General features: G+C 38.3%; 2 protein-coding genes across 7 annotated transcripts; one reads left to right on the top strand and one right to left on the bottom strand.

The window, feature by feature from the left end:
- Nucleotides 1-45022: 45022 nt before the first annotated feature.
- Nucleotides 45023-91813, top strand: SNX16 (sorting nexin 16). Of its 6 annotated transcripts, none has more exons than XM_064267878.1 (9): nucleotides 45023-45982; nucleotides 46857-47105; nucleotides 47193-47332; nucleotides 54174-54260; nucleotides 59540-59688; nucleotides 69842-69911; nucleotides 79478-79614; nucleotides 80145-80264; nucleotides 80940-91813. In XM_064267878.1, the coding sequence occupies exons 2-9, from the start codon at nucleotides 46958-46960 to the stop codon at nucleotides 81034-81036; spliced, it is 948 nt and encodes a 315-aa protein (XP_064123948.1). In that variant the 5' UTR covers nucleotides 45023-45982; nucleotides 46857-46957; the 3' UTR covers nucleotides 81037-91813. The 6 variants fall into 6 exon arrangements, with proteins under 6 accessions (XP_064123948.1, XP_064123946.1, XP_064123945.1 ...); XM_064267876.1 differs by having other exon boundaries at nucleotides 45023-45179; nucleotides 45801-45982; nucleotides 46857-47332; nucleotides 80940-91812; XM_064267875.1 differs by having other exon boundaries at nucleotides 45023-45714; nucleotides 45801-45982; nucleotides 46857-47332; nucleotides 80940-91812.
- A 16256-nt stretch (nucleotides 91814-108069) lies between these two features.
- On the bottom strand, nucleotides 108070-142522 carry CHMP4C (charged multivesicular body protein 4C). Its single transcript, XM_003408368.4, has 5 exons — nucleotides 142209-142522; nucleotides 120506-120683; nucleotides 116478-116592; nucleotides 112630-112783; nucleotides 108070-112444 (listed from the first exon to the last, which is right to left on the bottom strand). Exons 1-5 carry the CDS (start codon nucleotides 142396-142398, stop codon nucleotides 112380-112382), a joined length of 702 nt encoding a protein of 233 aa, XP_003408416.1. The 5' UTR covers nucleotides 142399-142522; the 3' UTR covers nucleotides 108070-112379.
- Nucleotides 142523-144179: the final 1657 nt, after the last annotated feature.

Genomic DNA, 144179 nt, shown 5'->3' with positions numbered 1-144179 from the left:
TTCTTTTGTTTGTTTAGGTGCTGATATTAAGGGGTATTGATTTACTTGAAGTAGACAAGTAGACTAGAGTGATATGAAATAAGTTGATGGTAAATCAATAAAGTCAGCCTTCAGAAGATATTCTACAGCACTCCAAAGTAACTCTGTTTGCTGCTCACAAAATCTCATTTGAGAGTTCTCTTAGTTTCTGATTATCACCTCTTGCCTGGATTTTCCCCAGGTCTCTCTTACAACAATAGCTCTGTCAGTCTTTTAAACATGGCCATTCAAACTTAGTCCATGGGCCTGATTAAAAACAGATAATCAGTCACTGGGTTCATTGTAAGCTCCTTCTCCTTTAAATACTATACACACACACACACACATCAATGGTACAGGAAGGAGGCACTATTTTTTAACTCAGCTCATTGAGCCCAAAATGTATTGTAGCTTAAAGAAATGAGAAACAGAGAGACAAAGTAACCTGCCAAATAAGAGTAATAGCAAACATATATAGAGCTTTACTATGTGCTAGGCGTGATGTGTTTTGCCTGTATTAACTCATTTAATTCTCACAACTCCATGAGGTAGTGATTTTCATAATCCTCACTTAAGACATGGGGAAACTGAAGGACAGAAAAGTTAACTTGCCAAGGTCACACATCTAATAAAGTGACAGAAGGATTTGAACCCAGGCAGCCTGCCCCTAGAATCTGTGTTCTTAACCATAGCACAAAACTAAATCTCAGACTAGTCTATAAGAAGTTCTTAAAGTGAGAGACTACACTTGGTTTCTCTCTAGCAGTTCGTAGCACAATGTTACTATATCATTGGCTCACAGATCGAAATGGCTAGTTGAGATCTGCTCAAACGCTTGGAAAATTTCTGTAACTCAGGCTACCTTGAAGATTTTCAAGGATTACTGATGGCAGTGTGATATCATTACCAAGGGCAAGGCTCTTGTTACAGTTAGCTGGTAATGGTGGTCTCCTTTTCCAGGAAAACACAAACTAATCTGAGGACCAACAGGTTGTAACCCAGTTTCCAACTGGGTAATCTAATTAGAACTAAAGAGCATGGGCGTTTGGGTTAAAAACTGCAGTTATGATTTTGAGGGGTTAGGGGAATAATAACTCTTCTGGATTTGCTGGTTACAGAAATATGAAATGAGAAAGGGCAATGAATCTGAGATTACATGCTCAGAGATGGCACTGCATTTATGAGTAAGGGTGACAGAACAGTGGGGAAAATAGGAAAACTTGTAAACAATGATGAGTGAGTCCTGTCTTGCTATACTGAGACCATCAACAAAGACATCTGTGAATCTAGTAGCTCTGTGTCTTGCCAGGCAAGTATTTTTTGACTGTTCCTTGGGATGATATTCAGTAGCAAACGTTCTGCAAAGACAAACACATTATATAAATATCATCAAACACAATGAAGGGATCTCCGGCCAATGCTAGCCTCCTTGGAGTACATCTGAACAGTTCATTAACATCCAAAGAACATCCAGATCTGAAACTCCAGTTTTTAAATCCTTCAAAAGTGAGAAGATTCAATAGAAAATAATAGAAAATAAAGTATGTTTTCTACTATTTTGATAAATCAATAGTACCATGTTTTTCACAGACATCTGATTCTAGTCAGGATTTTAATGTAAGCTATTAAAAAAAAATTAGACCGATGTTCTTTATTTTGTTTCATTGAAGACACCCCGAGGTTTCCTACATATAAGCTCCCTAGTTCATTTAATCATTTCTAGGTGATCTGAAGCACCATTTTAAATTGAGTGCCTTTCGTTCATATGGCACTCTCCTTGAGACATATTTATTTAAAATCCATCGGTAAGGAAACAATCATTTAGAATGTACACACACACACACACACAATTTCAATAAGTAATGTCTTTCTCAACTATTGGTCATAACAAGTTAATGCTGGAAACCCTACGGGGCAGTTCTACTCTGTCCTATAGGGTCTCTGAGTCAGAATCCAGTAGATGGCACATAGCAACAACAGCATATACTAATGTAGAAATACTTCATATAATAAGACATTGATTTTCACACTGCTCTTCTAATGCCCAGGATTCTGAGATGTATCAGGAACCTCAAGGGTTGAACAGAGAGAGATAAGCAGCCAAGGTAATTGGGCTCAAGACCCACCAGCCCCATTCTAAACAACTTTTTTAATCTATTTATAAATTGAAGTTCCATATACAATGTTGTTAGAAAAATTACTTTCTTGCCAAAATATATAAAAACCACCACTAAAGGAATATTGTTCTGCAGAAGAAAAATATTGCAAATTCATTTCTAGTCTTCACCTTTTAAAGAAGACTACTCTGTTTAGTGGTTTGAAAAATAATGTGCTTCAACTCTTCTCAGCTAGTGCCTAATACAATTTAATATTAAGTAAATTCTCAAGTGTAATCAAGGATCACAAAATACTTGTCACAATTTAAGATAATGCACTCTGAATCTGAAAAAAGCGAAATATTTAAACACTTTTTCTGAAAAATATATATTATCTTTCACAGTAATTGTCAAAAAGAGTAGGTTTTTTTCCTTTTTCCATATCTATCAGTATTTCCATGTCTTTCTTCATTATTTGCACATAAACTGACTATTTTGTCTCCAAAGTATTCTATCTCCACTAGCTTATTTTTCTATTCTTCCACATGAGATGATGCATTTGCATCATACAACAAAATTAAACTATGTCACATGCTTGAAGTTCAAAGATAATTTATTCACTTGTATTTCTAAATTTATTTGAAGTGCTATGTTATTGTACAGAAAAATTTTTTTCATCTTTATAATGAAAAATACTTCAATACCTTCATCAAGAATCTTCAAAATGTATTTAAATTTACATAAATAAGAAATAGAGTTGTAACCTACTAATACAATTCATAAATTGTAACCAAGTAGAAAGCAGAAGTACATGAGAATCATTTTGTGCAAAGTTCCATTATAAATTCTTTATAATTTCTCATCATCATCTTAAATTAAAGTGAAACTAATAGATTCATGGCAGTCCTGATAGTGCAGTGGTTAAGAGCTTGGCTGCTAACTGAAAGGCTGGTAGTTCTGTCCTATAGGGTTGCTATGAGTCAGAATTGACTCAACAGCAAGGGGTTCGGTTTTTGGGTTTAATAGACTCATGACACTTTGAAATTACCTTATCTAACACCTCCTTTTGTTTTTTTAACATGAGAAACCTAAAGACCAGAAAAGAAAAATTACTCTCTATTTAATGGCCAAATTGTGACCAAAGAAAGTCTTATGTCTAAAACCCTTTCAACTACATTATCTTGGATCAGAATGTCATAATTAATAGCATATATAATAAATATGATGGTGGAATTTACAGCAACTAGTTGGGACAGAGTTTTATGAATTCCTGCCCTATCCAAGAAATTGTAACAACAACTAAAACACACTGACACACTTTCTACTCAAATTTATTTATTATAAGATTATAGGGATAAAAGTTTATTAACTTTTTAAATCTTAAATAACAAGTGTTACATAAATTTATTTTGTTTTTAATTTAAAACATTAAGGCAGTAAATGACATACAGAAACTGAGATTGCTTATACCATTTTAAATTCACCTTCTTTGGAATGTTTGCCAGGTCAGGCAAAATGACCAGAGAGAGGCAGACAGCTTCTAGGCATCCCTTTCTCCCTGGCCTGAAGAGGCCCTCGGGCTTCCCCGTGGCACACTTGGCTCTCTCAGCTTCCCCAAGGCTTCAGTTATAGGACTCATTTCCCACATTCAGCGAAGGTGCATCTGTGTCAGTGCATTCTCATTTGGGCACACGGCTCCCTACTCCAACCCAAAACCTGAATCATAAAAGGAAAATTTCTTGGAATAATGCCCTAAAATAGCTATATTTCCCAATCCAAACAAATATGTTTATACTTCCATGTGTTTCTCTGTTATCATAGATGGCTGAAATTTTTTTCAATAAATGGGAATCATGATTAGAAAGTTTAATCATTTGAGTACTGCTTTTAGAACTCTGAACCACAATGGAAGAAGTCCAAGTACTCTGATGTTCTACGTTTGAGAAAGCCAGGTTATACAAGAGGCTAGGTATAGGCTCTCCTGTCGTCAGCCCCAGCTGAGTTCCCAGCCACCGACCAAGAGCAACCACCAAACGTGTGTATGAAGACACTTACAGGTGATTCCAATCCCTAGCCATCAAGTCACTCCCATATAAAGTTTCAGATATCATAGGGAGGAAAAAAATCAACCTGTGCTTTGTTCAAATCGCTGATTTACAGAATCTATAAGTGTTGATGTGGTTTATTACGCAGCAACAGTAACTGGAAAATTCCCTGTTTCTCCCCTATACAGCGACTAGGTACACAAGGGGCTGATGGTATTATGACAGAAGGTGATTTTTGCAACTTCTTGATATCCTCTGGATCCTTACTATTTTCTGTTGCAATATGACTTGTCTGATCTAATTCCTGAACTGCTGTCTATAATTATGTGATGATTCTATTGAAGCATCATGATGGCATCTACCACCAGTGTTTGTGAACCTAGATCTTTGAGTCTTGGTTATGACATCTCTCATATGGAGGCCTCTGTCTCAACCTCTCATTTGTCCATTGACTTAGCCCTTCCACATCCCTTTACCACAGTACAAAGAAATTTCTTATTCCCTCCCACTATGTGCACACCTGGGGCCCTGGTGCCACAGTGGTTAAGTATTTGGCTGCTAACCAAAAGATCAGCAGTTCAAATCCACCAGTAGCTTCTTAGAAACTCTACAGGACAATTTTTTTTTAATAGGGTCACCGTGAGTTGGAATCGACTCCATGGCAATGGGTTTTTTTATGTGCACACCTTGGATCCAACCAATTTCCTTCACCATTCTTGTGCTAGCACACTTGTGATATTGCATATGGCTAAATAAGAAATTCGCCATGAGTTCTGCAGCCATCCCTGATCTTGCTTCCACTAGACCCTGTGATGTGGTCAAATTCTTCTGCACATGTCTGGATGTTTATTACTACATACCTCGACCCAACTCTGAGTTCTACTCCAAAAGGGGAAAAGTGAGGGTGTGTAAATCTAACCTCTTTGCTGCTTCTCTTTCTCTCTTCAACTTCCCCAGTTCCACCAGGTCCGAAGATAAGGGTACCCTGCTTCTGCTTCCTCTCTATCAAAGACTTTGCATTATATCCTCTTCCTTCCCAGGGGACAGCTCAACCTTAACAATATAAGAGGTACCCTTTCTACAGTAAAGACTAAAAAGTATAATCTGAGCTACCAGACATGGCTTTCCATATGAAAGCCATGAAATTACTGGTAGAAAAAATCAATACTGGTTTAATGCCATGAAGCTATCCCCATTATACCAATGAATATCACAGTTTTCCACTCCTTAGATGAGCGAGCCAAAGGTACCTGATTTACTATTGATTTGTTTATCACACATTTCTTCATTTAGCAAAAATATAATATGGCTGCAATTTATTAGGATCACATTAAAAAGAGACCAGAGGCAAATTTTCTGATTATAAAGACTGGTTTTTTGGATATGACCAGGATCTGATAGTTAAAATATCTTTCATGGTATTAACAAATAAATACTCAGGTAAAAATAAAAATCATTTATAAGTTGGATTCAAAATCAGTATCTTCCTCTGAGTGTATATCATTAATACCCAAAACCTCCATGGAGTAGATTTACTAAGACTGTAAATATTTTCTTATTCTTTTTTCTCCTCACTCATCATCTAACATTTTAAGAGCAGGCTAGATGATTCATGTTTCTGAAAGAATTTTCCCCTCTATACAATATTTAAAGCAATAAAAAATTAGCTATCTGCATTACCAAGTCATATGCAAGGCCATAGACAAAAATGCCAGTCTTGAATTGGGTAAGAATTGGTATACAAAGCGGAATCTCTATAATGGATTCTATTTGGAAATTAAAGTGCCTATGTCTGACTGTACCCTAGTCTCCAGAACTCTATGTGTGGTCAATACATTGACCAATTTTCTGCTGGCTAACGTAAACAGCCAATTACTACACAAATTATTGACAATATGTTTATCTCAGTTCAACCATTAAATGTTGTTTTCAAATAAGAATTGTTAATTATATAAATATCAGCAAAATGTGCTCCTGAATAAATTCAAATGCAAACATAGCTTTTCATCCTCCATCTTATTTAATTTATGCTGTCATCTCATGTTTATGATACCCTAAAACTGGAAAAGAATTTAAAATTCACCTACGTCTTTTAAGTCACTAGAAGACAGGGCTCTATCTATTTTGCTCATCTTTGTATTTATAGTACTAGCATCTGGCACAAAACATCTGCTGAATAAATGAATAAATAAACCAAGTCCAACCCTTTTATTTTACAACTGAGGAAACTGATACCCAGAAAGTTCATATATCTTCTCCCGTCTTTCAGTAAGAGCTAAGTTAATAAATCTGTATTCAGTATGAATGTTTCATTAATGTTTATATATGCTTTATACATATATATGCATTCATATGTAGATATGAATGTTTCATTAATGCTACATAGTATGTATATTTATATATATACACACATATGTAGTTTATCGGCTATGCATATATTTTGAGCATTCCAGAGATTTAGGTCATAATTAACAAGTACACTCAACTACATTTCAATTATTTTTGCTTATATTAGTTATTTTTCTGTTTAAGAGAATTGGCAATTTAAAAAAGAGGGGATATCAAGAAATTACCAATATTTAATGAATTTTTTACTTAAGACTTTACTATACCCTAAGCTAAAACTTGGCTTTGGGGCTGATGATATGAGATGCTTAGGCATAATAACATAATTTAAGTAATTCTGCATATTACAGCCCTTGGATGAAGGTCAAAATCTAACAAATTTCATGATTTTAAAAATTGGGTTGCAGCTAGGCTCTGTTAAATTTATACTATTTATTACATATTATTATGTTTATTATATATTATAAATATACTATTTGTTTACTATTTTAAACAGAAATATATATTTAAAAATACATTTTAATGTTGATTATTCCTAGACCCCTTTTCTATAAAACTTTAAAAATTTCACTTAAATTCAATAAATATTTATTATGTACAAACCATAAACCCCTAACCTCATTGAGTTCACAATAAAAAAGGGATAAAGACACATGGAAAGAAATAATTAAAATTTAACTGATAAGTACTACAGTAAAGCTACATAAAACGTTTCAAGAGTAAATATTAGAAATGATTAATTCTGCCTGGAAAAATCTAGGAAGTTCTTCAGAGGAAATGGTTTTGAACGAGGCTTTAAAGAACATGAAGGAAGTCATCAGATGAAGTAATGTGGTAAGAAGAAAGAAAAGTCACAGACTAAAGAAAAGCATTTGCAACAGTACAGAGAAGTCAAACAACCAGCAAGGATAAGGAATGACTTTATGTGACTAAAAAAACCAAAACCAAACCAGTTGTCATCGAGTCGATTACAACTCATAGCAACCCTATAGGACAGAGTAGAACTGCCCTATAGGGTTTTGAAGGAGCTCCTGGTGGATTCAAATGACCAACCTTTTGGTTAGCACCCGAACTCTTAAGCACTACCCCACCAGGGTTTCCAAAGGTTGTCGTGTCAGGAGTGGGATTCGAACCCACAACTCCAGGGAGACTGTGACACAACAGTAGATATGAAGAAGGGGAGTGCTTTGGTATGACTCTTAAAAGAGAGGCTGGAGTCAGATTATGAAGGATTTTTTTCCATCATAATAAGGAGTTTCAACTTTATCTTATAGTCAATGGGAAGTAATTACATTAGAAAAATGATAAATTGGAATAATGAACAGATTGAAGGCAGAAGGACTATAACAAAACTGCTTAACTGGTCAAATGAGATGACAAGAGCAGTACCAGTAAGAATGGAAAGGAAAGAATTAATTCTAGATATCCTTAAACAGTACATTCTAAAGGACTTGAGGACTGATTAACTATAGACCAGGAAAGTGATGAATCAAAGTTTCTAGGATGAGTGATTGAATGGATGTTGATGATTTTAACCAAATACATGGAAATACACTATAAAGAAAGAATCGGCAAGACACAGTGCTTGTAAGATATAACACCAATTACTTGAAATTTGAAATTAACAAAAACCCTCAATGATTGAATTAATAAATTTTTATTCAACTGGCTAAACTAAGCTGAATTTTCTTTATGAGGCCATATTGAGGGTTTGCTCAGTATTCTTCTCCCAGCAACACCATTAAGACATATTTTAAGGTAGACACACTTGAAAGAGACTAAAGATTAGAGGTATACTGTACTGTTCCTAGCTTCCCCAAATGAAACAATAGGGAGGACAGCTTATTTCCCAATCCTGATGTCTTCCTTCCTTCTGGAGGGACATTTATTAGCTCCACATCCTTGTCTCTCTCCATCCCTTCTCTCAGTCCTAGGAGACGTGGGCAGAACTACCTAACAATTTGATGCATTTGGAAGGTGTGCTAGTTCAGGTCCTCTGAGAAGCAGATGCAAAATGGGACTAGATATGCAAGAGGTTTATTGGGAGAAATGCCTAAAACAAGGTATGGGGAAGGGAGACAGAGAAGCAGGAAGATAGCCTTCAAAATGTGATGCAGGTCTGCCACCTGTTAAAGAGAACTGGGTAAGAAGAGTCTCGGGGTGCAGCACCATTCCAAGAAATGTTTGGCAAGGCCAATGGGAAACCTGAAGCCAAGGTTTCCCATTAGAGGAGTCTGCAGGAATGGGCCACCATCAATAACCCAACAGTGCTCAGTCCCTGGCTGGGAGGATCTCACAGTTAGCATGGCTTCAGAGCAATCGCAGATTTGGATACAGAGGAGCAGAAAATGGGGCAGGCAGTTAATTGTGCTCCCTGCTCCAAGAGATCTAAGAATCTAATTTGCATGATTACTACAAAGGAAAAACTAGGCATGTGTTACCCAACTCCATCTTCTCTACTTTCTCTTGAGAACCAAACTTCCCTCAAAATATTATTCTATTTACTGCACCAAGTCAGGACATAAGGTGTTGTGGGTTGAATTTTGTCCCCCAAAAAGAAATGTTGAAATCTTAACCCCCTATACCTGTGAATGTGACCTTATTTGGCAATAGGGTCTTTGTAGATGTAATTAAGATGGATTGTACTGGATCAGGATGGGCCCTGATGTCATAAGAAGAGGGGAATTTGGATATTCAGACAGAGAAGAGAATGCCATGTGAAGACAGAGGCAGACACCAGAGTGATGCACCTACAAGCCAAGGAGAAGCTAGGAGAGAGGCATGGAACAGATTCTTACGAAGGCATGGAACCAACCAGAAGGAACCAACCCTGCTGATGTCTTGATCTTGGAGTTCTTGCCTCCAAAGCTGTGAGGGAATAAATTTCTGTTGTTTTACGCCACCCAATTTGTGTTACTTTATTATGGCGGCCCTAAGAAATTAATACAGTGGTTAAGGAAGTCTGCGTTTATTTTTTTAAGGAGGAAATATCTGGTGTATGAAGCTAGGAACCTTTAAACAGAGTAAGAATTAAAATTTGGGGAACTGAGATATACTTCTGGACTAAGGCTTCTGGGGTAGCTATGATATACGGCTTCAGTTTTTACCTTGACCATGTATAGAAACTTATATCATGCTATCTAGTAGTCCTATAGGGTCGCTATGAGTTGGAATCGACTCGACGGCACTGGGTATTGGTTTTAGAAGTTTACGATTATATGATTGTTTCTTTTTGTACTAACTTTAAAGACTTTAAGCCTTAGGTTCCATGGTATTTTTAAATGTGGCAGTAAATCTTTTTTTTTTTTTAACCAGAGTTTATGGAGGCTTTGCAAGTAGCTCTTTCTTTGGAGGCAGTGTTGCATACACCACCACTAAACCACATGGTAGCCATAAAGAGTATGGGGCTGTGAGCATTATCACCTATAGCAGGCTTGGGCAAGCTCGGGATGCAGGATACTGCTGGTTGACCTTGGACCGCCCAGGCACAAAGGTACACCTCCTTAAGCCGATGTGGCTGAGGCAAAGATTCATATACAAACATATTAGATCTCAGGAGACAGAACAATATTTGCTGCTAATATGCTGAAGGGATTTAGCACATGTCATACCTGTGTTTTACATATACTACACTACACTAGGAGCCCTGGTGGCACAGTGGTTAAGAGCTCAGCTGCTAAAGGTCAGCAGTTCAAATTCACCAGCCACTTCTTGAAAACCCTATGAGGCAGTTCTACTCTGTCCTGTGGGATCACTATGAGGTGCAATCGACTTAGTTCTATGCTTAGATCATTCATGCCAGGTACAGTTCAACAGTATGAGGAGAAATGCAAAAATAAGAGGTTCTGAATACACTGGTGAGAAAGTGTCTTTTGGCTTATGGAGGTGGGAGGGATACCTTGCTGTAAACAGCTATGACTTGGTGAGAAAATGTGTCTAATTCCAGAATTCAGTACTAAGAAACACATTTGCCTGCTGACATAGGCCACATTCTGAAATATTAGTAACAAGAATAGAGACAATATTTGTGCTTCCATCTGCCATGTTCCTTGGGGAAGAGAGAGTATTTATTTGGCCCCCACAATGATCCAAAACAAAATACCAACTTAAAAGTTCCTCAAACCAAATTCCATATTTTGCCAATATAATTTCCTTGAGTTTATTGTGCACTGCAGAAAATATAAGACAAATCATATCACTGACCTACTACCATAGATTAAGTGGTGATTCAATAACCTGTTTCACAAACCAGGATGAAACTATAATGCACAGCAAAAATGCAAAGCATTAAAAGTATAACAGTAAATGGAATCATAAAAATAATAGATCTGCTGTTATTTGGGTATTTCAATATATTTAACTAAAATGAGTATGTACTTTTAAAAATTACCTTCAAACTACTAAATTATGATAACTAATAGAATTTTCCATTTAGTGCCACCTTTTCTGACTGTTCCATCACTTTCTATAAGAATAAATCATCTTTCTTTTTTCTTTGCCTTGGTCCTCACTGTATAGAACAAAGGTCAAAATATGAGAGTACATCTATGTAGTTAACTGTAAGCGCTGCTGATGGTGTCTGGAAAAATAGCTGCTGACACCGGGTCAGCATAAATGATAGAAAGAAACATTGCACTGATAAAAGAGTAAGGCCTTCCTTGTTTTGTGTCATACTTGATAGCCAATGGAGCACACACAGAAAGTGTTGGTTGACAAAGATATATTATTATGTGAAAAATATTAGAGTTGAAAAGAGGAGAATTTATACTTGAGAGAAATATTTATGTATTAAACAATTGAAGAGTTGCCGGAGCAGGCCACCAAAGTTCTATTGACAGATATGTTCAGAAAAAGATAATGCTATTTGGGAAATTTCTAAGAAAAATCACTACGGTGAGCCCAGTGCTAGTCTTCCGACTGTGGCACATGACTCTTGTGGATTTCATATCCCAAACAAAACCTCATTTCACCAAGGTCTGACCTGACTTGTGCCTGATGCCAAGAAAGTAACACTCACTTGTCCCAGGAAGAAAGCTACATTATGGTGTAAGCAACACATGCAGAAAGAGCATGCATTGAGCATGCCAAGGGAGCCCAGAGATTTGTGGAAAGTTGTTCTGTAGGTAAACTACTATCTAAAGAAGAAGAAAGACTAGTTGAGGAAGGAATAGGTATTTCGTAAACTAGGAGCATTTTGTATTACCTTACCACTTCACACCCATCAACCACAGGCTTTCATTGGACATCATCTCTGTGTCAGTAACTTTGCCAAACAAAGGAAATACCTGCTCGCAAGGAACACACAATCTAGTTGAGGAGACAGAACATATTTGTGAAAAGTCAAATAACAAGGTAGCATAGCAAATATTAGTATAAGATAAATAAGAAATTTGGTATTACTTATCTTATACCTGTATATTCATGGAAGAACAAAGTAGCAGATACTAATGTGTAACAAAGTGGTAATGAATAAGGCTAGATACCCCAGGTTTAAGAAAATATACTAATTGCAGACTATCTAGACATTTATTATTTATCACTGATTATTTATTTATGATGACTTTATCAAGGGCATAGAACCAGAGCACATCCTTGAGGATTGGGGTGGAGTTTCCCCAGGGGAAAAAAAAAAAAGCATTTCCTATCTCCAATCAACCTAAAAGTGGGTAAACCAGAGGGGAGAATGGAGAACTTGGGTAGAGAGAAAATTTTATCTCTTTCTAGGTTGGGGCTTTTGATGCATTAGAGAGATCTGAGATTTCTGGAGTGATCCAAATGATGGGTTTTGAGCTGTCTTTGTTCAGAGGAAGCAGGCTGAAACCCAGTCAAGAAATAAGACTGTGAGTGACCATAGAATGCGCATGGGTTTGGGCAAGAGTTGTTAGGAATTCCCTGCCCTAACGCTCTCCTTTTATCCCTGAAGGTTCAAGCCTGAATAAGAACTACATGGTCTCAGTTGCTATGGGTAATTCAGAAAGGCCTAGTGCATGTGAAATTAAACAAGGCACATCTGTTATTTTTCACCGATCTATACTGAATATATTTATACTGAATATTTACCACATGTCATGCACAATTCTCTGTGTTTTCACATGGACTAACATTTTTACTCCTCATAATAGCCTTGCAAGCGAAATGCTATTATCAGTCCTTTATTAGTGTACAGCTAATTTTTTTTTTTTTTTTTAATGTACTCAAGCTACACAGGGAGTAAGTGGCAGAGCAAGGAATGAACACAGGCAGCCTGGTCCCACTACAACACACTCTATCATGGAATAAAAAGCAGATTTATCTTGCTAATGTTTTTCATGAGACAATAGTAGATAAGTTGCCAATATGGGTTAAAGTGTATAGAATGGCTGGATAGCGTTTTTGTACTTTGTTCTTTGAACAGCGTGGATCAGTGAAGGGCTTTGGAAAATTGATTTGAGAAAAGCTTATTTTAGGAAGATTTACCCTTGAGATTAGCATACAGGAGGAATCAGAATTAAATTTATGCAGCTGTTTTAATCACAATGGTTTATAATCTCAAATTCTTTTTATTTGTTACCCCTACTTTGCTAATTAGTATGAACACATGTGATATGTTTAGGCATTGTTTGCAACCAAGACCTGTTGGGAATAAGATTAACAATTAGAATACAGAAAAAGAAAGTTACCAAGGGAAGCAGGGCATACAAACACTTCATGTTTAGAGATATGTACCTAAAACAAAGCCACAAACCTGAATATGAAAGCCTAAAGGAGAGGATTTGGTTGAAGATAATAGGAGGAAAGAACAGAAGGGCTATCGAACAAACAAGATCAGTGTTTCAAGAAAAGCTTAACTCTGCTATTTGCCAGTAGAATTAGGCCCAATGGGTAGAAGTCAGGTTCAGTACAAGAAAAGAAATGTTCAAATAATCGCAACCATGCTAAAAAAAAAAACCATGCTAGGGTGAATTAAATTGAAAGATGGGGTTTTATCAGTGGAGAGATTTAGGCAAACTGGTGAACTCCATCAAGGATGTCAAGGGTACACAGCTATCAGAAGGGTAGTTGGACTAGATCTCTTCTAACTTTATGATTCATGACCATTTGATTCCAAATACCTCTATCCTAAAAGTTTAAGCTATTGAATGTTATACAAAAATGAGAAAGAAGAATACCTGACACGGTACATATACAGAAGCAAATAGTACGTATTTGGTAGAAGGAAGATCAGCATGCGCAGTACACATACTGCAGCTAAAGTGATAAGAAATGGATGGACAGACTGGTAGAAAGAATTGATAGATAATTTTAAGTAGACAGAAAGGGAGAAAGACAGGTTGAGTATTATCATATTGTTTTAACAAATTTCCCAGTTTCCAAAATATAGAAATCACAATCAAGATAAGACTCTAAGAGTTTAAAAGCTATGTCTGAATAATGATTTGCATGGTTCATGTACTGGTAAATGAGAAAGAGAAAATGATTGAAAGCTTTAGTAATCATTTTTAACATCTGGATTTGGACAATTAGTGTTCGTTCTTGAGCTTAAAATTGGGTACTATTTCACATTATTTAAAATCCAGTGAGTATTGGATTTGGGGGAATTCATTTTCCTTTTAGATAAAAAATAAACAAAGGATTTCTTCCCCCAGATGGCAAGTGAGGAGAGTGAATCCATCATGTTTCTTTTACAAGCATAAATATTTGGAACGTCCTAAGTCCAGTGCTTTTTTATCTATGTATTGGGTTTGTGTGTGTGTGTTTGTGTGCAGAATTTAAAAATACAGATTATAATGATAAACATTTCCATTATATTCACCTCAAATAGAAAATTAAAGAAATATCTTGAAATGACGTTAAAGGAAATCAAATAAGATCAGAAACATCTTATTTATACTAAAAGAAATATCAACTTTCACTTCCTTTGCCTAGGTAGTTTATATCTCATGGTGGCCTGAATGATAATTCCAATAAAGAATCAGACACCTTTCATCTAATACCTATATATTATTTTGGGGAGAAAAACCAATTCTGCGGACAAACACCAGCAAAATATTTTTTTCACTTTTAAATCATTTATTTCAGCATAAAGAAATCAGAAGTTTGTAGGAGCTTTCATACTTACATTTTTCATGTTACATAACGAGGTCATTATTGCCAGAGAATAATTTCTCTTTCCAATTGCCTGAAACCACTGCCACAATAATTTTATTTAGATTGGAAAGAAACAATCATAGCATCTTTTCAATTAAGAGACATACTTCATTTTCCAATGTTTTCATTCTCATCATTTCTTCTAAAACTCATCACATACGAAATAATTTTACTCAGCCCAAGCAACCTGTGAAAACACATCAAGGGTACAGTATAATTGTGAAGTTGCAAGGCTGTCCTTTATCTTTTTCTTGGGAATATTTTACATTAACAGGTAGAAACTCCCAGTTTTTTTTTTCTTTAACACAGTGTATGTGCTATGAAAATTAAAATATATAAAAACTATAGCTTTTGTCTGAATTAATATGATACACATTGTTAAAATATATTTTGCAAGACCCAAATATATTAAGTCACAAAACAAGTAACATAACAACTGCTGTTATATGGGCAAAGGAAATTTGACCACCATGTCAGGTGCAAGGGTCTTTCAAATCAGTAAAATCAGTATGTATTTTTCCAAATATATATTTTTTGAACTTTATATTTTCAGAAGAAATATTGTTCTCTTAAAAAGGTAGTAATCTAACTGGACTTTGTAATAAGGTGCTTAAGGGCCAAAATACACTTATAGTCATATGCTTTAAGGTAATAGAAATAAGACATTTTGACAAAGGAAAGGAAAAATAATTTAACTATAATTCACGTAAGTCCAAGAATTTTACCAAAGACTTTACATAGGTAGTGTCCCTAGATGGCACAAAGTTAAGCACTCAGCTACTAAAGAAAAGGTTGGCTATTCAAGTTCACCCAGAGCCACGTTGCAAGAAAGGCCTTCTAAAAGGTCACAGCCACTAAAAACCCTGTGGAGCACAGTACTACTCTGACACGCATGGGGTTGCCATGATGCAGTATCTACTCCACAGCAACTGGTTTTATTTTTTTTAACCTCATTTATTCTTTCAACAACCCAGGAAGTTTGCTATCATTAGCCGTATTTTACGGATGAAGAAACCCAAATAAACAAGATTGCCTTGAGGAAGAGCATTCTAAAACTAAAGCTCCTGACAGATTGGAAATTTCTAGCAAAGGTCTAACCCAAATCTATCCTCATCCAAAGTGACTCCATCTTAGATTTCTAACTGCAGCTTTTGTCGTATAAGAAGATGAGCCTGTGGTTAGAAATGGTCGACGTTAGAAAAAGATAATTCAGACCTGTAGAGGTATTAGACGTTGCATTAAACATGTGACTTTGGTGGTCGGCTGATTCTCAGAAAATGCCCCCATTACCCCCCCTCAAAAATGGTTTTTCTAACCTGTGCCTGGGTCCTTCCAAAGCCCTGCATGCTTCCATGACCTTGCTCTAATCCCCCTTGAACATACTTGTAATTTTCCAAACTTAGTCCTAATTAGCCCAACTCATGATTAGAATAAGCTGATGTTTAGCATTTTCACTCTTATTCCTTCAACAAACTTATATTTCAGCAGAACTCACCACCATAATGGTAAAGCAGTTTAACACAGGCAGCAGATGCCTAAATGCCAAGACACGTGTGATTTTAGTGGTATGCCAAAATCCTGTCAACTGGAGCCATCATGGCAAAGAAAGCCAACTCCTGCAAAGGTGTCATCCAAGACTCTGCCACCTGCAACTCTGTAAATGTTAAAAAATCAAAAAATTTTTAGCTGCACTTTTCTGTTTGTGGTTTTTTTCTTCATAAGCTCTGCATCACTGCAGCCCCCTAAAGGACGATATTCAAATTATTCTGACACTGTGCCTTCCCATTTTACAGAATTTTTTTTTTTTTGTCACAATAAAGCTGTTTGTTTTTAAATTTAAACAGGCTCATGGGTATTCCACTACAACAGACTGAAAGAATACAGGTAATTTATCCAAGATCATACAACTTATTAGTGGCAGCGTAACAATTTTAAACCAAATGTGTGAATCTATAGTTCTTCCTTTGTTAATATGGGAATTCTTGAATCTGCTGTGCTACAATTTTTCCAGGTCAATTACATCAACATCAGCATTAACAAAGATGTGGTGAAATTTTGGGAGGAGTGTATTCATATTGCCATTTTAGAATATAATTTGTCAGTATCCACCAAATTTTAAATGAGCATATCCTCTTATACAGGAATTCACATCTATGAAGCCATCTTATAGAAATCCTTGCTCTGCACAAGTATGTCATTACAACATTATTTATACATGCAAAAAAAAAAATATATATAGGAACAACCTATTGCCCATGAATAGGGAAATATTTCAATATAATACAGTGAGCAGACATCATATAATTACATGTAGGAAAACAAAAGAATGTGGTAAATCCACATGTACATACATGGAAAAATCTCTAAGATATACCTTTAAGGGTAAAAGCAAAATAGAATACTACAAATAATATACATTCATTTTTGTAATAATGTTAAGACAGATAGATAGCTATAGACAGACTAGACTGATAGATTCACAGGGAGAGAATGTTACTTTTGGAAAAGAAAATTTGATAGGAGTACGGGGTGAAGGGTACTTTCACTACTTTATATATTTCTGGGTTTTTTTTTTTTAATTTTATGGTGTTGCTGTTCTTAGTTTCATATTATTCACATGATAAAAGAATTTTTTGAAGAAAAAAGTTATTAAATCCTATTTTTATTAGCTTTCTTGCAACTTTTACTAACAGCAAGAAATAAATATTTAGGATAAGTAGCTCTTCCTACTATCTAATGCTATCTTTGATTTTGTGACCATGATTTATCTTTATTCTATAAAATCACCTTACACCACAGGTCAAAGACCGAGAATCAAACATCCCCTTGTCTTCCCCACAGGTCTATTGAAGCTCCAGGACTGAATCTAAAAAAAAACCACTACCATATTAATCACAAAGCACATTTCACATTTACCATATTAAAGCACTTTTGCTCTAATTATATAATCTGGTCCTCACCATAACCTGCGTTATCTAGAGCAATTCAACAGTAATGAAATTTATATTATTCTATTTCATGCTAGTGTGAACTCATGTTTACTCATTTAACAAACATTTATTGAGGGTCTACTATGAGCTAGGCGTTTGTAGTAGGTATTGTGGAGCTAGAAAGATGAATCAGATTAGACAAAGATCCTCCCCTGAATAAAATAAGCAGCCAGAGTGTATGTGTTGGGAGAGGTGGTGAGTATTAAGGTATGTGCACAATAACATAATTTAAGGTAAAAAGTAATAGGTGCCATTAGAAAGATAAAAACTATTGTCTCAGAGGTCTGCATATCTTGAACCCCGGAGGTCTTCTGTAAGACTGTAAACTATGAATTTATGTTATCCATATAACTATTTGCCTACTTATTCACAAGAGTTCTTTAAAGATCTTATTGATCCTATAACATCCTACTATGCAATGTGATCAAGTGCCAGCACATGAAATTAAGAGACAAGTAGATCTGACGTCCAGTAGAGGTTGCTCCATTCACTAGCTGTTTGGGAGAATTATTGAACCTCTCTGAGCCTCTGTGTGGGAAACTGAATGGCCACATCCATGTATCTGGTCCATATGTTCTCCAGAAGCTTTTTGTCTAACAAGAGAAGTCAATTTCCCCTCCCCTTAAAACTGGGCATTCTTTGTATTCACTCAATTAATAGAATATGGCAGAAGTTATGCTGCATAATTGCTAAGGTTAGTCATAAAAAGTGACACTGCTTCTCTCTTTTCTCTTCTTCCCTCCCTCCACCCTCTCCCTCACCCTCACTCTCCTCCCTCTCTTTCCAGAATACTCACCTTTGGAATCCATCCACCCTTCTCTGAGGAAGCACAAACTAGCCCATGTGTACAGGTCACATAGAGGTCCTCAGCATCCCTCAGCACTTCTGTGAGTGCACAAGCCTTCAGATGATCTCAGCTCCCGGCCTTTCTGTCTTCTAGCTGAGGCCCTAGACATCATGGAGTAGAAACAAGCCATCCTGTCTGAATTCCTGACCCACAGAATCCATGAGCATAATAAACAGCTGCTTTGGTATAATTTGTAACAAAGGCATGGTAACTGGAATATTCAATTTTTTCATCTGTAAAAAAGAGAATAAGAACATATTAGAGGGTTGTTTCAAGGATTAACTGAGACAATATAAGAGATTTAATATAGTGCCAGGCACACTACACTAAAGAAACGGAAATTACTATTACCACGTTATTCTCATTATTTTCTCTGCTCTGTCACTACATTACACATTATTTTTGCCTCCTCGTCCCACTTTTCTGGTAGAAAAGTCAAGCCCCATTCTGAAACTGCACCCCCAAAGATATACGAGAACTAAACTAGACATAAGCTTTTAGCAAGTGGTTTGTATATTTCTCGTATCTCCTGGTAAACATTAATTCTGAAGGTGGAAATTAACAGAGATGAAGAGTGTGGATGGAACAACTGCCAAGAGGAGACAAAGTAGACAAAACTCCTTTGTGATAAATCTGCTTTCTAATTTTTTTCTGTTGTGCCTTAGAGCAGTATAAACCCACTGCCCACTGCCTTTGAGTTGATTCCGACTCATAGTGACCCTACAGGACAGAGTAGAGCTGCACCATAGAGTTTTCAAGGAGCGTCTGGTGGATTTGAACTGCCGACCTCTTGTCAGCAGCCATAGCACTTAACCACTACAACACTAGAGCAGTATGGACATGTATAATCTCTCTCTCTCTGTCCCTCTCTCTGTCTCTCTGTCTCTGTCTCTGTCTCTGTCTCTCTCTCTCTCACACACACACACACTCTCATCAATTGAAATGAGTATCTGTATGACCAGAATTCATGCTGGTCAGTATTCAGAGGCATCAGCTTAAACATTTCATTCTTTACTCATTCATTCATTCATTGGACAGGCCTTTACTTAGAATCTTGTACATGCCAGGTGCTGTGTTGGTGATAGGAATCAATGGCATATTCTACATGGTCCCTACCACCCTTGAGGATTTATAGTCTAAACCTAGAATACAGGCAAGTCCTTTTTCTTTTTTGGGGAATTCTTCCTTCTTCCCAAAAAATCCTTAATATTTCATGTTAGTTAAAGCAGCCAAAATTTAAATCAAATAAGTTGTATATTAGTGCATCTTCAATTTATGTTAATACTCCTCTCTTGTGATTTACATTATATTCTCCTATCGTCATTTCCATCACTGACACAAATATCAACCAACAGAGTATTTCAAGTGCATCTGTTTTGCCTTAGCCCTAGTCAATGAACACAGTTAAATAATCATGGTATTGCCATCTGGGTACTGATATTATGGTGTACAGATTGCTATGCACATGAACTTAATAAACACTTGCTTAACAAGGCAATGAAAGTGTGATACTGTTAAAAACAGATTCTGTGGATATGAAAAGAATCAGACAATCTTCACAAGTCCTACCACTGCTACCTGAGGAAGCCATGTTGCTCATCAGAAATAAATCCCCTGAGTGGGCTGGAGTGAACAACACCTGTATCAGCTGTCATAATTACTCATGCTGCCCAAGGAAGCAGCTGCACAGAAAGCCCCTTGCACCTTAGCAAAGTATTCAGTATTCATAGCCCAAGAACCAAGTGCATGTCCTCCCTCAAGCATGTCAAGACTAACCCCACTATGCCATCTATTCCTGCTTTCTCTGTCTTCACCAAAAGTCCAAGCCACCATGCCATTCCTTCTCTTTTGTTGTTGTTGTTGTTAGGTGTAGTAGAGTTGGTTCTGACTCATAGTGATCCTATGTACAATAGAACAAAACACTGTCCAATGCTCACAATCGTTGTTATGTTTGAGCCCATTGTTGCAGCCATGGTGTCAATCCATCTTGTTGAGAGTCTTCCACTGTACTTTACCAAGCATGATGATGTCCTTCTCCAGGGACTGATCTCTCCTGACAACATATCCAAAGTATGTAAGATGCAGTCTCGCCATCCTTGCTTCTAAGGAGCATTCTGATTGTACTTCTTCCAAGACAGACTTGTTCATTCTTTGGGCAGTCCATGGTATATTCAATATTCTTCATCAACACCACAATTCAAAGGAGTCAGTTCTTCCTCCGTCTTCCTTATTCATTGTCAAGCTTTCACATGCGTATGATGCAATTGAAAATACCATGGCTTGGGTCAGGGGCACCTTAATCTTCAAGGTGACATCTTTGCTTTTTAACACTTTAAAGAGGTCTTTTGCAGTAGATTTGCCCAATGCAATGCTTCTTTTGATTTCTTGACTGCTGCTTCCATGGGTGCTGATTGTGGATCCAAGGAAAATGAAATCCTTGACAACTTCAATTTTTTCTTCATTTATCATGATGTTGCTTACTGGTCTAGTTGTGATGATTTGTGTTTTCTTTATGTTGAGGTGTAATCCATACTGAAGGCTGTGGTCTTTGATTTTCATCAGCAAGTGCTTCAAGTCGTCTTCACTTTGAGCAAGCAAGATTGTGTCATCTGCATATCTCAGGTTGCTAGTGGGTCTTCCTCCAATCGTGATGTCATGTTCTTCATATAGTGCAGCTTCTCGAATTATTTGCTCAGCATACAGATTGAATACGTATGGTAAAAGGATACAAGCCTGAGGCACACCCTTCCTGACTCTAAACCATGCAGTATCCCCTTGTTCTGTCTGAACAACTGCCTCTTGATCTCTGTACAGGTTCTTCATGAGCACAATTAAGTATTTTGGAATTCTCATTCTTTGTAACGTTATCTGTAATTTGTTATAATTCAAACCATAGAATGCTTTTGCATAGTCAATAAAACACAGGTAAACATCCTTCTGGTATTCTCTGCTTTCAGCCAGGATCCATCTGACATCAGTAATATCCTTGGCTCCACATCCCCTTCTGAATCCAGCCTGAATTTCTGCAAGTTCCCTGTTGATATACTGCTGTAGCCGCTTTTGAATGACCTTCAGCAAAATTTTGCTTGCATGTGATATTAATATTTTTCGATAATTTCCACATTCTCTTGGATCACCTTTCTTTGGAATAGGCATAAATGTGGATCTCTTCCAGCTGGTTGGCCAGTTAGCTGTGTTCCAAATTTCTTGGCATAGACAAGTGAGCACTTTCAGTGCTGTATCCAATTGTTGAAACATCTCAACTGATATTCCGTCAATTCCTGGAGCCTTGTTTTTCACCAATGCCTTCAGTGCAGCTTGGACTTCTTCCTTCAGTACCATCGGTTCCTGATCACATGCTACCTCTTGAAAAGGTTGGACTGCTTTTATATCCTCTAATCTGACCCAACCCCCTCCTGTTTCCTTCTACCTAAACCCCAGCATTTCATATCCTTCAGGTCCCTCTTTTCAAAGGCCTTCAGGTCCTTCTTCTCAAATACCTCCTCTGACAACCCCATCTAAGTAAGTTTCATTCTGTTATGCGTATCATAGCACTTTTTACTTCATTCATAGAATTGTTACAATTTGCAGTTATAATTTAGTTTTTTGTTTATTTGCTTATTATAGCTTTCCAAATTAGAAATAAACTCCATAAATGTCAGGGATAATACCCACATTGCTTACCACTCTAAACCCAATACCTAATTCAGGGCCTAGCACCTAGTATGTGCTCAATTAATATATATTGGATGAAAACAAACCTGTTAAGTAAGTAAATATCTAACCAAGAATTTCGTTATGTAAGAAGAAACATACAGTTTACTCCATTGCCACTGTCAGTACCATCATACAGGTCAACATCATTTCTTAATTAAATGATTGACTGTTTAACTAGTCTCCTAGCTTGTAAGGAAACCCTGCAACTCTATGGGGCAGTTCTACTCTGTCCTATAGGGTTGCTTTGCTATGAGTCGGAATCAACTCGATAGCACTGGGTTTGGTTTTATTTTTGGTATTGTTCTATGTAGAGAACAGGTTGGGAAGGGAAAAGAAGTAGTGGATTAGAAGCTAGAAAAAAACCCGTTGCCGTTGAGTCTATTCCAACTCATAGCGGCCCTATAGGACAGAGTAGAACTACCCCATAGAGTTTCCAAGGAGCACCTGGCGGATTTGAACTGCTAACCTTTTGGTTAGGAGGTGTAGTACTTAACCAGTATGCCACCAGGGTTTCCTTAGAAGCTAGGAGACTAGTTAAAGCACTCAATCATTTCATTAAGAAATGATATTGACCTGTATGACGGTAGTGACAGTGGCAATGGAGTGAACTGTATGTTTCTTCTTATATAAGGAGCACCTGGTGGATTTGAACTGCTGACCTTTTGGTTAGGAGTCGTAGCACTTAACCACTATGCCACCAGGGTTTCCATAGGAACAACACGGAGTTTTCAAAAGAAATTGGAAAAAAAAAATTTTTTTAAAGTTGGGACTGGCGGTGTCGTGGTTAAACACTTGGCTGCTAATCGAAAGGACAGTGGTTTAGACCCCCCAGCTGCTCTGTGGGAGAAAGATGTGGCAGTCTGCTTCCACAAAGATTTACAGCCTTGGAAACCCGATGGTGGAGTTCTACTCTGTCCTATAGGATCACTATGAGTTGGAACTGGCTCGATGGTAAAACTCTGAAAGGTGAAGAGAAGAAGGCAGACCAGCTAAGGACTTTCAGATCTATGGAATGACACAATAATGAGTACTGTGGGACTTCTTTTTGCCTCATATATCCAAAATTTAAAATTGAGAAACCAGCAGCCCAGAAATACTAAAAGGTGCAGGCAAAATAAGTCCCAAAAGAACCCTGCTCTCTCTAGCCAAAGAACCAGAAAAGCAGCAACCTAGCAAGACTGAAAAATGGTACACAATAACCACTCTATTTCAGCTAAACACCACTGAAAAAACTGTGGCGCCACATACACTCAAGCTAGCAAAAGCTGCGTGGAGAGCCTAAATGTCCACACTCATGAGGCTATAAAGAGGTGCCCCAATACTTTTGTCAAGGTGGTGTTACGAAAGGCCAAGTGGGGAGCTAGGACTCTCATTCTCCCGCCAGCAATAAAGAGACACTGGTGTAGGGTCAGAGGAGACCTAGTGTAGAGTCAGGATGTTCACCACTGCACACCTGTAATGAGACCACCCCACCATGGTGTCAGTGAAAAGCTGGAACTCCCACCCCTCTCCAGCAATAATGAAGTGCATCCCCCTCAGGTGTCAAGAGAGACCAAGTGGGGAATCTGTACTTCTACCCCCACCTACCAGTAACAAGGCAATGTTCCTGCCTTCTCCTTCTGGAGTAGTGTCAGTAAAAACCAACTCAAACAAGATCTCATAGCATAATATAAAAATGTCCCGGTTTCCACTGAAAATCACTCATCATACCAAGAACCAGGAAGATCTCAAACTGAATGAAAGAAGACAATGAATAGATACCAATGACAAGATGACAGAAATGCTAGAATTATCTAACAAAGATTTTAAAAGTATCATTATAGAAATGCAGCAATGAGTAATTACAAATGAACCTGAAAAAAATGAAAAGTCTCAGTAAAAAAACAGAAAGTCTCAGCAAAGAAATAGAAGACATAAAGAAGAACCAAACTGAAATTTTAAAACTGAAAAATAATAATCAAAATAAAAAGTTTAGTGCATGGATTTAACAGCAGAATGATGGGGACAGAGGAAAGAATCAGCAAACTAGAATACAGAATAACAGAAATTATGCAATATAAACAATAGAAAGAAATACACTGAAAAAAAAATAAGCAGAGTCTCAGAGATCTGTGGAACTATAAGAAAAGATCTAACTTGTCATTGCATCTCAGAAGGAGAAGAGAAAAGGACTAGGCTGAAAATGTTCACAAAAATATAATGGCTGAAAATTTCCCAAAATTGACAAGATACATAAACCTATGGGTTCAAGAAGATGAGTGAACCCCAAACAGAATAAAACCAAAGAAATCTACTCCAAGATACATCATATTTAAAAGCCTGACAGCTAAAGACAAAGTTTTGAAAGCAGAGAAAGGGAATAAAAAATTTCAATGGCAGCAAATTTTCTCATTAGCCAGAAGGAAGTAGCACAATATTTTTGAAGAGCTAAAAGAAAAGAACGATTTTAGTGGCACAATACTTTTCAAGAAGGAAGTGGCACAATATTTTTCAAGAGCTGAAAGAAAAGAACTACTCTGGTCCTCTGTTTAAGTGGATAGACTCCTCTGAACATCTATGAACAGAGCAGATAGGTTCACTTCCACAATTTTCTAAGTTTATGAGCTTCATTTGAAAACAAAAGGTATCATAATATATGAATTTTTCCTCCTTCATGGTATCAGGGAAACCTTGGTGGCAGAGTGGTTGAGTGCTACAGCTGCTAACCAAAAGCTTGGCAGTTCAAATCCACCAGGCACTCCTTGGAAACTCTATGGGGCAGTTCTACTCTGTCCTATAGAGTCGCTATGAGTTGGAATCGACTCGACGGCAACAAGTTCAGTTCAGTTCATGGTATGAGATATTGAATTCTAAAATTAAATCAAGTTCTGCTCTGTTCCTCTCTGGCCCAATTCCATGATCATGCTACCTTGCAGATCACTCACTTTCTTAAAGAGTAGTGCTAGGATTTAGTTTATGGTTCAAAACTGAGGTTCTAGCCAGGTACGTCTTTTATAGGAGAAGTACGAAGTGGGAGAACAACTTGGTTGCCAGTATAATTTTTGTATAAAATACCATGTTAATTGTCCACAACTGACAATTACGTTTTGTTTGTTGACTTTGAGCTTGGAATCACTTGTTACATAGACGAATAAGTGAATCAACAGATGGACAGACACACTGATGAATGCATTAAAGGCAGTTCCAAATATACTGATTGTATTTTAAAACTGTATTTGTAAGTTGGGGTAAATTCAATTTGGGGTGCCTGAATCATATGTTCTTTGGCAAAACATAAAGAACTTCCCTTCAGTACTCCATCATCCATCCCCGTGCTAGAGAGTAGGAGCTATGATGCCTGCAGTGGCGATTCCGTATCTGGGATACAGGGTTCAGCAAGAAGCCAGGGAAAGAGATACATCAGAATTCTGGGGGCTGAGTGTTTCAGATGAAATCTCCACAGCAACGATTTACAAAGTATGATCCACAGGCCCCTAGAAGGCTTCAAGATTGTTTCAGGAAATCATAAGAGCAAAAAAAAATTTCATAACAATGCTACAACATTTTTTGCCTGCTTTTCTGTGTTGACATTTGTATTGATGGTACAAAAGCAATGGTGGGTAAGACTGTTGATTTCTTAGCACAAATCAAGTCTGGGACCAAAGTGTACTAGCAGACACTAGATTTTTCACTGCCACATGCCCAAAGTGGAAAACAACCAAGAGCGCCAAGATCTCCTTGAAGAAACAGTAAAAATAATAATTTCATTAAATATTAACCATTGATTACATATTGGTTTAGTAGTCTGTATGACACACACTGAAGTAGAAGGATTGACTGCATATTTGATTAATTTCAGATTGCAGAAGTTGGTGTCTTCATCTTTGGCCTTGGTGGTTGGTGCATAAATTTGAATAATAGTCATATTAACTGGTCTTCCTTAGTGTTGTACTTCAGGATAGATCTTGAAATGTCCTTTTGGATGATGAATGTGATGCCGATCCTCTTCAATTTGTCATTCCTGGTATAGTAGGCCACATGATTTTCCAATTCAAAATGGTCAATACAAGTCCATTTCAGCTCACTAATGCCTAGGATATCTATGTTTATGCGGTCCATTTCATTTTTGATGACTTCTAACATTCCTAGATTCATACTTTGTACATTCCACATTCCTATGATTAATGGATGTTTGCAGCTGTTTCTTCTCATTTTGAGTCATGCCACATCAGCAAATGAAGGTCCTGAAAGCTTGACTTCATCCACATCATTAAGGTCTACTCTACTTTGAGAAGGCAGGTCTTCCCAGTTGTATTTTGAGTGCCTTTAGGCTGGCAGTTCAAATCCACCAGGCACTCCTTGGAAACTCTATGGGACAGTTCTACTCTGTCCAATAGGGTCACCATGAGTCGGAATTGACTAGATAGCAACGGGTTTCCAACCTGAGGGTCTCATCTTCTGGCACTATATCCAACAATGTTCCACTAACTATTCATAAGGTTTTCACTGGCTAATTTTTCCAGAAGTAGACTGCCAGGTCCTTCTTCTTAATCTGTCTTAGCCTGGAAGCTCAGCTGAAACCTGTCCACCATGGCTGACCCTGCTGGTATTTGAAATACTGGTGGCATAGCTTCCAGAATCACAGCAACACGTAAGCTACCACAGTATGACAAACTGACAGACATGTGGCAGCTTTCCTTCATGGGCAATAGTATTGCTGACATATATATTATGAAGAACTGTTATAACATTTCTAAATCCTTATGTTCAGCATAAACATAAATTTTTAGAACACACACTACACCATCCCTCCCCTACATTATCATTCAGACAGGCCCTCCTACATTCACTCGTTGAACTATAATAAGACGCATAATTTTAACTCACACAATGTGACTCTAATCTGTCCCTGAAAAGTGTGTGTTCTATCATGAGGCTTCATGGGCACCACGTGAAACCAATAGGAACCCTCCTTTTTTTACAGGTTTCTTGATTACTAATCAAGCTTCATTGATATCACTCAAGAGTAATAAAACATTTATTGTAAAAAAAAAAAAAAAAGTCATCAACTAATGTCCTAGAACAAAGCCCAACTATCAGTTCTGAAAGAATGGTTGTTTCCAAATAATCTCACTGAATTAGTCTTGGCTGGAGAATAAATGACAGATAGAAAGTTATTCAGAATCTAACATAATGAAAGAAATGGCAGAGCCATAAGCAGATAATGAATCCCCACAGTAAAAGATATGGCACTGTTGTAACATGTTAATAAGCCACCATGGCAGACTTGCCTGTCATTCAATGCTATTATCATGCCCAGTGGGAGTGTGATTGGTTTTGTTGTTTTAAGCAGTGATGTAGACAGTGAATCCAAAAGACAGAGAAACAGCATATCCAGCACTACACCTACAAACCAAAGAACTTCTACAAGAATTCTATGCCACAAAAAAAAAAAAAAAAAAATGCCATACACAAGTGGAAATGCAACTGTCATTTTTTCTACCATGCCTGCACTACACAGAGCAATTTTCAATATCCTTTTTTACTCAGGGTAATGTATGTAGGCCAAGCTTTGATTTTACTAGAATTGATCATAACATACAGGAAATATTTCTTTAATTTCTCCACTAGGAAATTCATGTCTTTTAGAAAACATGCAGCATTAACTTATGGTATAGTGACTTTAAAAAATTTATAAGGCTTTTTGGAAAAGTAGAAATTCTTATATAAGTTTCTAAAAACATGTATTACTAATGAAATCCGTAAGTAGATATGTCCTAAGAAATAGGATACTCAATGCCATAGCTATTATTCGGAAACTAGTATGATGTATTATATAATATAGCATGCTCTCCAAAACACAAAATTTTAAATAGATACGTTTATTTTGTAAAGAAAACTTACCTAAAAAAATGATCAAATAGTATAAGTAACAAAGAAAGAAAAAAATTCAGTGAGGCTGAGATAAAAAATTTCGTAGGTACCTGTGATGGTTAAGGTTGTGTGTCAACTTGGCTGTGCCATGATTCTCAGTGGTTTGGCAGTTATTAAATGATGTAGTTTGGCAGTTATGTAATGATGTAATTTGGTGGTTATGTAATGATGCCGTTATCCTCCATTTTGTGATATAATGTAATCACCTCTACGATGTGATCTGATAGGATCAGCCAATCAGCTGGAACAAATCTATCTTGGAAGAAGTACAGCCAGAATGCTCCTAAGAAATGAGGATGTGTTTGGACATGTTAACAGAGGGGACCATTCCCTGGAAAAGGACATCGTGCTTGGTAGAGGGTCAGCAAAAAGAGGAAGACCCTCAGTGCGATGCACTGACACAGTGGCTGTGACAATGGACTCAAACATGGCAACAGTTGTGAGGATGGCACGGATCGGGAAGTGGTGCACTCTGTTGTGCATGGGGTCACTATGGGTCAGAACTGACTCCATGGCACCTAACAACGACGACAAGTTTAGGACATTCTTCATGTTTGCACTATATTTAGTTTAATAATAATATTACTTAATAATAAATTAATTAATTATTTAACAATATTTCATTGCAATTTTATATAATTTGATAACGGGCTTACAAAAGTTCTGAAACTTTAACAATCAACTCTTGTGAGGCAATAAAAGGTCCAACACACAACTGTATAACTCACCTAAACTAAAGCTCTTTGGAGTCTCAACAATTTTAGAGGTAAAGAGTTCCTGATCAAAAATTTGAGAACTGCTGTTCTAAGAGTGAGCTATAAACTGGTTGCTGGTGAGAGAAATTAAAATAATCACGACTGGAGGTTAGAAGAAAGAGAAGATTTGAGAGGGAGAAGTGTGCTGGGAAATAAGAAGGGAAACAGAGTCAGAGAAAAAGGGTTTTGTTAGTGGGGGTAACACGGCCCAAGTGTTCTCCCCTTTCTCTTCCTTTCATTCCAACTCACCTGCTCCGCTTTCTCCTGACTGTGATGCTTAGATTCCAGGTCTCCCTGCTGCATTTCCATGCCAACACCTTCACCATCGCCACCTATCCTGACTCCATCACTACCAGACAAGCACTGATGACAGATAAATTTGGAGACCAGGACTGAAGAGAGGGGTAGGTAGCACCACAGACAGTTGGGGCATTAGTTTGTCAGCTTAAAACTAAAATGTTGAATTAACCTCATAAAAACCAACCAAACAAACTAAACGATTCCGACTCATAGCTACCCTACAGGACAGAGCAGAACTGCCCCACAGAGTTTCAAAGGAGCAGCTGGCGGATTCAAACTAACGACCTTTTCGTTAGCAGCTGAGCTGTTGACCACTGTACCACCAGGGCTCCAAATAACCTCATGGCTTCTACCAAATTTTCAAAGTGGCAGTGGAGAAGGGAAAAGAGAAAGTGAGCTCTCCAACGGTATGGCAATTCATACCTGAGTATACACGAAGAGTACTGATTAAGAGTTGCAAATTTACTACTATATTCAATTAAATGGGGAAAGTTTTATGAAAGACATGTAAATTTGGGAATCAGATGAAAGAAGGAGAGTTCAGTGAATTGCCTAAGTGTAAGAAGGGAAGTTAGAAAACCTGCAAATGTAACAACTGAACCAAAAATTTTATACTCTTGGTTACTGATCCATGATTACAATTATGTAAATATATTGAAATACATAATCTAAGCTTTATCAAAATTAAATATCACCAAAAAATCTAATTGAATAATTAATTTCCTTAATTTTTAAGGAACAAATAGTGCTGACTTTTTTTTTTTTTTGAGAGTACTAGGAGACAATTGGGGCCTTAGAATGAACATTTTACATATAAACCTCATTACTGAATGTCACATCTTTTGCATGTTTCACTCCAGGCTTTTTGAATTCTCAACAAACCCACTTTTGAATAATACATACTAATGTTAAAATCAACACTTTATATCTCAGCACTATATATCTCAGAAACCACATTATGTGATTTATATTATACATAAAACACATCAATACATTTTATTTTGCTCTTCAATGAATTTCTTTTGGAACTGCTTATATTTTTTAAGTACTATATAAATGTGAAATGCTAAATCTTACCACAAGGTGGCTCTTCTTAGACTCTAACTGCATCATGTAAGCAGTTCTTGAAAAACAATTTCCATACAGATTATCTCTTAAATGATCTTTTAAAGCAGAAAATAGTGAGATAAAGCCAGTTTGGGAAAGTAAAAAAAAAAAAATCTAAGAACAATACGCTATATATACATACACAAATAAATGTCATTTCAAAGATATGTATGTGTGAGAGAGAAACAGAGACAGGGACAGAGAGAGAGAAACAGAGAGACAGAAGAGAACCTGCTGCCATAATACACCTATTTAGAAGATATTTAGGCTCCTGAGTAACTGCAGTGGAATATGGTTCTTAGTGCAGCTCCTAAATGCTGTATGGAAGGCACCTTGAATAAATTCTTTCATCATTTACTGGGAAATCCATTATTGCTTCTTCTTTACTTGTCCAGGAGTATATCTCCCACTCAATGTCCAATGCAGGGTAGCATATGAAATTATTCACTTAATAAGCTGATTTACCAGCATTTTAGGGAAGCCCAAAATGCAAAACACTCATTCATTCAGCAAATATGTATTGGTCCAGCCCATATTCCAGACACTAGAGTAGACATCATAGTAGAGTGGTTAAGAACAGACCCTGGTACCAGATCGTCCAGGCTCGGATCATGGTTCCATTCTTTACTCTCTGTGTGATTTTGAGTAAAATAGTTTATTTGTGTCTAGATCCATCATATGTGAAATATATATAATAATCTAAGATTGTAATGAGGATTAAATAACTCAATATAAGTAAAGGTTATAGAAGAGCGCTTAACATAAAGTGCTTGATAAGTGTTTGCTGTTATTATCAGGCACTATAATAGATTTTTTAATATGTCCTCAATTTCTGTGACACTCCTCCCATAGAACTTAATCCCTTTTTCTTTAAACATAGGCTGGCCTTAGTAAGGAAACACTGGTGGTATAGTGGTTAAGTGCTACGGCTGCTAACCAAAGGGTCCGCAGTTGGAGTCCACCGGGCGCTCCTTGGAAACCCTATGGGGCAGTTCTACTCTGTCGTACAGGGTCACTGTGAGTCGGAACCGACTCGACGGCACTGGGTTTGTCTTTTTTTTGGGGGGGGGTGGTTGGCCCTAGTAAAGCCCTCCTAATACACAGGATGTGCTGTATCTTATGCAAATAACGCAAGCCCTCTGCGTTTGTTTGCTGGTCGCGCCTCCAACCACCCCCATCCCACCTCCTACAAGGCACTCTCATGACTGTGGCCATGTCAATCCTCTTCCACAGTTTGCTGTTAAAAAAAAAAAAAAAACTAGCATAGTGCACTTATGAAACTACCCCAGGGTGGTGAGGGAGGGCGTGGCCGTCTAACAAACACAGAAGGTGTGTGCTGTTTGTGTAAAAATACGGCAGTGACTTCAAAGGCTAGAAGAAGTGATACAACTTCAAGGTGGCTCTCTTTTTTCTCTTAGGATGCTCACCCTTGGAACTCAGCCACCATATTGTGAAGAGGCCAAGCTAATCTTAAATAAAACACTGAAGAATAAATTTGGTAAGAGTACAAAACTTATACTCTGAAAACTACAAAACATTATTGAAAAAAAATTAAAACGATCTAAATAAATGGGAAGATATGTATGTTCATGGATCAGAAGACTTAAATGCTGTTAAGATACCAATGCTGCCCAAATTGATACACAGATTCAACAAAATCACTATCAAAATCCTAGCTGGTATTTATTTTCAGAAACTGACAAACGGACCTTCTCTGTTTACGGTCAAACACCTCCGAGTCCTGCTTTTACATCTATAGAATCAAGGTAATAATTCTAACTCTCTAAATATTGCTACCAAAAAAAAAAAAAAAAAAAACCCAGTGCCGTCGAGTCAATTGTGACTCATAGCGGCCCTCTAGGACAGAGTAGAACTGTCCCATAGAGTTTCCAAGAAGCGCCTGGCGGATCTGAACTGACGACCCTTTGGTTAGCAGCCGTAGCACTTAACCACTGCCACCAGGGTTTCCAAATATTGCCACATACCCTCTAAATTATCTCCCTCCCTCTAGTCTTCTCTCTCTTCTATTTATTCCAGACACAAAAGACAAAGCAATCTTTCTGAAATCCTAATTTGATCCTGGGTTCATTTCCCTGACTTCCCATTGACTACTCTCAATAGTTTACTTCTAAGCTTCTTAATCTTGCTTTCAACAGCCCTTTATGATTTGGTCCTCATTTACTTCCTCTGTTCCATCCTAGCCTTCCCCACTCTACACTCTGTATTATAGCCCCTATGAATTTTTCCTGTTTCTCTTCTTACACTCTCTTCTGAAATCCAAATAATTCCCTGGGGTACACAGACTACAGTCTCTACATAGTGTTCTAACCAAAGAAACATGAAACTTGTTTCTAAAAGTTTAAAGGATAGGGTAGATCTTAACTACGGAAACTCACAAACTGGTGGCACAAGAAGTTTCACAGAAAGCTACCTTTTATACACACTCCTTCCCCTGAAGTTTCCCCTTCTGAGCAGCTGGTAAAAATCTTTTCCTCTCTCTTGATACAACTCTTTTACAGTAGGGTAGCTCCTCCCTCCATTCTGCCCTATCCCCAGGATGCACCACCCCCAGGCTAGAAGTGGTCCCTGGTCTTCCACTCAAGCCCAACAGCCAAGCTAATCCACTCTGGAATAGTCTAGGACAGCTAGAGATCCAAGCAGGTTCAGATCCCTAGACTGCCCTCACTTTTTCAGAAGAGAATAACATGGAACTTCCTGGGAAAGGTAATCTCAGCTCCCTCTCTGTTGCTTTCCTTATTTTAAAAAATCGACTCATCACTAACTTTGCAAAATACCTAATAAGCAAAATTAAGCTCCAACTTTAAAAGTCAAGGGTCTATGGAAAATTGTAAATAACCACACATTCAGAATGTTTTACTCCTAATACACTTGACTTTACCATGCTATTTTTCACCTTCAAATCTTAGGAAATACTGTCCTTCTGCCTGGAACACTCTTCTCCCCTATCCATACCCCTCTTACCTGCCTAACTCCTACTCATCCTGAAATTAAATCTTATTCCTCCAGGATGCCTTCATTGACTACTCACCCTGCAGTCTGAGTTGACATACTTTCTTGGTGTAAATATTCTCTACTTTACTCAGTTATGATGCTTACTGGACTTTACTGTAACTGCCTGTGTGGTTTGTCTACTCCCAACTATACTGTAAGCACCATGACGGCAACCATGAATTTTGTTTTAGTGACCACTGTATCGTCTGTGACACACCATATGTGCTAAACAAATATCTGTTGTTGGTGGAGAGAATAAATGAGATGACCTGTGTAAAGTGACTAGTGTAGAAACTGACAATCCCAACTCCAAGTACAACTGCCTCTCTCTTCTTTATGTAGATCAGCCATCCTTGTTGAGAGAGCCACCCTTGCATCTAGAACACTTTAGTATGTATTGATTTAAATGTTTATCACTACTTAACTGCTGGGTGAAGTCAATAAGTATAAAGTCCTTATTTTTATATGCCCAGCACCAGTAATTGTGCCTCACACACATAAAAGTGCTCTAGAAATGTGGGCTGACTAAATGAATGGGAAAACAAACATGGAAACAATTTCAATACAATGTGATAAAGGCCATAATAAAATCTGTACAAAAGACAAATAAGAGCATAAAGTAAGACATGCCAAATAAGCTTGGGAAATCTATTTTTAAAAAAACTTGAGCAGTAATTTGAATGATGAATGGAATTTTTCAGAGGAAAGAGAAGTAATGGCATGGACCAAGGAAAGGAAGTATTTCAAGTTTATGACAAGTGATTCATTAAGTATGTCTGGTCCCAGAGAAAAGAAAAAGAAAATTAGGGGTGATAAGGTTAGAAGGGTAGACAGGAGCCAGATCATAACTCTCCTTGGGTGCTAGGTGCTGGGGTAGAGAGTTTTACATTTTATCTCATAAGTAACTGAGCATTAATAAAAAGACTTTGAGCAGATGAATTATAATGCACACAGATTTGCATTCCAGAATGCTCCCTCTAGTAGCAAAGTGGAGAATGGATGTTTGGGAGAACAACCTGGAGACGAATTTTATTGGTCCAAGGAAATATATGTGAACACCTGAAAGAAGATATGTGCGCAGAGAAGATGGAAGAGAAAACAATTTTGAAAGATATTTAGAAAACAACTGACAGGAATTGCTTTTGACGTGGTATAAGAAATGAGGGAGGCGAAATGTGGAACAACTGCCAAGACTTTGGGTGACTGGGTAGGTAGCAATATCAATACAAACCAAAGCAGAGAGAGGAATTAACACCTGAGGAGTACACAGATACTGAAAAAATCATGACTTTAAAGTTTTGATGGGACATTCAGATAGAACTATTCAACCAGCTTTTGGAAATAAGCCTAAGTCATGTGGTGCTTCCTTTTCTGTTCCACGGAGTACATCTCTTCTGGGAAAGGGAAAACTGGAGGTGGGGTTCAACTTTACCATGTCTCCAACTGAACTGTTGTCAGATAGCAGATGATCCTCTGTACCTAGCAGAACACAATGACATTGATGTCTCTACCTGTAGATCACTAAGGAGACACTCTTTCTCAACCCGTTCCAGATACCACCTAAGCCGACTTTTCACAAATGAATACAGATCCCAGTGAAAGTCTAAGCTATCCCAGCCTTTCCCTAAAAGCTGTATGTACATCTTTACCTATTAGCTGGAGTATCATTCAAGCACTTCTGCCTCTTATTTAGGATTCACATACAACCCCATTATTGATTCACCTCTCACTATGTCATTGACTCTCTTTAGAGAGAACATTATTGCTTGCTTTTTCAGCAGCCATTCCTTATTCTCCCTTCCTAACAGTTTATTCATCTATCCACCCCATCCTCCCTGCAACCCATGTGCTTTGAGTAGGGCTGATTCGATGCCTCAACTCTAGGGGAAGACTTTGGTTGACGTAAGTCAGTAAACATGTTCTGGCCACAGTCACTGGTGTACTGCTGGACATGTGACTTAAACAGTCTCATCAAGATGAATCTCAGGACACTTGCTTGGAATATTCAGACAGAAGTTCTTTGTGCTACTAGAATAAACAAACATACACATTTACTTGACTACTACTGGCAGCCATCCTATATCCAAGAGGCTAATTAGCTTAACACCTCAGAAAGCAAAACAGAATCATTAAACCATCAGATTAGCCAATCCTGAAATCTGTCCTACTTCTGGATTTTCAGGTCATTGAACCAGTAAATTTTCTAATTAATGTTTGAGCCACAGTTTCTATTACTTATACCCTAAAGCATCCTAAATGATTCAGAACCTGGAATTAAAATTGAAATGGGTTAAAGGAAGGAGGCAGGGTGCAGGGTAATATCCCAGGCTGAGGAGGTGGCAATCCTGGTTATGAGGTTAAAAAATTGTTAGTTAAATTGCCAGCTATTGTGACAGAAAGGAAATAGTCTCTCTTCACCAACACTACATTCTCCAAAAGGGCACACTATCCTCTTTTCAGGTCTCCTCTAATATTATCTGGGTAATACTGGTGATTGGACCAGTTCTCTGAACTGGTAGCCCTCAATAAGAATTGTGGGAAAGATTGCTTGCCTCAACCACTTGTACATTATACCCTTAGAATGTAGGGTACTTAGTAGGGTACTCAGCTTTGGGCCTTACCATCTTTCAGAATGATAAAATCTCATCTGTCATTTAGTTGCATAACTTAATTTATATGCTTATATATATCTGTATGTATGTGTGTGTAGCCATAGCTATATACATAAACATATCTGCATTTATATTCACATCCATGTCTATATCCATATTCTTGCTTATGTCTATACACCTACATCTCTAAGGAGCCCTGGCAGCGCAACGGTTAAGCTGTTAACCAGGTGGTTAGTGGTTCGCTCCCACCCAGCCATTTCATGGAGAAAGACCTGGGGATCTGCTTCCATAAAGAATACGGCCAAGAAAATCCTATGGAACAGTTCCACTCATCACATGGGGTCACTGTGAGTCAGAATCAACTCAACCGCACTCAACAATCTGTATCTATATCCACACCTATACACGTATCTAGTTCTATGACAATATGTATGTTTCCATTTATATGTCTAGCTATATACATAACCCTATGTTGTAACAACATTAGTATCGTTGCAATGATTAAATTAGTTGATATATGTAGATGCTCAATAAATATTTGTTGAATTAAATGTGCATACAACATTGAAGTGCTCAATAAAGGTTTGTTGTTGTTGCATTGAGTTGGCTCCAACTCATGACTACCCCACACACAACAAGATGAAACATTGCCCGGTCCCATACCATCTTCATGATCATTGGTATTCTCAAGTCCATTGTTGCAGTCAATATGTATTTTGAGTGCCTCCCAATAACAGCTAGATATTACTACTTTCGTTTAAGTATATTTTTGTTGTTATTTTTATTAAGGTAGCAACAACAAAAAAAACAACTTAAGCTTAGTTATCAATACGAAATTTATTATTGCACATAATTTCAAGTTCCAAAGTAGAGTGGACTCTAAAAAAAAAATCAGAGCCTCAGTGATATCATCGAGATGCTTTACTCCTCTTTACTCTGCCATCCTCATTACCGGCTTCATCCCAAAGATGGCTGCCAGTGGCAATTAAGACTCAGTGCTTCCTTATTCATACCCAACTGAAGAGAAGAAGAGAATATTTGCCCCCAAGCACGAGGTAAATGTTCTTCCTTTTTCTTGGCCTTTCTCTAGATCCTTCTGTTCACATGCGTATGTAACAAGCAGGCAAAGTAACTCTGTCCAGTTTAAGCAGAAAGATATTAAAAAGACGTCAACTAGCTCACAGAGTCTCTTGGCAGCTTGACAACAATGCAGCCTGGAACAAAGCCTAAAATCAAACCACAAAATAGTCTTGTAAGGATGCTGCTGCTAGTGTGCATTGGATACTATACCTTGGACCGCAAAACATGGCAGGCATGAGAAAAGGGTCTGTCTGATTAGCAAAGTTCAGAATATCCATACCCTAGCTGCAAGGGAAGCTGAGGAAGCAAGGATATGACAATTTAGAGTTTTAGAGTGGGAATTTGTGTTCTGACCTCTCACCAAGATTCATAGGGCAGGAATTCCCAGACACGGAGAGAAGTTCAGATAGTTGGCAGCCAACAAACGTCCACTACAGAGCTGTTACAGAAGCATCTGCCAAAACAGCCACCCAAGTTGTGTGCTGCTCCCTGGGGAAATGAGAGCTATGTGAACGAAAGTGAAAGGGCTGGCTCGCCAAACTCTGAAACACTTCAGGATTTGCGCAAAAGCGAGAGAAAGCTCTCCATTTCAATTGGCAGCTGACTGCTGCGCTGTGGGTCTCTGGTTCAGCAAAGGCAGGATAGCATCGCTGGAAGATTTCCAGCTTGCGTCATTGGTATCAGAGTTTGACTCAAGTGACACTGCACATCTAATCTCTGTTAGGGCAAAGGCTGGTGTAGAGCTGTCAAGCAAGCAGTGACTCAGCCAGCGGCAAAAGCAGTGACAGTTGCTCACCCAGCAACAGCGATGGGGAGCAAAAACCAGAACGGATTCCCTGAAGCACTAAAGATACTCCTTGCCCCCCACCCCCCGCCCCCGAGTACACTCAGGAAAGGGAAAATTTACAAGAGACTAGAATTTTTTAAAAAGGAAGTGGGGGCTTGAAACCAGCAAAATTTGGGTGTTAATGTTAAAATTCAGTGTCTCAGGGACATATGGATCACATATGTGATTAAATAAACATCTGTCATCGTGTTTCCTGGAATCAGAGCTATTAAAAAAAAAAAGGAGAAGGAAAAAGAAGCACTTTTGCTAACCAGTTTCCTTTTTCCACCCCATGGAACATGTGAGGCTGCTTTCCTGGAATGCTCTGCCACCAGGTTTTTACCAGGCTGTTTTCTTTCAAACATTCAAATCTCAGCAGTCAAGAAACACTTGAAGAGAGGCTTCATTTGATGTCCCAGTGAATAATTGCTGCGCTTCCTCCAACCTGGCCACTCATATCATAGTACCCTGTTTTCACTGTCTTCAAAAACATAAATCTATCTAAGTTTTTAAAACTTGTTTCTCTGTCCCATACATTCACCAGAATGTGAACTCATGAGAACAATGACATTGCCTATCTCATTACTGGTAAATTCTTGTAGGCTGAGGACATTAACAGGCACATATTATAGGCACTCAATTAATTCTTGTTGAATGAGTACTAAGATGTGGCTCCCTGCAGAGTTGAGGCTGTTTGACAAAACCATGTAAAACTTCAAATTTTATGTCTCTAAGTCTGTAATTCAATTCAAATAACTTTCTCTCTCATTATTAAACAATTTCTATATAAAATCTTCTGGACCTTTCCTGCCTAGGATACTTCCCCCAACTACACCCATCATTTCCCTTCCAGCTACACACATACTTCACCTGGTTAACTCTTTCCCAATCTTTCCAGTTTATCCAGTTCCTCTTACTTCTATCTTTCTTCAACAAGGAAAACTGAAGTACGATACCAGAGAGCAAATCAGAATAACAGTACAAATGCTGGGGACAAAACAGGACACAGAATAACATCAGTTCATCAAGACAAATATTTTGTAGGAGCCAAAGGTATGACATATTAATTATGCTAGAGCTAGGTAATGGTCAAAGAAAAAAAAAAAGAAACTAAATAATTTGGGCTAGATACCACGATGTTAAATGGGGTGAGGAACCCAGGAGTTCCTAGGACTAAGTCCAGAGACTTAAGTGTTTCTACAGCGGTCTTGCTCAGTGTGCCTCTGTAAAGGTCTAGACTCCACCCCTCACAGTAAAGGAAAATATATGGTGGAGTGGGGATGGGCTATGGAGGTGGCAGAACTAGGACTGAGCCCCAACTCTGCCAAGCAAGATAATGTCTCAAAGAATAACTTAACCAGTTAAAAAAGACAAGCTAATCCTCTCAATCTGTAAAATATCCATTATAATAATAGCATTTGTCTCATGGGATTATTGTGAGGATTAAATAATGTACAAAAATTTCCTGCTCTAAGTAATTTTTCTTTATTCATTCATCAAATATCTATACACATTATTATCAATATTGTCTGTATCTTTAAAGAAAGCCCGGGGTGATGCAAATGGCTACGCACTCAACTACTAGCTGAAAGGTTGGCAGTTAGAACCCAACCAGAGACACCTGGGAAGACAGGCCTGGTGATATGCTTTTGAAAGGTTACAGCCTCGAAAGCCCTATGAAGCACAGTTTTTCTCTGCACACATGGAGTCACCATGAGTCAAAGTCTACTCCCCAAGGGCAATTAACAACAACACATCTTTTTTAAACTAGCTGAGCTGCCTTTTTCATTTAGGAGATAATAACAATATAAGAAAAAAAAAAAACAATGTTGTCCATTCGATTCCAACTCAAAGCAACCCTATAGGACAGAGTAGAACCGCCCCATAGATTTTCCAAGGAGCGCCTGGTGGATTCAAAACGCAGACCTTTTGGTTAGCAGCCGTAGCACTTACCCACTATGCCACCGGGGTTTCCAAAGAGACTGGCAGGCCTACTCAAATATTTGCATTTATTCTCCAAACTAGGAGTTGAAAATGCACATATCTGTAGGGGTCTGGTAGGAAATATAAACAATTTAAGAGGTTCAGATGCAAAAAAAATAGTGGTTATGGGGACTATGAAGTACTATCTTATTCAGGCACCAGTCAAGGTACTGTAAGCACACAAATACGTAATCTTGGCTCTTAGCCAGTACACATAAATAAGGTAAGTAAGTACCAACAATATAATGTGGTGGCTGCCTCCAATATGTACCACATACAAGGGAATCTTAGACAAAGGGTCAATTTAATTCCACCTGAGGGAGCCAGGAAGGCGTTACTGATGAGGTATCTGAGATGAAGCCCTTGTAGCACTATGGTTAAGAGCTTGGTTCCTAACCAAACGGTCAGCAGTTTGAATCACCAGTCACTCCTCGGAAACCCTATGGGGCAGTTCTACTTTGTCCTATAGGGTTGCTATATGTTGGAATCGACTCCACGGCAACAGGTTTGAGTTTTTGTTTTTGTTTTTTTTTTTTTTTGAGGGGCAAGTAGGGGCTCATCTCTCTATTTCCAACTACTCCCTACTATACTCCCTTCTGTCCTTTCAGATTGCTTTTCTCACTGCCCCACAACACCTCATACTCTGTTATGTATTCCCTCAAGTCCAGCTTTGCTTGGTGTACCCTGCCTTCATCTTCTACTTATCTAATTCCCACCAATCCTCAAATGCCCAGTATAAGATTTTCTTTGTGCATAAAATCCAAGACTTTCCAGGTATGAAATATTACCCGGAATGTACCAGACCAAGATATTACTGAAAGACTGAAAGATATATTGGACATAATAGAGTGTAAAATGCTCAGAAATAGCTTCCTAGAAGAAGAGTCTTACTGTACGTGGAGAGCAGTTTACTAGTTTGGAAGTCAGGGATTAATTTGCTCTGTAACCTCGTGCGTTATCGTTTAGCCTGTTTTCTTCAGTATCCTTTTCTATGAAATGAAAGCATATCTTCGTGACCATCCTCATGATTATGACTATGATTTTAGGAAGAAATGTGATCTCTTTGTTACATGTCCAGGAGGATTTCCACACATGCTATTAAATGAACTCTTTCAAAATTGCCCTTATTTAATATGGCAAGTGGAAAATCACTACTCAATTGTGGCAGTATTGAAGAGTGTCTTCTCTGTGCTATTAGTAGTATCATATAATTTCTACCCTCGATTTAGGGAAGTGCATACATCACAAGTCTAGTGCCATAGTCTGCTATCAGGTTACCCTGCTACTACTTTGCTCACCTCCATTTACTGTAAGAAAAGGTCACTGTGGTTCTTTCTTTGGACTCATAATTTCACGGCAGTGAGGAAAGAGAGGGCAGATGTAATACCCAACCTGAATATTAAAGAAAACACTGTTTATGGAGAATAATATACATGAACTGGGAAACTCATGAATTTAAACCAAAAGAATCACCGAAAAAGTTCTTTATATGTCATTTTGTTGTTGTTAACATGCCATCGAGTCAGTTCCGACTCATAGCAACCCTATGCACAACAGAACGAAACACTGCCCAGTCCTGCACCATCCTTACAATCATTCTTATGCTTGAGCCCACTGTTGCAGCCACTGTGTCAATCCACCTCGTTGACAGTCTTCCTCTTTTGCACTGACGCTGTACTCTGCCAAGCATGATGTCCTTCTCCAGGGACTGATCCCTCCTGAAAACATGTCCAAAGAATGTAAGATGCAGTCTCACCATCCTTGCTTCTAAGGAGTATTCTGGCTCTACTTCTTCCAAGACAGATTTGTTGGTTCTTTTGGCAGGCCATGGTATATTCAATATTCTTCACCAACACCACAATTCAAAGGTGTCCATTCTTCTTCTTCCTTCTTTACTCACTGTCCAGCTTTCACATGCATATGATGCAACCGAAAATACCACGGCTTGGGTCAGGCACACCTTAGTCTTCAAGGTGACATCTTTGCTTTTAAAATAAATTATTTTAGCTACTACAAATTATTGAAAAAAAGCTGTTTCTTGATGTTGTAAACAGAAAGCATATTATGAAATACTATATTTTAAGAGCATAGATTATAAACTGCTGACAGCTATTCAAAAAACTGGAAAAACACTTTATCAGCTTCTACTCATTTTCAGTTTGCCTCATTCCAACTTGCTGTATTCATTGTTCTTTTGTTATAAGCAAAAGAACCAACTCCAGCTAGGTTTAAGTAAGAAGCTGATTAATTGGAAGGACACTAGGTTATCACATGGAGACCCAGGGAAAGAATGGAGAAGAGGATCAATCAGATCACTCCAAAAACCTCAGCAATGGGACTTTGTGGAAATTCTCACCACAGAACTTTTTGTGTGTGTGTGTGCTTTAAGTGAAAGTTTACAAATCAAGTCAGTCTCTCGTACCAAAATTTATATACACCTTGCCATATACTCCTAGTTGCTCTCCCCCTGAGACAACGCACTCCCTCTCTCCACCCTCTATTTTCGTGTCCATTCGACCAGCTTCTGACCCCCTCTGCCCTCTCATCTCCCCTCCAGACAGGAGATGCCCACATAGTCTCATGTGTCTACTTGATCCAGGAAGCTCACTCTTCACAAGTATCATTTTCTAACCCATAGTCCAGTCCAATCCCTGTCTGAAGAGTTGGTTTTGGGAATGGTTCCTGTCTTGGGCTAACAGAAGGTCTGGGGACCATAACCTTCAGGTCCTTCTAGTCTCAATCAGACCATTAAGTCTGGCCTTTTTACAAGAATTTGAGGTCTGCATCTCATTGCTCTCTTGCTCCCTCAGGGGTTCTCTGTTGTGCTCCCTGTCAGGGCAGTCATCACTTGTAGCTAGGCACCATCTAGATCTTCTGGTCCCAGGCTGATGTAGTCTATGGTTTATGCGGCCCTTTCTGTCTCTCGGGCCCATAATTACCTTGTATCTTTGGTGTTCTTTATTCTCTTTTGCTCCAGGTGGGTTGAGACCAATTGATGCATCTTAGATGGCCACTTGATGCATCTTAGATGGCCACTTGCTAGTGTTTAAGACCCCAGACACCACTCCCCAAAGCAGGATGCAGAATGTTTTCTTAATAGATTTTATTATGCCAATTGACTTAGATGTCCCTTGAAACCATGGACCCCAAACCCCTGCCCCTGCTACATTGGCCTTCGAAGTATTCAGTTTATTCAGGAAACTTCTTTGCTTTTTCACCACAGAACTTCTATTAGTCTGACTTTAGCTCCTGTGACTTCTAGCCTGTGTCTCTTTTCCATATTCAAATTTTTGGGAGACAGCATTTGTTGAACACAACTTGGGTCAAATTATCTTTCTGTGGCACAATCAACTATGACAAGAAACAGAATCACTTATTATAAACATGGCCACCAGAGGCCAGCCTTATATGAGGAATCAATTCCAGAGAAGGGGGAAATAGTGGGACTAAGGAGCCCTGGTGGCGTAGTGGTTAAGAGCTCAGCTGCTTGGCAGTTTGAATCCAACAGCTGCTCCTTGGAAACACTATGAGGTAGTTCTACTCTGTCCTATAGCATCACCATGAGTTGGAATCAACTCGATGGCAATGGGTTTCTTTGTTTTTTTTTTAAGGAAGTCACCTCATGAGATGCCTGCTTGCTGCACATGCTTTACTCGCTGTGGTTGTTATCCCCGATTTAGCAGTATTTATATATCATTGAATAAGATTGTTCATTTGATTGGCTCAAAATGCCCTCCTGAGAGATATATATTTTATACAATGTTAAAATAATGAAAGAGGCAGAAAAAGTGGTCTTCTATGACTTTATAAGTTAGAAGGCATCACTTCAGTTTGACTGTGGGCAGAGTACAGAGGTATCAGGAGCTGAACTAAAACAAAGCATTAACAGGGACCGAATGTCATACATGACTTGACTTGTGATAATGTAACTTTTACTCTTCCCAACCACAGAATATACTTTCTTGATTTCCCAAGACTTTCAATTCATTTCCTGAAACAAAGATCTAGACATTTATCAATATCAGATATCGTGGAAGACAAAGTATGTAGTATGTATATTGTTGTGTTCCCTTCAAAAATCTGTGAAGGAAGTTCTTCTTGGGCAATTTCAATGACATTTTCCATGTATTTATCCTCCTCCTAACTGTGTTATCTGTACACTCTTACTTCTTGAAGGTTTCGTTTTCCTTGCCTTCTTAAATGTTAGACTATCTATCAGGTTTTCCTCATTACAGATCTCTTTGCTACCATCTGCAGCCCTATCGCTGAAGTGAGAGAAATATTCCAAGACTCCATTCTTTTTCTGCCTTCCTCTAAATATCCTTACTCACTTACAGAACTAATGGATTTAACTGCCCCCTCAAGGCCAATGGTTGCCAATTCTATCCTGATAATTACCTGTGTTTTACTCCACCGTTTTTATACAATTCTGTTATGTCTCATTCTCACCGGTAAGAGCAGTATCTCTCAAATCAAAATCATTATGCTATAAATCAGATTACATTCCTATGTTCGTTGTGAAATTACTATTTTTTCCCAGTCTTTTGGGACTACTCCAAAGCCTTAGAAATCATGGAATGATCTTTAAATCAAATCGCACAGTTCTAAGACGAACAGACCTGTAAACTGATCCGAAACTTTGTATTTGACTATCAAAAAACGGCTTTCCTGATAAACTTCCTGGTCTTCAGATGTGCCTGTCTAACAAGACTAATGTTATCATTTGGGGCAAAAATGTTCCCCAGGGAGTAAAAACCACTAAAGAATTTCAGGGACTGTCTGCCAGCGAGGACTTCTGAATTATGTAGGACAGATAGGCTGTAATGCAGTGTTCTATTTTCCCACTCTTCCAATCGATTGCCATCCCCTAAAGCGCTTCTAATTCTGGAAAACAGCCTATAACCTATTTAAAACCACCTCAAACCGGTGATGACTACAAGTCCCATGATGCAACGCAAGAGTCCTGCCATAGGTTAGCAGTAGACCTTCCGATCACTTGTCGAAGAAACTAGGTATTGTAGGCTCTATTTCTTAAAAATTCGCCTCGAAAAATAAAGCTAGGGCAGAAGGGGTGGAATTCTTACCACAGGACTAGGTTCAACCGTTTGCCAGAGAGCCCTGGCTCAACAACTCCAGTCTGCGCCTCAGGGGCGGGCGCCCGTGGCGTGACGCCACTTCCGGGAGAGGCGGCTCAAGCCCGGCCCCTCCCTCACCTCGCGGGTATCCTGGGCCGGGTGGCCGGGGCTGGGGAGGCAGAGGCGGGCGGAGGCGGAGAGCAGCTGCTTTCTGGGCGCGGGGTCACGTGAAGCCTCTCGCTGCCGTGGGAGGAGGTGAAAAACTGCGGTTAGGGAGGATCTGGTTTAACCGTCATCGGGAAGCGCGCTGGAACAGGATTGCAGAGTGAGGTGAGGTAGGGTCAGGTTGGGGGGCGCTGTCCTGGGCGCTCGCGTGGGAGACACCTGCAGCCGGTAGCTGGTTGGGGGCTCTGCAGTAGGGTGTCGAGGCGCCGCAGGAGCCTCCCGGCCACCTGCAGGTCACAGCTGACTCCTCCGTGCGTCTCGGAGACGCTGGCCGCGTATACTTGCAGGCGCAGGAGAGAGGGTTTCGGAGCGACGGGTCTCACCTCCCCTCGCGCCGAAGACTCTTGGCCTGCGCAGACCCCGGCCGGACGCGCTGGAGATCGAACTGCGCCGGGATTTCTCCACTTTCCTCTCGTCACCCACTTTTCTCGCCCACCGGGTCGCTTAGGGCCGGGCCACCTCACCTGCCCGAGGTTTTCCAGAATGAGACTGAGATGATCATCCTCGGAGCGTCTCCAAGCCAGGGCAAAAGTCAAGACGCTCCTAATGCGAACATTACGTTCTCTTAACGCTTGGGTAGACTCCTCTGGACGTCAGTAGTTGTATCGATGTGCGTCCCACCCCTAGTCGGCGGCCTCAGGTAGGTCTAGTGCCAAAGGGCAGAGTGATCTCACAGGCCTTGAGAAGCATGAGATTTCAGACTTTTATTTACTTCTTTTTTTGGAGGCTCTCAGGCGGAACCGAGGATCGATGAATCAGCAACTCAAGTTTCTTGAATCTTTGATGATGGGGAAGGTTGCCCGGAGCCACGTGCTTGGTTAAAAATCTGTTTCAGCATCTTTCCAAGTTGAGGCGGCCCATTAGTTTCCTACCTTTCCCACCGAGTGGAGTTGCATAAATAGAGTTGGGTAGGTAGACCGGTTGTTATGTGAAGTCCTGTCACTTCTTTGGTCTCTAGTTATTACAGTTTTTACAACTTCACGGTATACCTTTTCTTTTGTATTATGGAATTATTCCGATATAAGATTTACTAATCCTTTTGACGAGAGGTTTTGAGTATGAGTTATAATTATGGCTAAGTACCCTCAGTGTATGGCAAAGCAGAATTAGTGATGATGTGGAAACTCTGAAGAACATTTAAACTTTTAATTACTTAATCTTGTTGGATATATAGTTTAATGTTCATTAGGTTTTATTTGAATAATTTCATAAAGTTTTTTTTTAATACATTTGATCCTGGGTTTTATAAAATGTTAATTTAAGAACAATTGATATTTACCACGTAGCATCTAAGCTTCTGGTTCAGTTATTACTCTGTGTGATTGAGTTTAATTAATCAAAATCAAAGGTAGTAGGAATAGTTTTCCTCTTTGTCTTTTTTTCTTCCCTCTCTCTACTATACATAGTACTATTAGCATCATAAGCAGGGAATAAAGCTTCAGGAAGGTATTTATCACTCTTCCCTCTTCCATCTCTTTTATATAGATGAAATCAGGCAAAAATGAACATTAGAGAAATCCTTCACAAGGAAATAAAGTAGAGAAAAAGGATAACGTAACATGAGGGTCCAAAAAAGGGTGTGGAGTAGTTCTTGTCTCTTTACCTTGGAAATAGGAGTCCTTAGAAATTATATTTGGGATTAAAGGAAGGGGTTTGGCATGTCACCACTGCAAAAAGAATGAGTGTCACAAAACTAAAAATAGTTATGAATATTTTTATTTTCTTTTTGGATCCTGCTCCAGGTTAAAGATTAATTTTCCAATATGTCTGTCTCATTTGTAGATATTGAATTCCTAAGGAGAAAATAATGGATTGCACATTAGTTATTCTCTAAGTGTTTGGACCAACAGTGTGTAGTCCTCTGTTGCAAAGGCCGAAAGAAGATGGCAACTCCTTATGTCCCAGTTCCTATGCCAATAGGAAACTCTGCTTCCAGTTTTACACCCAACAGAAACCAAAGAAGTTCTTCTTTTGGGAGTATCTCAACAAGCTCAAACTCTTCCAAAGGCCAGTTAGAAGACTCAAATATGGGTAATTATAAACAGACAAGTATGCCTGATCAAATGGAAAGTACTTCGTCTATCTGTAGCAGTCCCCTCATTAGGACTAAATTTACAGGTACAGATTCTTCCATCGAGTATTCTGCTAGACCAAGAGAAAGCGAAGAACAAAATCCTGAAACAGCCAGTTGGGAAGATAGACCATCTACACCTACTATACTGGGTTATGAAGTGATGGAAGAAAGAGCTAAATTTACTGTAAGTATTGGCTTCTGCAGTACATCAATAGAAAGTGAAATACCAGCTAACCTGTTGAACCTAGGGCTGTCATTACAAAGTACCACAAACTGGGTGACTTAAAACATCAGAAATCTATCCTCTCACACATCTGGAGGCCAGAAGTCTGAAATCTAGGTGTCAGGAAGATTGATTCCTTCTGAGGAAGAATCTGTTTCACGCCTTCCTCCTAGTTTCTAGTGGCAACCAGCAAGCCAGAGCTTTCCTTGGCTTGTGGCATCATAACTCCAGTCTCTGCCTCTGTCTTCACATGGCCATCTTCCCTCTGTGTCTATCTTTGTCTCTTTTTTTTATAAGGAAACCAGTCATATAGGATGAGGGCCTACCCTAGTTCAGTATGACCTCATGTTAACTTAGCTAATTACATCTGCAAAAACCATATTTGCAAATAATGTCACATTCACAGGTATAAGGGATTTAGGACTTCAGCATATCTTTTCAGGGGACACAAATCAATCCATAACACTTACATTTTAAATCTGTGTTAAATTATTAATATTAGCCTGGACTTGTAATTTTTCGAACTTCAGATTCAAATAGTTTTCATGGATGAACCTTGAAAACATTACAATGAATGAGTTAAGTTGGACACAAAAGGACAAATACTATATGACCTCAGCTATATAAAATGAACAGACACATGAAGACAAAAGTGTATTAGTGTTACCAAGGTAGATGGGAGAGGAGGAATGTAGAGGTACTAAAGGGATATTGAGTTTCTGTTAAGGGTTATGAAAAAATTTAGAAATAGGTAGTGGTGATAGTTCACAACATGGGAATGTAATTAATGTTCCTGAATTATACACATAACAGTGATTGAAATGGCAAGTGTTTTGTTGTATATATTTCACCGCAATAAAAAATAATATGGGAAAATTTTTCCTGATTTCTTAAAAGTGATTTAGTGGAGTAAAGAATTTTGTACTTGACTAGCTTAATGCTGTTAGTAAACTTGTTTTACCTTTGTAAGTTTTCACAAACTGAACACACCTTATGAGCTAGCACATAGATCAAGAAACAGAACACTGCTGGCATCCTAAAAGCCTCCTTGCTCTGCCAGTCATTACCGACTCACCATTCCCTGAGGGTAAACACTTTACTGATCGTGATAAAAATCTTGCGTATTTTTATACCTTATGTAAGTGGAATTTTGAGTATATATACTCCTTTGGGTCTGGTCTCTTCTGATCAGCATTATATTTGTAAGATTCACCCTTGATGTTACATGTAATCATAGGTAGCTCATTTTCATTGCTGATAGTATTTCTTTTTGTGGATAAAAAACACATTTATTTATCCATTCTAGTTTTACCATTGAAAGGCATTTGAGTAATTTCCAGGTTGTCATTTGGTTAACACATACACACATTTCTGTTTGATTTCTACCTAAGAATAAAATTGTTATTGATACACCCAGCTTTAAAAGATACTGTCGAACAGTGTTCTAGAGTAGTTGCACAAATTTATAGTCTTATAAGCAGTGTGTAACTTTGGAAACCCGGGTGGTGTCGCGGTTAAGAACTGTGGCTGCTAACCAAAAGGTCGGCAGTTTAAATCCACCGGCCGCTCCCTGGAAACCTTATGGGGCAGTTCTGCTCTGTCCTATAGAGTTGCTATGAGTTGGAATGAACTCGACGGCAGCGGCTTTGGGTTTTGATTTTTTAGCAGTGTATGTAGGAGACCCAGACTTGATTCCCAGCCAGTGATCCTCATGTGCAGCCACTGCCTGTCTGTCCTGCCTGTCAGTGGAGGCTTGTGTGTTGCTGTGATGCTGAACAGGTTTCAGTGGAGCTTCCAAACTAAAAGAGACTAGGAAGAAAGGCCTGGTGATCTCCGTCCAAAAATTAGCCAGTGAAAACCTTATGGCTCACAAGGATGTGATTTACAGCCGATCATGGGAATGGTGCAGGACGAGGCAGCAACGTTTCATTCCATTTTGCATGGGGTTGCAATGAGTTGGTAGCCAACTCAGCAGCAGCTAACAACAACAAGCAGGGTCTTCAACTTTCAGTATTTTCCATCTTCTTCTTTTTAACTATTTAGGTGGATTTAGAGTAATATCACATTATGCTTTGATTTGCAGATCCCTAATGCCTAATTAAATAGAAGACCTTTGAATATGTATATAAATGTGTATGTATGGGTATGTTTGTGTGTGTTGCCATATGGATATTCTCTTGTGAAGTGTCTATCCAAGACTTTTGCTCGTTTTTCCATTTTCATTTGTATTTTTCTATGCATGCTGGGTATGTCTGTTTTCAGATACATTTTTGTGTGTGAATAGCTTCTCTTACTGTGTGTTTTGCTTTCTTACTTAAGCGTACACTTGATAGAGAAAAGTTCTTAACTTTAATATAGTCTGGTTTACTAGTTTTTCCTTTATAGTTAGCACTTTTTGAAATGTCTACCTACTCCAAAGTCACAAAGATGTCCTCTGTTTTCTTCTAAAAGCTTTATTGTTTGACAGTTCACATTTAGATGTGTAAACAATCTGGAATTGATTTTTGTCCATGGTGTGAGGTGAGGGTCAAGATACATTTTTTTTAATCCACATAACATAGGTTGATCAGGCTTTTCTTGAAAAAACTACTTGCTCCACTGTATTTGCACTGTTGCCTTTTTAATAGATCAGGTGACCATAAATGTACGTGCCTGTTTCTGCGCTCTGTTCTGTTCCAGTTTCCCATCTGTCTGCCAGTTCCACACTGTCTTACAGTGTCTTTATGATAGGCCTTGCTATCTGGTAGTGTAAGTACTCTAGCTTTGGTTGTTCTTCCTTAGGATTGCCTTGGCTATTATTGGCCCTTTGCATTGAGATTATATTGAATCTATAAATTAATACGGAGAGAACCGACACTTTTATAATAGAATCTTCCAGTCAGTGAACCTAATCTATTTATTATGGATCTTCTTTAATTTCTTTTAATAATGTTTTATAGTTTTCAGTGCAGAGGTCTTAAATTTTTCGATGGTATTTATTTCTAGATATGGATGTTCTTGTAAGTGGTTTTTTTTTTTTTTGCTTTCTATGTATTGATTGCTAATTGATGTATGTCAATCTGGTTATCTAGCAACCTTGATGTTCACTTCAACATTTCATACTGTAAATTTATGACAGGATGGGAGGAGGTCCAAGAAAAAAATACTGAGATAATTTACAAAGAGACTTGATCTTTAGAGTTAAGTTAATCATAAGAACACTGATGGGGTGGGAAATCTGTGCGGAACTGATTTTTTTTTTTCTTTAAGAGTCATTTGGAAATAAACTGGAGGCTCATTTCTTTACATTGTTCTACCTTCCTTAGGAAGAAGTGATCATTAATTGAGGCAATATATATGAAAATGAAAGCTTAATAGACATTTAATAGAGTTGTATACCAAAAAAAAAAAAAAAGCCAAACCCATTGCCGTCGGTTCCAACTCATAGTGACACTAGAAGGAAGTACAATGAAAAATGAAGTTAGTCATACTCATTCATTTATTCATTAACTCAACAGACATTTTCTGAGTACCTGTTATATACCAGGCATTGTTTTGGGTAATGGTACAGCAATCCAAAAAGAAAAGAAAGAAATGAGAAATAGATAACTAAGTAAATCCCTCTGGTGTGTCACATGGTACGATAAGTGCTATAGAGAAAAATAAAACGAGGAGGATAGGAAGTTTCCCCCAAGCTGGAATTGTGACTTTTATGGTGTTGTTAGTCAAGGCATCGCAGAAAAGATTTTAACTCTTAAGAGGGATGAGCCATGAGAATATTTCAGGAAAGAGTATTTCAGATGGGACAACTGCAGAGGCCTTTGTGCCTGAAAGCAGGGTAAGCAAGGGAGAGAGATACAGAAGATAACAGGTAAAGGTAAGAGAGAGTGGCACACAGATCATGTAGGGCCTTGCAGGCTACTGTGAGAACCTTGAATTTTACTCTGCATAAAATGGGATTCTTAAAAGATTTTGAAAAGGGGAATCACTTGATGTAATTTAATGCCTTAAAAGGCTCATTCGAGCTGCTAAATTGAGATTGTATGGGGAAAGAGTGGAAACAGGAGGCAGTTAGGTTTTGCAGTAATCCAGGAGGGACATGATGGTGGTTAGGACTGCGGTGGTGGAGGAGATCCTGAGAAATGATCAGATTCTGCATGTATTTTGAAGGTAGAGCCAACAATATTTTCTGATGATTTGGAGGTGGAGTGTGATCAAAAGAGAAATCAAATCGACCCCAAAGTTTCTGACCGGAGAATAAGGTTGCTGTTTAATCAGATGGCAGATTCTAAGGAAGAGATCAGGCTTCATTTTTGGACATGCGTGCTTAGAGATGTCTATTAGACATCGAAATGGAGATACTAGATATGTGTATGTATATGTGCGTGTGAGTATGGACACTTGTATTTGTAGTGTGTGTATGTGCATGCACGTGTGTGTATGTGTATAAAAGTCTGGGAGGCGTCTCAGCTGGGAACACAAGCTTAGGAGTTGTATGTTTGTAAAATAATTTTTCCTAGATATGTTCCTTTGAATTGAGCTCTTAACTGAAGAAAATACTAGGGCTATCGAGATCTGATAATATATACAGTGTCAAGTCTTTCAAAAGGATTTTTAAACAGCAAGTGACTAGGAGTAGGTGGTGAGTAGAGTTGGGAAAGAGGCATGAGATAGGCTTCTGCACTTGGTAATGTTTTGTTTCTTGCTCCGGGTGCTAGTTGCATGGGTGTATTCATTTTGTGAAAATTCATCAAGTTGTGTACTTATGTTTTGTGTACTTTTCTTATGTATTTTATAATTCATTGTATGTTGCTTAAAAATCCTTAAAAAAAAAAAGACTGCATAAAAAGATAGTGTGTTATTTGAACATAGAGAAGAGAATGATCACCACTATCCATAAAGTTTGAAAGAATCAAAAACCAAACCCATTGCCATCGACTCAATTCCAACTCATAGTGACCCCACAGGACAGAGTAGAACTGTTCCAGAGGGTTTCCAAGGAGAAGTTGGTGGATTCGAACTGCCGACCTTTTGGTTAGTAGCCAAGTTCTTAACCACTGCACCACCAGGGCTCCTTCATTGAAAAAACACTACTTAAACAAGTAGAAAGGTAGGAAGAGAGCTTTCTAGAAAAGATAAACCACAAAGGTCTGCACTTTGTCTTTCCAAGAGAAGGAGGAGTATTTAGGAGCCAGTGTGGCGAATAGCCAAAACAGGAAAATAAAATACATATGAGTTATTTGCAGATAAACCTAATTATCATATGGAATTGACTTTTATGGTGTAATTCATACTCACAAGTTTTGAAGTCGATTTATCACCCTTTCTTTTAGCAATTTCTAAAAAATTTCCTTTGTATTCCCATTGTGACTGTCTTAGATCAGGACTTTCTCTAGACTTTAAAGGGTATCTGAATAATCTTATTCCCTACCTTTATGTGTTACAAAGATAAATTACTTACTTTTTACCTCAAAGCTAGAGGATTTATTATTATCCCTTGCTGATTCTCCCCCTTAAAAGCTAAAAGAGAAGCCTATAAGGCAGAAAAGTCAAGTCTATAAGGGAGAAAAATCTAGAGATAAATAGAGTTATCTCTAGAGCAGTACTGTCCAACAGAAATATAATGTGAGCCACGAATGTGAGGCACATTGGTTATTTTAACTTTTCTAGTAGCCACGATTAAAAAAAAAAAAATCTTTTTATATTTCATTTCACATAATATATCCAAAATATGATTTCAACATGTAATCAATATAGAACAGGTCTAATGACATAATACATTTTTTCTTACTAAGGCTTTGAAATCCAATGTGTATTTTATGCTCATTGCACATCTCAACTTGGACTAGCCACATTTCCAGTGCTCAGGAGCCACATGTTGCTAGATAGAGCATAGCTCTAGAGCTACAACTAAAAATGATTGCATAGCCAACTTCAAGAAGAGAAGTTGCTCTTTGTAAGAGTTTCACTCATTCAACAGATATTTACTGAGTCCCTTATATGTGCCATGTATACCAAAATGCTGTGCCAAAGCCTGCTATGAAACGTTTCTCTGATATTCTATCATTAAATAGCACTTCCTTAAAATATACTGCTAAAGTTTTTACATGTTATATGCTCTTGAAGATATACTGGCTTGCTTCAGCCACATTTTTCTATTCAATAGCCTGGATAAAAAAAAAATAAGAATATAAAATTTTATCTACTATGAGAACTTTTTTAGTTTGAATTTCAGCCTTGAAGATTAAAACAACATTGAACTTCTTTGAAAACTGTGCTTCATAGTTATTGGGTTTTAAAAAATTAAATTATGTAGGGCAAGAGTGGTTATTTTTCACAGCTTGTTAAAGCATGAGTGAGTTCTTTTGTCAATTTCAGAACATGTTAATATGAAACATATTTTGGAAGCTAATCACTGTTATTAATGTGCACAGAAAAAGCATGTTGTCTCAAATTTGTCATATTTGTGTATCTTTAAAAAAAATCTTGCTTTTGATGAGAGCATTTTGATTACTTATACATTTTTATGATCTAAATGGTTTTTATATCTTTTGCTTCATAGTTTTCATAATTTTCCTGTATGATCATGTCCTTAAGACTAAACATTCACAGATATTAATATAGAATGGTAGAGCTTGATTAGTTAATACATTCCTAATAGTGACAGCTTAAGTCTTTCAGCTTTAACACTTACATATATAAGCTTAAGAAATGCTATTAAATTGTTATAATCGGAGTTGTCAAATAAAAGATTTAAAAATATTTGGTTCGAGTTATTAAATATCTTTACTTTTCTGTAATTTTTTTTTTTTTCTCTGCATAGGTGTATAAAGTACTAGTAAAGAAATCCCCAGAAGAAAGCTGGGTAGTTTTTAGAAGATACACTGACTTCTCTAGACTTAATGACAAAGTAAGTTCTTTAATGAATTCAAAACTAACTTTTCAGTTATGAATTATTATCTGTTCCTTACACTTCTGTTATAGTTGTGTTTTTTCTTGCCATTAATTATTTGAATCAGAGTGTTTTTATTTCACATTAGTAACCTGAACTCCCATCTATAAAAAAAAAAAAGCATAGCTTTATTTTTTATGAAAAAAAACAAATTTTTTAATGTAGAAATGTAAAACCTTAAAATTGCTAAAAGAAAGTATAAGTGATCGTACAATTTTGTGGATTTGGAGGGACGACATGTATGGTAAGACCCCCAAATCCATATGATTGTAAGAAAATGAACAAAAAATATTTTTGATATATTGTATTAACTTTCCTATTGCTGCATAACAAAGGACCACAAACATAGCAACTTAAAACAACATCAGTTTATTTTCTCATGGTTTCCATGGGCTCACCTGACTCACTACTTAGGGTCTCACAAGGTCAGAATCAAGCTGTTGACCAAACTTGGTACTTACCTGAAGCCTCTGGGGAAGAATCATTTTCCAAGCTCATTCAGGTTCTTGGCAGAATTTAGTTCCTTGAAGTTAAAGAATTGAGGTTCCTGTTCCCTTACTGGTTGTCAGCCAGAAGTTGCTTTTAACTCCTAGAGGCTACTCTCTAGTCTTTGCATGTGGCTCATCCATCTTCAAAGCCAGCAACAGCATATGAAATCCTTCTTGTGCTTTGAATCTCTCCTGACTTTTCCTTCTGCCACCAGCCAGAGAAAACTCTCTGGTATTAAAGGGCTAACGTGATAAGATTAGGCCCACCAAGATAACCTCTCCATCTTAAGGTGAACTGATTAGTAACCTTAATTCCATCTGAGAAATCTTTTTTGATTTGTGGCACAACGGTAAGCACTCGACTGCTAACCGAAAGGTTGGCAGTTCAATCCCACAGCCACTCTGCGAGAGAAAGATGTGGCAGTCTCCATCTGTAAAGATTACAGCCCTTGCAAACCCTACTGGCCAGTTCTACCCTGTCCTATGGGGTTACTATGAATCGGAATTGACTTGACGATGAGTAACATGACAAACTCATAGAAGTAACACTGGTGGCAAAGGTCATGGAACCATCTAGAATTCTGCCTAGTGCACATATGAAGCAAAGAAAGAGGTTAATAATAAACCTTTATATGTAAAGAATGCTTAAAAATAAATAATAAAAAGTTAACACAAAAGTAGAAAATACAACAAATGACATGAACATGGTATTCACAGAAGAAATATAAATGACCAGTAAAGTTTTAAAGCATTTAATATCACAAGAACTCCAAGAAAAGAAAATTAAGGAACTTTTTCACCTTTCAAGTTGACCAGCATTTAAATGGTATTATTCAGTGTTGGAAGAATGAAACTTCCTAGAGGACATCCTAAAGTTTCATATGATTTTGTCATAATGAACACATTTCTGGGGTTTATCCTGTATAAAAAATCATGGCTATGGGCAAGATTTAGCTCTAAGGGTACTCACCACGCTGTTTTATTTATTGTTGTCATATTTGTGTTTTACTTTGTTTTTAATAGTTAAAAATTAGAACCAACCTAAATTTTCGATAGGGAGTTGATCAAGTAAATTGCTGTCCCGAGAGCTAGAAGAAAATTGTGGGGATGAGGGGCTGTAGTTGGCAGGTTATGGATATTTTAGAAACCAAGAGAAAAACCATTTTTCCAAAAGAAGAGGGTGGTTCGTAGTGCTTCTGAGAGACCAAGTAAGATGCCTTAGAACATCCAGAACTTAGTCCCCAATTTTGACAGATGTTTAGTAGAAAAAACTTTACTGGTTCTGTTCTTTCCCATTTGTCACCTTCTCTTTCCTCCTCCTTTGAATTACTTAAAACTTCTAAAGTTAGTATGCTCTTTTCATGTTTAATGGTATGAAACCCCGTTTTTGTGACTTAGCAGCCGTCTGATTGCCAAAACATTTCTTCCACTCTGAAAACCTTAGCGTCAAAGTAAAAAGTATGATATAAAATGCCAAACTATTTCAGCTTTTAGTAAGGTGTTGTTGAGATGCCTTTTTAAGTATGCCAAGATACTTTTAAGTGTTTTTTATAATGTAACATCATATAGGATTTTATTACTGTTCCTCAGCTTCATATATTACACTGATGAATTAAAAACCTGTAATTCTGTACACCTATTTTTTTTTTTTTTTATGATTAAACAGGAGGATGAAAGCAATTCCTGAAGTTATTAGATACTTAAGTGGAATTCTTAGCTTTGTTTTAAAAATTGTCACAATTTTATTCAAGCAGATTTAATTTTAAAGTGTCTATTTAAAGCTATTTAATCTTTTATGACTTAAATTTTTTCTTTTTAGGCCTTAACTGTTATTGTTTGCTTCCTTTTATCTCTCAATTTATCCTTATTGCTAAAGTATCTCTTTTATTAGACAAACCGAAACTTACACACTTAGTATGGTTTTTGAAGAAAGACTCTAGTCGAAGTTTAATATAAATCTAATAACTATCTCCTTGACCACTTCAAGTTGGTCACTTAAAATTGATAAGTGTCTAAGTCAGTCTTTTAGATACCAGAAAGAACTTCAACCATCACTGGCTTTGACTGGCGAGAATCAAAAATGTATGTTAAACATCAGTAGGTACATAGGTTAAATTATATTTAATATTTGTATAATTGTTAATATAAAGTGAAATATTAGGATTGCTCATCTTATAAAAGCACTCATCAGGTATTTACGAAATGAGTAGCTTGAGTTGAGCGTTGTGCTAGGAATTTGGGATTATATAGAAACTATAGATATATGATCTTAACTTTAAGGAGTTTACATCTGGGGAAATAAAGAGGTTTAGCCAAAAAGAGAGAGAAAGAGGGTGAAGGTACACGCATATAACAAATAATATGACTGTGTACACATAAATGTTAGATGAGATATACATGTTTCATGGGTATAGGTAGTAAAAAGATAAAAGAATAATGAAGTTTGGAGAAACCAGGAGTGCTGTTCAATGGGTTGGGGATACTATATTCATTAGGAAAGAAGTATTTATTGAACTGCTAATTTTCCCCAGGTTCTAGGCCCCTCTCATGACTTAGTAAGGTAGATTGCAGTTTTTCCTTTTTTACACCAAAGGGAATGGGTCTGGAGAAATTAACTAGCCCAAAGCCAGACTGCTAATAAGTGACAGAGTGATTCAAATTCAAGCCTGTCTGACTCCAGCGGCCATGCTTTTTGTAGTACACCAAGCTTCTAAGAGATGTAGGAGATGGTAGCTGGAATTTTTGAAGTCTTACTAGCTGATATATAATGTTAGTGAACCATGTCCATATATTAAGGCAATTTCCCCCACTTCTCAGTGAAAAGATACAAGAAAAAATTTTTGGCCATCTTGAATATATGAACTCTTAATGATGTAGCTAAAGTAGTCAAATGTGTACTTAAGGTATTTAATTAGTTATACATAATTGAAATCATATCTATAAATAGCATTTATTTAGAAGTATGACTTTTTTTCACTCAAATTGTATGAAATAATTTTATTCAGACTCTTTACATGATCTTCAATATCAGGTGGTTCTTCATCCCTAAACCATAAAAAGCCAGACCTGTTGCCATCAGGTGACTCCAACTCATAGCAACCGTATAGGACAGACCGGAATCACTAAAGCTTATTTTTTTAGTCATCTAACACAGTTGTCCAGAGCCTATAATTTTTATTTCATCTGTTTGACATAGAAGACATTTTAAATACATGTACAATTGCTATCCCTGGATATTTTATTCTGTGCCACAAGTACTCTTTTATTAAGACACTAGTGTTTTTCATCTGTCTGCCCTAAAAAGGGTGTATATTTAGGATCTCCATTATGTAGCATATTTTCCGTTACTTTCTTTTTTCTCTCCTCTTCTGCAAAAAAGGGGGAAAAAATTTATTAGAAGGGTATCAGTTAGCTGAAAGAATCGGTAAGAAACTTAAGAATTAAGTTCAGAACATGAGTGGAAACTGAGGCTAGACATGAGAGAACACACCAAGATCATACCATATATGAATCTAGTTAAGATGCTGTCTTTGGGCTTTAGATACTCCTACTGTATGTTTCATTATCATTGCCATTAGTGTGAATAATTTCTGAAATAGCCCTCAGATTCAAAGCTCTGGGTAGAAGAATGTGTTAGAGAGTCTAAGTTGCAGGGGCAAGGAGAGAAATTTGTCCATTTCAACTTCTGTTGTGAGAGGTAGAAACCTGCTTCCTATTGAATAGGGAAGGAGCTGAGGTGCACATCAGAAAATTTGCAGCATAAAATCAGGAAACTTTAAATATTGTAACAAGAAGACCCATTTATAATTGTGGAGGAAAAAAAATAGCCAATTGACAATGTGAAAGTTACTGAACGGAATTAAAATACAATGGTTAGAACAAGACAAGTTTTCCTGCAGAAAGCTGATCTTTTTTTTTTTTTTTTGAATTCTCCTGGCTTCAGCGTCTCTGGAAATTTATAAGAGCCTCTTCTAAGCGGGGTAAAGTCATGAGCAATTTTGGAATACATAGGGCATATCAGAGGCGAGGCATCTGGAGGATTGTAGGATGGACTAGGTGATACACAAGTTGCAGAAATATATCACCAGACATACCAGTGAGTGAACCTTCAGATGATTTCAGCTCCCAGCCTTGGTTAAAAAAGATTTCTTAGATAGGATCTAAAAAGCACAAACCAAAGGAAAAAATTGAAAAGTTAGATAACATTAAAATGAAAATTTTAAGTTAAATTTTGTTTTATCGCTCTGTTAAGAAAATGGAAAGTTAGGCCACATTCCAGGAGAAAATATTTGTGATACATGTATCTGACAAAGGACATGTATCCAAAATATATAAAGAGCTCTTAGAAACTCAGTAATAAGAAAACCCAATTTTTAAAATGGGGGAGGAATATAAGACTTGAATAGGTAATTTATCAAATAAGATATACAAATGCAAATAAGCATATGAAAAGATGTTCAAAGATCATTTGTCAACAGAGCAATGCAAATTAAAACCACAATGAAATACTACTACGCACCCACTAGAATAGTTAACATTAAGAAAACCAACAATGCCAAGTGTTGGCAAGGATGAGGAGCAACTGGAACTTCTATCTATACATGACTTGTAGAAATCAAGAAACAAAGCAATCAGGGCTTGAAAAGCTGAGCTGAAGCTTATTCATGAATAATTTTTCATAGTCAGCAGGATAAATTTTGTAGAATTGATACAATTGAGTTGAACATTATATTTTCTTTTCTCTTTCAGTTAAAAGAGACGTTTCCAGGCTTTCGATTAGCACTTCCACCAAAACGCTGGTTTAAAGATAATTACAATGCCGACTTCTTAGAAGAGAGACAATTAGGATTACAAGCATTTCTTCAGAATTTAGTAGCTCACAAGGACATTGCTAACTGGTATGTAACAAATTAAAATAAGAGATTATGAAAACAACCAATTTAAACTAAATAATAAATCTAGAAATGTAGTTATTCAAGCACGAAAATGTAGGGTAGGAGTGTATTTTTTCTAATAAGGCGCTACGTGGAATTTTCTTGCTTTCAGTAAGGACTTTATTTGGCATTTGCTTTTTATCAAAACTTTTAAAAAGTCAGCAAAGTCAAAATTCAGTGTATAACATTCTCAAACCAACCAACAGTAAACTTGATTTTAGCTTTAGCATTTTAACTATCATTTAAACAAAATGAGCTCACATACGAGTAGATTGTTGGTTAATATGACACTATATAATTTTGAAGATAATCATTCTTTATATGTCTCCAAACTAGTGCAAAAGTATGGAAATTATGAAGTTGAGTTCATTTATATAGAAGGCAAAATGAAAATACTAAAAACCACTAAAAAAAAAAAAAACAGAAAGGGTCTTATGGGCTTTTTTTGCTTCAGAATATATTTACAAGAAAATTGCTCTATGATTTAATATCAGCTCGGTGTTCAATTTTGCAGCTTACATTATTAGATAAATGTGAACTATTTTGAAGGAAGTAGAGAGCATTTGCATTGCAGCAATAACATGTTGTATACACTTGTGTTTGTAACTGTCTCTAGCAGTTTTTCACCTAAGGATAGAAAACAATTTTAAAAAAACCATTCTGTCTCACTTGTTATACTTTTTTGTTTTTGTTTTTATGTATTTCATAACATACACATTGTATGTGTACACCTTGCTTTGTAATGTGTGCTAAGCTTGCAGCTTCTTGAGATCCCTGCTAATTCCCTCCCATTCTACCAATTATTCTTCTAATAAAGGAACTAAACCCAAACCAATTCTCTATTCAGCTGCCTCCTTTGACATCTCCTTTGGATATGTCAAAGTTACCTCAGACCTAAGACAGACTTAAGAGCTTGCTCCCCGGAGTTTTTCCTCCTCCATTTTTCAGCACCATCGTGTACCCAGAATCTGGGAGTCATTCATCCTTGACACATCCCTAACTATCCTTACCTCTTCCTTTATGTTTTAAATACTACTGTAATCTGTCTGCTTGTCTCCAACCCTGCCATCCCTACCCTAGTCCAAGCAGTTATTTCTTGCCTTAATTACTGCAGAAGCTTCCCGGCTGGTCTTCCTCATCCAGTGTTAAATCTTTCAGCTCACTGAAGTCACAGTGATCTTTTGTTATACAATCGAGTTAAATATTCTTTCTGGCCCCTGCCTACCTGCCTGTCTTTCCAACCTCATGTTTTATTATTCTCCCACCTCTGTATATCACTCATATTGGCCTTCTTTTAATTCTCCAAAATCACCTTAAACCTCCAAAATCACCTTGCTTTTATTCCCTCAGATCTTCAAATATGCTGTCCTCTCTGCCTGGAGAGGTAACCTTTCTCACTGCTAGCCCACCCAGCCCTGGCCTACATAACTCCTGTACATTCCCTCAAATTTCAACACAAACTTTACTTCCTTAGATAACTGGCTTTCCTTACCTACCCCTCAGCCACCACTATCACCACCAAAGGCTAGGTCGGTTCTTTCCTTCGTGCCTATACAAGCCCTTCTCTACTGGCTCTGAGAGCCAACTCCCAATGCCTTAAGGTGTTCACTGTATGTACTGAATTAACTTTTCTCCTGTGCTTTGAGGTTGATACTTAGCTACGTACCAGTCTAAAGAGAATTGAGAAAGTACTAGTCACTGAAAGCATTTTCAGTAGGCTTTCTTTCACGAAACCTCAGTTGAGAAAAGCTGGTTGGTATTTTTCTTTCAGACCACATCAGTTTTTAATTATTCGTGTGACCGTTTAATTGTGTTACCCTCACTAGACTGTAAGATTCATAACAGCAGGTCGTATATCTTGTTTTACTCAACACTCAGTGTCCACTGCTTAGCCCAGTCCCTGATACACAGTGAGTGCTCAGTAAGCACTTGTTAAGTAAGTGACAGAGTTGTTGCTATCCACTGTTGTATGTTTATTTAGAAAAAAAAGTTTGAAACAAACATGATAAAACTTAGCGAATATGTGTTCTAAGTAGTGGGAAAATGGTGTTTCCTATCTTTCTGCATTTTTTTTTGTTTGTTTACATCTCTCACAATAAAAAAGATCAGTATTGCTTCAGACACACAAACCAAGAATAAAAACCAACACACACTAAAATCATGGAGAAAATACATTTTATACCATTCTGTGAAAAAAAGACTTTCACGACCCAGAAAACCAAAAAACCAAACCCACTGCCGTCGAGTCGATTCCGACTCATAGCAACCCTATAGGACAGAGTAGAACTGCCCCATAGAGTTTCCAGGGAGCACCTGGCGGATTCGAACTGCCAACCTTTTAGTTAGCGGCCGTAGCACTTAACCGCTATGCTACCAGGGTTTCCCACAACCCAGAAGTCAGCACATATTACCCCCTTTCTCTTGTCTCTTATTCAGTAAACCTTTATGTCCCTGTATTAAAATGTTGTGGTGAATTAAAATCGAATTTATTCTGTAAATGACTATACTTCATCTAATGAAATATTAAGTAATATGAATCAAGTAAATAAAATCTTGTGGCTCCTTGATTTTCTTAGTGTATCTTGGTTGACATATTCAGATGCATCTTTTTTTCTTCTTTAATTTCTGATAACAGATCTCAGTCTCTAAGGTAGGCACTGCTAGGAACAATCTTGAATGTTTCTAAAACTATATGCCTCAGGGTGGTGTTGCTCAGTTTTTAGATAGATATTTCAGGGAAAGAAAGGTTCCACGGTCAGATAAATTGGACAGAGATTTCACTTCGCATTCCCGTAGTGTTAAAGGTTCTAAAAAATACATTCTTGCATGAAAGAATCTAGTGCACATTGCCTTTATTTGCCTACCTACTTTTGTCATATTTTATCATCAGGCTTTTCAGGAATTCAATTAAATCACTTAAATTGAATTCAAAATAAAGTTCTCTCTGCCAATTGTCTCTTTAATGATTGATGGGTAGCATATTTTATTTTTCACTGCAAGAGGTTTCTTTTAGTAAATTACTGCTCAAAAAATGAGAGGGAGTGGAGAGGAAGGATTGTTTATCAGCATCAAAAGCATTTGCCTTATATCATGCAAAGAAGGGTACAAAATTTATTTGGAGAAATTATCTTCCATTTAAACAAAAGAAGGGACTTTATAAAATGCTGTATGGTATGATGCAGTTTATAAAAATAACAGGAATTCCGAGAAGAGAAAGATCAGTGCTGTTTGCACTGATCAAGCAATACTGGAAGGAGGATGTAGGGTTTGAGAGCATTGAAGGCTAGATGAAGATTATGGGTAAGAAGATGGATATGAGTCAGAAACAAAATAATTAGAAGATGTGTAGGAAGTCAGAGGTTGCCAAACAGCTATTTATTAGTTGAAAGTCGGTCCATTAAACAGGAATAATACTTTTCATATTTTTGAGCTTATACCCCAGAAATATCTCACCACCCCTCAGTACTGCTTCTTCTGTTAAAAAAAATGACTAATTCTCAAAGTGTCAGTGGCAAAATTATTGCAGTGTTCTCCCGTCAATGTTGCCATTACTATTGCACTGTGCAGCAGATTGTAAATACCTCCACAGTCTAAGTTCAAATAGTAGTTGGTTCATAAGGTAGTTCACCAGACAAAAGCTTGATTGTATCTAAAAATTTCAGAGAAGAATGAGAAGTTTCTTTTATTTTTGACAATCCAAAAGGAAGAGGGGAAATCCCTCCTAGGAGAAAAGAAAAATCCCTCACATCTCTTTATGCAAATGTTGTCGTCTTGTGCCACAGATTCCAACTCATGGCAACCTCCTGTGTTTTACAGAGTAGAGCTGCTCCCTAGGACTTGCTTGGCTGTAATCTTTACGGAAGCATACTACCAGGCACTGCTGGGTGGGTTCGAACTGCCGACCTTTTGGTTCCCAGCTGAGTGCAAACCATTTGCACCACCCAGGGACTTACAAAAACATAAAACTACATTTAAGAATCACTGCTTAAAACATCCATTAGTGGAGTATTACTTGCTAGTATGCCTGTTAGCATCCTGTTATGGGTGAAATGGCAGCATGGAAAAGATTACTACCTTTATATTGCCAAATAGCTGTTTAATATTAATTCTTTATACAGTTCTTTTTATTTCCTTTCTGATACCCTTAGTACCTTACAACACAGTTATTTAACTTTCAGGTTAGCTAAAAGCTTGCCATTACACAACTGGCAGCTCTTGGTATTATAATTTCTCTAACCATACCAGAGCAGAAGTAGGAGAAAATAAGATCTGAAAAGATATTAAGGACTGTTGGTTGAGTGTTTTCAGAAAATATTTTCAAACATATTCAGAAAGTACAAGGTAAGAAAACATAAAATACTTCAGTGATAAAAGGATTAATTAAAGGTTTTGATTTTCCAATCATTTATTTAGTTCCTGCTATACATGGTTTTTTTTTTTTTTTTTTATACATGGTGTTGTGACTATTATACAAAAGTAAATTATATGCTGATCCTGTTTTGAAAAAAACTGAATAGGCAGAAGATATGCCCAAAATAACTATAATGGATAAAGAGCAAGATCTCTTTTCAGAAGAGAAAGAAAGAGAACTTTTGGCTAGGAGAATCCCTAGAGGCTGACATTTAAACTTACTAATTTTAAAGAATTAGTAAGATTTGGACTGGCAAAGAGAAGGTGAAGAAGGATTTTCTGTGTGAAAGGGAATATCATAATCAGAGTGCAGAAACAATAAAAATAGGTCCTGTACTGGGAGCAACATGAGACTCACTTTGTCCAAGTGAAGGATATGTAAAGATGGATAGAAGGAATAAAGTCTTATATTGCACAGTGTGTTATAGTTAAAGTATTACTGTTTATTGTTTTATGATGTGCTTCTTAGAAATTGTTACCTCATTAGTCAGCACAGAAAATATTTTACTGTTCTCTGTTTTCAAAAGTATTCCACATATATCCTGATTTACAAATCTTCCCTTCTTTTTAGTTCTTTTAAATACAAGGGTTAAAATCATGCATTTTTCTTCATATTACTATCCATCTGTAAGGGTTTCACTGCCAAAACTCCATATAAATTCTACATCTGTTTAAAAACAGAAGAAAAAGTTTAGATTGGATCTGAATTAGCAGCAATTCATGGTTTAAAAAAAAAAAAGTGTCCATATATTTATATGAGGGACAATTGAAAGAACTGAGAATACTTGCCCTTTAAAAAGAAAAAGAACTTAGGGGTATGATGGCCGCCTTCACGTATTTGAAAGATTGTGATGGGAAGAAGGATATTTATCAATATATAACTGTTCAGCTTTAGATCAGTGCTATAGCGTGCATATGAATCACCTGGGGATCTTGTAAACCGCAGGTCCTGATTCAGCAGGTCTGGGGTGAAGATCTGGCGTTTCTAGATTCTAGATAATACCAATACTGCTGGTCTGAAGATCTCCTTTTAAATAGCAAGGCTGAAATGTAGAACTAGGAACCATCGAAAAGTGAGAGGTTAGAGGAAAGCTTCAATTAAGAGCTAAATATCATTTCAAGCTCTCCAATATAAAAATATGTCTCTTTAAGTATTTAAAGAGGCTAAGTGACTATCGATGGTATTTAGTAAGTGGGATGATTTGGATTAGGTAACTACTTAGGTCTCTTGCAGTTGTAAAATCCAGTAATTCTATATTTCTTGAACAAGAATACTTAAAGATAACAATTTTTATACTTTTTTAACTTGACGTTCCTTCTCACAGGAATTTTATTGTTATTGTCTGTAAGATGCTATTATACATACAAAAATGTTAAAAAGAAATTGAGTTAGTATTAGAATTTTTATAAAACGAAAGGGGAATTCAGTTATATATGCAGTAAGTAGTTCACAAAACATTAGTTTGATAGAAATTCAATTCTGTAAATTTGTAAAATATGCAATAAAGCCAAACATTTTGTACTCAGATACATGTAAATTCTTACCTAATTAAATTGAATCTCAGAGACTTTATGCAAAACTCAGTTTTGTGGGCTTAGCAGGAAATAATTTTAAGCAAATTACTTTTAACTATTTTATTGTCAGTGTCCTGATTTGGAAAATAAAATTGGACTAGATGTTCTGTAAAAGTCCCCATTCAACTCTAAATTTCTCATATTCTGTTCTTTGTGTTGTGCTTCTTAAGACTCTTGAAGTCATAGCATCAGACATAGCTAGGTTCTATTGTTAAGACTTTTGATGTTACTCATTGCTGTCCTGAGCTATTTGAGACTACAGGCAATGTGCTGTTTGCTTCTGATTTCTACTGTAATACGTGAATACTACTGACAGTTTTTACTCTAGGCATACTTATTGAAACTACACAAGAGTTTGAGATAGACTATTGTCAACCAAAATCAAGAAAAGGAAGCCACAAACAATAAGTCTCTCTTCCTTATCTTGTTAAATAGGAGTATCTGTTGAAAACGAAAATCCATCTCAAATTTGAGAATTGTACTCTAGTGTGTATCTACAGCAGTGGATAAAAGTTTGTCCTGATACTCTTAATATTGTTTCATTAATTTTTTTAATTAATGAAACTATTACAATTGCATATATTTTAAGAATTAATTAATTAATTATTGAGTACTTAATCTGTGCTGTGCTGGTTAACTTGGATGTAGTCTACATGTCCAGGAACTTGTTACTTACCTTTTAGTCGAGCAGTGGCTGGTAAACAGACAATACTAATAACAGAGTGTAATAAGTCCTATGAAAGGAATCTCTATAACGTGCTATGGTATAGCTAGAAGAACACTGAACCAAGTGTGGAGAAAAGGGGTTTAGTCAGAGAAGGCTCTCAGAAAGAGATAATAGCTGAACTGAATCTTGAAGAGTGAGAGTTAACCAGGTAGAGGTCTGAGGGGTGGGTAAGGACAGTAGCAGGCATGAGCAAAGGCATGGAGCCATGAAACAGGCATGAGGATGTACTGTTGATGGAGTGTCAAATAAAAGGAAGTTAGTACCTAAAGGTAGGCAGGTGCTTTATGCCAAAGCCAAGAGCTTGACTTTGTTCCCTCTTGCTAGAGAAACCATAGATGGGTTTGTGTGTGTGTGTCTGTGTGTCTGTGTTTTTTTTTTTTTTTTTAACACCTGACCCAAGAGCAACCAATTAGAGCTCATCCCAGAGAATTTTTTTTTAATAATACTGAGTTTTTTGGTGAAAGTTTACACAGCAAGTTAGGTTCACATTTGACCGTTTACACACAAATTGTTCAGTGACATTAGTTACATTTATCACAGTGTGTCACCGTTTCCTTAGTTGTATTCTGTTTGTTCTCTTTCCGGTACTCTAGTTAACCTCCCACCTTACGGTCTTATCTTTGCTTTTGAGTAATTGTTGGCATTTTGGTCTCATACTGATGGTTTTTAAGTAGGGCACTGATCTTTGGATAATATCCTTTATTTTGTGTGTCACTCTGCTATTTCACTAAAAGGTGATCTCAAGGGATAGGCTCAGTTCTGGGTTTAAAGAGTGTCTCAGGAAGTCTTCTGTTCTCTACTGTTCCAGTTTGTCTCTTTTTTTTTTTTTTAAATAAGAACCTGCGTTCTGTTCCACATTTTTCTCCCGTTCTACCCAGGACCATCTATTGTGATCCCGGTCAGAATGGTCAGTGGTGGTAAGCAGGGCACCATCTCCTTCTTCTGGTCTCAGGGTAGATGAGGCTGTAGCTCATGCAAACTTGTTTCTTCTCTGAGCTTTAGGTTACCTTCCTACTGTTTTGCCCCTGGCAAGTAGATGAGTTTTAAAATGGGTTTGACATAAAACATTTATCGGAAGGGATTAGATTAGAAGGGGTGAAATTGAGTTTTTCCAGTTTTTACCCAGAAGGAATAAAATTGGATTAGGGCAGATTAAAACTAAGGCAGAGACACTTGTGGGCTAAGTCTCTAGGTGAGAGTGATCAAGTTCTAACCTAAAGCCCCTACTGCCAGAGCACACATCCAGCACAGAAAACTAAGTATGAGCGTTTCAGTCTCACATGCATCCGCCCCAACCCCGTATACCGTGAGCCTCACTGTTAAACTACCCTTGATCTCTGAGTCCTTAGCCTCAGGGTTATGTTTAATGTCCATTTTTTGTTGTTTACTTTTAACCAGTCAAGAATACTAAAGAGAAATATAAACTGATTTAGCATTTCTATCTAAAGTCTCTCAGTGTATTTATGAAGTGACTTTTCGTGCCTTATTTGGTTTTGACAAATTGGTGTCTAGTATTTTTAGTGTATTTTTTACTTCAGTCTTAGTTGACCTTTTAATGAATTGTAGGCATTTGTCTTAGGATTTTTCCCCCTTTTAAAAACAGATTTTGAGATAAAGTGCACATTTAGCTATTGATAGTCTAGTGTGTGTGTGTGTGTGATGCAAACAGATAAATAACAGTTAATAGAAAGTGAAGTTTTACTGAATGGATTGTTTATTAAGTTGGATTTGAATAGATTATTATGTAACTTGATGAATTCTGTATTAAGTGTGTAGTTTCAAAATACATTAAAACTTTTGAAGAGAAACGAAGAGTTGAAGTTACAGTGCAAAGTTGCAGTTACGACAAACACAATGTCGGAGGAGACCATTTCTCCTTAATTTATCTGCAGGCAAGTTAAGTCAAAAGCTTGATGCAGTTTTAATGTAGAGTTTTTTCCAAACATACTAAAAGACGCTCTAGGTAATAAAAGGAATAGAAAGGGAAAGAATTCCAGGTTGTCGGATTTTCCTCAGTCGTATAGGTTTCTCTCCTATCCTGATGTGTTTCTTGCCTACATATTGTCATAGTCAAATGGAAGCAAAAGTATTAAAGATGGAACCCAGAACAAAGATTAGGGGACTATATTGAATCTAACATTAAACACGTTTTAGGAAAAAAAGACTTTTTAAAATAGATTATTGTCATGTGTGCCGTCAAGTTGATTCTAACTTATAGTGACCCTATATAAACAGTAGAACTGCCTTGTAGGGTTTCCTAGACTGCAGTCTTTACTGGAGCAGATCACAAGGCCTTCTCCCCCCCGCCCCGCCCCCCGCCAGCTGCTGGTGGGTTTAAACCGCCACCGTTTCGGTTAGCAGCTAAGTGTGCTTAACCATTGCACCACCAGGGCATCTTTTTTAATTGACGACGATGTATCAGTAGACCATTTAATAATGTAGACTTGGGTTTTATATATTGTTTGAATTTACTTGATTTGTTTATAGATTATTGTTGTTAAGTGCTGTCAAGTCAGTTCCAACCCGTAGCAACCATATGTACAACAGAATGAAACACTGCCCGGTCCTGCGCCATCTTCACAGTCGTCGTCATGCTTGAGCCCATACGTGGATAATGTATATGTAAAATACACAATGATAATATATAGAAAATCAGTAAGCAGAACCATAGCATACATAGGCATTCAATAAATATTGACTAAATAAATTTCTCAAGTCACTATTCGAAGCAGGGGTGTTGGCTTCCTTTCCTAGGAAAAAAAAGTATCAGAATTTTTTACAAGAAAGGAGTAACTTTCTGAAACACTAGTATGTCTCAGATAGTCATGCGTCTCTCCCTGGATAGGAGTAGAGTTTGCACCTGGGGCTGCCTTCCTCTGCCTAGTCCTGTTGAAGCAGAGAAAGTATAACTGCAAAGTATGTAAATCAAAGTTGTAAAGCCAATTTTAAATACTTTAGAAGCATCCACTGGAAGAAACAATGGAAATGCAAATTAGAAATTGTATTTATTCGTAACAGAATAATGACTTTGTTAGTCTAGTTCAGGCTAGTATTCCTTCGAGAGTCATTTTCTTAAAAATAAATAAAGATGCTGTTCACCGTTTAGATTGGTCTCCTGTACCATTATTCTGAATTTGTTTTATGCCCTGTAGTTTTTATGTAACAGTAAATCCCCAGTCTGTTTATGTTCATAAGATCTTAGAAAATAGCTTGAAATCTTTTTATCTTCCATAGATTTGATAATTATATCTGGTTACTTGTATGAAAGCATGACCCAACTTGCTTATTCTGCTAAAGCAGCAGAACCCACTGGCTTAATACACTCTATAGCCTGAAAGTTACTTGATTTTTGCTCTCTCTTGTAAATTTATTTGTACCCCAGCTCATTTTTTTTTCTTTGGAAAGCCTTGCAGTGAGAGAATTTCTTTGTCTGGATGATCCACCAGGTCCATTTGATAGCCTAGAAGAAAGCAGGGTAAGTGCTGTATTACATGTCACACAGAGAGAGGAACAAATAATCCAGTACAATAACTGCATTGTTTCTTGGGTGGACTAGCAAAATATCATGATTTCAGACTGTAGAAGTTTTGCTCAGAAAGCTTTTAATGTTTAAGCCAAAGGTTTTATTTCATTTGAAACACATGGAGCTAGTTAAGTGAAAAAAATAAAAATGAATGCATGTGATATAGTTAATGAACTTCTAAAATTAAATCCTGCATGATGCTCTTCACTATTGTACAAAAAAAAAATGATTTGGGGATTTATTTTACTACATTTGAAAGTTCTGTTTGTATGCTGGATCTTATTCCATCTAAATGTTGAAACACCCACCATTAAAATCAAATTTAAAAGTGTTTTGTTATCGTTAGAGGTAGAAGTGATTGTCCTGTTATCAATTTAGCTCATGCCTGATGCTACTCAAATTACATTAATTGACGTATTAAAGTGGCCTGTTTCTTGAAGCAATGGGCTAGATTCACAAAACAGATTTGATAATAATAGATTCATTAAGGTTTTATGCAAGTTTTTCCCTAAATGTTTATTGATATTAAATGAAACATTTAATTGGTAAGTTTGTAATGTTTTCAGTTAAACTGAGTCAGTTCTTTGTATTAGAGTAAATGCCATATCTTTTTTAAACAGCTTCATTGTAAGTAAAGTTTTCACCCATAAAATCTATGCACTTTAAGTACCTAATTTAATACTTTTTGCTAAACTTATAGAGTTGTGTCACTATCACCACAATCTAGTTTTAAATTATTTCCATTTCCTCAAAAAAATTTAGCCTGTTTCCAGTTAGTCCACACTCCCAGCCCCAAGCAACCATGGATCTGCTTTCAGTCTCAACAAATGTGCCTTTTCTGTATGTTTCATAAAAATAGAAAGAGACACCATATAAACACACACACATGCACACACATATATTTCATGTATATATATATATGTCTATGTATAGATGGATAGGTAATCTTTTGTATCTGGTTTCTTTCATTTAACAATATTTTTGAGGTTCATCTATATTACAGCCTTTATCAGAATCTCATTCTTTTTTATTGCTGAATGGTTTTCCATTATATGGATATACCACATTTTGTTTATCCAGACACCAGTTGATAGCCATTTGGATTATTTCCGGTTTTACACTGTTATAAATATTGCTACTATGAACAATCTCCTAGAAGACTTCTTGTACACATGTATTGTCATTTCTCTTGGGTCAGTCCCTAGGAATGGAATTGTTTGACCATATGGCAAGCTTATGTTGAACTTTTTAAAGAAACTCACAGACTTTTCTGAAGTGGTTGTACCATTTTACCTTGCCACTAGTACTGTATGTAAGGTCTGTTGTCTGCACATCCTCACCAATATTTGATAACGTGTTTTTTAGGATTATAGGTATTTTTATGGGTATGCAGTGGTATTTCATTGTAGTTTTAATTTGCATTTCCCTAATAACTATTAATGTTGATCACCTTTATGGAAGCCATTGACTTCTTTAAGGAAATGTCTAAGCCTTTTTGCCAATTTTTTTTTAAATTTTACTGTTGGTCATATTGAGTTGTAAGGATTGTTCCCTGTGGGTAAAAGTCCTTTTTCACTTATATGATTTGCAGATATTTTCTCCCAATCTGTGTATGTCTTTTCATTTTCTAAATGCTGTCTTTTGAAGTACAATTTTTAGAAATTCTAATGAAGTCCATTTTATCTTTTTTTTTTTTTTTTAAGTAGATCATGCTTTTGGTGTTGTATCATAAGAACTCTTTGCCTAATTCAAGGTTACAAAGATGATTTTCTCCTACATTTTTTCAAGAAGTTTTATAGTTTTAGCTCTTAGTTTAGGTATATGATCCATTTTTTTATAAGGTGGTAGGTAAGAGTCTTAACATTCCTATAGATATCCAATTTTATCAGTACCATTTTTTGAATTGTATTGGCACCTTTGTAGAAAAGGAAACAACCTTAAATGTAAGGGTTTATTTCTGGACTCTCCATTCTGTTCCATTGATCATTTTGCCTCTCCTTATGCCAGTACACGTTGTCGCGTAGTATTTTTTGAAATTAGGTGGTATAAGTACCCTGACTTCCTTTTTTACAATTGTTTTGGCTTTGCAGTTCTATAGAAGTTCAGGATCCCATTACCAATTTCTATGAGAACCTATGGCATTTTTATAGGAATTACATTGAAGCTATAGATCATTTTTAGGAGAATTGCTATCTCAAAATATTGTCTTCAAGTAAGTAAACCTGAAATGTCTTTAGATCTTCTTTAATTTCCCTGAGTATTCTGAAGTATTTTACACTTCTTTCACAATCCTATTCCAAAGTATTGTAACTGACATTGTTTTTCTATTTCATTTTCAAATTATTCATTGCTAGTATCAATGGCAACTAACAACAAGTATATAGAAACACAGCAGTTTTTAAGATATTCTTATATCCTGTAATGTGACCTTACTAAATGTGTTTATTCTAGTAGATTTTTTTTGTGAATTTCTTAGGATTTTCTACAGTAGGATCCTGTCGTAATAAATCCTGCAAATAAAGACAGCTTAACTTCTGGGGGGTGCCATTTCTTTCTTTCTTTCTTTATGTATTTCTTCCACCCACCCCTTTATTAGGCTGCCAAGAACCTCTTGTACAATATTAAGTAGAAATGGCAAGAGCAAACATCCTTGCCTTCTTCCCAGTCCTAGGGGGGAAGCATTTCAGTTTTTCATCATTAGGTTATGATGTTAGCTATAGATTTGTCTTATATCAGGTTGGTTGACAGTGTTGTTTGGGTCTCTGTACCTTGCTGTTATCCTTGCTGGTTTTCTGTCTGCTTGTTCATCAGTTATTTAGATTAAAAAAAAAAAATACAGGTGTTGAAATATGTGGCTATAATTGTTGAATTGTCTGCGTCTTTCAGTTCTGTCCATTTTTTTTTAATTGTCCTTTCAGTGAAAGTTCAAGTCAGTTTCTCATACAAAAATTTATATACACATTGTTATGTGACGCTAATTGCCCTCCTTATAATGTGACAGCACACTTCTCCTTTCCACCTGGGATTTCCCTATTTTTTATTCAGCCAGGTTCCTTTCTGCCTTCTCATCTTGCCTCCAACAGGAGCTGCCCATTTACTCTTATGTATCTACTTGAGCTAAGAAGCTAAGAAGCACACTCTTCACGAGTATCATTTTATGTCTTATAGTCCAGTCTAATCTTTGTCTGAAGAGTTGGCTTTGGGAATGGTTTTAGTTTTGGACTAACAGAGTCTGGGAGCCATGTCTTCCATCAGTTCTGTCAATTTTTAATTCACGTATTTTGGGGCACAGTTGTTAGGTGCATGCATACATTAACAATCGATGTGTTTTCCTAATGATATATTTTCCTAAGATGCCGTATATTGAACCTTGTACCATTATGAACTGTCCCTTTTTGTCTCTAGTAGTTGTACTCTTAAAGTCTATTTTGTTTGATATTAATATAGCCACTCAGCCTCTCTTAAGATTACTGTTTGAGTAGTGTATCTTTTTCCAAGCTTTTGTGCCTTTTTGTGCCTTTCAGTCTAGGGTGCATCTCTTGTACATAGGGTTGTACATAGGTTGGGTCTTGGTCTTTTAATTAGCTTGACATCTGTGACTTTTACCTCCATTTGTCACATCTTTTTTAGTTCTCTTTTCTTCCTTTGCTGCCTGCTTTTGTTTTAAATAAATATTTTTTTAATGTATCATGTTGATTCAAGTCACAGTTTCTCAGCCTTCATGCTATTGGCATTTTGGGCCTGATAATTCTTTGTTTGAGGGAGAGAGACCTTACCTGTGAATTGGGATGTTTAGCAGCATGCCTGGACTCTGCCTACTAGATACCAGTAGTATCTCCCCTCCCCCAATCTATGAAAATCAAAAATATCTGCAGACATTGCCAAGTGTCCTCCAAGGGTCAAAGTCACCCTTGGTTGAGAACCACTGCTTTAGTAAATAAATCACCAAAACCAAAAAAACCAAACCCATCACCATCGATTCTGACTCATAGCAACCCTGTAGGACAGGGTAGAGTTGCCCCATAAGGTTTCCAAGGTTGTAATTTTTACAGAAGCCTACTGCCACATCTTTCTCCAGTAAAGCATCTAGTGCATTTGAACCACTGACCTTTTGGTTAGCAGCCAAGTGCTTAAACCCTGCTCCACCAGGTTCCTTGTAAATCACCGGGATAGTATTAAGTTTGTACACTCAACAAAGTAATATGGAAGGAATCTGCTAGAACCTGTTTCTATACTTGAAATTAAATGTTTATTTGGACAGTAAATTTGTTCTATGCTAGATCTTCTATATCAAAATAAAATCTACAGTGATTTTGCCAGATACATAGCTCTTTATTCTGCAGACTTCCTTAAGCAACCTCTCATTTTAAGAAAAATTCCAAAAATACCATAAATCCATCCTTGAAACATGAAGTTAAACTTCAAAGGATAATGAAGCCTTCAATCCAGTAAATCCTGACTCTCTCCTACTTAGAACTGCTCGTAATTATGTAGTTGAAATATTCCCAGTTACTTATTCTTTTTGTTATTAGATAGTGGGTCTTTTTATGCCTAACAGTGTTTTTTGCCTTGAAATCCATTTGGTCTGATATTAATAAAACTATACCTTTTGGGGTGGGAGAGGGAGATTTGCTTGTGGTCTGGTAAGTATTTTTCCAGCCTTATTTTTTAGCATATCTCTTACAGACATATAGGTAGATTTTTGTGTTTTAACCCATTCTGAAAGTTTGTGTCTTTTTACTGGTGAGTTTAATTCTGTTATTTTTAGTGATTACTGATACAGTTGTATTTATTTCTACCATTTTATTTTGTGCTTTTTATTTTTTTTTTAATATTGCTTTTTCTCCTTTCCTCCCTTTGATAGATTTAATGGATTTTCAGTCTTCCTTTTTTTTCTACTTCTGGTTTCCAAGTTGTATATTCAGTGTCTTTTACTTAATGGTCATATGGGGTTCTCATCTAATATTTTAGAACCAAGTGGTTTATAGCCCTCCCCAACGTTAGCCATTATTATATTTTATACAGAGGATGCTTTGTTTGCCACTTTCTTTCCCCACCATTCCTTCTTTCATCCTACTCTTTCCTTTGGGGTTTAATTAACTTCTTTTTAAAGTACAGCCAGTCCCTGAGCTACAAGACAACTCTTGCCCTTTAATGTTATATAAATTTACCCTCACTTTCAAACAGTTGAACCAACCCCTACTTGCAACAAATTCATTACAATCACCTTCACTTGTTACACCTGCAGCTTTTAAATCACTGAAAAGGCTTCTAAAGTCACTGAAAAGGCTTCTAAAGTCACTGAAAAGGCTTCCAGCGTCCTCTTCCACTAAAGTAAGTCTAAGTAAACACTGTACGTACCTGTTACTGACTTACAAATTCAGTTTAAAGGCACAGTTAAGAACAGATCTCATTCGTAACCTGGGGTCATGATTTAATATTTCTTACAGTGTGGATCTGTTAGTAATGTTTAGGGCTTTGGTGTCTGAGGTTTTTTTCACTCTTGCCCTTATACTTGAACAGTGTTTGTGTGGGTGTGGAATTCTACTTCATAGGTATTTTTCCCTGTGCTTTGAAATGCTCTACGCTGCCTTTCACCTAGACCGTTGCTGTGAGACCTGTGCCCTCAGTTTATTGTAGTCTCTTTATTTAACTGTTTTTCCTCCCTAGTGTTTTGGAGGTCTTCTCTTTGATTTTGGTATTTGCAGTTTCAGTATCTTGTCTCTAGGTGTATATTTATTTTATTCTTCCTTGGATTTTCCAAATCTAAAAATGCTAGTATTTCATCAGTTCTGAAAATTCTTCACTATTTTCTCATTGAATATTGCTTTTCCCCCCATTCTTTCTGTTTTCTCCCTTTGGAGTTCTATTTACAAATATGTATATTAGTTACTTTGCTTTTCCATCTGTCTTACCCTTTCCTTCATAGTATCCATCTCTATCTCTCTGTGTTTCATTGTGGGTAATTTCCTTATATCTAGCCTCCAGTTAACTACTGTTACCTTCATGTAGGCTTATTTATTTCACTGTTTGACGCTTCTATTCTTTTTAATGTTATTGACTATATTTTTCATGTCTTAACATTCTATTTGATTTGTTTCATGTATACCTTGTTTTTAAATAGAGGCTTTAAAATATATTTTCAAGTCATTATAAATGCCCATATTTTATGGTTTCTGTCTAGAACTACTCTAGCAGTTCTTTGATTTGGAGTCTGTGTGATTCTGATCCTCTATTTAATGGATCTGTTCACTTTGTTTCATGTTGGATTGTTTCCAGTGTGCTTTGTAATTTTGGATTGTAAATTCACTGCCATTAGAACTCTGTCTACAGGGACCTTGTGCAGCCTAGACTGAGGGTGTATAATTCCATAGAAGTTTGTGTTTGCTTCTGAAATAATTCCTTGATTACCATTCATCCTGGACTTTATTTATTTATTAATGTTAGCTTCTCACTTTGGGTGTTTCTGACCAACTGTAATGGGGTAAATTCAAATCCAAAATTCACATGAGACATTGTCCAATGGTTATAGATTCTTCAGGAGAGACTTTATCTCACCCACTGAGAGACATGATGAAACAAGCAGTCTGTCTTGTATTGCTATGTTGAAGAATGACCTTTATTATGGTTTAGCTCTTTAGGGTCCTTGCTTTATTCTGAGTGTTACATTTCTGGTCACTGACCCCCAAACTATTCCTGAGTCCACATCTCTTGTCCCATCCTGGTGTTCCAACCCAAGCTCTAAGGTAACCGAAATTAGCATCCCCTCCTCGACACATCTTCCCTACTCCCTCAGCTGTAGTGTCAGTGGACATGATTATGGCACTTGTTTTCATGTCTCTTCATTTTGCCCCCCAAATTTACCTTTCTTTCTTGTCTGTGTAGCTATTTAAAAAGTTGTTTTATAGCTGGAAGCTTTAGTTTATCTGGCCTACCATACTTTTAGTAATGGAAGTTATTTGTGGTTGATCTATTTTGTTTTGCTCTATGGTTTTAGGTACTGTTTGAGTGATGGTTGAAAATTGTTCCTTTTTTTCATAATATTATGAATATAGTCAGATTTTTAAATGTGGAAATGTTTATATAATGTCTATCTTATGTGGTTAGAGCCCTGGTGATGCAATGTTAGCGTCCTATGGCTGCTAATCAAAAAAGTCAGCTGTTTGAATCCACCAGCCACTCCTTGGAAACCCTATAGGGCAGTTCTACTCTGTCCTAAAGGGTTGCTGTGAGTCAGAATCAACTCAACGGCATTGGGTTTGGTTTTTTTTTTTTTTTTTTATGTGGTTAGATGAAAAAAGCAAGTCTGAGAATGGTGTGCATTATATATTCCTATCTGTATTAAAACAAATATTTGAGAAACTGAAAGTACTTCAGTTCGGTTGGAACATGGGTATGTGGAAGACCAGAGGAAGGGAAAAGTAATAGAGCAAGCCGTGAAGTTGGAGTGAAAGGCATATACCACATCATAAGGTACCCTGTTTGCCAAGGTTAGAGATTTGATCTTATCCTGTAGGCAGCGTTGAATCACAGGTAACATGATAACATCTATTTTTAAAAAAACTAGCTTTGTTGAGAATGGTTTGGAAGAGTGCCACAGTGAACATAGGTAGGCTAAATAGTTTACTGGTGTTGTAGTTTAGTTAAAAACTAAAGGCAGTGGCAATGGAGATAGAAAGTAAATTATAAAAATTCAAGAGATGTTGATGAGATAAGGGGGAGAAAGTGAAAAGATGTGATTTTAAGCTGTAGAAATGAGGGAAATGAATGACTAAGATGACTGGTGGCTTGGGTGATTAGGTGGTAGAATGAATGTTCCTTTCGGGGCATTTTCTCTTCAACTTGTCATTGATATATCCAAATGAAGAGGACCTATAAGCATTTGAGTGGTATCTGTGTAATCAGGAAAGGTTTGGGCTAGAGATTAACCAAGAAAGAAAAAAATTGGAAGTTGATAACATACAGAATAGATTATAGCTGAAGTGATGAGAGTGAGTGTAATTGCCCAGGATGGCATGTAAAGCAAGAGAAAATAATCAAGGACAAATCTCTGATGAATGCCCACATGCAAAGAACAGGTCCAAGACTAAGAAGAAACTGTCAAAGTTAAGAAAGGAACCAGGAAGTTTATAATGACCAATGCAAGAGAATTGTATTAAATACAATAATAATAATAAATAAGCCAACAATGACATACTACAGAGAAGTCAAGGGAGATGGTAAATAAAAACAGTGTTTTGGATTTGACAATTAGAAGGTAATTGTTATCTTTTACCTAGTTACGATCAATAGAGAAAATGAGAGTAAGCCCCTTAATTGAATGGTTTGAGTAATGAATGAAGACTATATTTACGTGTTTAAAGACCTTTTTCTTGTAGTTCATTTTGAAAAGAGAGAACGTAGTGTCTAGAAAGACTTATGGTCAGGCAAGTGATGGAGGTGATTTTTTGTGTGTATAGGTGAGGGATTTTTAGGATTTACTTAATAAGCTTCAGGGACGAAACTAGGAGAGTAGCAAAGGTTAAAAATTTGAGAGTATTAGTGATGGAGCAAGATCCCAAGTGCTTCTTTAACTGGAAGAATGAAGTGATTGGATTAGCCTTAAGGATAAGAAGACAGGATGAACATGCATGCCAATGCAGTTAGGATTCAGAGAGTCTGTGATTTTTATTTTTTCTGGTGTAGGAAGCAAGATCATCTGCTGGGCTCTGTCTGGAGCAACAACAGTGGCAATCGTGTAGGAAACTAGAGGGGCCGGAAGGGCTTTAAATAGTCACAGGAGACAAGTGGTAGCTAATTGGAACAATGAAAAAGAATGATGAGCAACGTTGAAAACCTCACCAAGTTAAGCGACAAAGTTTTTTTTCATGGCATCATTCTTCATGGTCCCAGAAACCCAGTGCCCTTGAGTCGATCCCAACTCATAGCGACCCTATAGGACGGAGCAGAACTGCATACTTCATGATAGTATGATCTTATTTGCTTTAGCCTTTATTTCATCAGTGGTTAGCATCCTGGATATAGAAGCAGAGAACGTGTACCATTAGGTTTTGAGTAAATATGGTAAAAAGAGAAGGTGGTATCAAGGAAGTTGTTGTTACAGAGTGTGTCTGTTGGGTTAATACAAATGGAATCAGTAGCCATGGCTTTTTAAACATCTAATCATTTAGGGCTGGGCAAAAATAGATTAAGAAGAATAGAAACTGTAGCAGTGGATATTAGTCTTTTTTTCCCCAGTTCAGCACAAGAAGGATATGAAATATTCACTTAGACACAGGCTTGCTGTTGTAATAATTCCCAAGAAAAGACTCCCTGGTGGGTGGGGACTAATGAGAAAGAACCAAGATAGCAGAGACCTAAAAAGATGAGGGGAGAGAGCACATCATTGGGTTGTGTATGTGTTACTTTGATTATCCATGTTCTTTAACTCTTCAGTAATGCTCTTGGGAAAGGTACTGCGTAAGTAATTATTTTTATCCTTTTTCTGCATGTGTTTGGGGTTTTTGTTTTGTTTTTAGGCTTTCTGTGAAACTTTAGAAGAAACAAACTACCGCTTACAGAAGGAACTACTTGAAAAACAAAAAGAGGTGGAATCACTGAAGAAACTGCTCAGTGAGAAGCAACTTCATATAGACACTATAGAGAACAGAATCAGGTGTGTTGCGATACTGGCAATTTTAGTCTGATTAATTCAACTCTAATGCTCCATGTTACGTGCCCTTTGTGTTTTTATGTGATTTAGGGGATTTCTTCTTCTGAAAGTTGTAGACTTTGGCATATTTCCCTGTTTTGGAAAAACTGCCTTTTGGTTATGTAGGAGGCCAAACCCAGTTGAAGGATGGGAAAAATTCAAAAAATTCACGTCTAGCTATTCAACAAATTAAACATTACTCATTTTAACCTATTTAAATGATAACTTCCTTTCTGGGAACTTAGAGCAGCTTTTCATATATGAAAGCTGTAGTTTGCCTTCTCATCAGCATATATTGAATTGATTCTAGAATTATTTTGAATTAGCCATAACTACTAATTTTTGTGCTAACTCCCAGACTCGGCAATTTATTAGCTATGTGACTACATTAAGATGTAGCAGCTGAAGACTGCTAAAGCCACATGTATTCACAACAGTAAACTTATACATGTTTTCTTCATAGAAAATAACTTGTTCTTGTAATTTACTTTTAGAACATTGTCCTTAGAACCTGAAGAATCACTGTGTATGTCAGGAACAGAAGGTGAACAAATCCTAAAGGTGGAGTCCCCTGTGCTTGAGTCGGATCAAGATATCCTGGATGAAGAATCTAGGTATATTAATGTTTCATTTATTATAGCAGTTTGAATAATTGGAAGTACATGGTTCTATGTTAATTTTTTTAATGAACTCAATTTTATCATGCATCTTCTAGCAAGTAGGGAAGGACTGCAGATATTCTAGGCTCTCCCTAAAATGAGTCTTTGGCACCCAGGCTGTAAGCCATAGCTTTCTCATTTATTTTGAAGCTGTGTCTGAATTAATTGGACTATGGCTCAGCCTTTCATTTTTGTAAATCTTGACAAATAAAAATTCATTCAAAAAGCAGGGCACTATAATAGCAACCACCCCATCTACCTAATAGGAATGATGAAAAGATAATATATTGGAAAGTTTGTAGAATTTTTATTGCATATAAATCCAAGGCAGTTGTTAATACTTTAGTGGTAGCAGCTGAATTATAATTATGAGAACAAATTTTTTGTTGATAAAGGCAATTACCAATGGGATTTTTATTGGTAAATGGTCATTTGGAGATCTGAGAGTTAAAAATATCTCTCCAAAGATGTTACTTGACAGTAACAAGTTAAAGATATTAAATTTCTGATTGAATATTTAAATATTTGGGTTCTTTACATAAGGTAAAAGGTTTGTCAAAGTAATAGTGAAGTGAAACAGCATTCATCCAATTCTTTTGTTAGACATGTTTCTGTTTTGTTTTTTTGCAGAGCTGATAATAAGCCATCCTTAAGTTGTAATGAACTTGAAAATTCTATATCGGAGATAGAAGTAGCGGAAGTGGCATATAATGCTGAAGAAGACTAACACATCTCAAGCATCTCCCTCCATTTTGACATTTTAGTAAATTTAGAATTGAGTGGCAAATATTATTTTTTAAAAAAGGACTGTGAAACATTTACAGGAAAAAGCAAGAATGTACATGTATAAAGTTTACATAAAGAAAAAATATTTAAGTTATTGGAATAGGAAATATATTCACTGCTGCTTTTAATCATCTTTTTCCAGCTTTTGTGTTCAATACACTAAAAAAAATCTAGTTAGAATTCTGTTATCAAGAGTCACATTATTAAATACCGTGCATAAGTAATTATGGTATTTTGCCACTATATTTTGCTTCAGACTAACATGTATGTGTATTTTTTTTTAAATCACCAATTATATTAGTCAGATAGAAATTAATAGCATGTTTCTATCTGGGTGATTATATACTGCATTGTATCTCTGACATGATATATTTTCATTAGTGGTTTAAATTAGTGAACATCCTAGTAAAGATAAAGATGAATTGTAAATGTTCACATTTTTACCGTCTTTAAATGAAAATTAGTTATTTGGAATGTTAATGCTATTTAAAAGAAGAGGCAATGACTTTCTAGTACCAAAGGAAAATGATTTGAAAGATCTGAAATCACAGAACTAAGTGATAAAACATAGCCTTGATATAAAAAGCTAATTCGTTAATATCAAGGTACTGTAGTACCATGGAACCCTGGCGGTGCAGTGATTTAGAGCTGGGCTGCTAACGAAAGGGTCAGCAGTTCAAATCCACCAGCTGCTCCTTGGAAACCCTATGGGGTCAGCTCTGCTCTGTTCTGTAGGGTCACTAGGAGTCAGAATCGACTCAACAGCAACGGGTACCGTGTCCCAATTTATTATGTCATGCTTGTTTATTTTCCATGTAATCTTAATCTTCAGTCTTTACCTGTAGAGTCCATGAGTTTGCCTTTTCCAGAATACTACCTCTTTTTCTAATCAAGGCATACTCTTTTGAAAAAATATTATAGATTCTAAGCAAATAGGAAATTATACAAAAAGAAAGGAAAACAAAAAGCCATATATGCTACGAAGTTCCTAACTAGGCTGACTCCTCTGGTGTTGCATTTTTATTTCTATATGTGTGAAGATGTTGCTATCATGCATTATGGCTGATTTTCTTTTTATTATATTTAGCCAAGTGATGCACTTTATGATAAACTCTTTTTGTGCCAAGTTTAATTGGTGAATTCCTTTAGTACATGGAGTAAGGAGAATTATGTAGTGCCTTTACTCGTTCATGTTTTACAAGTGTCCTAGGGTCTGTGAGTCAGCTTTATGAAAATGTTTTATGCTTATTTCAGCTTCATGTCTAGTTATTGAAAGTGCCTTGTTTCATTTTATAGTATGAAGTTACTCATTTATTTTCTGTTTCTACTGTTTTACCTGTTGCTATTAGTATGCATTGTAATCATGCTAGCATTTTCAAGTCCCATTTGGTATATTGAACTACATATGCTTTCTAAAAACTGAGAGAAACAGAAAACAATCTCCAATTTTATTTTTTTTACTTTATAAAAGTTTATCAGTATCTTGATGTACACATTAAGACATGGTTGTTTAAAATTCTGCCGATAAAGATCAGTACGTCCAATGGCTATTGTTAATCTTTGATCTAAAAAGGAGACTCCTTTTTACCACAGTACCAAAATTTTTAAAGTCTTTGTCAAAATACACAGGTATGCTCTGTCTCAACATCTTCCACAAAGTATATATTACAAATGTGTTCACTATCCTTGGAGACAGAAAAATCAATATAATAAACCAGTCTCTACTTGTTCATTTAAAAAATACTATTCTAGACCTTGCAAAAGGCTTTAAAAGAATAATCATTTAAATTGATTTATACCATTTTCAGTCTAGTAAAACAAGGTGATTCTTGCCAAATTCCAGATACTGTAGCGCTATGTATCTGTCTTAAAGTGAACCACAAACTTAAAATCTGACCTTTCCGAAGATGGTATTTGAAGTTTTGGATGGGGAAGAATAACTGCTAATTAGGTAAGCCACTAATATTTATATTAAGAATTTACTTTTTTTTTTTTTTTTTACTTTTATAACCCGTTTTATTCCCAGTATTATATTCATTTAGTAAATTATTTGTTTCGGTACAACAGAAGCTATGTTGTTCAGATATTGAAAGTCTTTTTCCTCCCCCAATTTCTGTGTTCTTCTCCCTATCACCTGTTATTATTATACATTAAGTTATATTTAAGTGCTGCATTTCACAGATGTGGAATGAATCTGTGATTTTCTTTTTATGTTTACACGTCATATTACGCATAGTTCTAAGTCTTTGTCGATAGGTACAGTGCACTTCAGATGTAACCAATATTAATAAAAAAATGAAACAGCTGAACCAGAAAAACACTTTTGTGGATCATCTTTTACCTTTTAAGATTTCAGTTCACATATAGGTAGTTCAGCCATGAAACTTAGCATTAAAAATTATGTTTTAAATATATTTTTAATTTGTTCAAAATGTATTTTATGTGTTAACTACTCTGAGATTAGCCATTGAAAAGCGCACTTAGAAAACCATGTTCCTCAAATAAATATGTAGCCTTGTTCAACTGTCTATTAGGAGAGAAGTGTGGCCTAAGTCTAAAAATAATCCATACTTATGGTTTCAAAGTAGGTTTTATCACTAATATGGACAGAAGAGTTTTGGGATTACCAGTGCGTATTCCCAGCTAGGAGGGGGAGGGATCCAAATCTCACCCTCTGGGAGGTCTTCAGAGAGCCACGTATTTGACCCACATTTTGCTGTTGATTGAATTGCCCTGACTGCACCACACTCGCTGCTGTGCTTCTATACTGTTGCCTTTTATTAGGGAAAAACAATCATCAAAACTTGTATTTTCAACACATATGTTTTTAAGGCTGTTGGCAACTTTGTCACAAATCATGTACCCTTTATGAGGATCCACGGGAGAAAGTTCTCTTAAGTCTCAGTACCAGTAAAACTGTGCTTCTGCTAAACAACTGATTTGTTTTTATGTTAAAGACTCAATTACTTACATAGGTTTTGTTTTGCCTTTTGGACATTTCTAAGCCAAATTGTTCACCTCTAGCTACTGCACAGAACATTATGGGTTATGCTTTGTGCAGTAATCGTGGCTTTATTATATTTGTCTATCGTTATTTTCTCTTAACTCCAACTTTCTCCCTCATTTAATTTATCCTGTTAGAGCATATGTAATTTTGTTCTGATAAAGTCTCAGACTTGAATGACATCTTAGACTACATTTAGGTAAGAACTTGTCATATCCTTGTACTTCATCTTCTACAATCACTGCCACCACTAAGTGATGCCAATAGTACGAAAAGCTAAATCATCCTTGTCTTTTAAAAATGCCTTTAAGTGAGATGAGTGAATGTGGAATGTAAACTTAGAAATCCTATCCAGGGGCAAGCTATGCGTAGGATTTTGGCCAGAGCACAGCATTGATAAAGTCATGGTTTTAACCATAACCTCAAATTAGGACAGACCCCACTTGCCAACTGCATATACTAAGATGGTATCTAAAGCCCCACCTCGACAGTATTGAGCCCTTACCTCTAGAGGAGTTACTCTCTAGAGTTAGTTGATCTGCCAGTTCAAGCTTTCAGTTATCTTGTCCAGCAAATACTGTCCATTGGCTAACCCAACAGATATTTGCAGTCCTTTTCCACCTCCGGGATAGGAATTGGAAAAGCTAAATACTTATTTTTTCAGCTCTAAGTTTGGAGTTGGGGCACAATTATGGCCAGTGAGACAAGTGAAAGTCTGCTGGTGACTGCTGGAGTGTCTTGCTTTTCTGAGAAGGCCAACACGCTGCAGATACAGTCCCTTACTCTTGTTTTGATCTCAGATTTGCTGTCCAGAGGTACTATGGCAAACATGAGGTGTGACCAGCATACAGGAAGGATAAGAGAAGCACAGAGATTGGCTACTTCTTCAGCCACTATTAATTTGTGGGTTTTTTTTGTTTGTTTTTTTTGTTTTTTTGCTAATTGTAGCCGGAAACATTTGTAATTAACGCACCAAAATAAAAGCTATCTTAATTTGGATTGCAGATTATGATCTTAAGAAGAAAAAGTTTTTCAAAAAAAAAGGCTTTTCTGTCTGTAGTGATATTGTTTTTTGTTTTGTTTTTTTGTTTTAAAGCTTAAGGGGAGAGAAGCATCTATTAGATATAACTAAGGTCCCTTAACTTTTGAGGCTCTTCTGACAAATCAAGTATGAAAGAGAAAGTAAATAGTCTATTTTCTTTATATAGTGTGGATGTAACATCACCGAAATGTTTGTGAAAATACGTCATAGTTCAAAAGGTTAAAGTAGATAGCCTGTTCATTCGTTCGTTCAGCACTGTACATCGACTGTGACTTGGCAGTGGGTTATAAAAATTAAACAAAGAACATGAGTTCTTGGTTATCTTTCTTAGTAAGCCATATTCCTAATACATTTTCTGATTAGCTTTGTGATTTCTTTAGAGTGAAGACTCAAGACCTGTGTGAAAAAATCTATGACAGAAAGCTTCTCGATTTTTAGTTTTTTTTTTTTTTTCCAAACTCGTGCTAGCAGCTATCTGGTTATACTTTTACCAAGTCTTTCCAAATCATTTGACCTAGTTTTTCCTGAAATATTTTGCATTCCTATTTCATTAGTTCTGACTGTATTAATCAACTGATTTTAAATTCAATTTTAAATACAGCTGCTATACACAAATTTGGAAGCAAACTGATTCTTAGTAACCATACAGTGCACCAGGAGGGGGCAGGAGTGTGCAAGTGTTCTCATGAAGGAACCAGGAACATTCAGGGCGCCGTGAGCGTTCAGGTATTTTACGAAGTATATTTTATAGTAAAGATGGAGAACCTCAGCGTATCATTTAAGTGTGTATTCCATGGTTGGGGGCAGGGATGATTCACCTTACACCTAAAACCTGTCCAATTCTCTTCATCTTTGCACCCATCACCCTGGCCAAATAAATGAATCGCTGCAGTCTTCTTTTAACTGATCTTCCTGCTTCCACTTGTGCCCCCACTATAATCCATTCTCCCGAAGTGGCCATAGTATTCTTTTTGAAAAACCTAAACACATTGTATGTTTTCTCTACTTAGAAACTTCAAAAGGTTTCCCATTATAAATTTCAGACTTCTTGCCGTGGCCTCCAAACATGACCTCACTTCTGCCAACTGCTCTTCCTAATGCCAGCCACATTGTCCTTCTTTCTAAACGTAAGTCTGTCAAGCTCTTTCCTGCCTCTTAACTTTGCCATATGCCCTTGTCTAGAATGCTATTCCTAGACTCCTCACAGGCTGGCTTCTCTTCAAGTCTTAGGTTAAGTATTACCACTTCAGGCTACCTAAAATAGTCCTCAGAGCAGCCACCTCAGTCTCAAATTTCTAATTATTGTCCCTTTCATCTGCCCTCTCCAGTCCTGCCCCCTTCCCAGCTTAGAAGAGGCCCTGGCACAATAGTGCTCAAAAAGTATTTATTAAATAAACAAGGTTGTAAACACCTGAATTAGGAAATTATTAGAGAAAGTAGAAATCAGTAGCAAAAAATATTTGGAAGGAAAATTTAAATCCTGGGGCTTGGTACTCTCTGGGTAAATTGCTATACTACTTAAGTGAGGCTAGAGGGGGAGGAGCACATTTAGTGAGGACGAGCTTAGGTTATCTAGGACATACTGGATTTGAAATACCACAGGCAATGCAGATGAAGTGCTCCAGTGGGTGGCTGGATACAACCGTCAAAAATTAAGGAATTTAGGAGGAGAACTGAAGCCGTGTAAATGAGAAAAAAAAAATCAAATGATGTATTACATTAGGCAAATCTGCTGTGAAAGACCCCTTTAAAGTATTAAAGAGCAAAGATGTCACTTTTAGAACTAAGGTGCACCTGGACAATGAATAAGGAAGACCAAAGAAGAATTGACACCTTTGAATTATGGTATTGGAGAAGAATATTGAATATACCATGGACTGTCAGAATAACAAACAAATCTGTCTTGGAAGTACAGCCAGAATGCTCCTTAGAAGCAAGGATGGTGAGACTTCATCTCATGTACTTTGGACATGTTATCAGGAGGGACCAATCCCTGGAGAAGAACATCATGCTTGGACAAGTAGAGGGTCAGCGAAAAAGAAGAAGACTCTCAAATAGATGAACTGACACAGTGGCTTTAACAATGAGCTGAAACATAGCAATTATTGTGAGAATAGCACAGGACTGGGCAGTGTTTCATTCTGTTGTACATAGGGGCGCTATGAGTCGGAACCAAATCGACAGCACCTAACAACATAACACCTCTTATTTTCATATTCCTTCTAGTACGGTGGTCTAGAACATTAGGAACTCAAATGTTTGCAGCCCTGAAATGAAGACCAGAAATGCATGGCTCCATGTGTGCTATAGTGACAAGCATCCTGGAAATAGCCTGATGGGCCCAGGTGTTGTATCCAGTTAATTTGTTTTTCATTCCATCAGTAATTTGTTATCACCAAAGTCATATTTAATAATAACAGATATAAATAGCACAATATCACAAAGTTCTGTCTTTGTTCTTTGCTTATTTTAATAATATTTAGTATTTAAAGTGAAGTTTAGGAAAAAATTCAAATAGGCAATAAAATCAAAAAAGTTAGGTCTCACTAGTAATCAAAGAAATATAACTGCAATAAGAAGGCAGTATGTTGACAGATTTTTTTGTGTGATGTTTTCACTTGAGTGTGGGGAAATTAACTCTGTGCATTGCAGGAGGGGAAACCCTGGTGGCGTTATGGTTAAGTGCTACAGCTGCTAACCAAAAGGTCGGCAGTTCGAATCCACCAGGCGCTCCTTAGAAACTCTGTGAGGCAATTCTACTCTGTCCTATAGTGTCGCTATGAGTCGGGAATCGATTCTACAGACCCCTCCTGGTCAGCTTGGCCCCCGCCTTGCCATGCTCTGTGGTCCCAAGGGAAATAGGCCTGGACCCCCAGACCCCTCCCCACCAGCTCAGACTCCACCTCACCATGTTCCACAGACCCCAGAGGAACAGGCCTGAACCACCAGAGTCCTCCTCCCCAATCAGTCTCCACTTTTTAACACTCCATGCCCCCAGGAGGAACCAGCCCAGACTCCCAGACCCCTCCCTGCCAACTCCGCCCCTGACCCGTCATGCTCCACAGCCCCAGAGTGAACTGGCCTGAACTGCCAAAGCCCTCCCTGCCAGCTCAGGCCCTGCCTCACCATGATCCATGGCCCCAAGGGAAACAGTCCCACCCCTCCCTGTGCCCCAGTCCAGCCCTAAACTGCAGCCCAGTTCTTGCCACGAACAACCCATCACAGCCCCTTCCCCCGCTACTGGACCTGTCCTGCTGCAGCATAGCTGAGCAACAAGCCCTGCTCACCAGGACAAGGTAGTGAGAACTGTCGTGCTCACAGACAAGGAGCAAAGCACATCCAGCCCACCTACCCAGACATAACCAAGCAAAGCAAAAAAGCAGGTTAAAACAAACAAACCTACAATCAATAAACAAAATAATACCTGAATGTCTCAGAGACAGCAGACAATATCAAAACATATTAAAAAAAAAAAAAAAAAGGACAAGATGGATGCAGTAAGTGACCAGAATAAAGCACCAGTTGACCTTACAGTAGAAGAAAAGGCACTGGAACTACCTGATAGGGAATTCAAAATTTTAATATTCAGGGCTATCCAAGAGATTAAGAAAGAGATCAAGGAAAATGCAGACAAAATCATGGAAAATACAGACAAAACCAACCAAAACAAAGCCAAAATCAAGGGAAGCACAAAGCAATAGAAGAATTCAGGAAAATAATACAGTAACAAAATGTCAAAATAAATAAACAATTAGAAAACATACAAAAACAGCAGTTAGAAATCCAAATGACAAAATTCAGAAATAGACAACGCAATAGAAGGTTTCAGAAGCAAATTTGAAACAATGGAAGACACAATCCATGAAATTGAAAACAAATCCATGGATGTGAGTTTGTTTGAGGAAAAACCAGAGAAAAGAATGAAGAAAACCTAAGAGCTACATGGAACACAATCAAGAACAAAAAATTGCACATGTTCCAGAACAGAGGAAAAAATAGAAAACACAGGAAGGATCATTACAGATTTGCTGACAGAAAACTTCCCTAACATCATGAAAAATGAAAAGCTAACCATCCAAGCTCAACGAACCCCATATAGGATAGACCACAAAAGAAAGTCACCAAAACATATCATAATCACACTTACTAAAACCAAAGACAAAGAGGAATCATTAGAGCAGCTCAAGAAAAATGAAAAGTCACATACAAAGGGGAAACAGTAAGACTAAACTCTAATTACTTGGCAAACACCATGTAGGCAAAAAGCCAATGCGATGATATATAAAACCCTGAAAGAAAAAAAATTGCAAAACAAGAAAAATATATCCTGCAAAACTCTCAAATATGATGGTGAAATTAGGACATTTCTAGACAAACAAAGATTAAGGGAATTTGTAAAAAAACCAAACCAAACTTACAAGAATTATTAAAGGGAGCCCCTCTGTTAAAGAACCGACCAACAACCTGAATCTAGGACACAAGTCAGTATCAGCCAGTGTTAATTACTAGGTAATTAACTCTCCAGGATAAAACAAAACTTAAAGACTTAAAACAGGGAACTAGAGATGTCAACCTGTATGTGACAACAACATCAGAACAACAAAAGGAGGAATACATGGTGCAGATACACAACTTTCAAACAGAGAGAAAGTCAAGGTGATACTGAGTAATAAAAGACTTAGGAAAAAAAGGGAAATTTTCACAGTAAACACAAAGTTATCAAACCTACTTATCAAATAAAGAAGAAAAAAAGTCTCAGTAAACACAAAATCTACAATAACGATAGAAATGAAAAGAAATTCCACAAACAAAAGGAACCCAGCACAGGAGAGTAAGAGGAACAAAGAAAACCTCAGCACCAAAAAAAAAAAAAGCACCACACAATGACAGCAATAAATTCACACCTATTGATAATCACACAGAATATGAATGGCTTAAATGCACCTGTAAAGAGACAGAATGACAGAATAAAAAAATGACCCATCAATATGCTTTCTACTAGAGAAACACATTAGACCCAAAGACAAATATATTAAAAATCAAAGGATGGAAAGAAAATCAAGCAAATAAACCAAACCCACTGCCGTCAAGTCAATTCCGACTCATAGCGACCCTACAGGACAGAGTAGAACTGCCCCATAGAGTTTCCAAGGAGCACCTGGTGGAGTTGAACTGCCAGCCTTTTGGTTAGCAACCAAAACAGAGCAGAAGTGGCAGTACTAATCTCAGATAAAATGGACTTTAAGGCAAATCCACCATAAAAGACAAGGAAGGGCATCATATAATGATTAAAGGGACAATCTACCAGGATGACATAACCATAATAAATATCTATGCACCCAAAGACAGGGCTCCAAAATACATAAAACAAACTCTAACAGCACTGAAAAGAGAAACTGACAGTTCCACAATAATAGTAGGGGACTGCAACACACGTGCCTCCGCAAAGAATAAGACATATAGAAATAAACTCAACAAAGATACATATCTTAGTCATCTGGTGCTGCTATAACAGAAATACCACAAGTGGATGACTTTAACCAAGAGAGGTTTATTCTCTCACAGACCAGTAGGCTAGAAGTCCGATTTCAGAGCACCAGCTCCAGGGGAAACCTTTCTCTCTCTGCTTCTCTCTCTCTCTTTCGGCTCTGGAGGAAAATCTCTGTTATCATCTCCCCTTTCTCTGGAAACATCTCAGCACAGGTACCTCAGGTCCGAAGAATGCCCTGTACTCCCGGCACTGCTTTCTTGGTGGTATGAGGTCCCCCTGTCTCTCTGCTTCTCTCTTTTATATCTCAAAAGAGACTAGCTTAATACACTATCTAATCTTGTAGATCTCATCAATATAACTGCCACTAATCCATCTCATTACATCATTGTGATAGGATTTACAACACATAGGGAAATCACATCAGATGACAAAATGGTAGACAATCATACAATACTGGGAATCATGACCTAGCCAAGTTGACAGATATTTGGGGGCACACAATTCAATCCATGACATTGCACCCTTTGGCCCCCCAAAATTCATGTCCTTGCCACATGTAAAACATATTCACCCCATCACATCATAGCAAAAGTCTTTGATCAACTCCAAGTCCAAAATCCAAAAATTCCTCTTCATCTATAAAAGCAAGAATACAAGCTATCTGGTTCCGAAGGTGCAATGCTGCATCAGGCAGCCACAGGCTAGACATTTCCATTACAAATGGGAGAAATTGGAGGAAAAGAAGGGAAAAGAGGCACCAAGCAAGTTAGCAGAGCATATTACATTAGCCCCCAAGGCTTGAAAATAATCCTCTGTTCTCTGAGACCATTCACACAATAGCCCTGTCCTCCAGACTCTAGGTATTGGCCACACTCTCCAAATTCTGAGCGGAGGCCCCTCAGCCCTGGGCTCCAGCTCCACCTTCCAGGCCACTGGAATGGCAACTCTGCTTTCTCAGCTTTAGGTACAGCATTCTCCTAGTCCATCTGATGGGTGACTCCACTCTTAGAAACACCAGAGTCCATGGCTCCACTCTTTGAGGCCCCAGAGGTTAAGGCCATACCTTTTGAGACTGAGGCAGTTCGGCTTCCTGTGTTCTTTGTCTCTTCAGCTCCTGCTTCTTGGTTCCTTGGCCTCTCCACCCTTGGGCCTCATGCCTGCATCTGCCCTGCTAGAGCAAGTGTTCCAAAGCTCTGTAGCTCCACGATCAGTGCCTGGAGGCACCCCACTCCACCAGTGAACTTTGGCCAGAAGGCACTCAGCTCTCTCGCCCCATTGGTCATCAAGCCTAGCTCCACCAGTAAGTGCCCAGAGGCACCCCACTCTGACAGGAAGCCTCCTGTGTACAGGCACTCAGCTCTTTTGCTGTGTGGGTCAGCTCCAGTGCTGTCTGGCACTGGTCTCCCTGGCTCTGCTGCTGCCAGTCCTCTGCCGCTATTGTTTCTCTGCTGTTGCCAGTCCTCTATCCATTCGCAGTTTGAAAATTGCTTCCACATTTTAGGTATCTGCTACAGCAGCACCCCACTCTCAGTACCAAATTCTGTCTTGGTCATCTAGAAAAAGTATAACAGAAATACCACAAGTGGATGGCTTTAACAAAAAGAGGTTTATTCTTTCACACTCCAATAGGCTAGAAATCTGAATTTAGGGCGCCGGCTCCAGGGAAAGCCTTTCTCTCTTGGCTCTGGAAGAAGGTACTTGTCATCAGCCTTCCCTTGGTCTGGGAGAATCTCAGTGTAGGAACCTCAGGTCTAAAGGACACGCTGTGCTCCTGACACTGCTTTCTTGGTGGTATGAGGTGGTATGAGGTTTCTCTGCTTGCTTCTCTCTTTTATATATCAAAAGAGATTGGCTTAAGACACTGTCTTAGTTACCTAGTGCTGCTATAACAGAAATACCACAAGTGGATGGCTTTAACAAAGAGAAATTTATTTCTTCACAGTAAAGTAGGCTAAAAGTCCAAATTCAGGGCATCAGCTCCAGGAGAAGGCTTTCTCTCTCTGTTGGCTCTGAGGAAGGTCCTTCTCATCAATCTTCCCCTGGACTAGGATCTTCTCTGCACAGGAACCGCAGGTACAAAGGATGCACTCTGCTCCTTGCACTGTTTTCTTGGTAATATGAGGGCCCCCTGTCTCTCTGCTCGAAGAAAACAAATCTTATAGATTCAGTCCTGCCTCATTAACATAACTGCCTCCTATTGCCCCTCATTAACATCATAGAGGCAGAATTTACAACACGTAGGAAAATCACAGTAGATGACAAAATGGTGGACAATCACACAATACTGGGAACCATGGCCTAGCAAAAGTGATACATATATTTTTGGGGGACACAAATCAATCCATGACAACCACTATTATAAAAACTCAAGAAAAGTTTTACACACAGAAAGAAACAGTCTTTGATGGTTATGAAGGAGAGGAGGGTGGGGAGGGAATAACACTAACTAGACAGTAGATGAGTGGTAACTTCAGTGAAGGGTAAGACAGTACACAATACTGAGGAAGTCCCCACAACATAACAAAGGCATAGAAACATGACAGACACATCAAAACTGCCTGAGGGACTGAGTTACTGGGGCTGAGGACTCAGGACCATGATCTCGGGGGACATCTAGATCAATGGACATAACATAGTTTATAAAGAAAATGTTCTATATCCGACTGTGATGAGTACCATCTGGGGTCTTGAAAGCCTGTCGGCAGCCATCTAACATACATCTACTGGTCCCATCCCAGTTAGAGCAAAGGAGAATGAAGAAAACAAAAGATACAAGGGAAAGATTAGTCTAAAGGACTAATGGACCACAACTGCCACAACCTCCCCAACACCAAACCCAGAACAACTGGATGGTGCCTGGCAGGGATCACAATACAGGGTCCTGGACAAAGCAGGAGAAAAATGTAGAACAAAATTAAAATCACAAATTGCTGGTCTTCCACAGACTGGAGAAACCCCAAGAGTATGGCCCTCGAACACCCTTTTAACTCAATACTGAAGTTACTCCTGAAGTTCACTCTTCAGCCAAAGATTAGACAGGCCCATAAAACAAACAGTAAAATACGTAGCTTAACCATGTGTATGAGACTAAACAGGCATAGCTGCCCAGGGACAGGGACAAGAAGGCAGGAGAGGACAGGAAAACTAGATGAATGGGGAATCAAGTCTGAGAAGGGGAGAGTGCTGACCCGTCATAGGGTTGGCAACTAACGTCGCAAAACAATATGTGTATTAATTGTTTAATGAGAAACTAATTTGCTCTGTAAGCCTTCACTTAAAACATTTTTAAAAAATCACAAAGATTAGACAAAAACCACATGATCTTATCAATTGATGCAGAAAAGGCATTTGACAAAGTCCAACACCCATTTATGATAAAAACTCTCACCAAAATAGGAATTGAAGGAAAATTCCTCAACATAATAAAGGGCATATATGCAAAGCCAACGGCCAGTATCACTCTAAATGGAGAGAACCTGAAAGCATTTCCCTTGAGAACGGGAACCAGACAAGGATGCCCTTTATCACCGCTCTTATTCAACATCGTACTTGAAGTCCTAGCCAGGGCAATTAGGCTAGACAAAGAAATAAAGGGTATCCAGATTGGTAAGGAGGAAGTAAAGCTATCACTATTTGCAGATGACATGATCTTATACACAGAAAACCCTAAGGAATCCTCCAGAAAACTACTGAAACTAATAGAAGAGTTTGGCAGAGTCTCAGGTTATAAAATAAACATACAAAAATCACTTGGATTCCTCTACATCAACAAAAAGAACACCGAAGAGGAAATAACCAAATCAATACCATTCACAGTAGCCCCCAAGAAGATAAGATACTTAGGAATAAATCTTACCAAGGATGTAAAAGACCTATACAAAGAAAACTACAAAGCTCTACTACAAGAAATTCAAAAGGACACACTTAAATGGAAAAACATACCCTGCTCATGGATAGGAAGACTTAACATAGTAAAAATGTCTATTCTACCAAAAGCCATTTATACATACAACGCACTTCCAATCCAAATACCAATGTCATACTTTAAGGGAATAGAGAAACAAATCACTAATTTCATATGGAAAGGAAAGAACCCCCGGATAAGCAAAACATTACTGAAAAAGAAGAGGAAAGTGGGAGGCCTCACCCTACCTGATTTCAGAACCTATTATATAGCTTCAGTAGTCAAAACAGCCTGGTACTGGTACAACAACAGGCACATAGACCAATGGAACAGAATTGAGAATCCAGATATAAATCCATCCATTTATGAGCAGCTGATATTTGACAAAGGACCAGTGTCAGTCAATTGGGGAAATAATAGTCTTTTTAACAAATGGTGCTGGCATACCTGGATATCCATTTGCAAAAGAATGAAACAGGACCCATATCTCACACCATGCACAAAAACTAACTCCAAGTGGATCAAAGACCTAAACATAAAGACTAAAACGATAAAAATCATGGAAGAAAAAATAGGATCTACCCTAGGAGCCCTAATACAGGGCATAAACAGAATACAAAACATTACCAAAAACAATGAAGAGAAACCAGATAACTGGGAGCTCCTAAAAATCAAACACCTATGCTCATCTAAAGACTTCACCAAAAGAGTAAAAAGACCACCTACAGACTGGGAAAGAATATTCAGCTATGACATCTCAGACCAGCGCCTGATCTCTAAAATCTACATGATTCTGTCAAAACTCAACCACAAAAAGACAAACAACCCAATCAAGAAGTGGGCAAAGGATAAGAACACACATTTCACTAAGGAAGATATTCAGGCAGCCAACAGATACATGAGAAAATGCTCTCGATCATTAGTCATTAGAGAAATGCAAATTAAAACTACGATGAGATTCCATCTGACACCAACTAGACTGGCATTAATTCAAAACACACAAAATAATAAATGTTGGAGAGGCTGCGGAGAGACTGGAACTCTCATACACTGCTGGTGGGATTGTAAAATGGTACAACCACTTTGGAAATCCATCTGGCGTTATCTTAAACAGTTAGAAATAGAACTACCATACAACCCAGAAATCCCACTCCTCGGAATATACCCTAAAAATACAAGACCCTTCACACAAACAGATATATGCACACCCATGTTTATTGCAGCTCTGTTTACAATAGCAAAAAGCTGGAAGCAACCAAGATGTCCATCAACGGACGAATGGGTAAATAAATTGTGGTATATTCACACAATGGAATACTACGCATCGATAAAGAACAGTGACGAATCTCTGAAACATTTCATAACATGGAGGAATCTGGAAGGCATTATGCTGAGCGAAATGAGTCAGTTGCAAAAGGACAAATATTGTATAAGACCACTATTATAAGATCTTGAGAAATAGAAAAAACGGAAAAGAACACATACTTTTGTGGTTACAAAGGGGGGAGGGAGGGAGGGAGGGAGGGAGAGGGCTTTTTATTGATCAATCTGTAGATGGGAACTGCTTTGGGTGAAGGGAAAGACAACACTCAATACAAGGAAGGTCAGCCTAATTGGACAGGATTAAAAGTAAAGAGGTTTCCGAGATAAAATGAAAGCTTCAGAGGATAGCGAAGCAGGGGCTGGGGTCTGGGGAACTTGGTTTGAGAGGACTTCTAAATCAATGGGCAAAACAATTCTATTATGAAAACACTCTGCATCCCACTTTGAATTGTGGCACCTGGGGTCCTAAATGCCAACAAGCAGCCATCTAAAATACATTAATTGGTCTCAACCCACTGGGAGCAAAGGCAAAGGAAGAACACCAAGGTCACACGACAACTAAGAACCCAAGAGACAGAAAGGGCCACTTGAACCAGAGACCTACAATATCCTGAGACCAGAAGAACTAGTTGGTGCCCGGCCACAATCGATGTCTGCCCTGTCAGGGAACACAACAGACAACTCCTGAGGGAGCAGGAGACCAATGGGATGCAGACCCTAAATTCTCATTAAAAGACCACACCTAATGGTATGATTGCGACTAGAGGAATCCCAGAGACAATGCTCCCCAGAACTTCTGATGGCACAGGACAGGAACCATCCCCGAAGACAAATCATCAGGCATGAAAAGGACTGGTCAGTGAGGGGGAGAGAGATACTGATGAAGAGTGAGCTAATTAAATCAGGTGGACACGGGAGAGTGTGTTGGCAACTCTTGACTAGAGGGGGGATGGGAAGATAGAGAGAGAGGGAAGATGGCAAAATTGGCACGAAACGAGAGACTGTAAGGGCTGACTCAATAGGGGGAGAGCAAGTGGGAGAAGGGAGTAAGATGTATGTAAACCTACATGTGACAGACTGATTGGAATGGTAAATGTTCACTTGAAGCTTAATAAAAATTTTAAAAAAATCACAAAGATTAGATTGGCCTGTAGGACAAACAATCACACACATGAGAACATGCTTCATAGTTCAATCATATAACCTAGAGTAAATGAGCACACCTGCCCAAATGCAAAGATGAAAAAGCAGAAGGGACAGGAAAACTGGATGAGTGGAAACAGGGAACCCAAGTTGGAGAAGGAGAGAGTATGGACACATCATGGGGTTGGCAACCAGTGTCACGAAACAATTTTTGTGTTAATTGTTTAATGAGAAAGTAATTTGCTTTGTAAACTTTCACCTAAAGCCTAAAGCACTATTAAAAAAAAAAAGAATAAATAAATAAAAGAAAAGAATTATGTCAGACCAACCTAAAAAAAAAAAAAAACTATCAAATTGGACAGACTTCAGTTCGGGCTCTGCTTTTTGCCAAGCAGATCAAATGACTTTGCATCTTTGAGCCTCAGTGCTAATTTAAAACGGGGATAATAATAGTTCCCATCCACGTGTGTGTTGAAAGAAGTAAAAGTGAAAGGGTAGGTAAAGCGTTCTGCAGAGAGCTTGGAATCCTCTGTGGTTCGAAAAGCAAGATAGCCCCAAGTCAGCATGGACATTGTACAGGTGCTAAGTGAGGCAGTGCGCTGTTGTAAAGATGTGTGCCAGCCAGGTATTTATCCTCGCAAGCCCACCCACCATCTTAGACTCCACTTATAGCACCATTAACCTGTATTAGAAAAAGGTAAGAACTCAGCCTGAAGTCTTAGGAGAAGAAAACAAAGCTATCTGCAATGCCGAATTATCAGTATTCCTACATTTTACAGTCTTACCCGGTGATGGTGGAATCACTCTTCAAACAGATATTTTCTTGGAAATATACTTTAGTGCACCCACGTTGACGGTAAATTGGATCTCACCTCTTCACCCTTGAAAACCCTGGTGGTGTGGTGGTTAAGAGCTTCAATTGTTAACCAAAAGGTCAGCAGTTCAAATCCACCAGGCTGTTCTTGGAAACCCTATGAGGCAGTTCTACTCTGTCCTATAGGGTCAATATGAGTCGGAATTGACTCCACGGCAACAGCTTTTGTTTGGTTCTTCACTCTCACTCCTATCACTCTTCCTTTCATTCACTAGCCATACTAGCCTTTTTCAGTTCATTAAACGTTCCAAACACTCTCACCTCAGAACTTGCCCACATATCATTCTCTCTACATTTTCTTTCTGTAGAAGAACAACATCAAAACTTAACTAGTGAAATCTCAATTTTCTGCTCCTAATCTTTCCAATAAATCTAGTGATGCCTACAAAGTGTTTTATTAACACTGAAAATTAAAATGAAATTTCCAATGTAAGTGCATGAAAGGAATAGGGAAGTTTTTAAAGAAATTTGATTTATTTGTGATCAGATATCAGATTTCCTTAAACTTCTTCTTGGAAACATTTTTCTTTTGGCTCCTTCTTACCTTTCAAATATGTCAGAGAAATAATATTGATTTAGTGTCCTATCAAAGCATAAGAAGCTGATATGGAAGTCACTTCCTAAATGTATTTTCAAGGTACAGAATGGTCACCATGACTAAGCATAGAGTGTCTTTGAACTTCAGTTGATCCCCCAATTGCATATGGAATTCCACTATTAAAATTTTTTGAAAGCAAACATTATTTGAGTAACTTTATTCTACTCTTTTTCACTAACTTCTGCCAAAGAAGAGAACACAGTGTGAGGAAGTTAATTGAATTTTGTGATATGTAAATAAGAAGATCCTTCAATTATAGCTGTATTTGCTGAAATTCCTGTTCATGTCCATGGAGTTTCTGGGAAAATGACGACAATAGAAACGTAATCTATGCTGGTCTTGAATTCTGTCTACCGAAAGATCTCAGAAACATCTTTGGCATGGCTCTCAATTACCGAACACTTTGTAATCTGTATAACCCATTGCCATCAAGTGGATTCCAACTCATAGTTACCCTAAGGGACAGTGTAGAACTGCCCCCATAGAGTTTCCAAGGAGCTCCTGGTGGATTTGACCTGTTGATCTTTTGGTTCACAGCTGTAGCTGGCTCTTAACCACTACACCACCAGGGTTTCCTGTAATCTGTATACATTCATGCATTTAATCAGCAAATATTATTGACCACCTACTGTGTGGTAGGGCATGTGGTTGGCCTGTGCTGGGTATACAGCAATGAACAAGGCCCTTGATGACCAGCTACATCTCCAATCTCCTCTACCAACCAAACCCCACTATGACTCCTAAGCTCCAGACTCGCTATGTCCCAGCTCTGCATGTGATAGTCCCACTGGAATACCCAGAAAGTTAGTTAGGCCTATAACATCTTGTACATTCCTCTGGTAGAGCACTTACCACCTTAAGTTGTAAGTATTTGCTTTAAGCCGATCTACCATATTAGACTATAAGCAGCCCTTCAGTGCCTAGCACTGCATGCCCTGCTGTCATCGAGTCAATTTCAACTCATGGCAAGCCCATGTGTTACAGAGTAGAACTGAGTTCCACAGGGTTTTCTTGACTGTAATCTTTTACAGAAGCAGATCACCAGGCCTTTCTTCCATGGTAACACTGAGTGGGTTCAAACTATCACTCTTTTAATAGTAGAGTGCAAATCGTTTGTAACACCCAAGGACATTTATTATTATCATGTCATAATACCTGGAATATACACAGCAGGAGCTCAATAGATATTTGTGGCATATGAATGGATTGTGACCAATATTGTAAATGACATTGAAAAATAAAGTATTTGAGAATTTTTAGCCCCAAGTCACATGTTGTTGCTGTCATGTACTGTTGAGTTGGTTCCGACTCATAGCAACCCTATATAGGACAGAGTAGAACTGCCCCATAGGGTTTCCAAGGAACAGCTAGTGGATTCAAATTTCCAACCTTTTGGTTAGCAACTGTAGCTCTTAACCACTGCGTCCCAGGGCTCCATAAACTACTTAGAGGTAATATGGATCTAGGGGCTCTCTTATAACTAGAAGTACTTTGGAAAGTAACTGATCCAAAGTGACCTTCAGGGCACAAACCCCTTCCATACAAACATACCATTCCTATAAGGCAATTGCAACCACCTGTAGTCATCGTAGGGCGGCAGCTTGCAGACAGACTACCATGCTAGATTCAAATCCTAGAATGCTTATGCCTAGAAGAGCCCTTCAAGTCTTCTGCTCCAAACCTCCCCCACCCCCTTGTTTTACAGATAAAACCTCTAAGCCAGAGAGGTTACATGAACTTCTTAGCCTATAGACAATGAGCGAGTGACAGAGCAAAATGAAGAACAAGGTTCTTCGGCTCCCAGCCTAATGCTCCTTTATTTCATTATGAATCTCTCCTGCCTTGGGTTATATGAGCCAAGATTTCATAAATAATAAATCATAGGCAATATCTGTGAATTACAACTTTAGTACAGCCAGTGGAGGAATTATTCTCAATCTTATCCCTGATTCGGGGTTCCAGTTCTATCTCTTGGGCTTAGCTTGACAAAGCAAATTAGTGAAGAAGGGTCAAGAGTCACATTTTAATACCATCAACCCAGGATCAACAACCTGCAGCTTGAGGAAGCTGCAGACATCATACCTACCTTCCTGAGATCCTGGAAATTTGCTGTCGGTGTCAATTCCGTTAGTGTACACACAGGCCCCACTGCGTCTGGATGAAGAGTTATCCTAATTCCCTGGAATGAGCTGTCTCCCTAAGTGTTATAGCTATTCAACATGCTCTGGGATGGGTTGGAGTAAGACCTGAAATTAAAGGACAAATCAGCAGAGTTTAGTGTGGAAACTTCTTCAGACATAGGAAGAAGATAGGGTGAAACAAAATCTCACATCTTCCCTTGGAGAAATCATAGCCCCTTATAAAAAGGTCTCGTCCCTTTCACCTCCACCTCTGTCCCCAGAATCTACGCTTGATTCCAATACTGGTTTGTGGAGAAGGCTCATGGCCTCCACTTCTGAGAATCAGAAGCAGTGGGGCTGAACCAAATGCTCTTCCTCTTCTCTATGCTAGAATTTGGGAGAAGGCTGAAGTGGCCAGTCCATTCACTGCCCTGTGAGGACTTTCTGGTCTCCGTTGAATACGCTGAAAGAACCCAATAGGTACCGACACAGAGATGCACATCACGGGTAGCCCATGACTTATATTAGTAAATGAGTCTTGACTTAGGAGCTGTTTCCCTATCCTAGAGGTGGCAAACAGGAAGTTGAACTTGCTGCCCTCTTACCAATCTGCAGAGATTCCTTCCAACTCAGTGCAGAACAGATGTCCAATATTCACAATTGTATTCAAAGGTTATGAAAGTTTAAAATGGATAAATAAGTTATAGGGAAGGTTTAACCCATTACCATCAAGTCAGTTCTGACTCATAGCAACCTTATAGGCAGAGTAGAACTGCCCCATAAGATTTTCAAGGCTGTAACCTTTATGGAAGCAGGCTGTCACATCTTTCTCCCATAAAGCAGCTGGTGGGTTTGAATTGCAGACCTTTTGGTTAGCAGCTGAGTGCTTAACCACTGTGCTACCAGGGCTGTACGCTGAGCGATAATCCAAAAGACTGGACTATATGAAGAAGAACGCCGAATTAGGATTGGAGAAAGAGTCATTAACAACCTATGATATGCAGGTGACACAACCTTGTTTGCTGAAAGTGAAGAGGACTTAATGCACTTATTGATGAAGATCAAAGACTACAGCCTTCAATATGGATTACACCTCAATATAAAGGAAACAAAAATCCTCACACATAGACCAGTAAGCATCATCATGATAAATGGAGAAAAGATTGAAGTTGTCCAGGATTTCGTTTTACTGGGATCCACAATCAATGCCCATGGAAGCAGAAATCAAGAAGTCAAGAAATCAAAGAACATATTGCATTGGGCAAATCTTCTGCAAAATACCTCTTTAAAGTGTTAAAAAGCAATGATATCACTTTGAGGACTAAGGTGCACCTGACCCAAACCACGGTATTTTCAATCTCTTCAAAAGCTGGACAATTAATAAGGAACACCAGAGAACTGGTGCATTTGAATTATGGTGTTGGAGAAGAATGTTGAACATGCCATGGATTGCCAGAGGAATGAACGATTCTGTCCTGAAAGAAGTACAATCAGACTACTCCTTAGAAGTGAGGATGGTGAGACTTTGTCTCACATTCTTTGGACATGTTATCAAGAATAACCAGTCCCTGGAGAAGGACATCATACTTGAAAAAGTAGAGGGTCAGTGAAAAAGAGGAAGATCCTCAATGAGATAGATTGGCACATGGCTGCAACAATGGGCTCCAACATAGCAATGATTGTGAGGATGGTGCAGGACTGGGGAATGTTTTGTTCTGTTGTACATAGGGTTGCTATGAGTTAGAACTGATTCTGTGGCACCTAATAACATCAACAACAACAGGGAAGTTTATTCCTCTTTGTCACAAAGGCATATAAGTAAGAAGTTAAATGAACACAGTGAGTAAGTAAATGGTTGGGTTAGAACTTGTCAAATATTATTTTAAACTTCTTTTGTGTTTTCCAAGTGATCCAACTGGAAAATTAAGCCTTTCCCTCGATGGAACTCTCTTTAGTGCAAGTTTCTGTCATAGCACTGATATTCCTTTATTACACTTATTTGTTTATATACTTCTTTTTACTCAACTGTGTTGAAAGAAGACCCTATTTTTTTACAATTGCATGCCCACCCTCTAATATGATAGTAGGAATTTAAAAAATGAATATTGCATAATCCTGTTTAACTAGGCTTCTGAGAGTTACCGTGCAGGTTACTTAGATAGTTTAGTTACTAACAAGAAATAAATCTTACACCTTGTCTCCATGTTCATGTAAAATCAAAATATTGAACAGAATCACTTCCTCATGAACAAACTACGACAGTCTGCTTAAGCTTCCCTGCTTGTGGTGTGCAGAATAATGACCTCCCAAAGATGTTCACATCCTAATCTCCAGAAAGTGTAAATACACTGCCTTACACGGCAAAAGGGATTTTGCAAATGTAGTAAAGTTAAGGACCCTGAGATGGAAAGATTGTTCTGGGTTGTTCGGATGGGCCCCACCTAATCGAATGGGTCTTTAAATGCAGAGAACATTTCCTGACATGGTCAGAGAAAGATATGACAACGGAAGAGCCCAAGAGCTGCAACATTGCTAGCTTTGAAGCTGGAAGAAGGGGGCTGTGAGCCAAGGAATGCAGGTAGCCTCCAGAAGCTGGAAAAGCCAAGGAAACAGACTCTCCCCTGGGGAACATAGGCCTGTCAACACCTTGATTTTAGCTCAGTGAGACCCCTGTTGGACTTCTGAGCTACGGAACTGTAAGATAATAAACTAGCGTCAGCTTAAGTCACCAAATTTGTACAATATGTTAGGGCAGCAAGAGAAAACTAATACACAGCCCAATTCCTACACTACCACTGACAAGCTACAACAAAGCTCTCGGAGCTTGCATCTTCTCATTTATAAAAGAAGAGACAATCACGCTTACCTCAGAGGACTCCTGTGGGGATTAAATGCAAGGAAGAATGTGGAACACTTAACGCAAGGCCAGGACATCATAAGTAAGAAGAGCTGCTTCCCTTAATTAACTGCTGTGTGAGTCCCTGCAGGCACTGCTGCAATCAAGCAGTCCTGCATCTTACCTGCCAGTAAGGGGTGAAAACTGATTGCCTGTGAGGCTGCTTGTTAGAGAAGTTATCTCTACTGTACGTGGCTGAACAAGATTGCTTGGGTCTTATAAATTCCTTGAGAAGCAGTCGGCTACCCAGTAGACCAAAACATTTCCCAGTTACCACAGTCCCAGGCTACCTGTACTCAGGGAAGAGAGGGCCAACGGTCAGCCCAAGTTTCATAGCAACCATGTTGTCACTGGCAGCCTTGCCTTCTGCAATGATGCACAGGAGAATGAAATGAAGCAAGAACGAGGTTTCCAAAGACCACATCCTTTCAGGCTCAGTTAAGCCATATGGCCTGCCTTGTTGTCTAGTTTTTATGTAAAGAACATTTTCAGCTCTAAAGTTTCAATTAATAAAATCCAAACTGTTAATCAATTTCCCACAAATGGAGTTGCCTGCAGCAGATTTTAGTTGGCACTTAGTTACGACGAGCTTAGAGTGCCGCCTAGCGGGAACGATGAGCAGTAGCGCTTAGAACATCTCATCCTATAAAACAAAAACCAAACCCAGTGCCGTCGAGTCGATTCCCACTCATAGCGACCCCATTCGGCAGAGTAGAACTGCCCCATAGAGTTTCCAAGGAGCGCCTGGTGGATTCGAACTGCCAACCCTTTGGTTAGCAGCCCTAGCACTTACACCACCAGGTTTTCCATCTCATTCTATAGAGGAAAAAAAACTACCAAGGGAGGTGCCAGGGATGCCGCAAATTGAAAACCCCAAGGACCCATAACTGGATGCTGTTTTGTGGGTTTGTCTGACCAAAATGAGGTCTATCCCAGGGATATTTATCTTAAGTGACTCTCTCATCCAAGAGAGTGTGCCATCTGGAGTGAGCTGAGTCAGACCATTTAGGTTTCAAATACCTAAATAGGCGTTTTTTTCATTTTCTATTGGGTATTTTAGTGAATTTTCCCCTTTACTCCATAAGGCAGAAACAACAAATTGATTATTGCGTTAGTCGTTTTTATATCCGAAGTGCTAAAAAGCACTTGGAATTCAAAATTTTTCATGTATTTATTTCTATTATTTTATCTGTTTTTCACTAGGATGCCAAATAGTGTTGAAATGAGTTTTTTATAACTGGTTTTAATAATTCTGTGCCCACACTCTTTATCCCTTTATAAAAACTTTCCTTCTTTTTTTAGCTGCATTTTTTCTGTTTAACATTAGCTAGTTTTCTGAAAATGGAGTTTTTGATAACGTTTGTCATCTTATTTTGGAAAAATACAGTTTCTACTCTTTACCCCATATATTCCCTTTCAAGGAGGATTTTGACATCTTGAGAGAAGTGACTTTGTACAAAGAATTTAAGAAATAGAAAACTGCTTAACTGACTGGAAATGGGACATTTTTCCATTTGTCAAAGTATACCTGAGAAGCTAGAAAACCTCCCAGATGTTTTACTATTTCTCCAACTTCTCTTCAGTTGCCATTTGTATCATCTGATGTTAGCCAGCTCTCTTCCACTTGACCTTCATTCTCTTTCCAGTTGCTGTCAAGTTGACCCTGATTCATGGCAACCCCATGTATGTCAGCATAGAACTGTGCTCCTTAGCGTTTTTAATGGCTGGTTTTTGGAAGTAGATTGCCAGGTCTTTCTTCCAAGGTGCCACTAGGTGGACTAGAGCCTCAAAATCTAACATATTACCATGAAGACAATCAAATTTCATTTAAAGTTCATGATTTCAGGAGTAAGTCAATAAATGGTAAGTCTAATTATTTTAAACAGTATGCAAATATTTCTCTAAGTCTTGTTTTATTAAGATTGTTTCCCTAAGGCTTTGTTTTATTTACAAATATTCCTAGAAACCCCAAATTTTACTAATTGCATTTCACTCTCTAAACTCAACCCAACTTGTACTTATGTTATATTACTAAATACCATCAAAGCTGTTGAAAAGCAAAACATTTTAAGAAAAGAGACGGAGCTAGCAAGTGCATAATGATTTGGGGCCATCTGGGGTGTCCCTGTCACAAGGTTTAGCTTCCTGCACTTTAAAATCTTCACTGGATGACTTTAAGAAATGAAACCGTCTGAAGCCTTTCGACATGGCAGTGCTATACATTTGGCCAACAAACATCTTCTGGAAAGGAACCAGAGTAAAAACAGTTTAAATTCTATTAAATCTTAACTTTAAAGCGTGATCTTGAACTCTTAGATCTTGACTAAGAACTATCCTAGAGAAGAGCTAACTTCTCAAATGGAGGCTTCGCTTATAATGTTTGAACTGTTACTGGTATAAACTTTTTGGTTGGAATTTGCTCTCTTTCTTTGCAATTGGGAAGAATGTTCTCCTTTAAAACTGTCAGTCTGGCCCCGTTTCCCTGAAGCTCTTTATACAGTTTTATGCCTACCTAAATGTGCGTTGTTCAAATTAAAATAACCTTCTAGGAGAATCACTGTAAGAAATACTCCTCTCACTGTCCATTTCCTGGCTATGATGGGCCTGCTGGCTCTCTGCTGCCCTCTACCGCCCAGGAAAGGAAAAGAGCGGTTCTTCCTTGGGTTCTACTGGTCTGAACTGTTACGGATTTTATGTCTGGGTCATTTTGTACTAGCAGAGATATGGGTTTTGGACTCAAGAAGACCTGGATTCATTTTTAAGGATATGAGTTTTGGACTCAAGAAGACTTATATTCAGTGGGCCTACCATTTAGCAATTGTGTGGCCTCTCTGAGCCACTTTTAATAGTGTTATTAATGGCTATTTATATTGATTACCCCACTGCTGTCAAGCCGATTCCGACTCATAGCAACCCTATAGGACAGAATAGAACTGCTCTGTAGAGTTTCCATTGTCTATTGATTAATGTGTATTGATTAATACCTACTATATTAATACCTGGAGCCCTGGTAGTGCAGTGGTTAAGAGCTCAGCTGCTAACTAGAAAGCCGGCAGTTCGAATCCACCAGCCACTCTTGGAAACCCTACAGGTCAGGTCTGCTCTGTCCCGTAGAGTTGCTGTGAGTTGGAATCAACTTGATGGCAAAAGGCTTGTTTTATTTGTTTGTTTTTTTGGAGCCCCAGTGGTGCAGTGGTTACAGCACTTGGTCGCTAACCAAATGGTCTGCAGTTCGAATCCATCAGCTGCTCCACGGGAGAAAAGTGTGGCAGTCTGCTTCCCTAAAGATTACAGTCTTGAAAACCCTAGGGGGCAGTTCTATTCTGTCTTATAGGGTCACTATGAGTTGGAATTGACTGGATGGCAAGGGAATATTAACACCTGGCTCTCTGGGTGGTGCAAATGGTTGACACACTTGGCTGCTAACCAAACAGTTGGAAGTTCAAGTCCACCCAGAGGCTTCTTGGAAGAAAGGCCTGGTAAGGTACTCCTGAAAAATCAGTCCTTGAAAACCCTGTGGAGCACAGTTCTACTCTGACACACATAGGGTAGCTTTGAGTCACAGTCAACTCAATAGCAACTGGTTGGCTATATTAATACCTACTTCGTAGCCATGTTTTGGGAACTAAATGAAATATTGCATAAGACCATTTGCACTTAGTTGGCACACAGATAGCACATGACGGATGGTGATAATTTTTACTTAAAGTGCCTCTGTTGCTTTGAGGATAGACAAGAGCAGAAAGAATCTGACTCTTGAGGAGGAAGACCAAAAAAAAAAAAACCAAACCCATTGCTGTGGAGTCAATTCTGACTCACAGTGGCCCTACAGGACAGAGTAGCACTGCCCCACAGGGTTTCCAAGGAGCACCTGTTGAATTCGAACTGCCAAACTTTTGGTTAGCAGCTGTACCACTTAACCACTATGCCACCAGAGTTTCAAGGAAGACAGTTTGCTCAAAATGATGGTAGTCTGCTTTTCCATACAACTTGCTACTCAGAAGGAATCCCTCAGATCTGAGGCTCTCTGGTTTCCACCCTTCCTAAGATTTGTGTTTTCAGCTTTTCCTTTGATTCTGAGAGCTATCTATATCGCCTCCTACATATCCAACTTTGTCTTCTAAACTACCTTGAATATGTTTCTTACAAGCAAAAAGGAAAAAAAAAACAGCAACCCCTGACTAAGATACAGAACATTTCATTTAAAAATAACAAAACCAAGGTGAGGTCCACCAGTAAGATGCTGCTATAAGGTAGTAAGACCAGTTTCAGCAAGCTTTCTAGAATTTATAACTCTCAAATAAATATTTTCCCATTCTAAGGATGACTTGCTAGCAACACCTTTAGATGACTTATTAATACCTTTATTCTTTTTAATACCTCTTCAGTTTAAGGTGATTTACATTTACAACTTCTCTCTCATTTGTTGTTCTCTTTCCTTACTGTTAACAAAGGGGCAGCATTATGATTGTATTTCAAAGTATTTTTAATTTCTTTTCAAATTAAAATATCACCTTTTGCACATTTTTTTTAATTTTTAAACTTCAACAGTTTAATACTTCAAGTCATGGATTATTTATACATGCACTGATAATAAGTTGGTCTTGCCCAGCACTAACCAATAGGAATATATAAATATGTAAAGGTAAATATCCCAGCAGCCACATTAAGAAAAAGTAAAAAGAGGTGAAATAAATTTTAATCATACATTTTATTTAATCCAATACATCCAAAATAAATATCACTTCAACTTGTAATCAATATAAAAATTATTAATGAGATAGTGTACATTCTATTTTTCATGAGAAGTCTTTGAAATCCAACATGTATTTTACACTTAGAACATATCTCAGTTCAGATGCAAATTTACACCAGCAATATTTGGCCTGTATATACCCACACCACACACCCACTGCCATCAAGTCAATTCCGACTCATAGCGACCCTACAGGACAGAGTAGAACTGCCCCATAGTGTTTCCAAGGAGCGCCTGGTGGATGTGAACTGCTTACCCTTTGGTTAGCAGCTGTAGCACTTAACCACTACACCACCAGGGTTTCCAGGTCTATATATTAAAAAACTAACTAAATTTTACACTTGGAACAGTAGATCCATGTTGTTCCAAACATAAACTTTTCCAATAACTGAATCTAGTTAGCTTTTAAATTTAAAGTTAGATAAAATTAAAAATTCAACTCCTCAGTTGTACTAGCCACATTTAAGTGCTCATTCCATGTGGCTAATGGATATTGTTTTGATAGCGCAGCTCTGAGTAGGCTATGCATGTGTGTTTAACGAGGGGAGGGGAGACATTCAAATGTCTCTCAGGTCTCATTCGCAAGGTTTTAACATTTTAGCATTCCACAGTAACTTTTGTTATTGAAAGATATAAAAATTTCTGCTTGAGGATTATTGAGCTTCAACAAACTGTGGGTTTATAGTTTTCATCAAATTTGGAAATATGGGGACCATTATTTCTTCAAATTTTTTTTCTGTCTTGTTTCCTCTCTCACACACCTCCCACCCTACCTACCCAGTCTGAGTACTACAGTTTTAGGACTGATGGGTTTGAACTGCTGACCTTTCAGTTAGCAGCCAAGAACTTAAACATTGTACTGCCAAAACGCCTGTTAATCCCAACAACTACATTAATTTTTTAAATTTCAGATAGTGTATTTTCATCTCTAGTATATGAGCCCTGGTGGTGCACTGGTTAAGAGTTCAGGAGTTCAAATCTACCAGCCACTCCTCAGGAGAAAGATGTGGCAATCTGCTTCCATAAAGATTACAGCCTTGAAAACCCCGTGGGGCACTTCTACTCTTTCCTTTTGGGTCTCTGAGTAGGAATAGACTCGATGGCAATGGGTATGGGATTAACAGCAGATTAAACACTGCAGAAGAAAAGACTAGTGAACTTGAAGACATAGCAATTTAAACCACTCTAAATAAAACACAGAGAGAGAAAAAACTAAAAAAACAAAAATAACACCTAAACAGAGCAAGAGTGAGCAGTGGGACCATACTAAGCAGCCCACCATACAGATAACTGTAGTACTCAGACAGACTGGGTAGGTAACAGGGTGGGGAGAAGTGGGAGAGGAAGCTGTGAATGAAAGCCATGCTGTAGCTCAAATTCTAAATTCACGAAGGCACCAGTGTTAAAGCCAGCTACCTCCTGAAAGGCCAATTTAGACACCATTTCAGAGCTCAGTCTCTCATCAGGGAATACTGGATGACTGTTAAGAGGACGGAGTCTGGTAGTGCAATGGTTAAGCATTCAAGTGCTAACCAAAAGGTCAGCAGTTGGAATTCATCAGCCGCTCCCTGGAAACCTATGGGGCAGTTCTACTCTTGTCATACAGGGTTGCTGTGAGTTGAAATCAACTGGACAGCAAATTTTTTTTTTTTTTAGTATTTCTATTTGGGTCTTTTAAAAATATTTTCTGTTTATCTCTTCATCCTGATCATGATTTTCTCTATTTTCATGAACATATGGAGTATAATAGCTGTTTTAATAGACTTGTGTTCAAAACTCTCTCATCTATATCATTTCTGAGTCCACTTATGTTGGTTGTTTTTCCTTGTGGTCATAGGTTGTGTTTTCCTGCTTCTTTGAATATCTGAAAAATTTTTATTGGATGCCAGACTTTGTGAATTTGATGTTATTGGGTGCTTGGGTTTTTTTTGGTTGTTGCTATTTCCACTGATTTGATTGTTTTATATTCCATTAAATAGTTTTGGGCTTTGTTCTGGAATGCAGTTAAGTTACTTAGAATCATTTGATCCTTGTTTTTAAGCTTTTTAGGGTGGTCCAAAATAGTCTTCAATCTAGGCATAAATTACTAAGGAAAAACCCTCCTGAGGACTCAAGGCAGTGTCCTGTGTGGTAGGTCTTTCCAGTCTGGCTGGTAAGAATGCAAACTATCTAGCCCTGTGGAAGCTCTGGGGATTGCGCTGCCTACTTCTTTCTGATAGTTCTTCCCAGTCTTAGTGGTTCTCTCATATACATAGGCAGATCAGTTCTCAGCCAAAGACTTGAGGGGACTCATCAGCAAATCTCCAGAATTCTTTCTCTCTGCAGTTGCTTCCTTTCTAGGACTCTTCCCCACAAATTTTCTTTAACTCAGCAAGACTTCCAGGCTCTGATTGAGCTCTCCTTTCTTGTGCAGGCAGTAAACTGGGGCACTGGAAGGGCTCAGTTCTTTTGTTTCCCTTTTCTCAGGAATCACAGTCCAGCACTGCCTGTTGTTCAATAACCGGAAAATATTGTTGCATATATCTGGTCCAGCTTTATAGTTGTTTGAAGGCAGGAAGGTAAATCTAGTTCCTATTATTCCATCAGGTCCGAAAAGATACTAAAATAATCATGTGTTTAACAAATATTTACTAAATGCCTACTGTATAGGAGGAAATGTGCTGAGTACTGGGGATAAAGAACTAAAAGAGATACCCTCAGGATTACTATATGAGGGACCCTAGTGGTTTTCACAGTCTAGCAGGGAATATCAACAATAATTAAAGTAGATCAGTAAATATGTAACCATGATAAATGGTACAAAGAAAAGCAGAATACTATGAAATCATATAATGGTGATACCTGAGTTAGCCTGGGCAATCAGGGAAAGATTCCCAAAAGAAGGGACATTTGAACTAAGATTTAAAGAATACACGAGAATTGGTATGTGTTATGGAGGGTGGGAAGACTGCCAAGGAGAGCAGCATATGCAAGAGGCCTATGGCAGGATGGAACCCTTAGAGATCACCAAGTCCAAGCCTTAGATTTCCCATTGAGAAAACAAAGTCTCAGAGTTTGTAAAATGCCTAAAGTCACATTGTCTTAGCAGTGGCAGAGCAGGGACTGGAATCCAGGACTCTTACTTCCAGGTTTAGTGCTCTTTCCATACCACTACGTTGCTAAGCATATATACAAATATGTAGAAAATACTAGAACATTTTGTATAATGCTACTGGTCATTATATACACAAATATTTTTGTAATTAATTTTCATTTAAAAATAATTATGGCCAAAATTTTATTCAAGATACACTTTTAATTGCCTACATTTTTTAATATATTTATAGGGAATATTCTGTAAAGTGTAAGAGAGAGCACAAAACAGAAAAGAACGAAGACTCACACATTTAGTGCGCTGAAGCTTAACATCACCATAATGGCCTGGGAGTGTTAACGCAGCTCCCTAAGTGGCTAAATTACACCCAGGAGAGCCTCGCTCAGCAATATAGGCTGTTAGTGCTTTCAGACATTTTGGGAAATGCATCCATTGCCCCATTTCAAGCTTAATTGGCATAATAAATGTCAATTAAAGCGCCTTTAAGATTTTAAACTGCAAAACTCTAACGAAACTATTTATGTATAGACTCACACAAGACTATCCTGCAAGAAGTCTCTCCCAAAAGTGACACTATGTATTTACATTTACCATGGGCTATATCTCTTCAAAAATGGAAAAACACAACAAACTTGCATTCACTTCAAAAAGGAAGTTAGTTTGCCCCACAATCCTGAAGGTGTCACCCTTAAACGGCTTATAAACTGTTGTATGCCTTATATGTTAGTAGAATTCAGTTTTCTTTCAACAAGTATATATTGAGAACCAGTATATATTTGTATATTCACTGTCTGTACGTATTTCTAAGATTAGAAACTCAGTAGTGGACAAGGCTCCTGCCATTCAGTATGGATAGATCCTTCCAGGTGCTGCCGCCTCTGATTCTATGTCCACACATCACCACTTTTTTAAGCTTTAAATTACAATTAATGGTTCAGTGTGGATATAAAACAGTACCTTTGTTAACTTCTAAACTTGGCAATTTATTTATATGTTTTATGTATATTTCATTAAGTGTCAAAAAAAATTCCATTCTAGTTTAAGTAGCCCAAGCTGCCAAGTGCTTGATATCATCATCCTCTTCTTTTGTCCTCCTGGAAGATGCTGAAACATAAAATGGATACAAATTAGTAATTGGTGTCATTCATACTTTCAACAGAGAAAACAGGAATGTACTATGAATAAAAATGTGTATTTTTATAGAATCAAAAATAAGTGCTAAAAGGGAAGAGCTTGGCTGTTATTTTAGGTAACTGTCCGGCCACAGGTAGTTGAGTTGGGTAACAGACCTGCTCGGGATCTATGTGCAGTGGAGGACATGGCTGGCAGTCTATCTGGCTGTGCTGGGAGGGAGGAAGAGGGCACATTTGGAAGTCGGATATTTCTCATCTTCTTGTTTAATTCCTCCTGCTCCAATTCTTCAAGTTCTGCCATCAACTCATCCTGAACACAGGAAAAGGGAAGAATTACGGAGTTAACGTTTCAAGAAGTGAGTTTCCTCAAACACAATAACGAGAACATCTGCTACCCAATTGATATGTGAGAACCCAGTGAAATGGAATATTTATTTTAAAACTAAGTCTTTTTGCAACATTGAACAATGATTAAAAAATGAATATTTTGGGTTGTGCAAATTTGTTGCAGTTAATCTTATAATACTTCAGTAAACAGTCATGCAAGTAATTTCTGTTAGCTGAATATGTAACCTCCACAGTTTCTAGGAAATTTACACCTTGCCTGTTGTATTTCCAATTTATCTTTTCTCCTGTTGAATATGAAGAATTTGTGACACAGTCTCAATGTCTTTGAAAGAAATAAATATTTTTATTTGGGCTAATGCTATTAAAAATGAATCAGAAACAGGTATGTAAATAGCATAGTTCACAGAAAGTAGTTATGCCATGGTTCTTTTATATCTCCGAAGCCAGTATAAATTGTGCTGTGTGCTTGGGTTGAGAAAACTTCAACTAAAGGTAGATGCACTGCATGTTCTTCTTTTAGCTCTAATCCCACGGAGTATGGATTAATCCTGAACTATCTTCTGTCCCAAATTTTAAGGAGGGAAACGAGTTTGAGATCTTAAGGGTATAAGCAAAGATTTGAACTGGTTCATTCCAGGACTTCTAACTGGTTCATCCCAGTTCAACTCCCTGCTGAGACCTTGCATTTCCACCCCAGATATATTGAATCAGAATCTACATTTTAACAAGATCCCCCAAGTATACATAAGAATCACCTGGGGATCTTGTTAAAAAGTAGGATCTGATTGAGTATATCTGGGGGTGGAAATGCAAATTCTCAGCAGGAGTCAAACCAGAATAAACCAGTTTGAAGCCCTGCATATAAGTCACCTTATGACAGATTTGACATGACCTGAGACAGTGCCGATCTTACTGGCTCCATGACTCTTTATCCCCTGTTAGAGGTTGGGAGTTGAAACTAAATTTGTCATCACTGAAATTCTGACATTATCAGGATTACAAGTTACCTGGCCACTCTTACATTCAACCAAGTAGATTCTTCATTCATTCATTCATCACTCAACAAAAAATTGAGAGCTGATGCCTTACCAGGTATTGCACTCAGTGCAAGGAATACAAAGTTGGACAGTCCCTGAATTCAAGAATCTCATGCTCGAATTTGGGAAAGAGGCACATAAATAATTATCCTATATTAAAGTGAGGCTAATGATACTATGGGGCAAGAAACTTATGCCAACCACAACATTTTATCAAGTCAACTGGTCTCAGATGTGCAGCAAGCTAAAAAATTGTCTGGCTTCTATTAAATTTACCTCATGAGACAAAAAGGGCTACATGAACCAGAGACTACATCATCCTGAGACCAGAAGAACTAAATGGTGCCCGGCCACAACCGATGACTGCCCTGATAGGGAACACAACAGAGAACCCCTGAGGGAGCAGGAGAACACTGGGATGCAGACCCCAAATTCTCATAAAAAGACCAGACTTAATGATCTAAGACTAGAAGGACCCTGGTGATCATGGCCCCCAGACCTTCTGTTGGCCCACGACAGGAACCATCCCTGAAGCCAACTCGTCAGACATGGATTGGACTGGACAATGGGTTGGAGAGGAATGCTGGTGAGGCGTGAGCTACTTGGTTCAGGTGGACACTTGAAACTATGTTGGCATCTCCTGCCTGGAGGGGAAATGGGAGGGTAGAGGGGCTTAGAAGCTGGCAAAATGGTCAGGAAAAGGGAGAGTGGAAGGAGGGAGTGGGCTGTCTTATGTGGGGGGAGAGTAATTGGGAATATGTAGCAAGGTGTATATGAGTTTTAATGTGAGAGACTGACTTGATTTGTAAACTTTCACTTAAAGCACAATAAAAATTATTAAAAAATGAAACTTAAGAACTAACTCTTCATAAGACCTGAATTCTAATTTTTATTCTGTAACTAACAAGCTGTATAATCCTAAATAAAGCCTTTCACTCTCCAGGTAAAAAACCAAATTTACCTCATGAAAAGGAAATAAAACATGATGGTATGTGGGATGGAGCTCTGAGGGCGCAGTGGTTAAAAGCTTGGCTTCTAACCATAAGGTTGGCAGTTTGAATTCATCAGCCACTCCATGGAAACCCTGTGGGGCAGCTCTACTCTGTCCTACAGGTCGCTATGAGTTGGAATCGACTCTACGGCAACAGGTGTGGTTTTTGGTTTGGTGTGTGGGAGTTGGGCCATGTGAAATATTACGGTCAGTGTAGATGTGTTTCCAGTATGAATAAAACGACATCAGAACCACTACTCTGAACGCCTTTTTGTTCTCACAAAACAATTAAGTACAAATACAGTAAATATTTTTTTGTTTGTTTTTTTTATAGTAATGGAAGAACAGGAAGATTTCCTACTCAGAGTGTGTACCCAAAATTGCCAATAATGCTTGATAGTTATTAATTGCATTAGAAGATATTTATATTTTCTTTAGAAAATATGAGGACAACTGAATTATCACCTCCTCCATCATTTTCAGCCTTCAGGTACCAAACACTTATAATAAGAGAATTTTAGAATTTAATGAACTTTAGAGATAATCCAATGATTCAGTAATTTTCATTTAATAGATGAGAAAACTCAGGGTAAAAAAAGTAAAGGGACTTACAAAAACCTTACTAATAAATGGTAGAACCAGATGTCTTCATGCTTAGCCCAAAGCCCTTTCTACCATATCTACACCAGGAGTTGGCAAACTTTTTCTGTAAAGAGCCAGGTAGTAATATTTTCGGCTTTGTGGGCCACATACGGTCTCTGACACATAACCTTCTTTGTTGTTGTTGCTATTGTTTTCAACAACCCTTTAAAAATGTAAAAATCATTCTTAGCTCACAGGCCATACAAAAACAGGAAAAATTTGGCACACAAGCCATATTTTGCCGACCCCTGATATACACCATTTAAGTAAATTGTTGACACACAATTATTATTTTCTAAGACTCCATGAAACCATATCTTACTTGTTAGATGTGTCATTTTAAATACTATATAGATACAGGAAGTCAGATTCTTTGCCCTGCTAATCTGATAATTGGAAATGTTTCAAATTGTGGACTAATCCTACTTGTGAGTGCTTTGAGCAGAACAATTGAAATTCACGGTGCAGACACCACCATTATAATTATACCCTATATTATTGGACTGATTAATCTAAATGGAATGTGTATATTAATAATGCCACTCCACATTTATTTTGTTTCATAGCCTGAGTAATAAACAAAAGCAGCCTAACCTCTAATTTAATAGCTATAGAGCATGGTATGTCTCTTCCTTGCAGAATGACACAATCTGTTTTGTTTTGCCCAGATGTACAAGCACTTGAGTCCTCATAATGGGGCTATTCAGGCTTCAACCATTTAAAGTCACTGACTTCACATAATCACACACTGCTTTTTCCTTAATAGCTGAAAACTTAATTAGGAGGCTGTTTGCCAAACTATATTAATCTTTTCTTTAAATCAGAGTTAACAACACTTCATTTTTCTCTTAGAGAAGTACACTTCTATCAAATGTCTTTTATTAGTTAATTCTTTAAGGAAGAAGGCAGCCTGTCTGCTATATATGGTGGGAAACTACCCTTAATTATAGCCACAGATACAGCATTCTTTATACCGTGTTACCCACCTCATCAAAGTTATCGCCAAATCCAACCCGTTGAGAAAATGCTTCTGAGATTTCTTGGGCAATATCCTGTTGCTCTGTGATCTCTTGCATCAAATCATCTATTTTATTTACATCCCTGGAAAATGATATTTTGTTGAAACATTTTAGAATTTTAACTTAAAATTATGAATTCAGATATAATCCTGTATGAAAAAGAGTCAATTTTACATTCTTAGCTCCTTAAGTAGGATAACAAAAATTCCCGGTGCTGATTTATATTTTTAAAAAAAGGAAGAATCCTATACATATCTATTGTAAATATTACATAGATAGCCACTACATCTGCAAGTCACTGGAAAGCATAGTATTTGTGTCATATTTTGAAGTCTTGTCCAGTAAGGAATATGCCAAATTTAAATTATATGCTGTTGCATACCAACTTTCCAGGAAATGGTGCCATGGACCACCAAGGACCACCATGACTAAGGTAAGCTATGGCAGCTCTCGGTAACCACTATCTGACAGAGGCCTTTTGTAGAGCTAAACTCTGAAACTGGAGATCTATTTCATGGAATGCCTAGTAGCTCTGAGATTCTGTCTCCTGGGGGCTTTCCCATAGCTGATGATGCTCTAGGAGATTACTAATGAGAGCAGGATTAGGCCTACGAAGCTCTGAGAAGAATCAGCAATGCAGCAAAGGAATCCAGATAGCCACAGGCCCAGCGTGGGCAACTACAACAAAGACAGTTTCTAGCACCTAAGCCCCACTGGCCCGTAAGCACCAGTGAAGGCTGACAGTATTTAAATACCAGTATCTGAACTGCTTCTACAGTAACCTGTCTGTCTCCCCCCAAAATATGTATCAACTGGGGTAGGCCATGATTCCCAATATTGTGTGGTTGTCCTCCATTTTGTAATTTTCCTATGTGTTATAAATCATAATCTCTGCCTGTGGTTAAAGAGGATTAGGGTGGGATGTTACACCCTTGGTCAGGTCACATGCCTGATCCAAAAAACGGAGTTTCCCTGGGATGTGGCCTGCACCACACTTTATCTTACAAGAAATAAAAGGAAAGGGAAGCAAGCAGAGTTGGAGACCTCACACCACCGAGAAACCAGTGCTGGGAGCAGAGCCCATCCTTTGGACCTGGAGTTCCTGCACAAAGAAGCTCCTAGTTCAGGGGAAGATTAATGACATGGACCTTCCTCCCAAACTGATAGACAGGGAAAGCCTTCCCCTAGATCTGATGCCCTGAATTTGGACTTCTAGCCTACTAGACTGTGAGAAAACAAATTTTCTTTGTTAAAGCCATTCAGTTGTGGTATTTCTGTTATGGCAACACTAGATGACCAAGACAGAATTTGGTACTGGAAGTGGGGTGCTGCTCTAACAGATACCTAAAATGTAGAAGCAGTTTTGAAACTGTAAATGGGTAGAAGACTCAAAAGGAAGTGAGGAGAACTGTTAACACCGGAGAAGTTACGGATGGCGAGAAACAGCAGTAGAGGACAGGCACCAGCAGCAAACCAGTAGCGAGCTGGTAGCAGCAGAGCCAGGAGACCAGGCCCAGACAGCACTGGAGCCAACCCATGGAGGGAGAGAGCTGAGTGCTCGTGCACAGGAGGCTTCCTGGCACTTTCCAGTGGAGCTACAGAGTTTTGGAACACGTGCCGCAGCAGGGCAGATGTGGGTGTGAGGCCCAAGGGGCTGAGAGGCCAAGGAACCAGGAAGCAGAAGTTGAAGAGACAAGGAACACAGGAAGCTAAGCTGCCTCAGTCTCAAAAGGTATGGCCTCAACTTCTGAGGTTTCAAAGGGTGGAGCCATGGCCTCTGGTATTTCTAAGGGTGGAGACACCACTCAGAGGGACTAGGAGAATGGTGCACCTAAAGCCGAGGGTGCAGAGTTGCCAACCCAGTGAGCCTGGAAGGTGGAGCTGAAGCCCAGAGCCGAGGGGTCTCCACTCAGAATTTGGAGAGTATGGTCAATACCTAGGGTCTGAAGGGCAAGGCCATGGTGTAAATGGTCTCAGAAAACAGAGGATTATTTGCAAAGCCTTCAGAGCTAATGTAATGTGCTCTGCTGACTTGCTTGGTGCCTGTTACGCCTTCTTTCCCTCCAATTTCTCCTATTTGTAATGGAAACGTCTAGCTTGTGCCTGTCCTGCCAGATTTCACAGATGAAAAAGAATTTTTGGAGTCTGGACTTGAAGTTAATTTAAGGCTTTTGCTATGACATGATAGTGTGAATATTTTTACTTGTGTGGCAAGGATATGAATTTTTAAATTGTGTCCCCCCAAAATATGTGCCTTCCCCTAGAGCTGATGCCCTGAATTTGGACTTCTAGCCTACTAGACTGTGAGAAAATAAATTTCTCTTTGTTAAAGCCATCCACTTGTGGTATTTCTGTTACAGCACCACTAGATGACTAAGACACTGTCTCTGAATTATTCTTCCAGCTCTGAAACTAGGAAAAACCATTGACAGGATATAAGAGAAGTGACAATATTCCTCATTATTTTGATTCCCAGTGGAATTAATCTTTTTCAAGTTTCCCACTCTATTCAAGGTAAAAGCTGAGTGTTTTGACATATATTCACATGGTAATCGAAAAGAATGGAGCCCTGGTGGTGCAGTGATTAAGAGCTATGGCTGCTAACTAAAAGGTCAGCAGTTCGAATCCACCAGCCTCTCCTTGGAAACTCTATGGGGCAATTCTACTCTGTCCAATAGGGTCGGTATGAGTCAGAATCAACTTGACAGCAATGGGTTTGTTTTTGGTAATCAAAAAGAATACTTTTACCACCCTACTACCACCTCTCATTTCCAACCCTTACTGCTGCTTCTAATGAATATACAATGAATATATTTATAAAAAGACGTATGAGAAAAGTATGACTAAAACTTGAGGCCAGGAGTAGATTTTCCCAAAAGGAACACCACGGGATGACGCTGTTAAGCTGTTAAGGTTATGGGTTTTGTAATACATTTTAACATCCAGCTTACAGCAACATTAGAGGATTCTGACTCAGATAATGAGTACAATGATCTTTCTGAAGATGTCAAAATGGCAACTGATTGTTAATGAATTATCAAGGCAAGAAAAAGCTAGCAAAAATTGTCTTCATTGACTCTAGCCTCCCTTTTTCCACCTTTTCCATCCTATGACTTCTTCTCTATATCCCTCAGACACTCAGTGCCCTCGTGCATCCCTGTCCCAGACTCCACTAGCATGTCCATGTCCAGTCTCGAGGAAGGATCAGGTCGCAGGCATTTATTTCCCAACGTGAATGTAAAGCAAATCACCACCAGCCCCACTACATGATGAATATTGATTATTGATTGCTTTCTTTGTGCCAGGCAATATGCTAAGTGCATTAAATCTAGTATCTCACTGAATCTCACAATACCATATGAGATAAGTATGATAAGGAAACTGAATCACAGACAGGCAAAGTAACCTGCCCAAGGGACAGTGAGCAGTGGAGCTGGGATTATAACCCAGAAAATCTGAGTCCCAAAGCCTTGGCAATAAGGTAATAACTATTATTCTAAATTAGTGGTTCTCAAACATTGGTTAGTATTAAAATTACCTGGGAAACTGGGTTAAAAACAAAAAGCCCCAGGCTCTATCCTGCTTTAAGGAGCTTGGGCTTCTGTGTTCTATTGGCTCTCTAGGTGATTCTGATTTGCACAAAAGTTTGGCCACCACTATTCTATAGTTCTAAAACCCTCACCCTAAAACCCCCAGATGATTACATTTAATTCAAAATCAGGAAATGAAAGTATTTACAAGTGGAGTTTCAGGCAATAGTGAGGCAGCTTAGAAACATTAAGAGCAAAATATCTTTTATGTCCTTTCTGAAGCCACTATAGCTTTGTTTTTGCCATTATAATCTCTAATCTTTCTCTGACAGAGCATTCCATTTCAACATGTCAAAGAGCCTCAAATGAATAATCTCATTCCTGTAAAAATCATCAGGGAGCTCCAACAGCTCTTCTCAACATCAAGGGAATTTATGACTCAGAAGGAAGACCAAAGTCACTCACATGTTTTCATGAACTGCTTTCATTGCTTTTGCTGCCAAGCCCATGTTCCTTAGCACCTCGGTGTTGGTGTGTGAGTTTTCCAGGGCTTCTCTCTGGAACTCAATGGTGGACAGTGTGCCATCAATCTGAGTTAGCTGCTTCTCAAACCTCTTCTTTCTCTTTAGTGCCTGTAGTGCAGCTAAATAAGGAAGAAGAAGCCACAATTATAAGGGGAGCACCAAATCACATACTCAAGAAACATTCGCCTAGCGCCAACTATGAACTCAGCATTGTTGATACTTAAACACAAAGGGTATACCAAACAAACCTGAGAAACTTGAGGATAACACCTGTTTTCTCAATTAGCTACACCAACTACCACTCCCTCAAATATTTTATTACTGTTTTCTTCCAAAGATCTGGCAAATATAAAAGGCCAGAAAGTCAATTTTCATATTCCATGTAATATACCTCAGAAATGTTTCTGTCAATATTGGGTTTTAGAAAAGGAGAGATAAAAATATGAGTAAAAATCATACAGTAGAAATATTAAACTTTAGAGGAAGGAAGGGCTTAACGATTGTTGATTCTAGCACAATTTCCTTATTTCAAGGACAAGTTAATTGAGACTCAGAGAATTAAGTGACATGCTTGAAGATAGACAGCTAGTGGTAGCTGGAGCCAAAACCTATGGTGCTGAGCTGCATGCTTGGTCTGAAATGATTATGAGATGGTCATTAAGGCTACACTCAACCATAAGTGTGTGTGAAATCAATACTACTAAAGTCGTACTCAAGGATTACATGGCATACTGGTGAGAGGATTGCGTGCTGCCTTCAGAAAAATGATATCCCTTAGCACTTTAGCAAGATAACTTTACCTACTTCACTCTAAACCACAGACCTAATAGGGTCCTTTTGACTGTGACACCTTGGAAGACGCCCCTGCAAAAAAAAAAAAGGCCCTAAAGTATGCATTTTTGTGGGTCATTTAGGATCGAGTGCAGAAAAAGAGTAGCAGAGGAATGTTAATATAAAGTGAAAATTAAATGGAATTAACAAAAGAACTCAGTTTTGTGGTTTCAGAGTGAGGCATGTAAGTTATTACAACAGAGATTTCTGAGACAAGTCACTCTTCTAACACTGTTTTGGTCAATTTCTTCTTATACGTCCAACAGGAGGAGCCCTGGTGATACAGTGGTTAAGTGCTCAGCCACTCCCTGGGAGATAGATGTGGCAGTCTGTTCCTGTAAAGATTATAGTCTCGGAAACCCTATGGGTCAGTTCTACCGTGTCCTATAGGGTCCCTAGGAGTCAGAATTGACTCAATGGCAAGAGGTTTAGTTTTGGTTTGGTTTTCATTTCAATAGATTTGATTCATTCCAATGTTTTCTGTTTGGTGCACAAAGACTCATATACATTATACCCTCTTAGTGGATTTTGTAGCTGATCAATACTGTGTTCAGTTTAATACTTTTTGCCCAAAACTCCATTTAGTTTTATATTAAAATGGTATTTGTTTTCTTTTTGTTGTAATTTGCCTGTAATAATTTTTACCTGAACCTCTATATCAAAATTGTGTATTTGCTCTTCTTTTTTTGGTGCACCTGTTGTAAATAGCATATACTTGAATGCTTTATTCAGGAGATTATTTTTAACTCATTTAGATAGTCTCTGTCTTCGAATGTAAGATTTTAGCTCATTTTCATTTATTGTAGTAGCCCACGTGTTATGTGATATGGTTTTTTTACTGTCATCTTTTTTCTGTTTTCTATTATGATTTTTTGCTTTCTTTTCTTTACGTACAGTGACCAAATTTTTGTTGTTCTTGTTTCTCCTTTAATTACTGGAGAGTTTTATATTCTAAATTTGTTCTCTTACTGGATACCCTTGTAATAAAACTATACATATATAATTAAACTTTTCTTTCCACTTTGGAAATTAACCAGAAACTATAATTTACTATTTCCAAATAAGATTCTCTTCCCCCAATGTTTCATTGAAATAATCTGCAATTTTAGTTCCAGATAATTACCATTTTTTATTATCTTCCCAATTTAAAAAAAAAAAAATCTTAACAGTTGCATTAAGTTTCAAAGATACAATTTCAAGTTATTTACACTGAACTATAATATCTATTGGCTTATTAACATCTCATAACTTATGCTGTCACTATTCTTGAAAAAAATTTTTTTTTTCAATTTACTGGAGTAAATCCTAAAGATTTTATTCAGAAAAGGTGTATAGACATAAATTCTCTGAATACTGTAGGTCTGAAAATATCTTTATTTTGTTTTAACCTTAAGTAATAGTTTGTATTTTTACAAAATTCTAGCTTTAAATTATTTCTAAAATTTTAAGATACTGTTTCATTGCCTTTGGATATTCAACACTGCAAAAGTTTAATGCTAATATTATTCTCATCCCTTTACAGATAATCAATTTGCTTGTTTTGTTTCTTCTCTGGAAAGTTTTAAGATTTTCTTTTTTGCCTTGGAGTTCTGGAATTTCAGCAGTATAGGTCTAGGTATGTGCCTTTTATTTTTGCTTTTAATGGCTTAGCATTCAATGAGTGTTTTTATTCTGAAGAACCAGGTCATCCTTCATCTCAGGGAAACCATGTCCTATTATTTATTATTTTTCCCCTTCATTCTGTTTATTCTCTTCTGAAATTGGATTTTTATCTTATTATCCCCTTCCAACCATTCTGTTTTCTCTCCTTTGAAATCCCTGTAAGACAAATGTTGCATTCTTTAGCTCTATCCTCTAACTATTAATTTATCTTGCTCTCTTTTTGTTCTGTGCTGTAGGAGAATTACTTGGCTGTATATTCCAGATACCTAATTTAGTCTTCAGCTATTTTTGCCCTCTTATTAATATTTTTAAAAACAATTATATTTTTAATATCTAAATTAAAATCTCTAAATTTTAAACTTTTCTTGTTCCCCAGTTGCTCATTTTTGTGGCAGCCCATTCTTGGCTTACAGATGCAATAGCCTTTTGAATCTCTCTGAAGATACTAATACAAGTTTCATTCTTAACATCTTTTATTTCCTACATTATCTCTCTTCCCTTTGGGTCAGTTGTTTGCTTTGTTCATCTTGGTCCCTCTCTTTCATGTAATTAGCTTTCTTCAAAATTCTTGTGGTCTATTATAGGTCCATTATTATAAATGAAAGACTAGAATAGTTAGCATAAATACCTGTCATCACTGCCTCTAAAAAAAGAAAACCTGCTGCAGTTGACTCTGACTTATGATGACAGAGTAGAATTGTGCCCTATAGGTGTTCTTGGCTGTAATCCTTTACAGAAGCAGATCACCAGGTCTTTCTTCCATGGCCCAGTTGAGCAGGTTTGAACTGATGACGTTTAGGTTAGTTGTCAAGTGCAAATCATTTGCACCACCCAGGAATCTTCAATGCCTCTAGTAGTTATACCACTGTGTTTCCCCAGCAAGCTGCTCCCCTGAAAGGGAAGGCTCTGTATACAAAATGGGTGGGGCATGTCAACAGGGTAGGGAACAAGCAGACAGGCTGCAGATTCCTGCGATTGCCAAAGAAAGGCTTTACTTTGGGTGCAGAACATTTTTGTACATTTCCCTCGTGAGTAGTGACTTTTCTTTCCCCCCACCTACCTGATTGCGGTGGAGGTCCAGGGTTAGCTCAGGCTCTGCTCTGTTTCTCTCTCCAGATGCAATACCACAATTTAACCCCTTGCTGCATACCGCTTACACTTTATTTATAGAAAAGTTCTCATCTGTTTAATGTGTTTTTTGAAAAGAACTAAAATGACTTTTTAAAAAAAAAAGTTAACTTGCATAAAGATCTTTCTACAGTATCGCATCTTCAGCCACTCAAGAGAGGCTCTGGGTTGTCAAATAAATGACGGCTTTCTTACCCCCTCACAGGGGGAATGGCCAACTGACCCTTTGTGCTATCATTCTACCTTTGAATCCAGGTCTGCTACTGCATTTATTACACTGCATTGCAATTATTTATAAAATTTCTGCCCTCCCTCTTACCCGAATTACACCTACTTATAAGCCTGTTGAGGGATGATACAATATCTTTTTCACCTCTATGTCCCCAGGTCCTGGCACATGGCCAACACAATACTTAACAAAAATTAACAGTACTTGGCATTTGCTCTATGCCAAAATGGCGTTAAGTGATTTATGTCCATTATATGATTTATGTAATTTAAGTCTCACAATAACCCCAAAAGTAAATACTACTATTAGCTAATTTTACAGAAGATGAAATCAATAGTAAATGAATAAATTTGATAATTTTTGTGCACAGAGTATAATGATGGCACAGAATAGTGGAAAGGACATGGCCTTCAAGGCCAGAGTGTGACTCCATCTTCCATAATTTAATTGATGTGTTTTTGAGCAAGTCACATCTTCTTTAACCTTCATTTTCCTCATCTGGAAATGGAGAAATAATCCCTGTGAATCTGAGTGATTGTAAGAATTAGTGATAATTTATGGAAAACACCTTATACAGTGCCTGTGGCATGCAAGGGCTTAGCATGCAGACATTATTATTCATAATGTTTTATATACTATTCATTAATTAATGAGATTGTGTATCTTATTTCTGAGACCACTGAGCAACAAACTACTTGTTTTTCATTATAACTCACTATAGCAGGAACATAATGTTATAAAACATCTCCACATTTTTATAGGTGAAGTAAATAGTTTTATTCAGCAGGGTATTCTAGAAAGCTAAATTTTACATACACACCTCCACCCAATATGACCAGAAGTGGAACGTTCAGAACGCGTCTCCTCCCTTTCTTGTCAGGCTGGTTCAGTTTCTATATTTATTTGGAACCTAACTGATACCCATTGACCTAAAAGCATTTTCCATTTTTTGAGAAATTCTTTTCAATTCTCCATTTAAAAATACGCCATGTTTCCTAGTAAAAATTAATTTTAGATTACTTCCTGAAAAATCAAGAAATGTAGTTTAGTATAAAGGATGAGGCTTTGGAGTCAATAGACTTACATTTTAGGCCTACCTCTACCATTTAATACCTATGTGATGTTAACTCCTCTACGGGATGTTCCCTCACTTGAATAACAACAACAGCAACAATAATAATACCTAGAAGATGACAATAGAACGTTGGGATCTGAGGCCAGGCTGCCTACTTTCAAATTTGGGCTATATCTATCCATACTTATACAGCCCTAAATAAGTTTCTTACTGGAAAATGGGGATAATAACTCATTTGGCTGTTGAGGATTAAATGAGATAACATACGTAAAATGTTTACAGCATTGTCTGGCACTGAATGAGTGATTATTAAATATCAGTCTTCATCATCATCATCATCATCAGCATCATCATCTTTCACACGGTTGTCAGAACTATATATTGGAAGCCACATGGTATAATGCCCAGCCTTCCAAATGTTAGCTAATATTAAGTTCTGGTTTGCATAAAATTTAAATTGTCTATGCTAACATAGAGGAACCCTGGTGGCACAGTGGTTAAAGCACTTGGCCATTAACTGAAAGATTTGGTGGTTTGAACCCACTAACGACCCCATGGGAGAAAGATGTGGCAGTCTGTTTCCATAAAGATTTACAGTTTTGGAAACCCTATGGGGAAGTTATATTCTATCCCATAGAGTCATTATGAGTCAGAACTGACTTGACAGGAGTGGGTTGGAATGGGGTTTTATACTATGATTTCTTTTCTTCAAACTAGTTAGAAGAAATTTGAAAATTCACCAGGAGTTGCAATCCCAACTTATACTACAATTCCCATACTGCAAACTATAGATTGACCTACGCCAGAATCCCAAACTCAGAAGAAGCCAGGTAGATAATGAGAGTAAGAAATGGCAGACGTGAGCAAAAAGACCACCTTTGTTTTCCTATATGAGAAACATAGAGATACAGAGAAATGTTTCTCTACTATAACAATTAAAAAAAAAAAAAAAGCACGAGATGATGATAAACCGCAGCAGACACTGGTCTCAGTGTCAGAGAGACAACAGGAAGAGGTGGGGACCCTGGTGACCTGGGGAGCATAAGCCTGATCTAATGGAAGCAATATGGCTCACTCTACCTGAGGGCTGTCATGCAGGCTTGTAGGTACAGGGCCACCAGCCATCAGGATGTGCAAAAGAAACAAGAAATGTGGATTTGCACACAAAATCTCCAATTTTTAAATGCTGACTTGCATTTTCAAAAAATACTGTGTGAACCAAACCAATGGCTTCCACAAGGGTGGATCTGGTCCCAAGACAGTTGACGTTTGTAACTTCTTCCTGGCCCTTTAAGCTCCTCTCAAACATTGAGAAAAGTGGTTCCTGCCCCAAATAACCAAAAATTGTACATGAAGATTTTCCCCTTGAGCTGTTTCTCCCATGATATTATAATGCCACTGACCTATCACGAGTTGGCCATGCCTTCATTTTGTTTTCTATAGGTCGCTATGAGTCAGAATCAAGTCCTGAGCAATGGGTTTGGCTTTTTGGTTTCACGTGATTTTCTGATCAATAATTTGGGACTGAAATAGCTGTGGCTTTTCAAAGACATGCAACAAATGCTGCAAATCAAGCATTGCTCCTAATTTGGCCAAGAAGGACATTCTTAAACCCATGTAATTTAACCCGCATAGACAGTGCAATCCAATCTCCCAAACTCCATCATGTATGTGCTTTTAAGCAGCTGGTGAGACCTGGGCAACATTCCTCTTTAACAAAGGAAGCTAGTGTATTCCTCTGTGGTGGAGAAACAGCCAGGGGCTTTGTCTCCTCACATAACAGTGATGTTTCTTTAGCAATGGAGCCACAGAACAATGTCCTTTCTGTACTGCTGTTAAAGAAGACACATGAAGAGTCCTTGCTGCAGTCCATTGAGGATTGGGACTGAAATTTAAGAATTACCCACTTGATCCAAAATTAAACTAGCCCTATACAACTCTACTGTACTATACTGCCCGACGAGGTAGGCTTTCGGTAGTCTATGCCAAATAATTTAAAATAGCAGAAAAAAGCTGCAGTGTCATTGTTCACATAATGTAAAGGACATCATGATTTTAAAGGTCAATCTGTTGTTCTTTTGCTCATTCAGGATGCATAAATGCATGCATTGTAAATGGTTCTTTTTAGGGACCATTATACCCAGGAAATAGACACAAACCTGTTAGTGAAATAGGAAACTGCATTACAACTCTTCTCTTATCCAGGAATGGATGATGTGTAGAGAAGGGCTAAAAGATGAGGCTCTGAAGAGTAAGCCCATTCATGAGAGTGCTTAAGGTACATGCGTCACACACGATCAGTTATGTCATGCTTTGCTTTTAACTGGGAGGTCTCATGATCATAGTGTTTTATCTTAGGATCTTTAATGTAAGCCCTGTTCTTACTCATATACAAATCACCTCATTATTAAGCAGTATCTTCTATTCATGGGGCATTGCCTTCGTTCTCAAGAAGCACAATCTGAGTAAGCACCATAATAAGTATTTCGCAAATGGAATAAAAACAAAGTGTCTCTGTTCAAAGTCACAGGTCAGATTGGAAACAGCTGGGGGAACATGAAAAAATTCTTAAAATTCATTTTGCCATCCCATTATTAATTTCCCCGGCACTCTACACTTAAAAAAAAACATTCTTTACGCATTTGTTTCAGTCACTCAACAAGTGTTTACTGAAGATTTACCACATGCCTGACATTATGATAGGCACTGCAGAGCAAAGAAATAAGGCAACGATCTCAGACAAGACAAAATATGAAATGGATATTCAATCACTTATTCATCATTCAACAAACATTTCTTAAGCACCTACTATGTTGCAGGCAGAGCCCTGGTGGTGTAGTGGTTAAGAGCTCAGGCTGTTAACCAAGGGGTCGGCATGTTTGAATCCACTAGCCGCTCCTTGGAAACCCTATGGAGCAGTTCTACTCTGTCCTACAGGATTGCTATGAGTTGGAATCAGCTCAATGGCAGTGAGATTTTTTTTTTGTGGTATGTTACAGGCACTGTACCCAGGCATGCTAATCTGTGTAAGCTACAGCCTTCATCTCAAGTAGTAGAGACATAGAGGAGGGTAACAGGAGTAATGTGAGACCTATAGGAGGTTCAGAGGATACACAGAAGAATTTATAAGCTCTCTTTGGAGAGTAAGGGAAGGCCTCACAGGGGAGACAATGTCCATGAAGCTAGGGTGACTGTCTACCTATAAACGTACTCCCACATACTCATCAATAAGGACCATAACTGATGAAAGCCATCCTTTTATCCTCAACCTTCTCCCCTACTGCAAATCTCATACTAAACAATGAGAAATTTCTGAACAATATGGGAACTACAACCTCAAAATAGAGCAAATCACACCCGCCTACCACACCAACTAGATCTTATATGTAACCTCTATATTTTCAGAGGTCTTACCAATATTAAATGTCATAAAAAGGATAAACAGCAAGCTAAAAAAAAGACCAGAACACAGCACTAACGTCTGAGGTTGTAGAATGGCATAGCAGATGCCCGAGAAAACAGCAAAAAGGAATGAGATGAGAGGAAGTAAATAAGATATAGTCTGAGGAAAGGGCATTGGAAGTGGAATATAGCTATAAACAAGCCAGTAATGCTAGACTGAATTTTGTGTAATAAAATGGTGATTAACTAATATCATAAAGTGTAAGAGAGGAAAAAGACAGGGTGATCAGTGCCCTCTCCCAGCTCCATAGAGATAACAAATGGACAAAGGAAATCAAAGTTTTTTCAACAAAGTCGATACACCTTTCCTCCATCTAAAGAGCTCACAGTTCTTTTCGGAGATGAGACAGCTCACAACGCCAGGATATTCCAAAAGAATATTAAATCAGGTGCCAGGGAATCAATTCCAACTCATGGGAACCCCACGTGTGTCACAGTAGAACCGTGCTCCCCAGGGTTTTCAGTGGCTGGTTTTTCTGAAGTAGATCACCAGGCCTTTCTTTCGAGGAGTCTCTGGGTGGATTCGAACTGCCAACCTTTCAGTTAGTGGCCAAATACATTAACCTTCTGCACCACCTAGGGCCTCCTCAACAGAACATGTGTAAAGGCAGGTAAACCTGAAAGGGAAAGTTCGTGATGTAAAAGTGCTATCACTCTTGAGTTATCAAAAATGGAAAATATGCTTGCACGAAGACTAAATTTCCATTCCCATTCTCATTTTTTACAATTGATTGCTTCAGAGGTCAACTGCCAAGTAAGCAGAATTAACTTGCTAGTGGGACAAAATACCACTATATTAATTAAAATCTAGTTGATATTCTTAGTAAATATTAATCATATTAATTGTTTGACAACTTAAGAGTACATAATGAATTGAATGAATGAGTTTTTTGCTTGCCACTATTATTATTGGCAGCCTCACAAATTCATAACCTTTGTGGTCTTGCTATTGCCTAGAATTTTACAAAAACAACCTGTGTCTTTAACCAGCAGTTATTAACAGAAAATCTCAGAAACAGATGATCATGTTTAATTCCACAGGGTAGACGACATGTACCTGAGGGTGTAATTTTATACTGTGAAGGAACCCTGGTGACACAATGATTAAGCACTTGACTGCTAACCAAAAGTTCAGCAGTTCAAACTCATCAGCCGCTCCACAGAGAAAAGATCTGGCAATCTGCTCCCGTGAAGATTACAGCCTAGGAAGCCCTATGGGGCAATTCTACTCTGTCACATGGGGTCACTAAGTGTTAGAACTGACTCAACAGCACACAACAACATATATAATATAGTTCTATTTTCTAATCATAAATAATTTCTTGTTTATATGATGTAGCAATATTTGATGATACTGTACAAACATCCCCATGCCTTGTGCTGTTCCACCACCTGAAGTATGAAAACCCACAAATTATATTCCCCCAGCCCCTTTCAGCTTTCACTGTCTATGATTCTATGGCCAGTCCTTTCAGATAATATGGTCAACAAATCTTAGAAAAATACATAGCTCCTATCTTCAAGGTGGTTATTAGTATTTGAAATTCTTTAACAGTAACCAATAACCGACTGTTATCAAGTGACTCTGACTCATGGCTACCCCATGTGTGTCACAGTAGAACTCTGTTCCGTAGGGTTTTCAATGGCTGATTTTTAGGAAGTAAATCACCAGGCCTTTCTTCCAAGGTGCCTCTGGGTGGACTGAAACCTCCAGTCTTTCTATTAGCAGCTGAGCACATTAACCACTCACATCACCCAGGGGCTCCTTTTAGAACAGGGTTACCTTGAAATTGGTGTTGAACTATAGTATCCTCTCATTTTATAAAACATAAGTAGTAGAATAATATCCAACAAGTCAAGATAGCTTACATAACTAAAAACGTTCAAACTGCTCACAAAAAGATAAAACCTGGACCCTTATGTATGTGATCTTTAAAATATGTATAAATATAAATAAGTATAAGTATAAATCATAATTTTCTTTGCTGCATTTAACATGGAAACCCTGGTGGCATAGTGGTTAAGAGCTACGGCTGCTAACCAAAAGGTCGGCAGTTCAAATCCACCAGGCGTTCCTTGGAAACCCTATGGGGCAGTTCTCCTCTGTCCTACAGGGTTGATATGAGTCAGAATCGACTTGAAGGCAACAGGTTTTTTTTTTTTTTTTGGTAGTTAACACAGTATACGTTTTCAGTTAGGATAATATCCGGAGTTCAAACTCCAAAGTTATACTTACTTTCATTTTACAGGTAATAAATCTATGGAAAGTGTTGGTAATGTAAACAGTACTGCTCACTGAAAAGGCCTGGTGAACAATGCTATGGCTACAGCAAAAAAGACACCCATTATGGCTATGCTCCATATACATTATATCAAAGAACCAGGAAGACTCACTGGGAATTCTGACTGAAATAAAGGATAAAGTCTCCAAAATGCTTTCCAAATATTTGGTTGCATAATTTTACATCTCTGAATCCAGACATAAAAGTATAAACTTTATTTCATTTAAACTAGATGTTGGTATTAAATTTTAATTTTCAAATAAAGAATTTAACTTCGAATAGAAGCATTCCCAACCTTTAAAAGAGAATGATCTCCTTTTCCTTTCCTGTAATTTTAATATGCCGTTCTTGCTTGCTTGCTGTTTTGGGTTTGTTTTGCTTTGATTTGCTTTGAAGGCAGTAATTACGCTGTTGGTATTTTAAGTCACTAGCACGGGAATGAGTTGACGGAGATGGCAGGAAGTGGATGGTAGTCAGGGTTTCTAGCTCTCCCCCATCTACTCCCTAGAAATATCCACAAGTTAGAATACATGGATAAAGCATTGCTAACTCTGTAAGTGACCGACACCGGCTTGAAGAGACATAGGTCCAAGTTTGGGAGCTCTCGCTGCTTTGAAGCACCCCATATAAATTTCAAACTGGGCCCTCCATATTTGCAACAAGCAATTCTCCATCAGCACCACCTGATGGAGGTAAAGAATCAAAATCCCTGGCACAGGAAAGTTGACTATTCAGGAAATGGCTGGCAATATGCTTTATATTTAACCCCGACTCTTGGTTTTTGTTCCAAGTAGGAGAAATTAAAATTACCACTACTCGCTAAAAGTTCTGGTTAAATTTTACTAAGGCAGAAGATTGATAATACGTTTTAAAAAAATTCCTCATTACTATCTGTAGATTTCAAGTATCTGTGAGTTTCGTTCATTAAAAGTATAATTAGAGAAAAGCATATCTCACAAAAATGAACACCAAAATAGATCATTAATGCCCCTTCCGAATCTGAAATCCAAAGCATAACTTAAAAAAAAAAACAAAACTCAGTATTAGATTGCTTGCTAGGTCTCTTCGGCTATAGTATCATAGTCTGAAAATTATCTGAAATAAACAGTCCTAAGTACCAAGAAATACACTAGGAATCCTAAGCACCTCTGGAAGTAAACGCCCAGCAGGCTTCTGCCATATTTTGGGGGAATGTATAAATGATATGAATTTATCAGAGTTGTGGTTTTAGTAGTAAATTTGCTACCATATTCTACTTTATTGTGACCGAGTCAACAAATCACACAATAGTATGAATCAAATAAAATTATTTTCTTTGTTTAATGTAAACGTTTCCCAAAATGTGCTCTATTATCCCGACCTGTGGAATTTAATTGTAGAAAATTAATAACAAGTGTTCCAATAGTCATTAAAAAATCCATGAAGGAAAAAACTCAACATATTTCAAAACTAGATGTAATGCCACATAAGAAAGAGTTCCAATTACCCTTCTAGAAGAAAACAAAAATCCTTACAACTGGACCAATAAGCAACATCATAATAAACAGAGAAAAGATTGAAGTTGCCAAGGATTTCATTTACTTGGATCCACAATCAACGCTCATGGAAGCAGCAGTCAAGAAATCAAACGATGTATTACATTGGGCAAATCTGCTGCAAAAGACCTCTTTAAAGCATTGAAAAGCAAAGATGTCACTTTCAGACTAAGGTACGCCTGATCCAAGCAAGGTATTCTCAATTACCTCATATGCAAGCAAAGGCCAGACAGTGAATAAGGAAGGCTAAAGAAGAATTGATGTCTTTGAATTATGGCATTGCAGAAGAACATTGAATATATACCACAGACTGCAGGAAGAATGAACAAATCTGTCTTGGAAGAAGTACAGACAGAATGCTCCATAGAAGCAAGGATGGTGAGGCTTCATCTCACATACTTTGGACATGTTATCAGGAGGGGCCAGTTCCTGGAAAAGGACATCCTGCTTTGTAAAGTAGAGACAGGGTCAGTGAAAAAGAGGAGGACCCTCAATGAGATGGACTGACACAGTGGCTGCAACAATGGGCTAAGCATAACGATTGTGAGGATGGCGCAGGACTGGGCAGTGTTTTGCTCTTTTCTACACAGGGTCACTGTGAGTCGGGACTGATTTGATGGCACCTAACAATAACAACGACCCCTCTAGTAGTAGTCATGACACATGTCGGAAAACTATCAAAACCTTTTATGTCACAGATAATTGAGAAAATGATTGTAGAACAGAAATACTCTGTTACTCAAGCAGCTGAGGAATTAGCAGAGAAGATGATTACATGAGTTCATTAAGATAAAAAAATATTAACTTAGTCACCTATACTTCTTTTCTTCCGGTTACTGGATGCTGAATCAAGGAGAAACCACAGACTACCCACTGGCCTTCTAACTTGACTGTGCATCAAAATCATCCAGAGAGTTTTGAGGACCACAGTCTTGCACCTTATCCCAGATCTCCTGAAACTGAATCTCCTGGTGCGTCATTTTAAAAAACTCTCCAGGTGAATCTGAAGGAGCTATCACACCATCAATTCATAGACCTGCATTTGTGAACCAGAAGTATATGAATGTAGTATGGTCTTAGGGATTAAATTCACAATGTACGCTGGGGTATTCTTGGAGAAATGAGAAAAGGTTAGAGAAATAAGATGATATGAGTCAGAAATGTGGGTCAGGTATATTTATAGCTAGATGAATAACTAAACTCATTGAGTGTTGACCTATTAAACTGGTGATCCACTTTTGTTAAATCCTGGCTGAAACACTGTTGCTATCATGCAGAGGTACCCTGGAGTGAAGTCTATAGTGCCATATCATGAGGCTCTGCCCTTGGTTCTACCCTATTCAGTATTTTAACCAAGCCTTTGACAAAAAAAAAAAAAAAGGCTGTTGATCAAGGTTGTGGCTGATTCAACTAAAAGAAATAGCTCATATATAAGATAATAAAATTGGAATTCAAAAACATCTTGATAAATTTAAGACAACTGGAAAAAAGATGATGTTTAATAGAAATAAATATAAAATATTGAATGCAAGCTTAACGTGTTGATTTAACTAAACCAAAAACCAAACCCACTGCTGTCGAGTTGATTCTGACTCATAGCAACCCTATAGGACAGAGCAGAACTGTCTCATAGGGTTTCCAAGGCTGATTCTTTATGGGAGCAGAATGGCACATCTTTCTCCTGCTGGAGCAGCTGGTAGGTTTGAGCCACCAACCTGTGGTTAGCAGCTGAGCGCTTTAACCACTGTACTACCAGAGCTTCTGATTTAACTTTAAAAATAAACAAACCAAACCCGTTACCATCAAGTCAGTTCCGATTCATAGTGACCCTATAGGATAGAATAGAACTGTCCCATAGGATTTCCAAAGAGTGGGCAGTGCATTCAAACTGCTGACCTTCGGTTAGCAGCGAAGCTCTTAACCAGGGTGCCACCACTAAGGGGTAGGGTAAATTTGTCTGGGAGTTTTAACTGTTTCCAAATCCAATAGGGAAAAAGCCAGTGATTTGGCAGCTGAAAGAGCACATACAAATATAGGCTTATTAATAGAACAAAAGAGATAATTCCAGGGCACTCTGTGCTGGTCAATACCTAATGCAAGTGCGTGAATGACACTGTAAATCTTTGTGGGATTTTTGCCAGGGCTCAAAGGGGTGGGAAAGCAGAAATATCAACACTAGAGCTTAAATGAACAAAGCTTCCAGGGCTGCCTCAGGTATTTCAGGCTCCCAATTACGGGCTGAAAGCCCAAAGGGGAGCTTCTAAGTTAAGGAAGGGAAATTGTGAATGGAGGTAGAGGAGGGTCACATCTCCATGCCTAGTGACCTATCTTTTCCAGAAAATGGAGACTACGATCTGGCCTAGGTATTCTGTTAATGTCCTAAGAATAAAACTTGTTCTTTTTCTAGGCCCCAGAATACATTGAGCATGGTACAAGAATAAAATCAGATAATTAGAGGCACATATAACAATTTATTATCTTATAATTTGAATACTAAATAACTCTGAGACCCTTTACAACCAAGGTGGAGTTATAGTACCGTATGAACTTCCCTAAAGAAATCTAACTCAGGTAGCTAATGGAAGCCTGTCGGAAATATTTCAGGAGTAAACAGAGGAAGGTGAATAGATTTTTCTCATCCAGTATCTGACAGATGATGGGGGAGGAGGGGAGGAGAAACAAAAGGAATAGGTGAGGCAAGAAAATAGAACAGAGAGTACTACCAGTTTCCAAGAGGTGACTGGTAGATTCAAACTGCCAAGTTTTTGATTAGCAGCCAAGCTCTTAACCACTGTGCCACCAGGGTTCCCCAGTTTAACAACTCTTTGAATAACAGACCATAAGTTTTCAAACTGTAGTGGACATCAGAATTAGAATCAGTAAGTTATTTGTTAACAGTTCAGACTTCTGGAGCCTATACCCCACCTACTAAAATAAAAATCTTTAAGGGGGTAGTCTTGAATGTGCCTTTAATAAGCACCTTCAAGGAATTCTGATACAGGTGATCTGAGGACCATATTCTGAGAAATGCTCTTAAGAAAGGAGGTCACCAAGTAAGTTATAGCTCCCAGGGGAACTTCCATCAGGGCCCTGCAGTCTATGACTGTCTTGTATTACCGGAGCCATGCTTTCAGGCTCACTAGTTTGGCATTCAACTAGCTGATAGTGTTGTAGCTCTCTTTAGGCAGAGGTCCTTCCGGCCCTCTGAGAACTGCAGGATTTGGCTCTATGACAACTGTAAGAAAAAGTAAACTCAAGAGTCCAAGGTGTCTCCTTCCACTAAGCTAAGTGGGTGGAAGTTTGCACACACCCCCACTCTAAGAATGACCAACCGTGCCATTATTCTGGGAGCAAATTCATCCTTGGTTTAAAAAAAAAAGAAGAAGAAAGGAGTCCAGGTTTCAAAGCTGAGCCAGCTTGCTAAAATGGAGGACTCTCTGCCTTTGGACCTTATTTTACCAGCAGATACTTGATGAAAAGGTTGACTTGCCTCAGCACCAGATTTTCACTGAAATCATGTGTTATGATACTAAGTAGGAGTTATGGCCAGATTTGCCTCCTGTCTGTCTCAACCCTTCATCTCTATCAGCGCAAGTTCCCAACAGCCTAAGGCCTACTGATGGCATCAGATTGGAGCCACCCTTTTTACATAATTACGCATTTGGAGTTGCTGCTCAGACCAGGAAAAGGTAAGCAACAGGGCCACGACCAGGATAAGGGAGGAGAGAGGGACCTAGTGTGCATAATTTAAGGGGGCATTCACTCTCAGTGTCACACAGGTGTGTCCCAGGTGCTGCCTCACCCTGGTAACTCACCCAGCCCTGGCAAGCAAACTTCGGGAGTAAGGGGCAACTGAGGAAGTGAAAAAGGTCAGGTTGAGGAACAGGAAACTTACAAGAGGAATTACCTGCTGTCCTCAAATACAGGAGAATTCTTCATTTGACAAATAGGGTAGACTTAGTCAATGTTGTTCCAGAAGACAAAGTTTGGGTCAATGAGTGGAATTTACTAGGAAGCAGATTTCAGCTTTAAAAAAACAAAAAAAAAAACCTGCTATTGTTATAACCATGGCTAATGTACTAAGTGTTTTACACAACAATGCCGTTAATCCTCACAACTCTAAGAAGCAATGTTATCATTGCCATTTTGTAGATGAGGAAACTGAGTAGAGAGGCCAAGTAACTGGTCTAAGGTCACACAGCTTCTCAGTGGCAGGGCAAGGCTGGGAATCAAACCCAGGGCTGCCTGCTTTGAAGTCCAGGCTCTTGACTATATGCCAGATTATTTTGTGACAAATGTGTCAGTGGGGACCTGGCAGAAGCTCCTGAAATATTTCAAGAGTAAACAGAGGTGGACAGAGGTAAACAGAAGAAGGTGAATAGATTTTTCTCATCCAAGTATCTGAGTGATGATGAGGGAGGGAAGAAATAATAGGAATGGGCAAGGAAAGCAAACAGCATAGAGAGTGGTCCCTTTCAGCTTAAAAACACTTTGAATAATATATCATAGGTTTTCAGACTATAGTATCATAATCAGAATCATTATTTATTAAAAGTTCAGATTTCTGGTGCCTACACCACACCTACTAAAAATTGAATGGGAATATATTTAAGCAAAAGCCCGATGACCATCGACCATCTATTAGTGATATTATTTTTAAAAAACCTCATAAAAGAGATTAGAAGAGATGATCTCTAAGGTGGGTGGCCCAACTAGCATGACAGGATGGGTTTGCAGTGTGCTAAGATATTGATTCCCTACAGCTTTTGAGGCAACTGACCTGGCAATATCAAGAGTCCCTAGGCTAGGTCTTAAATGCCAGCAGCTGGGCATCTAAGATGCATCAATTGGTCTCAACACACCTGGAGCAAAGGAGAATGAAGAAGACCGAAGACACAAAGTAAATACGAGCCCAAGAGACAGAGCCACATAAATCAGAGACTACACCAGCCTGAGACCGGAAGAACTAGATGGTGTCCAGCTACAACTGATGACTGCCCTGACAGGGAACCCAACAGAGAATCCCTGATGGAGCTGGAGGAAAGTAGGATGCAGACCTCAAATTCTCATAAAAAGACCAGATTTAATGGTCTAACTGAGACTAGAGGGACCCTGGAGGTCATGGACCTCCGACCTTCCGTTAGCCCCAAACTGGAACCATTCCCGAAGCCAACTCTTTAGACAGGGATCGGAATGGACTATAAGGCAGAAAATGATACTGGTGAAGAGTGAACTTCGTGGCTCAAGTAGACACATGAGACTAGGTGGGCAGCTCCTGTCTGGAGTTGAGATGAGAAGACAGATGGGGACAGAAGCTGGCTGAATAGACATAGGGAATGCAGGGTGAAGAGGAGGGGTGTGCTGTCTGTCTCATTGTGGGAGAGCAGCTAGGAGTACATGGCAAGGTGTATATAAGTTTTTGTACAAGAGACTGACTTGATTTGTAAACTTTCACTTAAAGCACAATAAAAATAAAAAAAGAAACGTATGTTAAAAAAAAAAAAAAAAAGAGTACCCAGGCTACCTGGTCTACATGTCAATCAGTGAGATACACAAAACTAGCCCTGCGCATGGCTGCCATGTTGTGAAAAGGTTAGGAAGCACTGCAAGACTAAGAGACCTTATTTTCCTACCTCACTAGCATACTATGAATTTAGGCTTCTAATCCTCAACCCTGACCACGGGGCAGAATCAGCAAGGGTGGGGGCTCTTGTTAAAAAAAAAACCGATGCCTAACCCCTGCTGGGGTGGTTCTACTCTGCCCCATAGGGTCACTATGAGTCAAAACCAACTCCAAGGCAATGGGTTAACCCCCACTCTGGCCAATTATATCAGAGTCCATGGCAGTGATATAAAAGACACTGAGATGACTTTAGAATCTAGCCAGGGTTAAGAATTGCTCTAGATGACAGTGATCAGAAGAAGTAGAACAAGAATTAAGTGATGTATAAGAAGTTTCCTTTTCCACAAAGCAGATCACTAGCTCCAAAGCAGGAACTAAATCATAGTAATTTGGATAAAGTTTGAGGTGAGGAGAATTAGCTACTGCTGCACAATTTTGCTACCAAGTTATAATGAAAGCAAGTTTCAGACTAAATTCTGCATATACACTGATTAAACAAACATACACTATTAGCAAGCAGGCCAAAACAGTTTGCCTGACCTGTTCCGTGGGCTCAATGAAGCCTCAGATCTACGTCCTTTCAGGTGCACCAACACACCTCGTATAAAAGGTGCACTAAAGGCAGACAGTGACATTCCAAGGCAGAGTTCTGGGCCCTTGGTGAGGTACACTCAATCAGAAATCCCCTGAACCAAGGACTGAATGCTGGACTGGTTGAGATCAAGCCTCAGGTACCATCTTAATGGTAAGTTAATTATGTATGTGGTAGATCTTATAATCTGTTCATATACAGATAGGAAGCAAGTGTCCCTAAACTTCTTGAGCCAGTCCACATTTTTAGAATAGCATAGTTTCACCAATAAAATCTCATTTCTAACATTTATTATGCTAATTAAAAATTAACTCATTTTACCAATAAAATCCATTTGAATTCAGTCTGCTAATGTCAAAGCTTTGGTTGTTGTAGAGATGGATAACTGAGGAATTTGTAGGGGTCAGGAGAGTGGCCCTTTCTGAAATAATGCTAGCTCGCCGCTCACAGACCGTGAATTCTCACCAACGTGTTAGCTGAAGGAAACCTAAACTGCCCATGTATTATGTCACTCTGATTATAATATAAATTACTGTCATTCTAACAATAGCATTGTGTAGCACGGGACCCATTTAAAAACCAGTTGGCAGCTTGAGTCCTCCCAGAGGCACCTTGGAGGAAAGGCCTGGCAATCTACTTCTGAAAAACCAGCCACTGAAAACTCTATGGAGCACAGTTCTACTCTGACACACACGGGGTCACCAGGAGCTGGAACTGATTTAACGGTAACTTGGTTTGGTTTGAGTTCTTTTTATGTTGGGTTTAGAGTCCCTGGGTGAGGCATACCGTTACAGTGTTTGCCAGCTAACCCAGGTTCAAGTCCACCCAGAGGCATCTTGGAAGGGAAAGGCCTGGTGATCTACTTCCAAAAACGTAACCACTGAAAAACCCTATAGATCACAATTCGACTCTGATGTACATGGGGTCACTATGAATTAGAATCGACAGGAGGGCAACTGGTTTTTTTTTTTTTAATATTGGGCTTTATATCACTATGTGTGTGAAAGTATTTCTTGGCAGCTAATGGAAGACAGTAACTATGTGTATATCAAGTTATCTTGTTTAACTGGAAGATGCAGAGGTTGACAGTGTTTTTAATGGATGGGACTGTCACTGATAACAGATGACTTCATGCTAAAAAGCCTCTTCCTACTCCCAAGTCCACAATAGCACCAGCAAATCTCCCAAAGCTAAAGGACAAAGAATAAGTGATGTCTCTAACATCAATTGTCTGTTTGCATTTGGTACTTGCATCTGTAACTTCTCTGATCTAAGGAAGTTACAGCTCCTAATTAGTGGCGTAGTGGTTGAGAGCTACGTCTCCTAACCAAAAAGTTGGCTGTTTGAATCCACCAGACACTACTTGGAAACTCTGTGGGGCAGTTCTACTCTGTTCTATAGGGTCGCTATGAGTCGGAATTGACTTGATGGCAATGGGTTTGGTTTTTTTTGGTTTTAACTTTTTTTTGGTCTTTATTGTTAAAGTCTGCATGTGATACGCTTTAGTACATTGCCAACTGGAGAACATTTCTGAAAATAATCCACATTATTTTACATTTTTGTCTTTCAAAAGCAAATCTATATTTTCACTACTTCCTAGAAGCAGATGTTCAAATTTTCAGATTTTTAAAACCAGTATTTACAAGCAACCGCTACAGACACGGCTATATACGAATCCAAATGGATGTCAGAATAAAGGGAGGAAAAAACTTTCTCTAAGCAAATTTCCATCCAATGAAGAGGAAGGGCCAAGTAACAGAATGACCAGTGACATTTAGCAAACCATAATGGCATAGTCTCTCTGTAGAAATTGCCATTTATCTGACTGACATAAACTAAAAATAGAAACTAGTACTTAGCTCTACAACAGACTATAATAGGACAAAAGTTATACGCAATAGCACAGAAAAATGAAGCTTGACCTTTATATTGTTGATACTAAGTGGGCACAAATGTATTAGGCACGCTTTTATGGGAAAGACGCAGGGTTTTCCAGGTCACGTCCATGAGACATCATTCCTTTCCTGCATTAAATGATGGTAGCATCAATCAGGGTGAGCTAAGTCTTCTCAAGGCTTTGTTAGGACTAAAGAAGCGGCCTTCAGGATGCAAACGTTCAGGGTTTGGTAGTCAGTGGAGTCCTGTATTGCCACTTCTGTTCCTGGATCTGCCACTGACCTGGTGTTACAATAGTAAATCACTTCAACTTCTCACTGGGTTTTTATACCTGCCACAGCTGCTGTTGAAAATCAGATCTATTCCTTATGTTCTATGTATTCCCTGTGTAGACAGCCATATGCTGAAGAAACCAATTAAGTTGGGCAAAGTACAAAGAGTTCAAGGTTCAACAGGAGCAACAAGCTTCACTACTGACTCAAAGTCTCTTGTGTATGCAAAGGCCAGTGATTCCAAACCCACTGCCATCGAGTCGATTCCGACTCATAGCGACCCTACAGGACAGAGTAGAACTGTCCCACAGTTTCCAAGGAGCGCCTGGTGGATTCGAACTGCCGACCTTTTGGTTAGCGCCTAGCATTTAACCACTAGCCACCAGGCCAGTGATGGGAAGTTTAATTCCATTTTCTTTTTCTCTCTCTCTCTCTCTCTCTCTCTCAACTGCACAGCAACCAACCGAAGTTTTCAACCTTTGAGGAGCAAGCTAAAACCAGGACTTGCTAGACTACGCTTCACTGGAGGTTTGCGCACAAGTTAAAATGCAAGACTCAACATTCAAACGTAGAGCAGAAAAATCGGAAATCTGATGTTTATTTTGGGGGTCAGCCGGGCTGGGACTACGGTGAGTGGGCCAGAAGCAAAATTTAAAGGGGGTGCTCAAAACTCAGTAATCAAATAATAATTTAATGCCCCAAAACTCTAAATTAAATTTTAAAAACTATCCACAATGAACAAAATACCAAAACTTTAAATAAAGAAGCCCCGTGCGGAGAGACACAGGAACCGGAGACAAAAGAAAAAAAAAAAAAATCAGTCATACCAATCCTGCCTTTAAAATTTTGCTTTTAATCAAAAGCCTCACTCAGCTCGCCCTAGTTCCAGCCCTGGTGGTCTGTACCAGTTTCTACAAAGACTGTAGGAGCAAAGCTGAAGCGAGCTCCTACCTGGCCACCTGGGGGTTGGGGGAGCTGTGGGTCGCACTGCTCCCAAGGAAAGGGCTGGAGGTAGGTGAGTGAGAGCTCACGCCTGAGGGCCAGACCCCAAGCCTACCTCGCTTGTTCTGCGTGCCGTGCTTCTTGGCTAGGGTGAGTTCTCTCTGGATTCGATTTTCCAGGTACTCTTGTTTCTTGCCCAGCATCTCCTCTGTCTCCCGAAGTCGGGCCAGGGCCTCCTGGGGGCTGGGAGCAGCTCGGCTCTTAGAAGAGCCGCCCCCTTTAAAGAACTTGCCCAACTTGCTCATGGCTCTGAAGTTGGGGGGATAGTTGTCCCGGAGGCGTCTCAGGTGCTCCCCGGGGCCGCGCTGGGGGACAGGTGAGCGAGATAGTCCTCTGGGGACCCCAGGCTCAGAAGGCGGCGCTCCTTGGAATCAACAAGATTCCGGGGCAGGTGACACACACTCCTGGGCATTTCCTGGCCGCCGACTTGGCCCCGCCCCTCGGCGCGGTTACCGGGCGGGCTGGACACCGGAGTCGGACGTCTGCCGGCCGGCACCACCCAGCCCCTGGGAGTTAAGGGAGAGCGGAAACGGCTGCAAAGTTCCTGCTTGCCTTGTTCACTCTGGAGGCGCACCATAGATGAACTACTTTGTGAATGGCTCATTTAAAAAAGCGAGCCAGTATTCCAGGGATTTTGTGCTGGCCTAAAAACACGTAAAATAAGTGAGCTTTACTTATCGGGCGGGGCGCGTGGGGAAACCCTGGTGGTGTAGTGGTTAAGTGCTATGGCTGCTAACAAAAGGTCGGCAGTTTGAATCCTCCTTGGAAACTCTTAAGGCTGCTAACAAAAGGTCGGCAGTTCGAATCCTCCTTGGAAACTCTTCAGGGACTCGACGGCAGTGGGTTTGGTTTTTGGTTTTGGTACTTTACCTGGATAAGCATGTGCTTTATTCCAAGCATGCGGTTTGCCTGTGTGTGTATGTGTGTGAGTGAATAAATGATGTTCATTTATTTTCATCTAGGTGTATCCTGTGGGGGTATGAGTGTGTGTGTGTGTGCACGTGCTTTTCCAGGAGAGTTGTCCACCACTGCGACGTAGGTATGGGGGCAAGTGGCTTATTCTAGGAGCTCCAGGTGGTCTCATAGGCTTGCCTCTGCATGTGTAGTCAGGGCAACCAGGTGTGTGTCCGCGTGCCAGGTGGCCTAGTGGATTCGGAATCATTTCATCCATGCAGATTTGAAGTGGGTGAAAGAAGATCATCATGTCTTTTTCTAATGTCTGGACTTCTGAACATGTTTGGTGGTTCCAGTCAATTCAGTAATAAGGAACCTGAAGCTTTCAGTCTATGGACACTGTATCTGAAAGCTTTAATGGGGCCGCCTCTAGTGTTTGATTCAAATGCCTTTACAGAGACAGTTAAGTAACAGAAAGGAGAGAATGCCCTAGAGGAAACAAAACAAAACCCTGTTCATGCTATCTCATTCCCATATACTGGAGCTGCAAGGAAAGAGTTCGGTAAGATGAAAAGACGGCCATTTGTAATGATTATGGATGATGCAATACAAACTGAAAATTAAACACTCTACAAAGGAGTGAGACATGGAATCAAGTCTACGTTCTAGTTTTAAAGGACTAGCATATGCCCAGCATAATACAGATCTATTTGAGTAATATTACCCAACATTTTCAGAACCTATTAGTGATCTTTGGAAACCCTGGTGGTGTAGTGGTTAAGTGCTACGGCAGCTAACCAAAGGGTCGGCAGTTCGAATCCGTTAGGCGCTCTTTGGAAACCCCATGGGGCAGTTCTACTGTGTCGTATAGGGTCGCTATGAGTCAGAATCGACTCAACGGCACTGGGTCTGGTTTGGTTTTTGGTATTAGTGATCTTTAGCTAATCACAGATTGCTAAAAGTAAATAAAGCATCCATTACTATGACAAATACACCTTGATACCCAAGATCAAAAATCTGATATTGTGTGTCATCTAACACAGAAGCAGAATGTTGATTGATTTTATTCAACATTGGTATGCTGTTGTTGTCAGGAGCCATCAAGTTGGTTCTGACTCATAGCAACCCTATG

The sequence above is a fragment of the Loxodonta africana genome, chromosome 14, assembly GCF_030014295.1.
Source record: "Loxodonta africana isolate mLoxAfr1 chromosome 14, mLoxAfr1.hap2, whole genome shotgun sequence".
NCBI lineage: Eukaryota > Metazoa > Chordata > Mammalia > Proboscidea > Elephantidae > Loxodonta > Loxodonta africana.
The sequence above is the reverse complement of the archived record's forward strand: the minus strand, read 5'-3'. Positions and strand labels throughout refer to the sequence as shown.

Bases quoted from the DNA above. Each gene is read 5' to 3' on its own strand.
- CHMP4C (XM_003408368.4), bottom strand. From the start codon at position 142,398: ATGAGCAAGTTGGGCAAGTTCTTTAAAGGGGGCGGCTCTTCTAAGAGC. The intron at 120,684-142,208 runs GTAGGCTTGGGG...TTCCTTATTTAG, and splicing joins CGGCACGCAGAACAAGCGAG to CTGCACTACAGGCACTAAAG. The intron at 116,593-120,505 runs GTGAGTGACTTT...ATCATTTTCCAG, and splicing joins AAAGCAGTTCATGAAAACAT to GGATGTAAATAAAATAGATG.
- SNX16 (XM_023545829.2), top strand. From the start codon at position 46,958: ATGGCAACTCCTTATGTCCCAGTTCCTATGCCAATAGGAAACTCTGCT. The intron at 59,689-69,841 runs GTATGTAACAAA...TTCTTTGGAAAG, and splicing joins CACAAGGACATTGCTAACTG to CCTTGCAGTGAGAGAATTTC. The intron at 79,615-80,144 runs GTGTGTTGCGAT...ATTTACTTTTAG, and splicing joins ACTATAGAGAACAGAATCAG to AACATTGTCCTTAGAACCTG.